This window comes from Clytia hemisphaerica, unplaced genomic scaffold (assembly GCF_902728285.1).
Source record: "Clytia hemisphaerica strain Z4C2 unplaced genomic scaffold, Clytia hemisphaerica genome assembly, whole genome shotgun sequence".
NCBI lineage: Eukaryota > Metazoa > Cnidaria > Hydrozoa > Leptothecata > Clytiidae > Clytia > Clytia hemisphaerica.
In genome coordinates this window covers 490,836-616,315 of record NW_027103758.1, presented here as the reverse complement: position 1 = coordinate 616,315, position 125,480 = coordinate 490,836, and the positions used below count along the sequence as shown (strand labels likewise).

General features: G+C 35.6%; 11 protein-coding genes and 3 long non-coding RNA genes across 16 annotated transcripts; 4 read left to right on the top strand and 10 right to left on the bottom strand.

Annotated features, from left to right (window-relative positions):
- Window positions 1–4,206: 4,206 nt before the first annotated feature.
- On the bottom strand, window positions 4,207–22,504 carry LOC136805571 (hypoxia-inducible factor 1-alpha-like). Its single transcript, XM_067062137.1, has 14 exons — window positions 21,603–22,504; window positions 12,535–12,704; window positions 10,491–10,585; window positions 9,768–9,857; window positions 9,483–9,575; window positions 9,097–9,139; window positions 7,524–7,600; window positions 7,148–7,335; window positions 6,868–6,974; window positions 6,209–6,350; window positions 5,641–5,870; window positions 5,450–5,511; window positions 5,252–5,327; window positions 4,207–4,907 (listed from the first exon to the last, which is right to left on the bottom strand). The coding sequence occupies exons 1-14, from the start codon at window positions 21,953–21,955 to the stop codon at window positions 4,207–4,209; spliced, it is 2,427 nt and encodes an 808-aa protein (XP_066918238.1). The 5' UTR covers window positions 21,956–22,504.
- LOC136805560 (uncharacterized) lies at window positions 17,757–18,899 on the top strand. Its single transcript, XR_010846420.1, has 2 exons — window positions 17,757–17,849; window positions 18,055–18,899. It is a non-coding gene; the product is annotated as an uncharacterized lncRNA (long non-coding RNA).
- A 2,026-nt stretch (window positions 22,505–24,530) lies between the features above and the next one.
- Window positions 24,531–61,188, bottom strand: LOC136805556 (uncharacterized). The gene is made up of 8 exons (XM_067062124.1): window positions 61,109–61,188; window positions 34,439–34,562; window positions 31,515–33,500; window positions 31,007–31,207; window positions 30,598–30,755; window positions 29,471–29,774; window positions 27,565–27,757; window positions 24,531–24,889 (listed from the first exon to the last, which is right to left on the bottom strand). Exons 2-8 carry the CDS (start codon window positions 34,515–34,517, stop codon window positions 24,613–24,615), a joined length of 3,198 nt encoding a protein of 1,065 aa, XP_066918225.1. The 5' UTR covers window positions 34,518–34,562; window positions 61,109–61,188; the 3' UTR covers window positions 24,531–24,612.
- Window positions 41,400–43,425, bottom strand: LOC136805555 (uncharacterized). The gene has a single exon (XM_067062123.1). The coding sequence runs from the start codon at window positions 43,206–43,208 to the stop codon at window positions 41,715–41,717; it is 1,494 nt and encodes a 497-aa protein (XP_066918224.1). The 5' UTR covers window positions 43,209–43,425; the 3' UTR covers window positions 41,400–41,714.
- Window positions 46,505–47,350, top strand: LOC136805564 (uncharacterized). The gene is made up of 2 exons (XM_067062130.1): window positions 46,505–46,662; window positions 46,875–47,350. The coding sequence occupies exons 1-2, from the start codon at window positions 46,545–46,547 to the stop codon at window positions 47,237–47,239; spliced, it is 483 nt and encodes a 160-aa protein (XP_066918231.1). The 5' UTR covers window positions 46,505–46,544; the 3' UTR covers window positions 47,240–47,350.
- LOC136805559 (uncharacterized) lies at window positions 48,825–49,417 on the top strand. The gene is made up of 2 exons (XR_010846419.1): window positions 48,825–48,906; window positions 49,252–49,417. It is a non-coding gene; the product is annotated as an uncharacterized lncRNA (long non-coding RNA).
- LOC136805557 (F-box/WD repeat-containing protein 7-like) lies at window positions 49,353–61,109 on the bottom strand. Of its 2 annotated transcripts, none has more exons than XM_067062126.1 (10): window positions 59,343–61,109; window positions 53,751–53,931; window positions 53,164–53,602; window positions 52,841–53,019; window positions 52,562–52,642; window positions 52,269–52,360; window positions 51,672–51,948; window positions 51,112–51,246; window positions 50,683–50,857; window positions 49,353–49,937 (listed from the first exon to the last, which is right to left on the bottom strand). In XM_067062126.1, the coding sequence occupies exons 1-10, from the start codon at window positions 59,802–59,804 to the stop codon at window positions 49,751–49,753; spliced, it is 2,208 nt and encodes a 735-aa protein (XP_066918227.1). In that variant the 5' UTR covers window positions 59,805–61,109; the 3' UTR covers window positions 49,353–49,750. The 2 variants fall into 2 exon arrangements, with proteins under 2 accessions (XP_066918227.1, XP_066918226.1); XM_067062125.1 differs by having other exon boundaries at window positions 53,745–53,931; window positions 59,343–59,944.
- LOC136805554 (uncharacterized) lies at window positions 56,000–58,615 on the bottom strand. Its single transcript, XR_010846418.1, has 3 exons — window positions 58,543–58,615; window positions 57,318–57,410; window positions 56,000–56,502 (listed from the first exon to the last, which is right to left on the bottom strand). It is a non-coding gene; the product is annotated as an uncharacterized lncRNA (long non-coding RNA).
- A 477-nt stretch (window positions 61,189–61,665) lies between the features above and the next one.
- Window positions 61,666–64,598, bottom strand: LOC136805550 (PCI domain-containing protein 2-like). The gene is made up of 3 exons (XM_067062119.1): window positions 63,767–64,598; window positions 63,141–63,376; window positions 61,666–62,247 (listed from the first exon to the last, which is right to left on the bottom strand). Exons 1-3 carry the CDS (start codon window positions 64,551–64,553, stop codon window positions 62,077–62,079), a joined length of 1,194 nt encoding a protein of 397 aa, XP_066918220.1. The 5' UTR covers window positions 64,554–64,598; the 3' UTR covers window positions 61,666–62,076.
- Window positions 64,599–64,818: 220 nt separating this feature from the next.
- Window positions 64,819–75,383, bottom strand: LOC136805543 (uncharacterized). 2 transcript variants are annotated; one of them, XM_067062112.1, is made up of 18 exons: window positions 75,255–75,383; window positions 73,090–73,141; window positions 72,670–72,713; window positions 70,090–70,142; window positions 69,931–69,962; window positions 69,617–69,690; window positions 69,469–69,505; window positions 69,195–69,324; window positions 68,900–69,045; window positions 68,438–68,523; window positions 68,141–68,234; window positions 67,735–67,840; window positions 67,262–67,580; window positions 66,719–66,948; window positions 66,245–66,367; window positions 65,976–66,073; window positions 65,563–65,696; window positions 64,819–65,398 (listed from the first exon to the last, which is right to left on the bottom strand). In XM_067062112.1, the coding sequence occupies exons 1-18, from the start codon at window positions 75,355–75,357 to the stop codon at window positions 64,899–64,901; spliced, it is 2,361 nt and encodes a 786-aa protein (XP_066918213.1). In that variant the 5' UTR covers window positions 75,358–75,383; the 3' UTR covers window positions 64,819–64,898. The 2 variants fall into 2 exon arrangements, with proteins under 2 accessions (XP_066918213.1, XP_066918214.1); XM_067062113.1 differs by having other exon boundaries at window positions 64,819–65,395.
- Window positions 75,384–82,697: 7,314 nt separating this feature from the next.
- On the bottom strand, window positions 82,698–93,935 carry LOC136805552 (signal peptidase complex subunit 1-like). Its single transcript, XM_067062122.1, has 5 exons — window positions 93,850–93,935; window positions 85,933–86,027; window positions 85,459–85,518; window positions 83,519–83,605; window positions 82,698–82,906 (listed from the first exon to the last, which is right to left on the bottom strand). Exons 2-5 carry the CDS (start codon window positions 86,014–86,016, stop codon window positions 82,784–82,786), a joined length of 354 nt encoding a protein of 117 aa, XP_066918223.1. The 5' UTR covers window positions 86,017–86,027; window positions 93,850–93,935; the 3' UTR covers window positions 82,698–82,783.
- A 171-nt stretch (window positions 93,936–94,106) lies between these two features.
- Window positions 94,107–104,404, top strand: LOC136805551 (small ribosomal subunit protein mS22-like). Its single transcript, XM_067062121.1, has 7 exons — window positions 94,107–94,469; window positions 100,130–100,300; window positions 100,426–100,572; window positions 101,725–101,808; window positions 102,747–102,892; window positions 103,639–103,741; window positions 104,037–104,404. Exons 1-7 carry the CDS (start codon window positions 94,158–94,160, stop codon window positions 104,112–104,114), a joined length of 1,041 nt encoding a protein of 346 aa, XP_066918222.1. The 5' UTR covers window positions 94,107–94,157; the 3' UTR covers window positions 104,115–104,404.
- Window positions 104,405–110,285: 5,881 nt separating this feature from the next.
- LOC136805570 (uncharacterized) lies at window positions 110,286–113,587 on the bottom strand. The gene is made up of 2 exons (XM_067062135.1): window positions 113,559–113,587; window positions 110,286–111,660 (listed from the first exon to the last, which is right to left on the bottom strand). The coding sequence occupies exon 2, from the start codon at window positions 111,648–111,650 to the stop codon at window positions 110,286–110,288; it is 1,365 nt and encodes a 454-aa protein (XP_066918236.1). The 5' UTR covers window positions 111,651–111,660; window positions 113,559–113,587.
- A 4,806-nt stretch (window positions 113,588–118,393) lies between these two features.
- Window positions 118,394–119,779, bottom strand: LOC136805563 (uncharacterized). Its single transcript, XM_067062129.1, has 2 exons — window positions 119,704–119,779; window positions 118,394–119,520 (listed from the first exon to the last, which is right to left on the bottom strand). Exons 1-2 carry the CDS (start codon window positions 119,723–119,725, stop codon window positions 118,730–118,732), a joined length of 813 nt encoding a protein of 270 aa, XP_066918230.1. The 5' UTR covers window positions 119,726–119,779; the 3' UTR covers window positions 118,394–118,729.
- Window positions 119,780–125,480: the final 5,701 nt, after the last annotated feature.

Below are 125,480 nucleotides of genomic sequence, written 5' to 3'. Positions count from 1 at the left end.
AAAAACCGACCCTTAGAGAGACTGATTTTGACTTTTGTTGTTTTGGTAACCCTTAGAGAGACTTTGGGAGGGTGAAAAACCCTACCCTTAAGGCACGCACATACCCAGCACCCATTTTTGCCTAAGTACCCCCCCCCGGGACCTTTCAAAAGCATTTGATACTGTTGACCATGACATACTAATCTCAAAACTTGAACAATACGGGATAACAGGTACCAACTTAGACTGGTTTAAGAACTATTTAACTGGACGTAAACAATGTGTAGCATATGACGATTTGACAACGACGACAAAAAAGATTGTCTGTGGGGTTCCTCAGGGATCAATCTTAGGACCATTACTATTTTTAATATACGTGAACGATCTACACAAAACATCTAACTACTTGACTTTATACTGTTTGCTGACGACACTAACCTATTTTTCTCTAGTAAGAACATAAAAACACTTTTCGAAATTGTAAATAACGAACTAAATCTCATTAAGAATGGTTTAATAGTCAATAAACTATCTTAAACGTCAAAAAGACTAATACATACTTTTTTTGTAAACAGAATAAAATGATGACTTACCTCTGAAACTACCGACATTGACCATTAACAACACTGAAATAAAACGAGTTTACGATACAAGCTTTCTTGGGGTTATTATTGACGAATCTTTAAAGTGGAAAAACATATAGCAAACGTCGAAAATAAAATTGCTAAAAATCTAGGAATATTTATAAAGCTAAGCAAGTGTTGGAACTTGACTCACTTAAAAAACTTTATTTTGCATTTATACATAGCTATCTAAATTATTGTAATATAATATGGGGTAGTACTTTTAAAAACCCCCTTAAAAAGCTTTTCAGTAAACAGAAGCATGCACTACGTATCATGTTTGGTGTAAACAAATTTAGTTCGTTACCTGTCGCTTTAAAGAGATAGGTGCGCTTAATGTTTATCAGCTAAATATTTACCAAACAATTGCATTTAATGCAAAGCGTCAAAACTAAAACTTGTCCAGTTTATTTACAGATAAATTCCTGAAATCAATCACAAGTATCGAACGCGGTATTCGAGAAATGCATTTAAAATACAAGATGCTAGATTGAAGGCCAAGAGATTCGCTATTAACTATAGAGGGCCTTTTATGTGAAATATTTAAACAATGACTTAAAGGAAACATGTACAAAAAAGTCAAAGCTTTGTTTCTTAAAATCTGTCAAAAACTACATTATCAATCTAGACATTGAAAAATATTATTAAAAGTTTAAATACTGTAAATAATTTGTGGAAATTCATTTTACTTTTATTTTTTTCCGTAATTTAAATGTACATAAATAAACATCGCTGAAAAAGGGGATGGGTGAAAAGACAGTGATGTCTTCTTTTATCTCCTGCGAATGTTTTTAGCTCTTAGGACTTCTTTATTTTAAATCACTATCATTAATATTTTCATCGTGTATACTTTTTAGGCAAAGTTATTATCGCAAAGACTTATATAAAAAAAAAAAAAAAAAAAAAAGGGTTCGGTTGGAGCTCGAAAAAAGCTATATATAGTCTGGTTTGTAGTTTGTACAATATAAATAGCCGTCAGAAACACTTGACTGGCATCAATCCGTGGCGCAGTGGATAAGGCAGTGGATTTCCAAACGATGGAGCTTTGCATTTGGTGGGTTCAAATACCACCGGTGGCGATCTCTCGCGGTAAGACACTCAGTCAGTTAAAAAACATAGAAAATAACTCTCATAGAAACAGGAAGTCCGAAAAACTACGAACAAGAGACTGGAAAGCACGAAATAAAGTCCAGATTGATATGTCTTCGTCTTTATGAAGAAGCCACGACCCATCCACCACCCTCTCAGCAAAGAATCTGGAGACACCTTGTCTATAGCATTTGAAATATGAATGGTGAGTTTTTTCTTTGATTGGGTTTTAGCTCATTTTACAATATCTGCACTTGTTTTAATGGATTTACCTTTTATTTTATTCTCTATGTTTGAAATCACATAATTCAACTTGAACCAGGCATTTTAGGGGGGAATTTGTAAAATCATCAATTTGATTTCAGCTCGGATTTCAGTACCTTACTCGAGATATTGACCGTATTGAGCTTCCAAAAGCGCAAACACTGGACAAAACAGTTGTTTCTGGCTGAAAAACACTGTTTTTAAGGGTTGATATCTCGAGTTAGGTACAGAAATCGCCTATATTTGCAATATATCTCCAATCTTGATTTTTTGAGAGCTTTCCAATAAAAATATACAACAGGTCTCCGTTTTCTCAAGCTAAAATTTTCATTAATTTTTTACCCTATGATTTTTGCCTGAGACCGTCGTATTTGTCCGAAAATCACACCAAAGTGTCCGAAAAAAAATTGGTGCAAATTTATGAGACACGGGTGATGAGGTTTATGAATGAGACGGGTTTTCGGACAGGGGTTTAGTGTTATGACACAGAGAGACTACCCTGAGTATCAGAGGTTGAGTTTTTTAAAGAATAATTCAACCTCTGAAGACCAATAATAGAAATTCTATCGCGCATGTATGAATCTAATCACTGTAGATAGAATCAAAGATGAAGAGCAAATATTACCATATTAATTCTAGCAGACTGTATCAGTATGCAGTTTGGGGCCGTCCATATAGTACGTACGCACTAAAATGTCGAAAATCGAGTACCCCCCCCTGTACGCAAATGGCTATACCCCCTGGTAAGTACGTACTTTTTCATTCCCAAACCCCCCTCGGTTAAAGAAAATTTCGAATTCAAATCGTTTTGTTCGGACCTTTATTTCATACACATGAAATACATACATACATTTTCCTTTGACCCCTCCCTTCCCCCTGTACGCAAGCATACGCTTTTGAGAAGACCCCCTCCCCCCTTAGTGCGTACGTACTATGTGGACGGTCCCTTTACTATTTACGAATTCTCCAGAAACCTCCAAGTGTAATTGAAAGTTTTGCCGGTATCAAGCCGGAAGATTTTTATGTACTTAAAATCGCTTGGAGATTCACATTTGTCCAATCACACAAACAAAAAAACTCACAAATATTAAATTTATCAATTACTTGGGGGTCAGTTATTTTTTTCAATATAAACAAACCATAAATGTGACAATAATAATGTGTTTTTAATATTTACAAGAAGAAAAAATTCGTCCATATCATTGAATGGATATCATTGCACCTGACAAAAATAAAAATGTTAATTCTGTAACAACTTGTTAATGTTAATGTATATATTCAATCGGTTAAGTGGTTACGATGGAAAATGCGGAGATAAAGTAGAAAAGTGTTCATAAATTAACCCAGTACCCTAAATAATGCACACCCAAGGTCTATAAATTGTCTATTGGGAGAGTCAAGGTAGAATGTCGTCGTTGCTTTTTAGAGGGTTGAGAACAATCGACGAAAATTTTCCCCAACGAAGTTTTCCCCGATAAGGTGTGTAAACGGTCTTTTTTATAAGAACGTCTAAAATGAAGCCTTCTGATGTTCTTAGTTTGTTCTTAATATTTTATTTCATATAGTTTGTTCTTGTAAAAAATCTTGTTAGTCACTAGAGTAGTTACTCAGGTTGCCGTATTTCCTCTATTTAGGCCCGCCCCCAAACAATGACCGTCGTGGTGTAAGAGCTGAAAAAATCGAACGAGCGTCAATGTTTGATAGACTTATCATAAATTGACTTTCAATTCTATCCTATTGAACGGTTGTAAGAAGTTTAAGATATCGGAATAGATTCTTTTATTAGAATTATAGCAAAAACCGAAACTTTTGCAGTAAAATTCACGGATATCTGTTGAAGAGCACCTCGGCGCTAATTTGAGGAAATACAGTAATCTAAAAGGAGTCAAATTCGAAAAAAAAAAGCCAAGAATTCGTCGGAGGCAATACTTTGTAACGCTGTTTGTTCTCGAAGTGAGCATTGATGGGGTCTGGTATATAATTTTTAAAAAGAAGAAAAATGGGTGCATACATTATAAACAAAAAGTATAAAAAGAAAATCAAAAATTCCTACGAAAATTTGTACACAATTTTGAAAAAAAAGAAACAAAAACAGCAACTTAAGATAGAGGATAAGAGATTAAAGATTTCCCTTTTAAATTTTACACCGTTCAACTCTCATCACCCGATTTAATGAAACATACAAAACAAAGAGAACCTCTACGGAGGACACCCAGTCAACTTTAGAACACAATGGGAGAGTGTATCCGGTTCATGGTATAGGGGTGGTTGGTGGATAATTGTTGAATTGCACTCCCGTTTGCGCCCCTCCACTGTGCACTGAATGCGCGTCGCTCGACGATGGTGAAGTATTAGAGTTATTTAGAAAGTGAAACATCGAGCTTGTATTGCTAAATTCATTTTGCCTCGCCCAGTCAATCGTTCCATTATGCTGCGCCATATAATTATTGTCTATTAAGTGAGGCATGAAGGGTTGATGTTGAGTGTTTATAGAATGATGGTGGTGAAACATGTAATCTGAGGGCGGTGCAAGCGCAACGTTTGGCCCAACCATCTGTTCGTAAGTTTGGGCACGCACCATGTTATGTCCACCACCGCCACCATGTTGTGCTATGTTGGGTGAAAATAGACTAGGTGATTGTTGTTGTAAGTTTTCAGGGAGACGGTTTTGCTGCATGGGCGTTTGGGCGTTCGTTTGATTGAAAGAGACTGGCGGAAGAAAAGAGAAGCGAGGTTGCGGTGGAGGTTGTGTACTCATCATAGTGTCATAGTCCAAAGGAAGATCGAATGAAGAAAATTGATGAGTTGAAGAAGTGTTTGTCTGAAACAAGTCCGAAGGTGTCTGTTGTTGTTGTGGTATGTTGCTTGGCAACGGAGAATGTGCTGATTCGCCACTAGCAACCGATAAGGCTTGTTGTAATTCTATCGGGAGATTATAATCGCTCAAGGGACCTGAAGATGATAACAAAAATGATTAGAAAGTCATTTCCAAACACATGTTCGAGTTATCGAGACACAAGAATTCAATACACTCTTCTTTTTTCTAAGCATGTCGAAGCTCGATATGCTTAGCAAAACCTCATTTTCAGCCTTAATTTATGCTTGTTCATATGCTTGGACTTCGATTTGTTGATTTATTGATTTGTTTATTTTCTTTGGGCTCATAGAAATTTCAAACTTTTAAGTCGGAACATTGATTCGTCTCAAAGAATAAAAGTGTTTTTTTTGTCTTTTAGCTGCACGATTTTTTTACATTTCAGCTAGGAGGTATGCCTTGCACCATGTTTATTTTTTACCAATTTGAGCGTAAGTTATGCTTATAAGAAAAGAGCGTAACACTTTGTGTTTCTTGAAGGTGAAGAACTCGAGAAGCTTGATTCGAAGAGGGAATTTCCACCAATAGAGTGAACGAGAGTTTTCAAGTTCAGAGGAGAGGTTTCAAGTTTCATCAGAGAGAGGTAGGTTGTCATCTGGAGGTCTTTTTGTCAGGGTACTCTGTCGTCTGTTATCATCTTCGTGTCAAATGGCATACCAGCAGCTCCGACTTTCTCAAAATCTAAAATAAAACAAACATTTTTGTATAAGAATGAGAGCAAAACATGGTATGACTTTTAAAAAGTAATCTAGGTGATTTGACGTATAGTTTACATGGGAAAGCGAAACATTAGTAGAGATATAAGCCCACCTGGAGGGTTTTGCGCCAATCCTTCTAAGAAATTCCCCAAAGGCATTGGGATTCCCTCCTCGTCAGCACTCGATGTCGAAAGACTTGCACTCATTGGTCCTGGATGTCTCTTTGGAAAACCCAACTCTAATGCTTTGGATTCTTCTTCTGGCTCGACCAGGCCAAGAGCCTCTAGTGCCTTGCGGTCCGCTTCGTCTCTCAATTTCATCATAGCTCTGCCTTCTTCCTCGCTACAAGAAGTGAGTGAAAAAACACGATCAAGAAATGAATCGCCACAGGCAGATTTTTTAAGTATAGAGTTTTTCTAAAGTTACTTGCTATTTCTTTACGCAAATCGAACGTTTGCTTCCATAATGGCGGAACTTAGTCAAACTGAAAACCTCCATAGAATGATCAGGATAATCGAATTTCGAACAATGTGCCTATTGTTAAAGAGAACCATATCCCTATTGTTAAAGTAACAGAAAAGTAGTAAGACTAATGCTCACCTTCAGCAAAGCACAAGTCTCAGAGAAAAAAGCGTGAAGGTAACACTGAGAAATTAAGGTAAGGGATTGGAAAAGATTACCTCAGAACTCGATTGGTGGTGACCATGTAATCAGGTTTTCCATTTTTGTAAAGAACCCTTCCATAGCCAGATAACCAATTCCATTCATTGTTTTTGTTCTTCAGGCGAAACGTTCCGATGCTGGTCTTACCGCAGGTCACAACTAGAAAAGAAAACATTCAGAAAATGCAAAACACTTTTATCTTACCACTGTGCGGTGATAATTTTGTAAACCGGTGGTTAAAATATTTTCAACATAATTTCGATATTAATGCTTTCCAAAAAACATCTTGAGCAGGCCATGTAAAATTCATATTCCATTCTAAGAGGCAAACTTTTCTAGCTATTCGGTATGGTGTGTACAAGCCTTTTGTAATGTATGTAAGTAATAGTTTATTTCAAGTTGACGAACAGGTAGCAACAAAGGCTAATAAAAGTCAACGCTACTTTACAATTTGTAAGGTGATTACAAAAAGCCGACACCGTCAATATAGGTCCGGCAGATAAAAAAAGAGAACTACGATTGTAAAAGAAAATATTTTCCAATTTTTCCACCTTGCCTAAGTCAAAAAACCAAGTAACATAATTTCAATTTTCAAACCCAAACTCATTTCTCTGAGCAAGGATATAATAAATTATTAGAGAAACAACAGTAATGCAATACATAAAAGGTCGTTTACTTTCAGTGTGTTTACAGCGAACATGTTGGACGTCCAAACGATGTACCATGACGTAACTGGATCGACCGAAAATATCTTTCTTGCTGTATCCGAAGTATTCCTTTCCCCTGTGTTAGAGAAGGTAGTGTCATAATTTATCAAACTTAGAAACGAGGGAAATAAGTTGCGAGTATACCTGTAAAATGAGCGAGTACATGATTCTAAATTAGATTGACAAAAGATTTCGCCTTGCATTCAAGTAACGTTAAAAAACATAAGTAACGTTAAAAACATAACTAACCTAGCATCCAAGTCTAAAAAGCTCAAGTCGATTCTGTTTTTGCTGCAAAAAAGAGTTGATTTCATTCTGATTTCGAGAACGGAGACGGATGTTCGAGCGGGCGTGCACGTTGCGAAGAGCGCGTACTTCAGGTTAACGATATCTTGTTGCATGTTCAACTTGCGAATTCGACCTGTGATCTTGAACGGCTGCATAAAGGGAAAAGACAAATATTGTAATGGGAAAATTGATTTCCGTGCGCAGAGAAAAATAATTTTAATTAACTGGACTTTCGATGAATACTTTTAGGTAATGAATTGAAGATTAAGTGTGAACTGGTTTGAACGCATCTTTTTACAGCCATCCAGGTCATCGGTAAAGGGAACATTGGTCTTACCTTGTACATATCTGAAGTTCCATTATTGAGAACGCTTTTCAGTCTGACGATGAACTCGTGCTCCTTTTTGAACATATCTGTAATGAAAAAGTATCGTCAAATACTTTGTGAGAAAAAATTTTCGCGGAAAGAAACCATCAGAAAATTTTGCATATTGTGAGAATTAACTTTCACGAATGGCTCAAAATAACTCAAAACTCGTAAAAAAATCTCGTGATCCGTTATTTTTATTTGTTTTTTATTATCGCAGATTAAATATTGTGAAAGAGAGAAAGAGTTATTTAATCTGAAATTTTCCACGTCTATCAATTAAAAAAAAAACCGAAACTAAGTTTTTAACCCTTCGAGGATCTTCCTATTTTTTCCTTAGGGGGAAATGGGGGTTCAAGGCCACGTATTGACTGATTGGCAGATTTAATTCAACTGAAATTTGCTCCTGAAGGCTGATTTGTTGAATAAAAGAGCCTAGTAACTTAAAGAATTTGGTCCCAGGTCCCAGGAGTATGTAGTACTTTGTAAACTGGTCTGTAAAATAGAACTACTAGAGCTTTTGACTACTGGAAATATTTTGACCAGTGATAGGGAGTATGCAATATTTCATTTTAATCACGTGCCTGGTTAGTCTTTTACAGAATGGTTAGTTTTTCTAGCCAAAGTTCTCACTTTCAGCATTACCGCACGGCCCCCATGCCCCCCCCCAATATTTTGCAAAGTAATTTTTTTTAACTTTTTTTACTTTTTTTGGCCCTCAATTCGATTCGCACGCCGGGGGCCATGTACTGCTGATCCGATTTTGCTACAAAAATTGGCAACATTTTTATCAAAGATGTCAGATATTTTTTTTCTTGAAAATTTCTAGAGAACCATTCTGTATTTACTTCAACGAAACATTGAAATCATTGTGTGATAGATGGGGCAGGAGAGAGAGAGAAAAGGCCAAAATAAACATTCGTCCAAATTCGTTTCTTCTAATTAAACACGTGCGCTAAGAGACCGTCATAATAGATCTTAAATAAAAAGTGCTTGTTAAAGAAAGATATTTCAAAGATCATTAATTACAGTGTTTCCATGGCTAGGTATGATATAGAGTTTTGAAAACAAGCTCCAGCACATGTGTGTTAGGACGAGTATATTCTGCAAAACCCCTATCCTCTGCTACTATTAATATCAGGGTATCTGTGAGTAAAGGAGTAAAGAGAACCGGCTCTGTGAAAAAAAGTTGACACGAAATTGATGGAATACTATCAGAAGGAGATATCCAAAGTTTAACTCACTTTTTCTGATTTGTAAATTTCAAGTCAATGAAAAATCATAATTCTTTTTAATTAAAAAACCTCTTGTGTGGGGTATTTTTATGAAATCTCAGACGTACATAATTTAATTCAATCAAAAAAGGAAAGAGATTATTGTGATTGCGAACAACGTCTGTACACTGTGGGTGGTCTGCAGTGAAGGCATAGTATCATGTAAGCATGATCAAGCTTCCATTTTATTCTGGGCAGAGTGCAAAGGGCCAAAGGGTACATTTTGACGTCAGGAAGTGTGCAAAAGAGAAAATAAAATAAGAATATACCATCATCCATCAAATCTTGATTATTCTCATCCAATTCAACAATCTGAATGAATAATCAGAAAACAAAATCATGAAATATATTAAACAAGCAAAATATTTTATATTGTACGAAGTGTACATGCATACCAGGTATTATGGGAATAGGATGATTTTTATTGAATGATAGAAATAAGTATTCATCAATAATTGATGGCATTCTTATTTGTCTACTGTGTATTCTCAGAGGGCCACGAAAGATTAAAAAAGAAAATGATAAATATTGAAATAAATAAATAAATAACAGAATAAAAACTCCAGTAGTTAATCAAATCACATTAAAACACCAAAAAAAAACAATATAATAATTGAAGGTTGTTCAAGATTGTGTTGAATAGGTCAGGCTTTACCTTTTTGGAGGAGATGCTCTTGATGTAGAGCAATAGTTCATCTTTATCATCATTATGAACGAACGTTTCCAAAGATTGATGCAAAACTGAAGACTGAAAAATAAATAACAATTATATGAATAAAAAATGAATAATTATGTTTAAAATCAAAACATGAAAAAATGCTAAGTGATGTAACTTTAGTCCGTCCCATTGACAAAACAGTCCAGAGGACAAAAAAATACTTTTGAAGAAAAGATAAATAATGCAAATGTAAAGAATACAACAACAAAGTGAATTACCTACCTGTGAGTACCCCAGGTAATCTTTTACAGATTCTGAAGCAAAAAAGATTTCCCCATCCACAGTAACAACTAAAATAAATCCATCTAGAGCCTAAAATTGAAATTATGTAACAAATCTTGAGTACATTTTTATATGAGAAGAATCCCTTGACCATCTTTTCAGGATTATGTCTATTTTAATTACTTTTTGAAGAATACAAAAAGGGAAAAAATAAAACAAATCATCTATAATGAATTAGAGTAGAAACTGCTAAAACCTAGACTTTGACCAGAATTGAAAATTGCTACTTAAAAATGACAGATGGAAACGTAGTCTTCTCCCCTATCTGTTTGAAATGTGAATATGTATATGTAATCACATGATAACGAGTGCAATTCGAATATAACTGCAGGAGTGATTTCTTTGTTATTAATTTTATTGTTGTTTATTGATTTTCTTTCTCACAAAATAAATTTCGAATGCAATTAAAACGTTCAATGCAAAAAAAATGTAAGAAAGAACATTAAAATCAATTTTGTAAACATTGGCTCTGCATTGAAGAGTGTGATTAACGATTAATTGCTCTCTACAGAATGCAATTAACGATTAATTGCTCTCTTTGAGGCTGTGCCAAATAAGAAAAAATAACCCATCGTGCGATTAGAACTCATAACAACTTATAACATTTGTGAAAAAAAAAAAAACTTTCAAATCAGACCTATATGTATCAAAGTTTAAAGTTACCTTATTCAAAAAATGGTTAAATCTATTGTCATTTTTAGAGGCAGTAACTTCTGTCTTCCCATTTGCCGTTGAATCCTTTTTGTCATTGACAGCACCTGAAAGCAAAAATGGAGTTTCTTTGAAAACCCAGCAATTATCTTTGTTTACTCTCGGGTACTTAATAGCCGCCCCCCCCCCGCTTATTAATTTTTAGAAAATTTTCCACCCAGGACATTCTTATTCCAACCCCCCGCTTATCAATTTTTGGGAAAATGTTTTTGAAAGTTCCCTTTTTTGTCCTAATTCAGCTGTATTAGCCTCCTTTTCAAAAATTTTCCACCCAGGACATTTTTATTCCAACCCCCTGCTTATTCCAACCCCCCCGGCTATTAGGTACCTGAGAGTAAAAACAATAACAATAATCACCTGTAAATAAATAATGAGTGAAAAGGGTAGCCTTTTTAAATTTACCATGAAATTTTGATTTAACCAGAAAGAAATTCCGGTAGACGTGTAAAAATGAAAATCAAAAAGTAAGTGATTTAAAAAAGCTTTTAAATAGAAGTGCTTGACTTGCTTGAATTTTCTAGCAAAAAATCCGGTTAGTGTAAAACGCAGGTCACAGGTCACAGGTCGCAGGTCACAGGTCACAGGTCAACAAAGTGCAGACCGGAAAAAAAATAAGATCATAACATATACATAACATAACATCAATACATAGCGCATTAAATTTAAAAAAAGTAATACATGCTATTTAGATATTATAAAATGACAATTGAATAGAATAACAGCCTATTTTGACATGGTGACACTTACTTACAAAAATAATGACAAAATCATAAAATATGATGCCTAACAAGACAAAAGCACGAAAAATATTTATTATACAAAATGTGATGTGGATGGTGTGAATGGATATAAAATGGCACCAAACAGAAGCTTGCAAGGACCCTAAGAGAGTGGTTTTAGAAGGATGGAACTAATTAATTATTCAGTTATTATTTTAATGTCTTAATGAAAATTTTTGACAAAAATATTAACAGAATCATAAAATATGATGCAAGAACAGACAAAAAAACGAAAAATATTTATAATACAGAATGTGATGTAGATAGTGTGAATGGATATAAAACGGTACCAATCAGAAGCTTGTGAGGTCCCTAAGAGAGTGGTTTTAGAAGGATGAAACTAAATAATTATTCAATTGTCATTTTAATGACTTAATGACTTAATGACAATTTTTGACAAAAATATTGACAGAATAACAAAATATCATGTCTTACAAAAGAAAAACACCAAAAATAGTCAGCATGCCGATGTGGATTATAACAAGATTGGCTGGATATAAATTACACCAAATCAGAAGCTCGTAAGTTCTCTGAGAAGGTAGTTTTAGAGCGATTTGTTTTATTATATGTAACCATCATATAACATTACAAACATTACAATATGTAATATACCTGTTATACGTATAATATGGTTTCAAATATTTTCTGGTCTGCGTTATACACGGCGCAAACTGCGAAAGATCGATAAAAGCACATGGTTAAATTTTGATGTTTGAAATGGTTTTATATGGATGAAAATGCTTGAGAATTATGTTTTTGATAATTCTTTGTGTTTTCCAAACATTTTCCTCTGCAATGACATTGATTAGAGTTAACCTGTTATCATTGACCTGTGACCTGTGACCTGCGACCTGTGACCTGCGTTTTACACTAACCGCAAAAAATCAAATTTGAATGAATTTTTCCCCCATTTTAAATTTTAAAAGTTTTAAATTAATGGTGATTAGAATGACTTTGACAAAAAAAACTCAAGTCTTTGGGTGCCAGTAATGACAAAGAAGTTCAATACGTGAACATTTAAAAAGGTTTTCAGACTTACATGCTTTGTAAAGATAATTTCATAGGAACGTAAGGCTCAATTGTGACCAAAATATAACAACAAATTTAGGAACAATAGTAAATAAAGTTAGAACAGTAAGCACAATATAAAGTACCATTTGAGAATATTAGACCTGGGAAAGAATAGCCTATAATTAAGGCATGAGAGGTAGGCTTACCTTTAAAAAAGTTTTTATTTCTGAGGAAACTGACACTCAACCTTAGAATTGATAATTTGTCTAAACGTGCAATAACATCTTCTGGGAAGGGTAAAAGTTTTGCTAGGTTGTCAAGTTCACTGTTCAAACGATCTCGATGGCGCTTTGATGGATTCACCGACTGGTTATATCTAGAATAGAGAAATTCATTGATAAATAAAATAAAATAAATATGACTCATGCTAGATATAATATTTACTGAAAATCAGGGATGGACAGTAAGCTAAGTCTGTACGATTAAAACTAGCTGAGCTTGCAAATACATTGCAGTTGAGTTGTTAAAGAAATCATCAAAACAAAAGAGCTGGCTTTTCACCAGTTGCAGTAGGGAGCTAGGTTTAATAATACAATGTACTATTACACATTTTGGAGTACAATAATTGACGTCTGATCAAGAGGAACAAGAATAAATTTGCAGTTTGTCAGAGTCAGTGTCAGTGAGATTCATAGTTAAAATTATTGTGTGACTAAAATGTGCGACCCCTGGGTATTCGTCAAATATGATTAGACCAAGACATGTGAAAGAGCTTTTCTAAGAAAAGGTAGAGCATATACAAGCAAAAACAAATTTGAAAAAGTGACGTCACTCAAAGCTTAAATTCAGAATAATGAAATCAGGACGTAGCAATGTCTTCTGTCAAAGCCCAGACACATCGCGTCCTTGGAATAAAAGGGTTCCATTTGACATTTCGTGGTTGTCACATGCAAAAGTGAAAACTCATGCAATTTGATTGGTTAAAACTTTTCTTACAAAACAAAGAGGTTATATCATAGACTCATTTACACATTTTGATTGGCTAAGTGGTAGTTAGGTGGAACCTTTCTGTTCCAAGCCATTTTTCCATTTATTCTTCCAAATAGAACCTTTTTAGTTTGAAAATTTTATTCACTAATCAGATTGCACACAAAATTTCACATTACTATTGCATTGGCTTAGCAAGAAACTGTTTTACAAAATAACTTCTGGTCTGCAAAATGCAGAAACTTTGTTAGTTTCTCCTCAAACCCCTCTCTAACAATCAGGTGCGCGCAATTATGTTAAGTGGACGATTACAAATGAAAAAGCGCTGACTTTTTATTTAAAAGACTTTGATGTAAAAGAATATTGAATAAGAATTGAACCATTGATATGTGTACTGCCTTGCTTTTTTTAATCCAAAGAAAGTGAATTTTGGAATTTAGCTCACTATGATAACACTCAATTCTAACTCAACTGAACCCCTTGAACTATGTAAAATTAAATAAAAAAGCATAATTTTGGCTAATTTTTGCACAAAATTAAGGGTCACTCACAAAATTGGAAGTAAAATTAGAAAATTGTTAAAGTCAAGAATTGCTGTTTGTGGGTCAGTTTACTATTTGATCGAATTGCAAGGAGGCTATTTGACCCATTTTTGCTACTTATTTCTTATTAAGATGCTTTGGTTGGGGTTTTATGATCTTTGTATGAACTTGGTCTTGCATATTTTTCAATAAAATTCAGAACAGCTTTTTCATGCCTGTATTTTGTTTTGTATATAATTCAAGATGACAGATGATGGAATCACGTTGATTCTAATGGTTGAATTTTTTCTTATCTTTAGTTCTCAAACGAAAGCAGGAATTTGATGCCAGTCTTATTTTTTAAAAGAATCCTTTCTGATTGGATAAAAACACTTCACCTTCATTTGATTGGATATTAAACAATCATATGGCAATATTTTGATTGTCAACAAAATAAAGCAATCAATATCACCATGATTGGATAATAAAATATTTAGCGCTTTCACAAGCCTTTGTGATTGAACAGAATATATACCACAGGAAAACTCATGAAACCTGCCAACTTAATTTTGAGTTTGGCAAATCCCCAAGATTGGCAAACAATCATTTTTCCGACTCATGGCTTTTCTCTTTGAACTTTTATTTTTATTTTTTGTTGATTTATTGCGTCGTCGATGACTTGCGCATCATCGATGACTTGCGACACATTTCTATGGAAACACACAGCATTTTCCAAGCTGCCTATAGGTTTGCGGGAATGTGTTTAAGGACAGGAGTGACAGACCATATACATAAATATGGCAAAACAGTTGGGTTGTTCATTTTCAATTTTTGATAGATTTGATTTCTACCCCTCTGATATGCATAAAACAATGCATATCTGTGCATATATAAACTATGCATAGTTTGAGAATCCATTTTTCCCAATTTTTTTTTGCCGACTGAAAGACAGACCAACAGACCGACCGACTGGCTCCAAAACGGAACAAGTTATTTGTGATTGCGAAAACTCACACACACTACAAACCCAAAAAAATATTTAAAATCTAATAAAATTTAAGAAGATTTTTATTGTAATTTTGATAAAAGTGAAATTTTTATCATCTTTTTTCGCAAGTTTATTCCTCCAAATTTTACCATTTGAGATTTTAAAAATCTGTAAAAATAGCTTTCGAAAAATTAAATAGCTTTGTCATTATGGTTAAAATTAAATAGTTAGCTACTTATTATTTAATTTGTCTTTGAAATTTAATCGGATTTTAAATAAATTTTAATTACTTAATTAAATTTCATTAGATTTTTAAATATTTTTTGGGTTTAACACTCTTACAGTAGCTAGAAGTTAATTTTCTGGACTCAGCATTTGCATTTGAATGGCATGCATATTAAAGGCCGTTCGTAAAATATTGTTTGGTTCCTGTCATTCAACTTTGAAAAAGTGGGTCGGTCGGTCGGTCGGTCAGTCGGTTGGTCGGTCGGTCGTAAAAAAAATTTCTGTTGGTCGGTCGGTCGTAAAAAAAATTTCTTGGTCGGTCGGTCGTAAAAAAAATTTCTGTTGGAAAGGATATCCCTGAGAGTCGGGTGGGATTTACGAAATGGGCGTTAAAACATAAAATCTCCGCCCATGAAGAACGGCCTGTCAAAGATATACCTTACAGTACTGTACTGTACTGTAAGTGGATAAATTTTAGCGTGGATTTAATTTGGCGATTGGCCAAAATACGATTTTTGGCGGGGATTTAATTTGGTGATAGATCAATTTCGTAAAAGTTGGCGAGGATTTAATTTGGCGAGGATTTAATTTGGCGAATTGGAAATTTTGTCACACTGAAATGGGTGAAAATTACACAAAAATATACCTAAAATTTGTGATCTTTCCCATAATTCTCTTTTTGTTAAATTTGGCTGGGATTTAATTTGGCGAATTGCCGAATTTAGAAATTTTGGCGAGGATTTAATTTGGCGAATTTTGGCAAAATTCGCAAAATTCGCCAATTTTAATCCTGCCAAAATTTATCCACTTAAGGTACCCACCATAGGTGTGTGGGACGAAAATAGTTAGAGTTTTTATTTTATTAACGAGATACTTAATATTCTTCTTTTAGGTACTCGATGACATAGATTTGGCGTGATCAGTTTAGGTCTATACTTTATGTACTGTGACAATGAAATATATGTCGCGCCGCTCGCTGTATGATAAAAGCGAGTTTATGTATTCGAGATAGTATTCGAGATAAATCGAGGGGGACGGTATAAAGCAAAGCTGAAATAGGACCGAAATCACAGTCCACTTTGCTCGACGACGGTAAAAACACCATCAAGATACCCTTGTCTATTTAGGTGAGCAAAGGCGATATAGAGCCGTACATCAACTATCAACTTTGTTTTGTATCGATTTCACTTACCGTCGCCCTCAATATCCTCTGATACATAAACTCGGTAAAATTACTGTGACGGAGGGTGACGAAGGAGTTCTAGCCTAGCAGATACCGTGAGTGGTCCTAAATCTGACAGCCCTGCCTAATTCCGACCCCCCAAATGACTGTTATGAAAAAAATTCTATGTTTACGAACATTCCCTCTCCAAGTTGAACGATAAACTATTGCAAGAACTCTTGAAACAAAACATCCAACAAGATGACTATTTTATGTCACAAGATGTCAATTAATGTGATCAAAAAAGTGAGAGTTGTAAAAATAATTACTTTTTACGTTTTTATGATGCTGTTAGTTACTATTGTTGTCATTTATGACGTTGTACATATTGCAATAAAAAATTATGTTTTGTATAAGAAGCAATTATTGTTATTTGGTTTGATTGGTTCAATGTATCAAATCTCTCAGTTTAGTTGACACTTTGGTATCTTCGTCGCGTCACAGCGAAAGGTTTGTTTTTATTTTAGTTTGTATCTTTGAAAGACTTTAGGCAGCGCTGTCGAATTTAGGACCACTCACGGTAAATACCTTACCTAGCCTAGCGGCAAACCAGCTTCCCGACCCTCCGACTGCTATTTCTGATGAAAAATTAGGGTCGGTCGGGTGACGGCAACCAAACTATTTTTTACGAACGGCCAAAGCATTTTTCTTCATTTTCATGCATTCAAACAAAACAGAAAGACCAAGAAGTTACTGTCGCAATATATAAATATTTGAAAACTGTACAAGAGAGAGAGTGAGAGGGAGAGACAAATCTAAACAAACATGTGAAGCCTCTGAAAAACCATACTTTTGATTTATTTTCGGTTCCTTGTGCTCCTTTGGCTTTTTCTCTTTCTTATTTGAAGTCTTTGTCTTCTTTTTTTTCCCTTTGGCAACATTGACATCTTTCACTATGGACGAGCCATTTTCAATGCTCAAGTTCATACACTCCTCAACCAACGACTCCTGTAGTTTGGTCATGTTTGACATTGAAAATATATCTTGTTTTTAATGTTATGTTATGTTAACAGGTAACGATGGCGCAACTCGTCCAATAATTTCAAAAGCATAAATCCAACTCAATTATAATTAAAGATCAACTCTACTATCAATCAAACATACTAAAGATTTGAAAAGTAAATACTGAAAAGATTTGTATTTATTGACTTTGCTTTGTTTGCCTTAACCTAGGTCACATTAGCGAGGTTAAGCAAGAAGCTATCTATTACGTACGGAATCTATTACGTGAGTTTTTTGCGGGCTAGAGCCCGAATCTCAAGGCTAACTCTGTCCCGTGAAATTTGACCCGTACGTCGTATTTTGGGGAGTGGATCTATTGCGCGAAATTCTCCAATCTCACGTAATAGATATCGATTAGGATATAAGCATGATAACGGGAAATTTACCTTACGGAGATTGGGCTGAATCGTTTAGGACCAAAAATCAACCGAAAAAAATGTAAACATAATTTTTTTTGCTTTCTGACAAGTTTGAGCTGAGCAAACTAACAGAAGAAAGTTTTTGCATCTCATCTGTGGAAACTATGATGCATACAAACAAAGTGAAAGGATTTATTGCACAAAAGAAGGTCAAGATGTAAGTGTAATAATATAATCTTTGCTGAATTTTTTATCAAACCTATAAACTAAAACAATAACAGAAGTTTCTTTCTGGTTCTTTAGTGTTTAGTTTTTCTTCTCTTCTTTATCTTGCTTTTTATATGCTCTCAAATTACAAATACATCCAAAGTACCCATTACAATGAACAGCATGTAACCATATTTCTTTTTCATGTTTTTCAGTGTTTCTTTGGTGCCATCATCAAGTGCGAAGAAGCCAAAGTTATAATGTCACCCACCCAAAGCAACAAAAACACGAAAAAGACTGCTCTGCCAAGCTCAAATAAATTTACCCTTCCACGACCCGAAGCATAACAGAAGAAATCTTTATTTATTGTTCAAATTTCTACTGCTACAACTAAGCAACGAGATTCAATTTCTGCTCTTCATCATCCAGTCATCAACTATATATTGTACGTACAAATCAGCCTGCTAAAGAACCTGATGTCGCACAACTGCTGAACTTCAAACCGTTCTCAAAAATTATATGAAGCTCTATCTTCTGGACAACCGCTTCAGCTTTAAGTTCTCAATCCTTTACTGAAAAATTTTAATTGACTGGTCATCCTTCAACTTCTTCGACATTATAACATTATAGCGTTCCAGAAAGTTTGGTTTGATTCTAAAGAGACATCTCCCTTCCTAAAATAGATATATTGATACCTTGGAATGCAAAAAAGTAGAAGAAGGAACACCTGCCACCACCTGCCATATATGAAACACGATACTGGGTTTGCACACTTTTTTATTAGAGTGTTTTTATTGAATAATGCTAATGGTGAAGCATTCATATATAGAAATTTAGCTAAATAAGGATGACATACTATACACTATGCTCTTACAGATTATTTTTTTGTTTATAAATAAAGCAGTAATTTCTGATTGGTACCTATGTAAACTAGGAATGACATTATGAAATTATATATTTTTATTGCAATGTTAAGAATTCATTGAAATGATAAGTCCATAGACATATTTTTTGTTTATAAAAATGTTGAATAAAAATAGTAAAAGTAATATAGAGAAAACTCTGACTATGCTTGTCTAGTTTTAATTTTTGTGAAAACAGTTGTATTGGGAAAAAACTTAGATTAAGATTGAAAGTAAGGGGATTTTATAGACCAAACCACCAACAAGAAAGCTGGAAAAGAAAGAAAGAAAAAGAAAATTTTCGAAGTTGGGGCCGAAAGTGAGATACGGAAAAATAAACATTACGTCATACGTAATAGATCGCCTTTTTTGCTTAACCTCTTTTTACTCTATGCCGTGAAGCTTTAGGAATCAGGCTAAAATGCCTCGGATCCAGTCTAAAAACTCACGTAATAGATTCCGTACGTAATAGATAGCTTCTTGCTTAACCTCGCTATTTTCTCTGGTAGAGAAACTTCCATTTTCTTCCCCAATTTTCCACTGGAATAATTTTTCCGAGCTCGATAGGAAGTATGGTGAATATTCCGGGGGTTCGAATAAAAAAACTAATTATCTTAACTAAACTCTTGAAAACTTATCACTGTTAAAATACTGAATTTCGTAGTTTTTGTTATAAAACTTTTTGTAAAGGTTAAAAAAAATCATCAAAATATATTTTAAATATCTATTTTTTCATTTAGAATTAAACAAGCAAGCCCCCGTCAAAATCGAAAAAAAGAAATCACTCGCAAGCAAATGGAAAATCTGCAAAGGCCGCTCCGTAATATGGATGTTCCGAGGATTTTCAGTTTCAGAACCGGGACATTCGGATTCCGCCCCAAAAGGGCGTCGTTTGCGGGATCGAATATGGGGCGTGTAGTAAAAGCTAATAAAAAGCCTTTTCTAATTTGAGGTTCATGGGTACTGTTTCATCGAAACTTTTTGAGAAGTAAAGAATAAATCGTAATGATATCTGAGTCTTTGTGTAAGCATCTCAAATTTTTATTATTCATAGGGGTAGCTAGATACCCAGCAAAATTTATGGATGAGAGCGGTTTTTACAGCACTGTAAGTATTGTCTTTGTTTTATCAAAAGATAATGAATATGTCATAAACGTCTGCACTCCCTCATAAATTTTGCAGGGTATCTTGCTACGCCTATGTTATTTCTTGATAGAATAGAGAGAGAAAACAGACGAATAAAGAGCACGAAAAAAGAGAGGGGAAGCGATGGATCATTTATGCGTTCTCGATGTCTTGGAACTATTTTTAGAAACGAAGTTTTATCAAACGCCCGTTTTTTATGTTGATAGCAGTGGCGTTGTGGCAGGGGGGGCCGGGGGGGCCATGGCCCCCCCAGCGGAGCTTTTTTGAAGGGGCGCCGAAGAGCAAGGGGCGCCAAAAGAAATGTTTTTAAAAGCCCCAATCTTAAAAATCATACTTTATGCGCCTTAAATTGCGCCCAGGACCAACTTTACTGAGATAATTTTAAAATACTTAAAATTTTTTTTCGCTCGCTTCGCTCGCAATATAGTTTAATTGGTAACTTCTTTGCAATCTAGCTAATTTATAAGTTTTTTTGTGTACAATATAGCATTATTAAATGAAAATCTAACTGTGCCCCAAGACCAATTTGTTGACAACAATATTGAAATCATAGAACATCAATTTTTTCATTTTTTCAAGTCTCTTTTCACTCTACCAAGTGTCAAATTTGTCTATTTTTATTTAGTGATTTAGGGTGTCTTGACAGTCAATTTTTAAATTTTTTCTAGTCGGCCCCAACCATGGTGGGGCCTGCTTTTCCATTCATCAAAGATATACACTTTTTTTTTATAAGAACAATTTTATAAGAACAATGAGGCTCAAAAATGCCAAAAAATAAGAACAATTTAAGAACAATCCTGAGCCTGGAGTTGCTGAGTTTTAGGTAAAATAAGGGCCAAATTATAATGAAATTAGGGTTCAAACCCAAAAATACCCCCAAATTTGCCCTAAAAATAAGAACAGGATAAGAACAATTTGAGGCTCGAAGTGCCAAAAAAATAAGAACAGCCGAGCCTCAACAAAAATTTACTGGTTCTTATAAAAAAAAAAGTGTATCTACTCTTCTCCACTAAATATTTCCTTCCTCGTTATGTCTAGGCAAATGAATTAGTAAAGGTTTAGAAACTGGTGGGTGGGGGCACCACTTTGGAAAATTGAAGGGGGCGCAATTTAAAAAAAATTGACTTTGGCCCCTCCAGAAAAATTTTCCCACAACGCCACTGGTTGATAGAGTCCTTTTGTCTCTCCCCTCAATTTAATCTTTCGAATGAATAGATCACGAATTTCGAATTAAACAAGTTATAATAATTTTTGTAACGTGCATGAATTCTACATTTATTTCAAACACCTTTTTTATGAATTGATGAGTTATATATAAGCGAGAGATTGGAAAGTACCGATTTTTTTCTCGAACAGAACAAATCACTTACTCCAAAAATAAAACTTAAGTACTTTTTTCTCGTCTTACAGGCCCTTACAGCTACACCTTTTTTCTGCCGCGGAAAATATATTTAATTTCATATAAGTGTGTCTGAGCAAAACTCATCAAAAAAGGAGAAAAACTTAAATTCAATTAGGCGCACTTCCGTTTCAAACTTCAAATGTGGTCTCTGCCTTTCAAATCAGATCAAATAAATTTATTTTGAATTGAAAATGAATTTAAGAGAACGCCAAGTACTTATTTGTAAGATTGTCTGTGAAAACCGACAGAGAGTGTATGGAGAGACAAGAATATTTGAGACCTATAACTGAAATGTTTCGACGACTTCACTTACGTTCGATCACCTGAGGCTCGACTTCCTCTTCCCGCACTTCCTCCTCCACGGTAACGTCGATCGCTCCGCCGTTCGCCTCTACCGCTGTTACGCACGGGAGCCAAATTAGAATTGATATTAGGTCGAATGTCTCTTGTGTTGATGGGATGATGATGGTTATTACTCATCATTGAGTTTGCTGACGTCAGCATTTGGTGGTGGAAGTGCACGAAATCGTTCATGACTGGTGGGTTATAGTCTGTGATCATTGAAGGGTGCTCACTCATTGGCGTGTGGTGTGGCGGGAGGTATTGGTCATTTTGTGTCACGTGATGGCTACTATACATGTCTGGAAAACCTACCCCAAGCCACATTTTTGAATACACAAATTGAAGTACACGAAATGTATGTAAAACGCAATGAAAACTTTCCTCTTCTTGTATATTATATTGCAAATATGATCAAGCAAGACAGTAAGAGATGTTAATGAATTTGTGATCAGAGGTTGTAAACGAAATTAACCTCCCGCCGTTCAATTGTAGATCTGCAAACGCTCAACAACTTTTTGTACATAAATTCAACAAATATTCCGACCAACAAATTACAAAGTCTTTAGTAAACCAAACCAACTTTACAGCAATTTTTCGATGTATACAAAGTATCTGCAAACAATTTCGTGATTTTATGATCTACAAAAATTTCAAGAAATGTTTACGAATATATAAATGCCTGTTAGACAGTTTGAAAGAAATCAAAATGTATCAAGCGAATGACCATATAGCACCTGCCCATAAACCAATGCCTTCAAGAAATTATTCATTCAAAAGCCAGAGTATAAATTTCAACAACCATGATATTTGAATAAGACCCAAGAAATTTTTTGAAAGCTATTGAGAATTTGAAATATTAGCTTGCTTGCGTGTTACGATGTCCAACCATTTTTGATTTCACACTCAAAACTTTCCTGTGGTTACGTCTCAAAAATTTTTACGGAAGGTTAAAAGACAATTTCTGATTCTACATTTTTTTCTTTCTTATTTTTAATCAATTGTAATAGTTAATCTGTAGGAACAAAAGGAGATAAAAAGATGTATTTTATAAAGAGTATTTTTGAACAAATAGTAGCACTCTGACCTCTGCCCTCTCACTTCAGTCCGTCAGACATGCGATACGACCACCCTGCTCTCTCAAAGAGCCTACGGCCCGAATATATCTATTCATCACTGAACTTGAAAAGAAAAGACATATTAAGTTTGAAACAGACGCTTTTTAACAAAATCCTTATTAATAATCTGTGGATATTTTTAGTTTCAGAAAAAAATATTTTAAACCTTATCGGCACCTGGCTAGTTATGGGTGGAAAGGGGTTCGTTTTTCTCTGAGTATCTTAAAAGCTAAGATTCTTGTTGTTTTAAAAAATAGGCCAATTTTTTTTCTGGTTTTGTCGAATATTCCAAACGACTTGTTTAATGTAATTATCAATTTTCATTTCCGGAGAAAAACAATTTAACTACATCTTGTAATTTGACTTTTTCTAGAAGCGTGATTACTCTTAGGTTCCAAATAACGGGGGGGGGGTCGAATAAACGGGGGGGGTTGGAAAATTTCCTAGATTTTAATAAACGGGGGGGACCTAATTGCCGGGGGGGTTGGAAATTGTACTTCTGAAACCCAAAAATAAGGTAAAATAGGCTAAAATCAGGCTATTTAGAGCAAAAAAGGGGCCTTCTCTTTGACAGCTGAAAATATTCTTAGAGATTAATGAACGGGGGGGGGGGTCCTAATAAGTCCGGGGGGTTGGAAAATTTTCGAAAAATTAACAGCGCGGGGGGGGGCGGTTTATTTGGATCCTAAGAGTAAGATGCTAAAATTGTACAATCTTCTTACTTCCCTTACTGAAACTTCCAGACGAAATTTCCAGTTGCGACAAAGTTTATTTTAGTTGAAAAAAACGAATGGATCTTATCGGGGCAATTTAAAAGTTGCGGATAAATTACTCTGGTCTTGAAACATCAAATTCGATGGAAATAATTGAATTTCAATAAAATAACATTAGAAAGAAAGGCATAAAAAATTGCCATCTCTTAAAAATTCGATGAAAAAATATTTTTAATCTATATAATATTTTATGAAAATATTTTACATTATCTTTTTATAATTTATTTGCAAAAAAAAACTTTTGAAAAATTACATAAAATTTGGAATAGATTTTGTTATTACATATTTCCTCAATCCAAGGGACAGGCTGGAGTTTTTACAAGCTCTTGTTTGATTTGGTTGGTCGTTAAGATATAATAAAAGAATCTTATTACTTTTTCTAAAGAACGCGTCATCTCTATCACTTCAAATGACCAATTAGTGAAGTATCTTGTAAAAATCCCCAATCCGAAGGAATGGAACTATGTAAATAGAACAAATACACGTTTTATTTTTTATTAGAACCCAGTTTATAAGAACATCTCGGCTGAAATTCGTCGAAAAATTAAGAACATCGTAAGAACATGCCCAGCCTCATTTTGGAAAAAAATGACAAGAAACTACAATTTTCCCTCTTTTCGAGCAGTTTTAATCGAACTTAGGGATGGGTTTTCTAAAATCGAGAGTCAAATATTGTCCAAATTGTACCAATTTTAAGTGCTCTTTATTTTGCATGATATTGTCGATTTAGAGTAGCCTGAAAAATCAAGAACGCATCTAAGAACATTTTAGGCTGAAAACTGCTAAAAAAATTAGCACATCCAGGCTCAGCCATAATTTAGGTGTTCTAATAAAAAAAACGTGTAGTTAATTCTGACGTTGTGCTAGCGGCTGATACTGACGTTACCCACGCCTCAATCTATGGGGAAGTTCAGTCCACGCGGAATAAAAATCAATTAACATAGAATTGACATTTTTCAAAATGATTTTGTTTGGAAAAAGTGAGTTAGCTAAGCAGCTACTCTTTTGTTTGAATGTTCAAAACTTCAGAACTTCTATTTTTTTCAAGCAACTAAATATTTGTGATAAAATCACTGTAAACAAACAGCAGAGATCAGAAGCACATTTTATGAACGATGTTTGCGCCATATTCAGCATAAAGGTCCATGGAAATCCACTGATCTCGATAGCCTGCTATGGACGCTAACACAGACCCTCCGACCCAAGTCGAAAGTAGAGCATTATCTGCGTATTTCAAGGCGGTAATCCTATAGTCTGTAGGCTGTTTCTTCAACTCGTGTTCCAGACGTTGATTGAAGCCTTTCAGTTTTGAATTTCCGCCAGAAACAAGGATGTTTTCAAACAAAATATCTCGCAAATCCTCATCAACCCTGAAAAGGTGAAAAGATGATTTAAAAGGTTAATTCAGTCCTGGTATCAAAAATTGACCCAAGTAATTATAATCATGAAGTGTCATAGGTCATTATAAAATTGTTTTCATTGACTTCTTACCCTTTCGACCATACTCCTTCAATAAAAAGCGATAAAAGTGACCTAAAAGAGACCACTAAAAGCACTTAAGTCAACTAGAGAAATACCGCGATAATTGTAGACTATATTGAGTGTTAGAATAGGCTCTTTTTTCGAGCGGAGTGGCGGAATTTGACGAAATTTTAGACAGAATTTCGGTCCGGAGACGGAAAATTGGACAACTTTAATGCGGCAAAACGGATTTTAGCAAAAATTCTTGCGAAGGTAATTTTCGGTCCTTTTTTAGACGGCTTAACAGAAATCGGGGAAAAATTGGTGGAATAGCGGAATCGGGTACCCCCTGAAGCCCCCTCTTTTTGTTTTGCTTGAACTCTCACTCAGAAAATCGATACTACTATAGATCCACATCTGAATTTCAGATGTGGTAAATTTTCAAATTATAAAGTATGATAAAATTTGTGTGGAAATTAGTACTTGAAGGAATTTTCTCCAATTTCTACAGTTGTACAACTATAGTATTTTATTAAATTATTGATCAATGAATCGTCGCATATATCAGAAAGTTGTATTGGAAAAAAGGCTACTAGAACGGCTGACCTTCAGTTTTATTGAATCAGATGTAATAAATAATAAACATATTAAATTTTTGATGTTATTATTTCATTGTTGACTTCCACGATCACGTGCTCAAAGCGGGGAAGAATCATGATTGCCTTCCTTGGTCACACTACGAAAACGAAGAACGAAGCAAACACAATATGACGTCACAGGTCAAATAATTTCCACTTTTTTCTGACTGAAACTTTGCATTTTGTTTTGGAACGTGAAATCTAACATCTAGATCTAACAGACGAAGGTGTTTGTGACATTTTACTTATTTCAGCGTAAAAAAAGAAAATTGTTTGAACGGGGACTTTATTTTTTTAGTGGTAGCTCTGGTAGCTCCACATATAGTACAGGAGCTATGAGCTATAAAGATCAAAATGGCCAAAACCTTTTTCTATATAAAGTTCTTCAAATACTAGACGCATAAACATCGCAAGACATAACCCGTCATCATTAAATTGCCTACAGTAGGCAATTTAATGATGACGTCAGCGCCTTTTTCTGATTACTCAGTTTTATTTTAGGCTACTATGAGCATTTTCATTTTCGGAATCAGAAAGGGCCATAAATCAGGGTTCCGATCTTCATAAAACTTGGGAGCTTTTGATGACTTTCTGGTAAGTTCATTGAGCCTAAAACAGCAAAATTGATGTGGTCATAGACTTGAGGTTTTAAGTTAAGGAGTTTTCGCTTAACATTTTAAAACATCAACTACCGCTATGAATATTCAGTCAAAAATGATGTACTGTTCATCCAAAGATCGTTCTTCATTGGTTTTCGAAAAGTCTACAAGCTTATGTCCAGGGTTTAAGAGAACAGTGTTAATGGAATATAAAATTGAAGGAAAAGCCAAATACAACCTCGACTGGTTCACTATTCCAGCAGAGAGTCTAGTCGCAGTGTGATGTAGTAATTATAAAGATACTTTTAGAGAAATGACATTTAATTTTAAGTCGAGGTCGCAGTCTTCCACCCTGACCCTGGACAAAATTAAGGAACTAAAATTAACCTTTGAAGAGTTCAAAATGGGACGCCTTTAATCGGTTCTTAAAATGTTTATCTTCCCACAGTGATGGACTGTTCATAGTTCATAGAAAGTTCATTTACGTGTCACATAATAATTGATCTGTGAGTGAAAAATATACTAATGTGAAACTAACGATCCAAAATGCGAATTTAATGTGATGCAACGTCATGATGATTTGTCAAAAACCGAAGTAATAATCCATGTTACCATGGTAACCACCTCATTATGGTGTAAGAATTGTTCATGAAAGTAAGAGATTTTATCGAAGGGTATTTAATTGTTGCATGATCTATGCAATCGATAATTAAGTGACTGGGGGGCATTAATTTCTTTAATGAGGCACTTAAACTGTCACTTCTGGTTCGTTGCTCCTGAAAATTTCTGTTGTAACAAACAAGTTACGTAAAAAGTTGGGGGAAATGACAGGGAGGTGATTATCACCAAGTTAAGTTTTGAGCAGTATTCACTTCCTTCAGCTCACAGGACAATCAAAATGATTTCGTTGGTGTATCGTAGCTAAAGAAGCTATTGAAATTTGCATGTTTTTCTCTCCGCCCACCAAACCCTTTGGAACAACTCTTTTGTTGCGAATAATTATTCTGCGCATGCGCTAGAAATGCAATGACTGTTTAGCTCACGGATTTATAAAGCCTGAAGGACTAGGTGTCGTGCTTTGGCTGAAAATTGTGTCGGGGTTAGGTAGGAAATCCTATCTAAGTCACGTGACATTACAATAGTTAATCAGAAGCTTCGCGGATTTTCGAAAACAATAGCGACTATTTTTCTTGCATTAGTCAATTTTTTTTGCTTGGGGCTTTTTTTTGCCTTCGGGCTAGAAAGGAAATCTATACACACTAGTCATCACTCTACATTTTGATGATTAGATTAAGTCTCCTCCTCTCTTCAGCTAAGAATCGCAACCACTTCAAGAGTGAATCTTACCTGGAGCAGCTCTCGAGCACGGTATCGACGACGTTCAGTTGATTCCGAATGCCGATCAGCAAAGGATCAAACATGATTTCAGGTGTGGAAAAACGTTCGAGACCGATGGTGATTTCTTGACCGTCCGGTAATGCGAAAGATTCATTCATTTTATCCGGATGGTCTCGATATTTCTCCTCTTCTGATGAGGGGTCTGTCGAAAGAAATGAAATGTTTAGTACTCTCGGGTACCTTAAAAATGAAGACTAGGGACCCGTCAGATGAGCACTGAATCATTGTTAAATACAAAAATATTAAATGTTAAGGTTCATACATCTAATCTCATAACAGATCATTCATTCTGACGCGTATACCACGCTCTCTTCTAAAGGGATATGGCGAATGTGACGATCTGACGATGCTTCTTAAGACGAAACACTCAAAAACGCGTCGCATTTTCCTTGAAAACGAAAGCAAAATTGACTTAACTCTCAGGTTTATATCTATTGATATTTGATTTTAAGTGACGAATTCTTGCATAGGTAAATCACTGCACTCAAAAGTTTATTTAATATCCCAAATGTGGATGAAAATTATCAAAGCGGTGCTCTGAAATTAGGCAGATCTACAGAGTCACACCTTGGATACGTGACATGCGCAAAGTCATCAGGATCTGCTCGGACATTCATACAACCCTATATCTCTATTCCTTTAAAGGTTGAACAACACTGCTATTCCTCTACAAACCGGTCGAGTTTAAATACCGCCATTTCGTACACCCCTGTATCTTCACACATATCAGGGTTCACCTTCTAAGTTTCAAACAAGTATGTCAAATTTTGAATACAATGTATCTATACTCATGTGAGATTTCAAACAATCCATCATCTCTTCAACTGATAGACCTTAAACACCAAACGCCAATAGTTTTTTACAGCTGTAAAGATTCAAAAATCCCCTTATCAGGGGGGGGGGTTGTACTTTTACGGTGTGACGGGATTGGCCCTTTTTTAGTACAGTATTACGGGATTTGACGAAAAAAGAGACGGGAAAACGGTATTTTAAAATCAGACGGTGACGGTATTTTAAAATCAGACGGTGACGGTATTTAGGTACATTTTTGCCCTGTACAAGCCGGTGTGACGGTGTTATTATTTTTTCAATTTTCGGGATTCCGGGATTCAGCAAAAATTTTGACGGGAAAACGGTATTTCGAACCCCTACAAACCCCCTTATCCGGTGTCTCTAAAACTACAAATATCCCATGCATCTCTTTTCCTCTACTTCGGTCAAATCTGAAACACCACTGTATATCTGTCAAAGTTCAAATCATATGCGTGTCTCTGGTTCTATCAATGCTCAAAATACCACTGTATACCACTACTACTGCTGCCAAACTTTAGATACCCTATATCTAAACTCCTATCATATTTCAAACAGCCCTGTCAACCCTGGTGGTTACTCTACCCATGTCAAGTTTCAAAGTTCCCCAATATTCCTCCCAAGTAAAGATTCAAAGCACCCCTGTATCACTACCCCTAACCCCTAAAAACCATCAGGGTCCGAAACCCTTATACCCATATCAACTCAATGTAATCGAAGAAAATTATAATATTGTTACCCACAAGGTAAACTCTAACTTAATTGAAAATGTTATATTTAATAACATTTTCTCCAAGATAGACCTTTTCATAAATTACGTTACGAACATCACTTGCCTCGTTTTGAAATTATTGTCATGGTGATTTAATCCAAGCGGATTTTATTAAAACTACTTTTATTCATAAAAAACGATTTAATGTCTCACACGCTATGGCAATTGTTTGAATATGAGGCAAGTGATGTTCGTGACGTAATTTATGAAAACGTCTATTCGAAGACTAGAAAATCCATAGGAAAGTTAATAGTAAATAAATTTGCTACATACCTAATGCTACGTAACATAGATCTTGTTTCATAGAGTTCAAGAGTAATTTTTCTGAAGATGTATTGAACTGATGGCCCTGGGTTGACATGATGTTCCGATTCAAATAATTAGTTATTGTGTCTCCGCCGATATCCAGTTGGGTGGTGGCGTACGGAAGGGCGTGACCTTCGTAGATGGGCGTTGATTGTGTGAAGTAGAATCCGGAGTTCAAGCTTAATCCTGTCACCAGACCTTTTGAATAAAGCGCCAAACAGCTCTGATTTGCCAGCATCAAAGATGGAGCGCTGAATCGTTCAAAAATAACCTGAAAATTGAGAATATAAATGTATCTTTGGAAAAAATTCAACGTGTGAAATCTTGAAGGAGAGATATCTTCTTTTTCGCACAAGCAAGTTTATGATCCCTGCTGGTATATTGCAGAAAGATGTTTGAAATATCTCTCCCAATCAACCAGAAATATTCCAAACCCTAATGGAAACGCTCTGGTATAGGTTATTATATGAAACTAAAATCGGTAAATCAAATTATGGGAAAAACTTTCGCCTAGCTTTATTTCATAACATAGTGTCCTCCCCCCCCTGAATTTAGGGGGGGGAATGGGTTTTGAGGTCAAAAGGACGTATAGGGGGGAAAGAATTTTTTTTGAAGCCAGGGTGGGGAAAAAACGAGGGGGGGGGGGGGATGGAAAATTTTCATTCTAGGCATGGGGGGGGGGAACTCACCAAAATCAATTCAAAATTGAAAAACATCTAGTTTTATGAGATGATATAGCATAATGCTTAGTTTTATTAATATTATGGTTTAAAAACAACCATCCTTTCCATTTCTTCTTGAATTAGAACTACCATAGGGAAAACAATAAGCGTTAAGTTCATCAAATTACAGCTTTTTAATTTTTTGCTTGAGGGGGGGGGACAGAGAAATTTTTGGAGGCAGGGTGGGGAAAAATGAGGGGGGAATGGAAAATTTTCATTCTAGGCATGGGGGGGGAGAGACCCTGAAGGACACTATGTCATAAGCTCCTATCCTATCACTTTTTCCTCAGTCACAGTTATCTAATGGGCATGTATCAATTCTAGAAATGACCAGCCCTCAAAGGAGAAACACCGAGTAAAGGAAGAACTGACCTCAATCAACTTTTCTCGATGAGTTGAGGAAGTAAGGCCAGGTTCAGTGAGAAGCATGGGATGTTCGTTACTGTTGATCTTCAGTTCTTCATCGTAAAGATATTCAAAAATGTTGCCGATGTCCGACCAGTTGTTAATCTCTTGTTTGATTGGATGTTCTGTGAACAAAGGGAGAAAAGAGCGGAGGTAAGACCGTCATTAAATGAAAAGATGGAAAATTAGAGGAAACGTGCTCCAAGGAAAACTTGAACTCGATCATAGTGATTGAGTATACCTGTTTAAACTTTAAAACAATTTTTTCGGAAATCTTTATCCTTTGGGTGAGTGGAATTTTTCAATGGAATTCCCCAATTTGAATTGGACTAGTAATAATTAATTTTGGAATGTATGTGTGAACAAACAAACTTACCGATCTGCAACATACCAGCAATCTCCCATGCTTCATCACCAACGTAAAATCCTTTCTTCATTTTACTGACGTCCTGAGAAAACCTCCGTGGTACGCCGATGACTGACGGACAGTAACATGACGGGCGGATATCCCCTGAAAGACCTGCTTTCAGAGCACCACATCCAAAATCAATAACGGCCGCGCGACCAAGTACTGGCGCTGAAAGAAAATAGAACAATGTTTTTTAGATCTCGATAAACTGACTGAAAGCTTATGAAAGCAAGGACACTATTGCTGGGAAAATAAGCCACAGAAAGCTTACCATGGAGGATAAAACGGAGGATAATCAACAGGCTGCTTTCTTCGGAATAAAGTCTGTCAAAATTTTCCCTTTTTCGTTTCCACTGTATTTTTATTTTAAAGCAGGGTTTAGTTTAGGTATTTGTAGGTATAAACGCCACATGATATAACTTTATCAGTGATTGAACAAAAAGAGAGAAGAGGGATATCAAAAATGCAGACTCACGTTTTTGTTGTGAGACTTTCTTTGTTTTTTGACAACCCAGCAAATCACTTGAATTGTTTGAAACGTGTTCATCTTCGTCCATCATCAAATATTCTTCTTCTTCTTCTTCGTTTCTCTTCATCATGTTTCGTTTCGCTTCGATATGATTCTCCAAGAAGTTCATCGTTTCCGACACTGGCTTAATACCATCCTCCAAAACCTCTTTGCTGTCATCTTGATCATCATTGCCGCCATCCTCGTCTGCCGGCATCTTAATCTCGTTGAAAATCTCCTGTAGATCTTGTTCATATAAACTCTTAGGACGCTCTCCTCTCGTGCGCCGATTATTTTGACGTCGCTTCACTGCAGGAGCATATTGTGATGTTTTGGCTTTTTTGTTTTCCGTTTCTATCTTAATCTCAGGTTCTTGTTTTTCAACAGCACTCGTTTCTAAAGGTTCTTGTAGTTTTTGAGTCTCAAATTCTTTTGTTTCTAATTTTTCTTTCTTTGCTACCTCATCATCAACAAAATCAGCATTCACGAAAATTGTAGTCCTTTCATCGTCATTTTCAAAAGAAACATTTTCCTCGTCAAGAAAACTTTCATCTTCGTCATCCGAAAGCTCGTCTTCGTCATCTTCTGTGTCTTCGTAATCACTCTCCTCTTGACTGTCTCTAGCTCCCTCCCTGCTTGGTCTTGCCCCAACCGACCTTGGTCTAGCAATTTCCTCTTTTGCATCTTCATCCTCTGCATCGCTTAATTCAAATTCATCATCATCTGCGAGGAAATCTGCTAAATTTTTGGCGTAACCAGAAAGTGGGCGGCCATAGTCCGTTTTGATCGCTCCGTCCTCGACATCAAGTTTATTATCATTTTCTACAGATATTGTTGAATCAGAGGGAATAGCAGCCTTTTCAGAAGGTTCTGGTGGTTTCTCTATAGTAGCAGTTGAAGCAAGTTTGTTTTGAGGAGAAGTTTTTCCAAATAAAATTTGATCGACAAGTTTATCCGCTATCATGTCAAGCGTACTTTCGTTATTGTTATTTTCCTCATCATTAGCCTGTGTGCTTGTGGACGTGTTGTTATAAACTTCTTTCCTGGCTTCATATAAAACAGTGAGCGAGAGGTCTTCAGCGAAATCCACTTGTGAATCATGAAACTGATCTAACGTCGTGGAAGTGTTCGATAAGATACGATCACTCATTCGATCTGCATATTCTTGAAACACGAAAAGTTTAAATTTGCTTAATCTTTTTGCAGGTGGCTCTCTATTAACATTTTCGGTCACGCTTTCAACAATTCCAGTTTCAACAATTTGTCTCTCTTTCTCGTCAATTTTATTTTCATTACTTTCAACAAATTCATTGACTTTCACGAGTACCTCTGAATTTTCACTTTTTGATTCATCTTTCGACTGAGAATCCTCTTCAAAGATGATCTCTGAAGCATCAACATCTTTATAAAGCTTTGCTTCTTCATTTTTAGCAGTTCTTAGTTCATTTCCAGCAGTTCTTAGTTCATTTTCAACAGTTTTAGGTTCATTTTCAGCAAGTTGATCCTCTTTACCGTGTCCCTGGCCCATAGTCACATCTTTCATTTTCTCACTATTCCTATTTTCATCCAAACTTTCTGCATATTGTTCCTCCGTGACCTTTGCAATTGAAATAGCATCAAAATCAACATGGCGTATTTTTCCATCGTCTTTATCTTGTGGTCGATCGAAAGCAAAATCATCATGTCCATGATGGATAGATAACCTTTTGTGTGGAGTTAAAGGACTTTTACAAAATGTTTGTAACACGAATTCATCTTGATCTGTGGATGGTGATACCGTTAACGTTTCCGTATTCCCGTTACTTTTCTCTCCCGTGCGTTTCCTGACGCTTCCGTTTAACGTCACCCCGTCTTGCGTCTCTTTGGCGGACGATTTACGACGTCGCCTTTTCTCATCTTTGGTTTGGTCAGATGTGGAACTTTTACGACGGTTCCGATTGGTCAGATAAAATCCTACAACGAATATGAAAGCCACTGAAATCCCACCGTACAGAAATTGAGTATAGTTCATGATGGTGTGTTTGCGCTATGAACAGCTTCACTCTCTCATAAAGACTCAAAACAACACATGCATTAGCACATAAGAAGTTTTATTTGCGAACTGTGTTTTGACTTGGTGGTTTTATTAAATTTGAAGTGTCATAAGAGGAGTGAGATATTTGTTTTAATAAAACGTATCCTTTTTGTTCCGAATGTTGACATTAAAGTTTGATCAAACAACAACTCGACAACTCTCCCGCGCTCTCCGTAAAACTTTGACTTAATGCATTGATTTCCTTTTAACAGACAAAACCAGTGATCGAAATCTCTGATAAAACTTTTCAAAACAAGAAGTTGTCATTTTTCGTTCACTATAAATTCATCTTGGATTAACAAACCTTCGTCAAAAGATTTTTTCTTTTACTAAAAAACCTTGAGGTCAAGTTTCTCGACTGTCTTTATATGACAAAATGAGAAATAAGTTGAAGTATTCACTTACAGGACAAAATGAATGAACTTTTAGCATTCAAAAGCTCTTGTTTTGTATAATTTCATTACAAATTGTCGAGTTGTTACGAAACGAGCGAAGGGAATACGCGATAAAGACGCTCTAATAGTATTATTTTTGTCTGACACATTTATATGAATACCTCAAATATAATCATAAAACCTTTTTAACTGAATGTTATCGACGAACCGTGAAAAGCGATAACAACCTCAAATCTTGATGATGCCAAAAAGACAAAGAAAGGCGGGTTTCAAAAACAAAAGAAGAAAACGGGCAGGTATCAAGGACAGACGAAACGGGGCGGATTTCGTAAACAGACAAAGAAGGGCGGGTTTCAGCAGATTAAATGAAATGTATCTATCCATGTCAACAAAACACAAAATGTGAGAGAACATGCACCAACCTGTTTTGTTTTGTTTTGAGTTGTTTTTGAAGACTTCATCATCTTGTAGTATTTGAGGTGCTGTACATTTTTGACCCATCACTCACCCTTCGTCATTCCACTGAAGCAACTTTTTCATATTTCTCTATAAAATAAAACCAGTAAAAGGTCACTTCACACAGGCTTAGTAAGACACACACACACTAATTTTATTCGCTTTAAGGATTCATCATTCTAAATTTTCTCTTTTCTCTTCATTTTTTTGTACTTATTTGCAAACAACGGTGCTCTATCTAAAGCAAATGTAATTCGAACCCGAAACCAAAGCATTTTTTGACAAGTTGATGAAAGATTTTTGTTTTTTGAGTCATTCAAAACTTTTTTTGTGTCATTTTATTGGCAGTATACTACATATCTCCTAATACAGACAGAGAATGTTCAAACTGTTCAGATGACTGTTTCACCATTTGACTGTCAATTATTATATAATTTAGAAGCTTTATCGAGGAGCGACTGTCAAAATTCTACGTTCAGAAGATAATAGAGTTTTTTTTTTTTGCTATCCAAGAAGGAAAGTAAAACTAAAAAGATGTGAAAGAAAATTCCAAAAGGTTGATGAAAAAAAGATCGGATGAATTCGGAATTCTTAAGATATAGAATGGCCAACCCCCCCTCCCCATCGCGATCACTCCCCATTGATGACAACCATAACGATTAAAGGGGACCGCTAAGATGAAATTATCTTTTATAGGCTGAAATGTTTTAATCCGCAGGATTGAAAGTACGGCTGTTTAAACAAGAAGTCAGTGTTTGATTCCCACTCGGTGCTGTTATTTACTTGGCACTGCTTGGCAAGTGATAGTCTGAATTGCAGACCTCTACAAAACTGCAAGGAGTATATAAGGAGCACGAATCCGTTAGGCGATGCCAGCAGCCTAGGCAAGTGAATGTTATTCCAGGACTAACACATGTCATGTAAGGAGAATTGGGTGGACAGAAACTGAAGAAGCCTGTGAGTGACTGTTCTAGGTATTGATGTACACGTTTTTTTTTATAAGAACAAACTATATAAGAGCATAAGGCCCAAAAATTTAAGAACATTCTAAGAACATTCTAAGGCTTTGGAGACCTAAACATGCATTTTCTTAAGAGAAATTACATCAAAATGCTTAAAAAAAGCTGAAAATAAGAACATTTTAAGAACATTTTTAGGCTTCAAATCCAAACAAGCAATATGCTGAATGGACCTACCTTACCTGATGATGAAAGTTAGATAGCAATGCGAAAAGAAAAATGAAAAAAATCAGTCAGAAAATAAGCGTTTAGCGAAAATACACAGCACAATAAATTCATCATTGATTGTTGATGGGGGGAGAGGGAAGGGTTGTAGGGAAATAATAAATAGGAAGTTCTGGTCGCAAAAATCAGTTTTATTGACAATTGAATCATGCTTGATGGTGAGCATTGTTATGAATAATGTTTTTGTGTGAAAAGCATATAAATATAAGTAAACTAAACGGTGATTTCCGGCATTTTCAACCGGAAAAATTTCTCAAAAATCGAACTCGGCCATGTTTTTAGCATTGCGAATACGCATATTTCTGCAAAAAAATCGGAAAAAACTAGAAATGAAAATTCGAGAAAATATCAAAAAACCGATTTTCCGACATATTTCCGGCATTTTCGGCCGGAAAAAAATTTTTCTCAAGAATTGGACTAGGCCATGTTTTGGGCATTGTTAATACGCATCTTTGAGCAAAAAATCAGAAAAAACTAATGATGAAATCTCGAGAAAATGCCGAAAAACCAGTTTTTCCGGCATATTTCCGCCATTTTCGGCCGGAAAAATTTTTTTTTCGAAAATCGGGCTCCGTCACATTTTGAGCATTGCCGTTTTGCATCATTGTGCAAAAAATCAGAAAAAACTAATGAGCCAATCTCAAGAAAAGCTGGTAACTAACGGACAGACGGACAGACGGACGGACAAAGGTTAATTTATAGGACCTACAGCCCACCGGGGTAGGTCCAAAAACTAAGAACATCCGAAGGCTTCGAAATTTTTTGACGTTCTTATAAAAAAAAAAACGTGTACAGTAGCCGTTCCTGGGAAACTCTCTAAGACCCCAGGATCATTTGAGAATGGCAAGGTGCTATTGAATAATATCAATTGTGACTTTGGCCGGTACTGTAATCGTGTTTTAACATGTGGTGTGTCAATATTTGGTATTGAATGTCATTATCTGATATCCTTCTTAATTCTTTGTTTACACTCAGTAATATGATTTGATGGAGAGAGAATTGACGTCAGCTTATGTAAGACATTGATGTCTTGAACATACACGTTTTTTTTTTTATAAGAACGTCAAAAATTTTCGAAGCCTTCGGATGTTCTTAGTTTTTTGGATTTGATGCCTAAAAATGTTTTTAAAATGTTCTTATTTTCAGCTTTTTTTGAGCATTTTGATGTAATTTCTTAAGAAATTGCATGTTTTTAAGTCTCCAAAGCCTTAGTATGTTCTTAGAATGTTCTTAGATTTTTGGGCCTCGAAGCCTTATGTTCTTATATAGTTTGTTCTTATAAAAAAAAAAACGTGTACCCCTAATCAGTCAATATGTTGAAATGTATGAGAGTTCTTGGTGTCTGAGCAATCACAGAACAATTCACCATTATGAAATTATATTAACTGGAATGTAAGCTTGGAATTCGTGACAATAAAGTAGTTCCATACTGTACAGTAAGTTGGTCTAATGTCAACATCCCTCTTCTAATTTCGACACCCTTCTTTATAGATAAGAATAATAAGAAGGGCGGAATCACTGATAGACAAAAGATTTATTCCTCTCTGATTGCTAAGCAAAGAAAATTAGTTTCAACCAGTGATTCCAACCATTACTCCTATCTCTAAAGAAGGGTGTCGAAATTAAATCAACTTACGGTATTTGACCCTTTCTGACTATGCCATAAAGAATAGTCAAATCCTTCAAATTTTGGTAAAGGCAAATGTTGGAATGACCAATGACTACTGTGGCTGGTGATAGTTTGATTCATTATTACACGTTTTTATAAGAACATCCAAAATTTGATGTTTTTAACCTTTTGAGCTTTAAGCCTAAAAACTTTCTTGACCTGTTCTTATTTTCGCCATGACAAAATGCTCAAAATAGGTCTGACAAAACAAATTTCGTCAATATTAAACGTTAAAGATTCTTTTCACAACAAACTTTCAGCTATAAACATTTTAAAATCTCATTGAAAATGGTCGACTAAAATAATTAGAACAACATGCGATGGTGATGATGATGACGTCATCAGAAGTTGAATTAATCCAAACAGGAGAGTGGCTTTCACCAAAGAAGTGACTGAACGAAAAGTTGGTAGTTAGAAGCCCCTTAGAAAAAAGAAGTTGGTAGAAGTAAAGAAGACCTTGAAAGTTCGGAAAACCAACCTCTGACTCTCGTCCATGGCTTATAACGGATATCTCGGGTCTACGAGTCTGACTGATTACACCTGACGGAAAAGACTTGACAACCCCTTTGCTTGAATCGAGAAGTGATGGTCCGTGATGGCCACTACATAAATGAAAAACAAGAACTCTAAAACACATCATACCACTAATATTTATTTGTACTTAATATCAAAAAATTACAAGAACGATACACTGATATTCTCACAGTTCAGAAACAAGCATTGTAACAGTGGCGATACATTTCCACAGAAAATCTCATTTTAATTAATTTTTCATCAAAGAAGGATTAACGACCTGTGATGATCGTTATTAAACCTCTCACATTTCTCTCTTCTGGGAAACATCTCTTTGAAAATATCATCTGAAAAACTTACAATTACTGGTGGTTACAGCCCGATAATTATATATCTATTATGAGCTCGTTAGAGAGAAATAGCCAATCAATTGAAACTAATGAATGAATCAAGAAAATATGTTCCGTGTTTGTCTGTTAGCCAGACATCTCACTGTCTAAGTTTCACCCGTTTTTTATAAAAGCGCCAAAGATTTTTCCAAACTCTTTGAATGCTTTTAACTTTTCGAGTTTTAAGCCCAAAAATGTACTTAAAACGTTCTTATTTTGACCATTTGTGGGTATTTTTGTCCATTTTCCTAAAAAAACTGGGTGCTTTAGAGTCCACAAAGCCTTGTTCTAAACTTGTTCTTAGCATTTTGCCATCAAAGCCTTACGTTCTCATATAGTTTGTTCTTATAAAGAAACGTGTATGCAGGGGAGAGAGGTCGGCAGGTTTTACAGATGTAAAAATCGCTGATACTATCCCATCTCTGCACCAGCCAACAGGGTATTCTCTGGCATCAATCAGTAGCGTAAATAGACGATCCTATTATTATTCCTCCGGAATAATTCAGGAGGCGGGTTAAATTTGAAAACGGAGTTCAGTTCGTGGCGGAGGTGTCTACTGCCACTATTTTTCCCGTAAATCGCCCTGACGCCCTGACTCTGCGCATATATTACTTTCCCGCGTTTACTGACCCTCTAAACGGACAATAGCATCGTTTATAACGTAAATGTAAAGCCTGGTGTACACGGGGACAAGGTTGACTTCAAGTGCCTATGGTCGAACAATGGTGATAATACACGCTTTTTTATTATAAGAATATTTATGATGAAATTGACCAAGAAATTAAAAATATGGGTAAGAATTCCAATTGCCAATTATTGCCAAGCAATGTTAAAAGGTTTCACAAAGATGCTAAGTTTAAACTGGAGGTAGGTATTGCATGCTAGATTTAGACAGGGTTTGAAATGGAAAAAAACATTTAAAAAAAGCGTGTATCAAATATCAAATAGTTGCAGTCCTGGATGATGACGAGCGACTCATACTCATAAGGACAGATGATTTTTACCCCCCAAAAACGTTCAGATCTACCACTTCTACAGTTTCTATACCAAATACCAGCTAAAAAATCGTCCCCAAACATCGAAAATTACGCAAAAACATGTTCATACCATCCGTCCAAAGGTTTTGGTATTCCTTAAAATAATCGCGCTCAGTCTTCCAAAATGAGACTCAAAACAAAATAAACTCATTATTGATTTTATCTTGAAATTTTTTTATCAAAGCCAGTCATCAAGCTAACACGATCAACTCCAAACAATTTCTTTCTCATAAACAAGTCAAGATAGATGAGAGTAAAAGAAAGTGGCGAACAAATAATCCTTTAAATGTGTTAACACTTTCCTTCAAGTCAATATAAAATATGTTTCAAACTTAACAACAAAGATTCTGTTGTTACAAAACTCGGCGACTGCGCGTGAAAATAATTCTGACGTATTGAATTTAAGCAAAATTTCTCTTTCTGCCTCGTATCAAAGTCCGGTGGGCCATATATCCACTGGGATAATGAGACAGGGGTGTGGTTTAGAATAAGAATAACCTACTCTCCCATTAATCGAAGATCTCTATCCCAATCAATAATTTACATCTTTTTTATAAGAATAGTGGTTTTTCATTCCATCATGGATATTCTTAACTTTTTGGGGGAAATCATCCGAAAGTATTCTTATGGTATTCTTAGAGTAGGATCCAAACCCAGTCTAAATCTAGCATGTAATACACACCCCAAAGTCAAAATTTGGCATTTTTATGAAAACTTCTAGCATTGCTGGGGGATAATTGGCAATTACACGCTTTTTTTTTTATAAGAATACACTTTATAAGAATGTCCATGATGAAAATGGCCAAAAAATTAAGAATATGGTAAGAATATTGCCATCATGGAATTTAGCAACTGAACCTAAGAATGCTATTTTTAATGCATTTTAACCTGTAGATTGCCAATTTCGATCTTAACCTAAGAATACCGTAAGAATATTTTTGGATGATTTTCGCCAAAAAGTTAAGAATATCCATGATGAAATGAAAAAACACCATTCTTATTAAAAAAAAAGCGTGTAACAGGTAAATTGCTCTAAAAATAACATTCTTAGGTTCAGTTACCATGTTCCATGATGGTGATATTCTTAGCATGTTCTTAATTTTTTTGGCTAGTTTCATCATGAATATGAAAGCATACTCTTGTAGCCATTTCTTTTGATAAGCAGAAGATTTTGCTTTTTTATTGCATTTTAAATTCCACGTAAAATTCTGCGTCAGACTTATATACAAATTAAAGGCATTTTGAGCAAAACTTAGACAAAAGTAACCTCTAAAAGTGAAACTTTCGAAGAAATTCCAAGAGATTAAATTTCGAAAAAAAGGCAGAGCGAACATATTACATAACGTCCAATGAAAAATGTCAAAGAACCTCAAAAACTGTTCAAATCACCTCCATCTCATGTCTGATGATGAAAAACACCCATAAGAGCTCATAAAAGATTTTCATGAGGTCTCGTTAACACGTTTTGTTGCCAACTACGCGTATGCTTGTAGTAGAGGGGTCAAAATGCAGGTTTACATCAAAGGAAACTTCTGCTTGCTTTTTTATTGCATTTTTGAAATCTACGAAAATCTCTGCGTTGTTTGATTTACAATTTGAAGGAATTTGAAGTAAAAAACAGGCCAGAGCCTTGGAAAGTCAAACTTTCGAAGAAATACCAAGAGGTCAAATTTTCGATTTCCGAAAAATGATCGCATTGAACGTGATAAAGACTATGACTAATTTAAAATAGGATCTAATTTAATTGTTCGTTAATCGAGAACATACATATTTCCAGGAGCTCAAAAAGTTTCATAATGAATTTAACTTAATCCAAAATAAACGCCGTCGTTGGGTATACTCCCAATCAAAACGACCATCGAAGCGAGCGACATTCCCACTCCACCATGAAACAGACCATAGCTCTTTACACATAAAACCAGCATATATACAAAGTTTGCGGTCTCTCTCATATCATATCATTTCGTATAAGACTTTATCAGAAGTTTATAAGATTATGACGTCATCATATTGTCAGATTTTTTTACTTAAGCAGGAAGGTTTTGCACCAAAGAAAATTATATAGAGAAAAATATATCATGGAATGGAATCTCTATTGTAACTCGAATGTCTCATTAACTATAACAAGTTTTCTAGTACCCTCATTTGAAAATGTTTTATAAACCTTACCAACCTTACTCCATAACTCAAAATTTCCTTAACTCGAATAAATTTGCGTCGAGAGTCCACGATACCAAATTTTCACGAATTTCTTTGTTATTTTCGTTGTGTAAAACAATAAGCAAGCTCCTCGTGTGTATGGAAGAATATTTTCAAATGTTTTTGAATCTAAGAAATTATTTACAAAGATTTTTACAAAATTAATGATACCTAATGAGAATTGTTTTGCTTCATTTATTACATAGTTTGTTGAAAATAATATTTGAAATCGCATTTTCGACAACTCCGCCATATTCATTTCCCGGCATCCTTTTCGTAAAATGTGTCTGATCGTGAGTAGCTCCGATTCTTGAATCCGAAACGGAATAAGCGTCAACAATCGGGATACCGTAACCCGATAAAATGCGATCGGCTATCTGATTGAAATGTCTGACCCGATATGGGGAAGTGTTTTCCCGCCAATTTTTAACGGCTCGATCCATTCTCCAAGGTAAACTGACTGTGTTGACCCATATTACAACTTTCTTTTGAGCGATCAGTTTTTGAGCCGCGCGGCCGTACGCATGCAATTTCTTTTCCATGAACTCACGATCAAGGCTTTCACGTAAAACCCAATGGCCAAAGTTTAATAAAAATAGTTGGCTTTTCAATGCTGTCTGAGAGAAAGGTTTTGAAAATTTTGAACGGCGAACTTTCTGATGAATATATTTTTCGAAAGGGAGACTGATATTGTGGAAGCTTAACGGTAATCGCGTTCCACGTGCATCGAAAATCCACTCAATGCGGGGCGTCTTCTCAAAAATCATTTGAATATGTGTTTTCACGCACGAAGTACACCCTCCGTACAAACGTGACGCCCAATGATACGCCCTGTAGCGCATGTGCGAATCTCCTGCAAACACAATACTGTCCCAACCGTTCTTGGCAAAACATTTCTTCATTTCATCGTTGGTAAACGAATGATACTGACACGTGTAAGGTAACCAATGGAAACCGTTGATTTTATCAAAGTCAAACTCCGCACTTTGCCAAGGTCCACATTGCTCAACTTTTGGGAAAATAGCGCCGCATTTCACCCAACGTCCAGCCACTACCCCACTTTCGTTTCGACTGCAGTACTTTGAATATCCTAACGGAGGACTTGATTGATTTCTATTCAGAACTAGTAATTCGAAAGGGCTTCCTCGTAGTTGCCTTAGCAACGGGTTAACGTGGCGCCGCGTCTCTTCTCCCTGATGATGTACATACGTCACAAAGACCATAGCGATATATTTGGTTGGGATGGTCAGAGTGATGTTTACATAGTAAGTACCGTTCCCTTTGTAGACTATGGTCTGGCTGCTCATCTCGTAAATGCTGTACAACTGGACACGAAAAACGGAGCCTCCGTCCTGGTCATCGAACGTGCATTCCATCTTTGGGCTCTTTTTGTATCGAATGTTGATCTCAAACGGTTGCCACGGCAATACAGTGGCCGGTACATCAACAAAATATGCACAGTTATCAAATTTGATTTCTTGCTGGCTTTCAGTGTCATTTTGTAGTGAAAAGAAGAAGTTTTGTAATTGTTGACTATCGGTTTTTTTGTTGGATTGTTGAGCTCTGAAGATGATACACGTAATAACAAGCGCTAACAATGCGTAATGTATGACCGATATTTTAACGGCTTTCGTGATGGTAATGTCGTTGATTTTGATCGATGTCTTTTCTTTGCCGTACAACATCTTGTGTCGTGAATTTCCTCATTGAAATGTTTTTCTTCTCCCTGTAGAGACTCACTTTGATCACCATCCTCAAAATGAATATTCTTCCTTTCCATACTTTCTCACGTTCAGCATGAACTGTTTCTTTTGTTTGACATGTTCAAAAAGTCAGTTTCGTTTTCATCTACCCATTGATATCCATTAAACTTTATATCTGCTGAAGTTTCAAATGGAAAGCTCAATCTTGTTCCACCCTATATCTAACCATAGCAGTTTATGATTGATTTTAACACAGAAATAAAAATGTCAACGTTAAAATATCTGGTTTTCCTGATTGGAAAAACCTTTGCTTGAAGCCGCACAGAAATAGCTGCTGTAAGAAAATGAAGAGTTCTTCTATTGTACCGAATTTTTAAAACAAACTCTCTTTGTTACACAGAAAATGAGTAAACTATATCGCAAAGCGCCATTTTACTTAATCGCTTCTCCAATCAGAAGAAATTTCAAAAATGGCGCCACTTTAAAACCTTGTTCCCGACACAAGAAACAGCAGTTCATTGCGGACTCAACACACTTTTTTTAATAGAACATCCAAAACTTTTGAAACATCTCCTTAACTTTTGAGTTTCAAGCCTAAATTGTTCCTAACATGTTCTTTGAGTATTTTTGTCCATTTTCCTAAGAAATCGGGTGTTTACAGAGCCTTAAAAGGATCTTACAATCTACCGATTATCATATAGTCATACTCATAAGGTGTCTTGCGCGATTTTTGCCTTTTTTGGAAGTTTTATTAATAATTTTCATTCAGTATTTAGAGTCAAAAATCTCAATTGGTTCAGGAGTTATGACCATATTCCATTGTAACTAACAGAACAAAAATTAAAAAGACCGAATCTGATTACGTAAATTACAATAATCCTAGATTGTGTCTATTTCTTTCAAATGTTATACTATTTCTCTATTTCCTCTTTCTTTCATGGACACCTTGTATAAGGTCTTTAGGTTCCTAGCTTTGTTTGGAATTTCCCTAAAAAACTGTAAACCAGCGAATTTCGGCGAGATTTCACGGGAAACATAAATACCACGCACATTTCAAAAATAGTACAACGCCTTCATTGACCACATTCATGTAAATAAAGAAGAAGAAGATTGCATCATTGGTACAATGACTTAACAAACACTCTTCTACCAGCATCAAAACCTTGAAAAAAGGGGAAGGTTTGGTAGATACAGCTGCCAGCAAGAAGTAAAGAACAATCGAATCAAATCAATAAGTGAATATAATTCACCTTATTACGAGCAAACACAATTTTCTGATCATACAATAAAGTTTGATGGGAAGGCACGAAAAATATTTCTCGATATTTCTTCAAAAATTTTGAACCGAAGAAAAATCGGACGTTTTGTCTTGAAAAGGGAAGGTTTCGTCGATATTTTTGGATTAAGGAGAACATCACAGAGTGGAGCCGTCTGATTGAGTTTGGTTTGTTATTATTTACATTGAACCTGAAAAGGTAAGCGAATTATTTGAATTCTCATTCGGAATGTTGACCACGGTTTTTAACGCTGCCTCCCTTCACCATCTCAATGCTCACAAAATGGTCAACCAGGATAATGGTTAGGACTTTTAAGTGAAAACCTTTTCTTTTCACTATCAAAACTATTGAAAATAAAATGCTTGTAAAAAAACCTTTATGCAGATGAAACTGGACAGATAATATCTTGAGTACAGTATGTTTTTTTTAAGCGCTAGAGAATCGGCAACTTTACTTCAGGATTCTTTAAATTAGGAGTGACGTAAGGGGTTCATAATTACCAGTTTTGTGTCAAAGATCATTAGCTGTGAAAGTACAAAGATTGAATATATCCGATAGAGTTTTAATACCGTGGGGTCGATATTTACTTTGGAGAAGTAATCATCTTTCAAATGACTGACAGGCTAGATTTAATTTTTAAACGTCCAACGATCAGCCTGTTTATAGATTTGTGAGTAAGGTCAAAGGTTACTTTAGAAATTGAAAATCCCGAGATTTGCTGGTCACTTGAGTGCAAAGGTTGAAATTCGTTTTCGCTTAATCTCCAAAACTTGAGGCTACCTGAATAGATCGAAAGCACAAAGTTCATGGCTTCAGTATCAAACCAAAACCCAGTTACAATGAGTTTGCATTTTAAAATGTTTTCAAATGAGTAGGAAAATCTAAAAATGTCTGAATGAGAAAATTCTCTCTAAGCTGAGATTAGTAACTGAGAATAATCGTAAAGTGTGTGGGTGTGTGGGCCGCATTTCATTAAGTGACACACGTGTCAAATCCTCTTACTATGAATATGAGTATTTCATTGCAAAATCCGATGAGATGCGCTGTAAGGCTAACTTGGAAAATTCCCAAAACAAAAAGTTTGAATCCAGAAAATCAAGTTATCGTATAGCTAATTAAAGGAATAAGCATGGCATCGAATTATTCGTATATTTAAGGAAATTCAAGTGTGTGAGAGCGACATATGACTTAGAATCAATATTGACAGAAAGCATACAATAAATTTTCATTTCAATTTTATCCATTTTTGTGTGGGCCGGCAAAAAATTCTTTGCACAGATTCAATTACAGTTTGAGCAAATTGACCTTATTCAGATAATCGACTCATTTAAAACCTTCGCAAATGAAACCCTAAATTCTTGAGATATTTTGAATTTCACGAGCACTTAAGCTTTTCACGTAGTTTAGTTCCCATGGTATATAAATGGCTGCATTTCTCTAAAACGACATTAAACAATTACGACCTTCGAAGAATAAACTTCAACGTGTCTCAAGGGATATTTAAAAAGTATCAAAGACCTAAATCTAAATTTGAAGGTAAGTTGGTTGGTGGTCACGGTTTCAATATTGCAATTAGACTTTTAAAATCAAATAACTTTGAAAATTAATATTATGAAGGCGGGTTCAGTCGAAGGATATTTAATCAATATCATACTTTTCAATTTTTGTTTTGAAGAACAAAGAACTGAATACATTTGATGAGTACTTATCAACTAAATATATTTTATGATTTTTTGGAGTGTCTAATCAATTCCACCTGTAGCTTAGACTTCAATTCTGATATTCAATTTTACGTAATGCTTTATACAGAAGCACTCAAAATAGCCCGGGCGTCTGCAACTAGTTTAATTGTTTATATCCAAAAACAGTGGCAAATACTACCGGTCTTTTAGGTGCTTCCGTATAAAACATTACATCACGATTATCATAATTAAGATTATTCGCCGTGAAACGGTGAAAGCTTTACGTTTCTGACTTTTGCCAATAGCACTTTCGCTGAGCTGCCCTGACAGATTCGTTCTTCCTTTTTCAGATAAAGAAAATGGCAACCGCAATCAACAACCTCATCTTCTCGTTAGCTGTGGTGTTATTTTCGACCAATCAAATTGAAGCGAGGCCGTGGGTTCTACCTTCAGAAGCAGTTAGCAACGACTGTGAAAGTAAGTACTTTCATTTTCATATATTACATAAAGATTCTTTGACAACACTATCGTGCTTATAAAATTTCACAAATGATATCTAAGATGTCATAAGCTACGCAGATTTACAGATTGTCTGTTTTCCACCTTTCTTTGAGAGGATATCGATATTCCTCCTCTGTTCATCAAAACCTTCTTCAATAATTTACACCCTTATTTTCTTTTCCCAACAGTCGCTGGAGTGACCATCTTAGACGGTGACGTGTGGATTTCTGATGGTAACCCATGCTACGGTTTGAAATGCAAGAAAGGGATATATTCGGCCGTTTATTTGTGTACCGATCCCGATGGTGATGACCTTCAAACCACAACACCGAAACCAACCCCGACAACATCCCGGACAACGAAAACAATCCGAACAACAAAAACTACAAGAACAACAACACATACACCGACTATACCAACCACAAGAAGATCGTCCACAGAAAGGACCTACCCGACACCTCCACCGATCAATCACAATGAAGAAGGGTCTGGGTTCCATTTAGGAGAAAACATTCACAATGAGAAAAGAAAAATAGTGGTTTTCGACGGTTAACATATTGTAGTACATGTTGTTCGCATGTCGAAGGAGCTGGTTAGGAGAGAGCTTCAAAGTAAAGCGCTTCGCTGGACGAAGTCAAATCCGTTAAAGAGTACCACCACTAGACATTTTTTTAGTTTTTTATGTTACAGCCTGTAGAAAATATTTATTTCAACATATTGCAAAGGCTCAAGAATTTAAATATCGCGCTTGTAAATATATTATTTATCTGAAATATGTTCGTTTTATTCTAAATAAAAAATCTCTTATTTCTTTAGCAAAGTAGAAGAACTACTATAGTCCATCTTGATGAAAAAAAGATTTTTAAGATATATCGAATTCGCTTCGCGTCTATCAATCCCTTGTGAAAGGAAGAAAAAGTTTCTGATTTCGTTTTGGTCTCATAAAAGAAAAGTAACACTTGGTTAACAATCTTAAAGAGAAATGAAACGAAACTTAATTTCTCCTTCCAATTCGATCCTTTACTCATGGAATTCTAAAGCGTCCATTGAAAGCAACTAATGCTGGAAGTGAAAATTCACCATAGCTACAACGTCTGCAATTTTAGTTGAACAATAAAGGCCACTGTTTAGAATAACAAAATTATATTGCAATTTAAAAACCTATGGGAAACCCATTTCCTTTCTAGCTCCTCATAAAGTAGCCACGACCAGATAATTCATGGAAGCTTTTAATTATGACTTTCATTGGAAGAGAACCAACAACAACAACAACAACCAAATGTTTAAGATAAAGACAGTCCAACCCAAATGCATTCAAGATTCATTCGAAAATTGAAACTGAAAGATTTGATTAACTCTTCTTCTCACCTACGTGTCATTGAACCTCACAACAAAAGAAAAAACTGGTACTTCCATCCGCTCACGAACTTCGTCAAAAATTTAATGAAATCTTCCCAAGTTCAGAACACTTGAAAATGGTTGCAGTAGGTTTTCGACTACGCTTTTAAGTAGTGAATTATGGTTTTTCTGGAGCTGTAACATTTTTTATCACTTGTCATTTTATTATTACATTCACTTAGTTTGAAATGTCCGCTTTGACTAAAATCTCGAACGTGTTTTTTTTGCGGACAATCAACTTTTCTGTACGGAATTTTCTATGGTATTTGATTAAACTATCTCTAATATATTTGTAGATGAAATTGACAAAACTTTTGCTATTTTGTGGCTTCTTCGGGACAATCTTAAGCGATCATTATTATTTTGTGCTACCAACCCTCCAAGCATCCCAGGACTGTGATGGTAAGAATCCTTCCCTACGCTTTTTTAACACACATTTCCTAAGATATATGACTAAAAATTCATTTCAAACAAAAATTGCCATTTCAAGCAATACTTATTATGAAATGAGAATTTTCGACAAAAAATGTCCAATGTAGTAGTCTTTTGACAGTTAGCTGATTTTGAAAATATTGAAAGTATCGCCCTCGATTAGTGGGCTATCTACATAAAACTTGTAATTTATCGAATAAGGTTTCCCAGAAAATTGGGTACTCACTACTCTCTCAATTTCAGTCATGGGTACAATCATCAAAAATGGTAGCATGCTACCTTCAAGAGACAATCCTTGTTTCGCTTTGAAATGTAAAGATGGTTCTGCCACCGCAATCTTCCTCTGTAAAGACGACCACTATGTAGGCCACACCGATGCCAATAAAACAGGTCAGTCGATATACTAATCTGATATTCCGATGGTAGGTTGACGACGCTAAAGCTCTGAAGGAGCTGACTAATTTGGTGAGGAAAGATAGTCCGCTTGGACCCGACAATCACCAAAAACGAGGGCTGGGGTTGAGGCCTTCCACAACAAAATACTTGAAATCAAAATTCATGATCTAAACCTCCCTTATAAGAGAATTTGGATAATTTAAGAATTTTCAAAGTTGAGAATCGATTTTATTAATCTTTTAAAGGATGCTAACGCTTACAGGGCCTATCAAATTTTCAATTCCAGGGGAAAATCGATACAAATCATGATGTTATTGAAATTTTGTCTTCATTTTTCAGGTACTGGGGATAATAAACGAAGCATGAAGATTTTCTAAAAGAGACTTCATTGGAAGTTTTCCTTTGTTTGGTGTATTGATTGATGTGGTACAATTTCCTGATTTTATTTTATGGTCATTTTCTTTTCTTTTCTTTTCTTTTTCAAAATAATAATATGTACAAATTTTGTCAAAAGTCTTTTAACAAAAGCTGAAATAAAACAAAAACGAAGTGTTCAAATGGGAGATGCTCCACATCTTTTCTTAAAAATGTTCATTGAGTCTTTTAGAAGGTGTCTCTTTTATCAAAAATAATCGTCCAACATAACGACTCTGCCACTGCATTTCGGGGTAATATATGTACAAAAATACCCCTTCAAAATCGCTTGCCAGCGTTCTTTGAGTGGCGCCTCACCAGTTGTGTACCCTGGTTTCCGCCTAAAGGTCATTGGTCAAATCAGGAGGCACCGGTGCTTCGTGATTCCACAGATCGACATATAACGCCGAAGAAAATTTTCTTTTTACAAAATAGTACACCATGATTTACCGGCTGGTATTCGCTCTGTAATTGATTCCGATTTTCCCGTTTGTTCGCCGCTGGATTCCAATTCGGTTTCGTTGTCATCCGTTTCGGGTTCGGAGTCACGTGGGTCGGTGAAATTGCAGATGTACTTGCAAGGGACGTACGCAACATCTCCGTTCGGCGAACTGGTAAGAAAGAAAGCAATATTTTGAAGCAAGTGATTGGGATCTTACTGGAAATTACTCCTACAGTATCTCGTACTAACAGAAGATGCAACGCTGATGTAAGCACACACAACATTTGGCCGTGGCTTATTCATCCGGGTTGTAAGCTTTTCTGCTGTTCTTAGACAAAAAAGTTGTTTCTCTTGGCCTTTCCACTAGAAGCACTGGTAGTTTTTTGGGAATTTTAACCATTTTTGGATTATAATCCATTTCCGTGAGCTTTTCTATTGTTTTGTACGAGATAATAATTTAAGAAAACAATACCGAGTCCGATATTTGTTAATCCTTACTAATCTTCATTTACTTACACACGAAAAACCCTCTAGTATGAGACACGATTGCTAAAAATGCTTCCAAAGTTGAAATTGCACAAGCGTGGAAAGCAAAAATCAGTAAAAGTAAACAATTATAGAAGGTTTGACGTATTTTGAGAGAAACACACACAAGAAAAATATTTGGCGTGCAAACAAATGAAGTAATCGTAACCTAATCAGATGTCTGATCAGTTGTAATCGAACCAAGATGGTTGACCCACGGGTTGACCCACGCGTGGGAAATTAGTAAGACGATACACAAGGCTCAAGTTTGATGGGAAGTCATGTCGGTGGCATTTTTGATACCAATTAATAATTTGATCTTTTATGTCTTGGAGGAGTAAAGTATTCTTTTCAAAAAAGGAAGATGGGAAAGTAAACTGAAGACTCACTTTTTTCGTTTTCTTCCACGTCTGACAACTTGGTTCCATAACCTGAGTTGTGCACCACCAGTGACGAAATGAAGTTTATTGTTGATATCTTGTTGTGTGAAGCACGTCACTGAGCCACTGTTCGTCTCGATGTCCCGAATCGTGCCCATGTATTGGAGGTCCGGTAATGAACGGACTGTGAAGGGAAAGAGAGAATGTTATAAGATGTTGAAGGTTATAACCCTTATGATGGAGTAATATGCATCTTCTTCGAAAATACATATTTAGAAATCATTCTCTTGGTAGTAAAAAGAAGAGATTTTTAATTGTTTTAAAAGTCGTTCTGTTTGCCTCGATTTCACGAAATTGATAAAAGTCTTTAGCTAATACCTAAATGAAAGTGCGTGGTCTCTAAAATTCCGCGCCGAAGGTTTAATGAAACAAACTTACTATTAACATAAGCATCGCCCGTATCAACATCTGATCCCACACTGAATAAATAAGACGATGATTGGAACTGTCCGATATGTAACGCTTCTGTCGGACAAAACTCCTTCAAGTTGTTCCTGATCTTTGTAACTTCACCTGGAAGAAAGCAAAACATTTTTCTGGTGATTTGACTAAAGAGGCTTAGTTATACAGTCGACGCAGACAATTTCATTTTCTAAAATTCTCTGTAAACGATTTTCTTTAACTCATGGACAACAAAATAAAGTAAAAATGATAATCAGAAATTAAAATGTAGACTAAAGAAAAGGGTTTTAATGCAAGGAGCAATTATACTCTGTTCATTTAATGGTATGTGGAACAGCCCTGTCATACTGGATTGTGCAGCAGGACTGGGGAGAATAGAAACGCGAGTTTGCCATGAGGTGTTTTGTGGTCTGAATGATGCTTGTAATTAGAAGAAATTGATATGGGGTGGTTTCAAAAGTACTCTAAGAAGGCTTGTAGAATTGTAAACAGCGAATTTCCTTCTGATCCTTGTAAACCAAAACAAGGTCAATTACCTTTCTTATAATCGAGGATTTTAATGTTGTAGCCATTATCACCATAAACAATCAAGTCTTCAAAGACAGCCATGCAATTGATCTTTGACATGTTCAACTTTGATGTGGTGGTAGTCGCGTCGGAAGGTTCACTGTTTGCTTCAGTGTTTGAGACCACAGCGACGTTGTCACCGTCCAGCGTGAAGAGTGTCTTTCCTCCTTCTCCAGTTGGATTCGTGTTGAAAATACTGATCACACCGTTTGCTCCTCCACAAACTGCCTTCGTATCATCCAAGAACTGAAACAATGACAAAAGGGATTTCAAAGGATTAAAGCTTGAACGGCTGACGAAAAGACTTGTGCGTTCTTCTCTACCTTGAATCTCGTATATTTTCGTTCTTGTAATAGTTACATTTTAATCTTAGTTTGTTACTGACGGTTAGAATTGTCATTATCCCAATTCGTGCTATTCATGATGTAATGTTTTATAATGAACGACCCTTAGTTTTTAAAGCCAAACAATAAAACTAGTGACAAACGCCCGAGCTATTTCAGGTGTCACCGTATAAAATATCACGTCATGAGTATTCTGAAAGCGATAAAAGAAACAAGGGTTACCTTGACTTCAGTGATGGCAACCCCTTCAAAAGCATTGGCAGAGAATTTCTGTTGCCCACTCTCTAATTCGTAAACTTCCATTTTGCCACCGTCTAAAGGGGGGAAACAACAAGGATTACGTTGAGTCATTGAGGTAAAGGAGTTTCATTTGAAATTGATTTGTTAAGAGATATAAGAAAAGATGGACCCAGCAAACAAAGTGGACTGCATGGTCACTATAACGAAAATTTTGGCTCGTATACCCTATAACTTCTATTCTAAGGAATCTTTATCTACTTTTCGTTCTCACTTACCAGTTCCGATGAGGATGTTGCCATGGGAATAGTCCATGCATGTGACAGTGTTGTAAACGTAGATCGATTTCGTCATCTTGCCTTTAGTAAAAAAGACGAAAATATAGATATGAAACATAATGAAGCAAAGGGTCGAAGTGAATTCCTATGGTCGACTAAACACCGACTACACCTTGCGAATATAAGATAATTCTGAACCACCCGTATCTCCATCACTCAATATCGTTTTTGAGGGTGAGAATGGTACCCGGTTCTGACCAATAGATTTTCTTTACTCACCTTCATCGAGATTCCATAAGCGTACAGAGCAATCAGTGGACGCAGTAAGTGCTGGAGGTATCGACTCAAAATCTTGATCTGTCGCAAACAAGACTTTAGTTATGGTACTCTCGTGTCCTCCGAGACTTTGTAACTCTACATTTGTTGAACTATCCCATAATTTCAAACTGGTATCGCGTCTAAACAAAAGGGATAAGAGATGTTCAAAAATTAGGCCATAAATCTACGAGGACCTCCCTAAGAGTGTCAGGATACAGGTTGTATATAGCAGTAAGCTATTGGAAGACGACACAAATATGACCAAATAGGCAATAAAACCTTACCCTGCGGAGAGGATGAATTTCCCGAACATATCAACAGAACAGACATCGTGATGATGGCCCTCCAGTAAATTGGTTTTCAAGTTCATCTCCACAAACAAGTCGCTATTCACTTTCTTCGCCTTCTTGATCCGCGTTGAACGGCGTGGTTTCACCTCGATGACCTCCTCTTTTGTTTCTTCGGGTTTGGGTGAAGGAGTCTCTTCTGCAGTCTCCATAGCAACCTCTTCTTGCACTCCTTCTGGTTCTTGAGGTTCGGCTACTTCATTTTCAACCTTCTCTCCTTCGCCTGTCTGCGCATCACCATTTAGTTGTTCCTCTGTTTCACTCTCGGCGGACGAATGGCCGTTCTCGACAGCCCCGTTGGTGATTTCGTTATCGCTTTCGGTTGTCAAGACAACATCACCATTTCCATTCATCCCTAATAATCCTTCAGCGGGATCTGTCAAATGAAAGAAACAAGAATGAATAGAGTAACTAGTGACTCTTATCCATTTTAATTTAATAGCATTTGCAGACATAATTTGGACTAATATTAGCCCCTTTTTATATAAATATATTCCGCAAGTTTAGCAAGAGATTACCCTTACTCGGCATATGGTGTTTGTTTTCCTCGGCGTCTTTGATGACGTGTTCATCTTTCAACTTGTTGGCGATCCTCTTCTCTTCAAGGGCAGACAATTCCACTTCCTTCGTCAGTTTGACCATAGCTGCTTCCTCTTCTGCAAGAAGATCTTGTAACTCACTTCGAATACTTTCTCTGGTATCAACCTGCGGGTAGGATAGATCAATAGTTAATATAACATTAGTAAGGTGTTTAGCTTAATGAGCATGGGATATCATTGGCTAAAAAAATACCAAAACGAAAGTCTAAAATCAAGAAGCCTTCAGATCTGTCAAGAAGATAGTCCCAGAGAAATTTGCAAGCAAGTTGAGTCATCAACCGTTGATTTGCAAAAAGATCATGAGACGAGAACCTCAGAAAAAAAACAAACACTCGACTCAAGAACCCCTGATTAGAAAATCTATTACGAAACAACTTTGAGCACCCTTATGTACAGAACAATTAAACACAAGCAAAAAACATCCCTTTAAATTCTTCAAGAAGTAGAAGCAAGTATGCTAAACTACTGTTGCAAGATTTTGCAATGAATTGGTGAAGAGTGGGCATGATTTCAGTTGAGACAAACAAAAAGTGTTTTCCGTTTCATTGAGAATAAAACACGTTTCTAAACATGAAATTAAACAGACAAATAGAACATCGAGAGAAAATAAACTCCAACAACAAAATATCTAGGTCTTTCAAGACCATCAAAATATATCAAAATATATCATTTCACTCTAAATGAAACTTCAAAATCAAACTTATTCTAAAAGATCTGTTAAAACCATTAACAAGCGATCAAGACTTTCACAAGAAGGTTGTTTTTAAAGCATTTTGAAAGAGGTATGAGATCCAAAGAATAGGTCTTAATTTCGTCACAAGTATTAAGACCAAAGTTTGAATGATTTTGTAACACTACGAGACCTTGTTTGCAAACTTTTTTCAATGTAAAAGCAATTTCGGTTATTGTAAAAAAAAATGTTACATAGACATAGTTTGTAAAACATCAATTTTTAAAAAGAAGCACGATTTCATTCAAAAATATTAGAAAGAAAGATTATCAATTTGATTTAGCAAAGTGAGTAAGGGGGCCATTGGACGAAGGAAGTGTTCTTAGCGTGTTGTAATTGAATGAGAGAAATTTCATACTACTGAGAGGAAAGCTAACAATTGTTGAAAGGTTTTACAAAGTTGAGAGGAAAGCTAGCCTTTCCTACCTTTCTCTTTAATAAATCATAAAATATTTTGCTACTCATAGAGTAGGTCAAAGAAATTTACAGTTACTGGTACAAAGAAAATCAATTAAAAAGGCGAAACAATAAAATAAACCACGTTAATCTGAGACGTCGCCTCAGAGATTTTGATGATAAAATCAAATATATTTCATGACATGAAAAGATGTGTAACTCTAAAGAAAGACGAACACAAGGAAGAGACCTGGCAAAAGACTTAAAATTTAACAGATGAGATGGAGTTTTTATAAGATACTTTAATAATTGGTCATTCGAAGTAATAACAAGGCGCCCAAGGGCGTGAAGGCCCAGCTAAAAAAATCTGTAATAGAGACAAAATACAAGGATACTTGCTACATGATTAATTTGAAAAATAATCCGCAAAAATTGATTTTCTATAATTTCCGCTTTTGTTTTATCTTATGACTTACAGTAGATTGATTAAAACGAATTGATTGATTAATCTTAAAACGAATTTTTCAGTTATTCTAAGTAAATTCTTATCCCCCTTGGAGCTTCGAATAACCGGGAGTCTACTGTTTTTTTTTTCACATTGTAGGGATCGATGATCAAACAACTGGACGAGCAAGAGTTCCTGAATATGTAAATATCAATAGCAGTTTTTAACATGTAATATATCTAGACATTGTCACTTTTTAATGGTACTAAAAAAATCTCCCTTCACTATTTCACCCCACCCCCCCCACCTTTTTTTGAAGGGAAAATTGTACCCTTCGTTTGCAAAATTGATTGTCACTTTGTAAAGATAGTAAAAAATCTCCCGTCACTATTTCACAAGTTGTCTGATATGGAGAGTTCTACCATGACCACAGACAAAGAAAGTTTTGAAGTTTTGCTTGAAATAGAAGAGTTGACTACTAAATGACGATAAATTGAGCGGAGATCATATTGCCTTGTCCCGTTAAAGTTGCCGATTGAACTACGGGATGCTTCGATTGATATCATGTTTTGAAAAGGGGAATTTAAAAAAATGATAAATACGTCAGTTTCAAATATAATGTATATTTATTTTAATAGCCTATTGTTTTTTAAAAAAGCTGAGCAAGTAAGTGGTAACCAATGAAATGTCAAAAAAAAATCATAAATTCCGGGTTAGCCTCGAAAATATGAGTTACCCAAATGAAACACAAGTTAATTGAATCAAGTGAGCCGAGTACTATCAAGTTAGCCGAGTAATATCAAGTTAGCTGAGTAGTGTCAAGTTAGCTGAGTAATATCAAGTTAGCCGAGTAATATCAAGTGAGCCGAGTAATATCAAGTGAGCCGAGTAATATCAAGTGAGCCGAGTAGTATCAATTGAGCCGTGTAAAACCAAATAAACTGAGTAAAACAAAGTATTCCAAGTGTATTCTGGTGAGCCAAGTGAATCGAGGGGAATCCTTTAAATCTGAGTTAACTGTGTAAATCCAAGTTAGCTTTGTATAACCAAGCCTATCTAATATAAATCCAGATTGACCAGAGTAGCTATACACTGAATGATGAACCCTGAAAAATAAAAACAAAAACGAAATTACGCAAACAGTCGCGTTCAACTGGAGTATACTACCATGTTCATAAATCGTAAAGCTCAAGTGCAGCGTAAGCTTGTTCCAAGTTCTGGAAGACTTTCATAATTATGTCCACCCCTTAGGAAGACACTTGCTTTTTGTTGAAAATTGAGGCGTGGGAGCATTTGTAGGTCACAATTTTTTCGCACAACACAAAGAACCCAAGATGAAATCTGATCATGATGTTTTACAAATACAAGTGAAAATCTCATTTCCAGGGCAGCTACCTTAAAGGGATAACCAGATAAAAAATAAAATTCAGCCCAAAGATTCCTTCCATAGTCCTTAGCAAAACCTCCAAATTTTACAGGCTACTTGTTTTTCAAAGTCGAAATATTTAGGTTTTTTAATTTTTAATTTCTGCTGGAAAACAATAGAATTTCAACGTGAGGTACGTGTGAGGTACGAAAAACTGAGATTTCTAATTGTCATATTATGAATCTGGAATGTTATTTCTCAAAAATATTTGGAGGGCTTACTAAGGACCGTGGAAAGAATCTTTTAGCCAATTTTCATATTTTATCTGGTTATCCCTTTAAAAGTTTCAAACAAAAAGGACAAAAAAAATTACGAATCAAAAAAAGAAATCCTTCTCTAGACTATAACCAACAATGGGCTTCTCTTTACCACGCTTCCCCCAACCTCACAAAGATTTTGCAGTAAATGGTAATACACAACTTGATTTTCACTTAGGTCATTAGGTTCTTAAGCCTTTTAATGATAAATCCTGAAGAAAATCAAATTCAAACTCACCTTAAGATTGGGTATCAATCAATCAGTGGGAACCAATCAGTCTGGATATGATGTACGATAACAGTCTTGATGTATATAGATGATGGTCCAAAACTGTTCAAAAAGAAAAACAAATATGATTCTTATTAACAAAAAGTACAATCATTAGGCATGGCCTGGAGTAATACCTTTAAGGGAACATTTTTATTTTTTGGCAAGAACTTAATTTGGCAAACAACTAAAGTCAGCAAAAATTTTTATCTTCGTGAGAACGAATTTTGGTGAATGAATATATTTTAAATTTTGACAAGAACTTATTTTGGCGGATGGCCAGGCAAATCTTCCTTTTCTATTACCTTTTTTTAATGATTGACGGCAAGAATCAATTTTGGTTAGAACTGAAATTGGTGAATTTCAAGTTTTTGCTACCTCAAGTAAAATTTTTTTCTCCATTTCGATCAGACGATCTCAATCAAACGGAATTGAAATTCGATTGTCGAACGCAATCGAATCTCAATCCAACGACCGAATTCTAGGTAATATTTGATTCGCTTGATTAAGATTTTTGTTCGAGTCATTGAATCGAATACAATCGAACCCAATCAAATCTCAATCGAACAAATATTCGATTGAGATTCGATTGCGTTCAACAATCAAATTTTAATCGTTCGCTTACGTTCGATCTGGCTCAATCATCGGTTCTGTTCGATTGAGATCGTCTGGTTTCGAGTATCGACTGACCGACCCTATTATTGGCAGACGGAAGTAATAGATAGAATAGTTGTTTTCAAAATCAAAGCATACGCCAAACAACCCGATAGTGACCTGCACTGCATTTTTTGTAAGTGGAATTGCCTGATTCTTACCCCTCCTACCTAGCCCTTAATTTGAGAATGTCTTGTTGCAAAAGGCCAATCAATTCTAATCGTTCGATTGCATTCGATCTGGTTCGATTGGCTTGATCATCGGTTCCGTTTGTTGAGATCGTCTGGTTTCGAGTATCGACCGACCGACCAACGTAATCGATAGAATAGCTATTTTCAAAATAAAAGCAGACGCCAAACGACCCAATAGTGACCTGCGCTGCACTTTTTGTATAAGTGGAATTGCCTGATTCTTACCCTACCTAGCCCTTTGGATTTGAGAATTAACCTTGCAGATTTTTTGTATTTCCCAGAGCCAGAGTGTCTTGTTGCAAAAGGCCAATATTCTTATGATACTACTGGAGCACACAATAGAGATTTACCTTTATGAATGGCAGCAGCAGTCAGTGACAGTGAAATCTTGATTTATCCTCTTTACTTCTTGAACTCTTTACTTCTCAGTCTTTGTTTGAGAGAAAAAGAGCTCACGTTGAACACTCCACGTTGAGTTGAAGATAGTCTATGTAGGTGGTAGACTATACGAAATACAGACAATAACAAGATACGGTCTTCAGCCATATATCAACATATGGCTTTGCTCGGCTTTGTTAGAGGATAGATAATTGTATGCTAGCCGACAGACAACATTGACTATGACGATCCCTGTCGATCCCTTTACATTATAGCGCTGAGTTTAGCCTGGAAAATATATGTACTCTCGCGGAACACCGCCTAATTGCTTTGCGTAACTAACTAACAAACGTACGGGCACTGTGCAGATGAAAGGCCCACTACGCTGCGCTGCTGGGCCAAAAATCTCGCGTACTTTAGGAAAAGTAAGGAAAATTGTTTTATTACTGTTTAACGACCAACCAAATCAAATAAGAGCTTGTATAAACTCCATCTCGTCCCAAACTTAAGTCTTCAATCGAGAGCAAGCATTGGAATTATTTTTGTTTACTATTGTCTGAAAGCTTGATACAAACAACAACACTAGACAGACGGTCCACTGAATCTAAATGCTTACTGTCCACCACTCTAAGGACATGAGGAGAAGATGAGGGTGTATATGCCTAACCTCCCGTTTGCAAAATAGTTAAAAACAACAAAAGCGGGAAGTGATACAAACAATAATACACAACAACAAATAAAGATATCTTTCACGAAACCAAAAATTTCTTACATTTTCATCTCCCGATTCTTCTTCTACACTTTCACTTTCGCTTTCACCAATCTCCTCCGCAGACTCCTCAATCTCTTCTTCATCATCGTCAATGATCTCCACCTCACTTTCACTTTCGGAACGTGGGCTCCCTTCCGCTTCGTCCGTCGATTCATCGGGTGTTCCGGTCTCCTCACCCTCGCTTCCCAATATCATTTCGTTTGATGATGTCATTATCGTGTTGTTGTTGTTTTCGATTTCCGTAATTTCTCCGTTCTGTCCGTACACAAGTTCCGCCTCTTCTGACTGGTAAACCTCAACACCGGGTTTCATCAAAACTTCATTCTGCACGACCCGTCCGCTATCATCATACACCACTTGTCCGTCATCAAATACCCCGGAATCCGTGCTCGCGTGACGTTCGCCGCTGTATAATTGCATCTCGTCCAACGCGACCGCGCCCAACATCAAAGTACGAATCATCTTCTCGTTAATTCAAAATCTCAATAAAATCGCTCTTGTAAAAAACTCTCCACAAGTCACACTTGCTCAAAAAATTATAATTTAGTATTTTTTTCTGTAAAAGGCTAGTAACCACCACGAAAGAAAGTTATGCAAAGTCTGAAAAGTATTAAAGCTTATCTGAAGGTTTTAAGAGAAAAATTATTTCAGTTCTTATCACTTCAAATCTCAATGCCACAACAATAATAAAATATTTTTGAGTTGAAATAAGAGACGGGGGTTGATACTTTAATCGTACTCCCTTTTCAATCCTGTTCTAATCTTTGAAAAATTATTTTTCAAACAAACAAAGATTTAACCCTTTCTTCTAAGGAGGATTACAGTAAAATAATTCATCTTTAAACTTAATCCTCCTGCTTTCCAATTTTTTTCACGTTAAAGTAGACCTCCCAATTTCACTGGAATGTTTTTGGTCTTTTTGTTAAAGTAATAGTTTGTAAAATTATGGCTTATGTAATAAAAACTCGTGTCAAACAACTTAATCATTTTCACAAAGTATCCCGTTTACAGTAAAGTTTTTGACCCAATACCTTGAACTTGACATAGTTTTGACCGTCCCCGATGCTACTTATAATTGTCTACCAGAATCTTCCTGATCAAAATGAGCTGAAAATCCAATCTTAGGGAAAACAGGACTATTTTTTGTTAAGAAAACGGTTATTAGTGTCCACGTCTTCGATATTTTCATTTTTGACCTAACTGCCATAAGGGAAAGAGGGACTTTTGACGAAACCCAATCTCAAGAAATGTTGATGAGTATTTAATGAGGCTTTTCATTAAAAGCACCCTTATTGAGGTCACGTTTAACTTTTAACAGTTACATCATTTTACATAACAGAGTAGTACGATAACCCTCTTATTACATAATGCGAAGTTTAATAACCTTTTGTGGCTAGTCAACGATAAAAGATAAAATCTTTAAAGTTTGAGGACGAATACAAAAGCGTAATGAATGGAGATACTTAAAATATTTTACTCTCTGTATGAAAATAGTGACAATAGTATAGTGAGACAATACCCTTCAAATAAAGTAAAGCCACAATTTTGATATCAGTTGACGAATTATCATAACTTTATTTTTTGAGAGGTCATGCAACTTTAAAAAAAGGTCAAACAAAATAATTGCCAACTCAAGGTGTAGCAAATCCCAAAGCACAATATGGTGGCTAAGCCTAAGACCTTCTGAAGAAACTTGAAGGCAGATTGCAATTGAAGCAATAAACTTATTTTGGTGCAGCTAAAGCAAAACAAATAAATATTGGTACCTTTCTTTGTTCGTCTTCAGTGAGCTCTCGATCACATTTCGATAAATTTTCGATTTGTCGTAATTTCTTGCGCAGTTTTCTAATCACCACAACGTTACAAGTCGACATGTTATTGTTCAATATTTTTGTTTATTTATTTTGTTCCACTGAAAATATAAGAGAAGCACGATTGTGAGAATATATATTAGCATTGATTGTGTTGCATTTTTCATCCACATTTAGAATGATTGAAGAAATCGATTAAAGACAACTTAGTATTTCATTGGGTTTTTCCAGAAAAAAATTGAATATGGAGCCCCGATGTAAATGTTTTGGAAATTCACCCCCGGACATTGTGACTTTTGACCCCCCCCCCTGGACAAGCATTAGTTGACCCCCTGGACACTCAAAATTACCCTTAAAAAGAGCAAATTTACCCCCCGGACAACGTAAATTTTGCAGATTTTTCACTACCCCCGGATACTATATCCTCCATGTACGAACATTTTCTGGAAGAGCCGATTGAAGGGCAGCGAAAAAGCCCAGCGAGGGTGTTGGAATTCAGATTCAAGTACAACTTAAAGTTTCTTACGATATTGAATACTTATCATTAAAAATTCTATGTACAAAAGTTCCAAAAAACGAAAACGAAGTAAAAATTGATGCATTTCTATGTGATAATAAATTAAAAAAGCGATAACTGTTCGGATCAATACTACAGGTTCTTGTTGAAGAAGACATGAAAAAAAGTTGAGAAATATTTTACCAATGCCTGAGAAATTCCTAGTAAACGAAAATTCCATTAAGGCCAACCCTAAACTCTGGTTTATCACAGAAAGGTTTCCGTCTTGAAGAAATGGGAAGTGCTTCTCGGGGGCTAGCTTATTCCATGGTTTACAATTTAACACAAAATTGACAAGTTGACAACCTTCCACCAGGGTTTAAACTTTCACTGGTTCTCAGAGATTTGACTTTGCAGAATGCAGTGTTTACTTCTTGAAGTCAGGGAATGGATTTTGCTTACTGATGATAAGCTTCTGATGTTGAAGTGAGATGTATCCTTTGATATGTCCTTCGTAAATGAGGTTGGATAGAATGCAATGCACCTCATCTGTGTCCATGTCTGTCTCACCCATGAAGTGCAATGCTGTTCTGAAGGCCTGGAGAAACAAAACATTAATTTAACACTTTTTATACGGTTACGATTACTAGATGAAGACATTTTATTTAGCATACTTTACCATACGTCAAAAAAAAACTTTAATAGTAAGGTTAAGTATACCGGGATAATCACGACGACGGACGAAAAATGTAACAGACTAGTCAAATTACGAAATTTGATTGGTTGAAACTGAGCCTGTTACATTTTCGTCCGTCGTCGTGATTTTAGCGATTTACTTAACCTCACTAATATCTCGTGATCTTTCTAGCCATCAGATAGTTTCTTTTGGGCCTGGTTTGAAAAAGTAAATCTCAATGAGTAGCTGATGACGTCACCAGGTAATATGGCAGATTTTTGTGCCATTTAGGACTTTTGTGAAGAGTCTAATTGACAAAATTTTAAAAATGACGCCACTTTTGCTATCTACATTATATGATCTTTTAAGATAATACGTAATTATTTTTGAAAACATTTTAAAAATCTACTTTGCATGGGATTGTACTGAAAAAATTGTCATAATAAGTCATAATAAAATGCCCCAAATTGGATTCAAAAGTTTTAGAATCGACTGCGGACTTATGATGGTTCTTAATCTAGGACCAATTAGGAACCTCCGTGTCAAATTGCCAGTAAAATACTATTTTCAGGAGGGTGAGATTGTTATGACTGACAATAAAGGCGGACTCAACAGTAGACAAGTAAACGAAAGATAAAATATTTTAGTAAACCACATTCCAGGAGTAAAGAAAGTTCTTAAGCATATCTTTCACAGACAAGGAAAAATTTTTCCTTTTCGCGACATTGATGATAGCATACTACCAGGCCACTTAACCATCCAGTCTAACTAAAAGCTTTAAAAGTGGGCCCCGGGCTAATAAAATGTAAACTAACCTCTATAGGCAGCTGGTGCGTGCCAAGAATAATACTTGTTTTCTTGAACAGATTGCGGTACGTCAAAATCTTCAGTTTCTCCAAAATCAAATAAGTGCCTGTCTTGATAAAGAACACTTGATGGTTTTCCAACGATTCGTTCAACTTCAACAAGTTGCCACTAGTTACCGCATCACGAATGTCAATAAATGGCTCCAAATTGAACCGCTCTAATAGCTTCACACTTGGCATTTTCCCTGAAGAGAGAAAAGTACCAATAGGTCCAATTATGGTCTGCTACAAGCTCTTACAAGAATCCTGAGAAAGTTGCAGAATAGCGACTTTTGCTTTTGACTTCTTTTCAGACTTTTTCCTTTCATTAAGTTGTAAAAGAACACTACATCATACCTATATACAGTAGAGTCTCCATAACTCGAAAACACACATGGGCCCGCAATGTATTCAGGTTATGGAAGATTAGAGTTATGGAGCAAGGTTTATAAAGTGTTGTTAACTTAAGTGACCATAAAACTTGTTCGAGTTAAGGAGACATTCGAGTTATAGAGTTTCGAGTTAAAGAAAGTTCACTGTATACCTAAATTTTTAAATGGTACGTAAGGTTAAATTGATTATCAGCAAAAACTTACCTAACAACATTTTTACGGGCAGTAGGTAGATGAGTGTTTTTCTTTTGTTTTTCTTGCTCTCTTTCAAACAATGTTCAAAGGCGTACGATAAATATTCATCAGCTTGTTTGTAGTTGCCGTCAAACATGAATTTCTTTCCAACGAAAAACCTGTACGTCACAAGATGTGACTTCGGAAACTGATCTTTGATTGGTAGACTGTCTATAGCACGCATCAGGGGTTTACAAAGTTGCATTTTATTGATTTTGAAGTAGATCTTAAACAACTGGTTGACAATACCTAACATGCCCCATTTCTTCGAGTTTTCGATGGCAGCTCTTGTATCACTCACACAAACTCTAAAGCAATTCATCAAATACTCAGCAGATTTTTCCAATATCTCTCCTTCCTTTCCCAAGTTCTTACTGACCCGCTGCGAGTCCGCATTCAAAGCAAATAACCGGAGATTCAAACATACGGAATGGAGTGCAGGTAACGCCCAGTTTTCATCCTTCATGGCTTGAAAAACTTTCATGAAGGTCTGAACAACAGAAACATGTGCTTGATAAGCTTCGAAATAATCATTCTCAGCGACCGCCCAAACCGCGCGCAAATGAGCGGCCATCATTTCATCAAATGGTGCATCAAAGACGCGTTGCGTTTGATGTATAGCATCAGGTAACTGTAGCTTTGATGACGCAACATGAGGGTGTTTGTGACCGACCAAATCCGCAAGTAGTTCACCATCTTGATTTTCCATGGCTCTGGAAACCTCGTCCAAATAGGTATTGATCGACCAATGCGCCATTTTGTGATGATTTTTTGTTTTTTTTAATTCTATTATAATTATTCACTGAAAATAAAAGAAACGAATAGTCTCGATGTTTGTCGTCTCATAAAGAAGTAGAAAGTCAACGTCGATTCCCAACAGAACATCTGAAATACGTTTATTCAATACAAAGCTAGAGATTTTAAGCTAATAAATCTAATGCCCAGGATTAAGACTAGTCAGGGGGGGCGGACGCAGCAAAAAATACTAAAGCTATAAAGACTTCATCAAACAGTCAAGTGTATATACCCCAAAGGACCACCAAAAATCAATATTTTTCTTGATAAAATTATATAAAAATACAAGCTCAATATGAAGAATGTTTTAGGTTTGTGCTGCTGGCTTTTTCTTCTTTTTATTGGGTGATTTTTTGGTTTTGTTGATCTTTTTCTTGTTTGTTTTCTTGGTGGTTTTTGGTGATTGTGTACTGACTTCTTTTGATTGTGTATCAACTTCTTTGGATTGTGTCTCCTCATTCTTATCTTGCGATTCTGTCGTATTTTCATCAGCTTCGTTGTTATCAACTTTTTCAACAGTCTTTTCTTTTTTCGTTTTATTCTGACTATTTTCTTTCTTTGGCATTTTCTTTTGTTTCTTTTTGGGGCTTTTCTCGTCAGTGGATTCCTTTGGTTTTGTATCTGTGTTTTTACGCTTTTTATTCGTCTTCTTTTGCTTTGGAGTATCTTCTTTTTGTTTTGGAGTGTCTTCCTTCTTCTCTGGAACATCTTCACTTTCCATCTCTTCTGCTTGTTCTGATGTTTCTTCTGTTTCATCTTCGTTCTCTGAAGTTTCTTCAGCTCCTACCTCTTCTACCTCCTCCTCTGCTACAAAAAAATGGAAATCACTCTTACAATTAATTGGACTCAAATAACACTTGTTGAAACTTATTTTAAAACAAAGTAAAACAATTGAGACTAACATACTCAAAGTTTTCGAAAACATACTAACGATAAAACAATAATATAGTGAACTTCGAGAAAGCGTGTACCTGGTTTTTGATTCTTCGGAATAATGTTGGCAAACTTTTTAAATTTGGCAACGAAAAAACCGTCCATATTTTGTGTGTGAGGATAAAAACGTCTTGTCAAGTTTAGCGACGGATGGAAACGACGGTCTTTGTATCTAGTAGAAAAAAGACAAGAAGTAGAACATTGACTAGCAGAACATTGACTAGCACTACAGTTTCTAAGCAATCAATATACACACAAAAATACAAAAAATATATATTTTGGGAAAGCCGCTGACATGATAATAGAATAATCGAGCGAAGAATATATTCTTAAACCAGCCAGGATATTGTCGCCTCTTTAGCTCAGAAATGATTTTGAGCAGGAGTCGAGTCTGGGAGGCGAGATGATTGGTTTTAATGAAATGTTTTTTCGCAGTGTACCAAGAACTTACTTTGTGTATCCCTCTTTACCAAAGTCGATACCGGTTGGCACCAATTTGACATTTCGCTGAGCCAAAGCGTAATCTACCACCCATTCATTCTCTTCAACCTAAAAATGTCAATTGGTGGGGAATTGAATATCTTTAAAGTCTTACTTAGAGAAGTTAAAGATTAAATGCATTGTATCAACTACTGAAAAGATAATGAAACTTTGCACATGTCATCTCATTCATCACGGCAAATTGTTATTTTGAATATTTGAAAACACTTCACTTCTCACCATAATGGAACAAGTTGAATAAACAACATATCCACCAGTCTTTGATTTCGCATCCACAGAATCGATAGCCGCCAAAATCAATTCTTTTTGGATGTGTGAGCACCGCATAATGTCTTTCTCAGACTAAAAAATTTATAGAAGAAAACCTGGTAAACGAGAATCGAAAATGATGTTGACAGTTGTTGTACAATATTTTAAGTGCAAATGAAAGAGAAGTAAAAAAAAACATCCCAATTTTTAGGCACTTTTTAGCCGAAATTTGCCCAAAGACTTTTTTTCGAAAATTGGGCTCAGTCCAGCTAAGTCACTTTTTGGGAATCACCATTTTGCATCACTGTGAAAAAAAAAATCAGAAAAAACTAATAAGCAATCCCGAGCAAAGCTGGTAACAGACGAACGGACACACCAACACACGAACGAATCGGTTAATTTAAAGGACCTCCGTGGTAGGTCCAACAATAAGATTTCCAATACCTTATTTATTTTGACTTGTTCGTCTTTAGAAATGACGCCAGTCCCACTGCAAGGTGCATCCAACAAAATGCGGTCGAAACCACCCATCACTTTAGGAAAGGATCGACCATCATAATTACACACAATAAGATTGTTGATGCCCATCCTGTGAGCATTGGCGGTGAGTGATTTTAGACGTTCTTCTTTGGCATCGTTTGCAACAAGCATCCCTGTGTTCTTCATCAGCGCACCTGTAAGAAAAAAATAACATGAAAACATTGTTAAAAGGAGGATTTGGAACAATAAAACTCTAAAAGGATTTTTTCCATCATTGCAACAAATCATCTTAAATTGAGTTTCTCATTGTGGGTCTGTTAAAGCAGGTTAAAGTGAAAAACTGAACTGGAACTGAAATAACATGACAAAATGGTTACGAGGAGGATTTGGAGCAATACAATATTTTCTAAAATGATTGCTTCCATCATTGCAACAAATCATCTTAAATTGAGGTTCTCGTTGTAAGAGAAAATTTTAATAAAGTGAAAAAACTGAACTGTAACTAACCAATGTAAGTGGTTTTTCCACCAGGAGCTGCACACATATCCATAATTTTCTCATGTTCTTGAGGTGCTAATGCCATCACTGGCAACATTGAAGATGCACCTTGCAGCATGTAATGACCAGAAAGATATTCAGGAGTAGCACCAATGGGTACAGATGAGTCGTAAACAACCAGACCAACTTTGGACCATTTTCCAATGGGATCAAGATTAACTCCTCTGTTGATCAAAGATTGTGCTAAATCTCTTCTTCTGGTTTTTAAAGAGTTTGATCGGATTGTGATGGGCCTTCGAACTTCGCAAGCCTCCAAGAACTCCAAGATCTAGTTGTAAACAATATAGAAAAGGAGATGGAGAAAATAAAAAAACGTTTACAAAAAATTGAAACTAAACCTGATAAAGGCTATTTAAAAGAAGGTATTGTTGCCTGGCTAAACCTTCATATGATGTGATTTCTAAGTCTAGTGGAAATTATACCTCGCCTCCGGGAAAAAGGTTGACAAGGTATTCCATGAAATATTCATTGTAACTGTAATACTTCATCAAGTCCTTGACCAATACTTGAAGATATTCATGACGGCTCCTAACGAGAAAAAATCATATCAAATTTTCTTAAAATATATGAAATCTGAAATTAAAACCAAAATTGAAATTGTCAAGTTAATTTTGTATCAATGACAATATAGGAGATCAATAAATCTCGCTAACTTTACTCTGCCAGTGGGTAGAGAGCTTAGCAACATCCTGATTCAACACATGTAAAGCATCTGCTTAAGCACCCATATCATTTCAAATTTTGGTTCTAATCCACAACTTTTCAGAATGTACCATATCAGGGACGACAATAATCATAACAGTAATAAACATTTTCACTCAATCTCACCTGCCCTCTTGTCTATTCTTTTTGAAATCACTCAAAGCGTGTAGGTTGTCTTTAATCCTCTGGTGAACCATTGATAAATCTGGAGGGTCGATACGTGCACATCAAAGTTAAGGAAAAAACAATTACTAAAAGTTTAAAATCGGATGTTATCATACAGTCAAGAAAGTGCATTAAACCGAGAATAAAGGTGGCATTTGTCATTTAAGTTGGGATCAGTGTTTCTACAAACTGTGTCATTTAAAGTTAAAATCTTTTATGGCTGTTGCAATTCAATAAAATGTATTTTGAAAAGGATATCTTCTTTCTCTATTTCTTGTCCACTTGGGAGAACGAAAACTTCGGACTGTGCGATGTTCGTTTTAAGTTCTTCTTCTGCCAATTCCCTGAGAATAAACAAAGAATTATTGATCAACCCAGGAAGTGTTTTAAGTACAAATACATTGTTGTTTCGACATGAAGAAAACCTAATCAGCAACTCGTAGTTTGGAATACCATCTTTCTGCCCTAGCTAATTTAATTTTGAATCAAAGTTAAAGTTAAGTGTCTAAACTACAATGGACCCTTGTTAAATCGAACTTCTACTTTTCAATCTTCCTATACTACTTTAAACCAAAAAAATTAACCTTAAAATTTTTCAAACTCATACTTCAAACTTTAAATTTTGAGTCTCCACCAAGGAGCAGTATTTAAATTTGACTCAACTACTTATTTTTCAGTGATAAAAAATCAAGTTATTTTATTTTATTTCTTAGTTGTTACTTTTTCTTCTTTTGAGCAGCTTTCAGCTTTTTAGCTTTCTTCTCAAAAGGCAATTCATCTTCTTCACCGCTTCCTTCATCCCCCTCCTCATCCTCATCATCGTCGCTTTCATCTTCATCTTCATCCATGTCAAATTCGTCGTCAGGCTGAAAATAAAGAGGGATTGTTATGAGAACTATCTTTCAAAAATTTTGAGTTTTCATTTACATTTCTGAAACTTTTATGAATGCAGAACCATGATGAGTTTTAATGAAAGGAGAAATACTGAATATTTTCTGAAAAACAAACTACAAACCATTTCAACATCACTCTCTTCCTCCTCTCCACTTTCCTCGTCTTCTTCTTCTTCACTTTCTTCTTCTTCTTCACGTTCTCCACCATCTTTCTTCAGCTTCAGCCATTCTTTATTCTCATCTTGAATTCCCCTGAAATTAGGTGAAAATTACAATAAGAGATATCATGACTGAAAGTAGCAAGTCCATCACACAAGCGTCTTTTCAGTGTGTTTGCCAAATACATTGGTTAAAATTAAAGGTATCTTGGAATGAAAAAGGAAACTTTCAACTTACTCATCTTCTTCAGATTCAGAGGTTTCTTTGTCTCCTTCTAAATATAAGAAACAACCATTAAGATCAATTGAATGCCTGCCAGAATAAAGCAGTCATTATTACTTAAGGGTTTCTTAGCTGTGTATTAAAGAAAATTGAAGTGAAATACCATTATCTTCTTCTTCATCATAATCATTTTCACTGTCTGAATCAAATATAGTTGTCTCTTTCTTTGCTTGTAACCTTGAATGGAATAATAAAATTTTATTGATAAAAAGGCAAAAAAATAGGAAATTCTGGGCCCCGAAAACATATCAGGTCCCCCCAAATATATGGCTGTATTTTAGCTCACAGTTTTCATTTGCATTTTTTTGGTGTAACCCCCAATTCAGGGGGGTTGACGCTATGTTAGAACGAAACTTAATAGTAAAAATAAAGGAGGTAGGAATAAAATAATCTTCAGCTACATCTTAGAATACTTACTTTTTGGCTTTCTTTTTTTCCCACTTTGTAAGCTGAAAAGGTAAGACAGACAGGTCAAAGGCTTTAGTAAAATTCAGAGGCAAAATTGTTCAGGGCATACAAGATAAAAATAATATGTGCACAATAAATACCATAAAAACAAAAGCAACCAATTGTTACCTTTTTGGGTTTGACATCTTTATTTGCTGTGAAATCGACAATTTGATTTTCCTCTGAAATACAAAATTTAATAATGATGTGATTCTGTTGACTTTGGATGGAAATTTTGAGCAACACCTTGTTTTAGGAAAACTTAAAAATCTGCCTATGGAAAAGTAAATGAAAAAGTAGTAAATGATACTACATTAATGTTACTATAGTGAAACTGTGTCTTGCCAAGTAATTTCCATAACACCAATTTTGATTGTTTTTGCTATCAGTTTAAAAAACCCATCTTAATTGGTTTCCAAGCAGTCAAGTCTCAATAGATTGTTTAGCATGAGAAATGATTGCTACCAGTTTGAGGTAAAGAATGCCAGTTTTGCAAATAAAATTGGTTGCTGGCAGTTTAAGTGCTTTAAAAATAAAAATATTTGCAAACTCCTTGGAACTAGCATTCCCAATGTATCAATTTTACTTTCCTTTCATTGCAATCTCAAATTACACATGTATAAATTAAACCTTTAAATAATGTAATCCCTCCATAACCCAAAGAAGGCGCAATCCATTATCATCCTCCTTCTCCTTGTCTTTCACTCATCTAACCTCAGTTTGGAATTTTGTTTTGACATCAAGTCACAACATTCCACAGTATTTCGCATGTTGTGAATTTTTAAATTCAAACATTGAGATGTGATTAGAATGCTTTGTGAAAGGTTAGTTATAAGTGAGCTATTTGCTCCTCAACCTAGTTTTATTTGTTGCTAAACTGATGGAGATTGTTAAAATTCGGCTTGCATTGGTTTTTAAAGCTTTAAATCAGGTCCACTTGGGGGGCTCTAAAGGTTAATTCTTGTCAAAATAATGGTTGATATTCTCTAGCCAACTTATCATTGGTATTAAGGGAACAACGCAAAAGACTTCAGGTCATTTCCATCAACAGAAGCTAATCACAACACTTAAACTTAGAAGTTTTGCGGTAAAGCGCAAATTATTGTCAAAGTAGGATTTTCGAATGAGTCAAAAAAGTTTTTAGATAAGATTTAAGTACTGTTAAATCCATTTAGTTGAAGTAAGCTGTTTATATTTAAGATGAATATTCACCAAACTGTAAAAGGTTGAGGCTTTTCCTGAAAATATAGGCCCTGGAATGGTAGGAAAGACCAGATGCCAGTCTCATATTTTTACATATTCTGTACTTAAAAATAAAGAAACTGCCATAAAATGTCATCTGTTGATGGAAATGACCTGAAATCTTTTGCAGTTGTTCCCTTAATGCCAATGATTAGTTGCCTAGAGAATATCAACCAATAATTTGACAAGAATTAACCTTTAGAGCCCCCCAAGTGGACCTGATTTAGCATTTAAAGAGGAAAAAACAACGAAGTTAAGCAAAATTTTCAATCAATCATATCTTCAAGAGACTTCAAACCCCCACTGAGATTTTTCGAGGCTATAAACTAGACCTACTAAGGAAGCCTAGCTGAAAGTTTCAAAAAAAAGTGTTGTCGGTTCAAAAAGATACGCCATCTTGAATTTTGCTCCAGATCTGCCATAATAGCAATTTTTTCGGCCATTTTTGACGGTTACGCAAAAATAGAAATCCTGAAAATGTTATTTTTGTGGCCAAAACCCTCCAGTAAACCACTCCATGTCAAAAATTTGCTTTCAAAAAGTCACAAGGACCATCAGGAGACAGCTAAAAGTGCTTCCAAACCCAGATTACGGAAAGTTTGAAGCCCTCTACAGGAGGTGCTAGAGATTTTCGGGGAAAATTTTGGAGACTCAATTTGATTTTTTCTGACTCCCTACAAAAAGTTCTTGAAATCCACTGTAAATCAGCTTTCTAATGTACCTGAGTGAAAATTCATTGGCTTTCAAATCTGAAAGAAATCTGCTCCCCACCAGAGTTCATGATTTTTAGGGGTCAATTTTCGCTTAGTATCCTATCTTTGAGACACTGTATCCTCAAAACTACTCGAGATATCAAGGTGAAATTTTCAGGGTCTTATTTCCTTGTGTGAACATTTGGTCCAAATTTCAGCAAAATCCAAGAGGGTGAGGTATCACACCCTGAAGACTTTTAGAAAAAATGACTCTTAAGTTGGTCAGCTCTCAAGAACTTTTTTTTCATGATTGGTACAGACCTCTAGACAGGTTCAAACCAGTGCAAAATAGAAATTCCATAAAAAAGAAATTTTAAGAAAGAAAATTTGCCAGATTTGATAGATTTCACCAGGAATCTGCTTAATGAACTCCTGCCCAAATTTGTTTTTTTGCGTCATTTACCAAATTGAATTCATAATTATCATACATTATCAAATTTTGTGCTTTTTCAGGCCTTAAAAAGAGCTTTTTGCTTATTTGTTAACAATTTTTGGACAAAAACATCCACAACCGCCAAGTCAAACTCACATCAAATTTATTTTTTCAGCCATCTGCCAAATCATACCTCAGGGAAACTTATTTGACCATCCACAAAATTTAATTCCCACAAAATTTCATCCTTTAAGCTAGCCAATCTGAAAAGTTACAATGTGTGTTTTTTGTAGTATGGAAAAATTGCTTGGCAAAACACGTATTACTTTTAACATGACTTACCCTTAGACTCAATTTTCTTTTCTATCTTTTCTTCTTTGACTTTCCTACAGAAAACAATAAAGCTGATTAGCTTTTTTACATTTTTTAAAATATTTTCCTGTAAAGGAGTAATTAGTCCTTTTATAAACATGAAATTTGATAAGTTCATCTAAGATGACATGATTTCCAATTCTATTCTAAAAGTAAGCATCAAGCAATTTCTTCCTTAAAAGACTATTAATAAAATTTGAAAAACATTCGATAATGCACTCACTTTCCTTTGGCACACCATATCTTAAGATATCAAGAGTCATTCATATTTCAGAACATATTATAAAGACATTTAGTGCTAAACACAATAACGCATCCAAAAAGAGATTGCTTTTAGCCCTTTTTTGAGAAAGTAATATCTTGAAAACAAAGGAAATATTTATTAGCTACTTTTTGTCCTTTTTTCGTTTCTTCAAAATATTCTTCTGTTGTTCTTCATTTACTGAAAAAAGAAAAAGTGACAAATAACTGATTAAAAGCATCTTTATGATGAGACCAATAGGAACAACCTAGATGCTGAATGGACCTACATGATGATGAAAGTTAGATAGCAATGCGAGGAGAAAAATGAAAAAAAATCAGTCAGAAAATATAGCGTTTAGCGAAAATGCATAACGCAATAAATTCATCATTGATTGTTGATGGGGGGGGGGGGAGGGAAGGGTTGTAGGGAAAAAATAAATAGAAAGTTCTGGTCGCAAAAATCAGTTTTATTGACAATTGAATCATGCTTGATGGTGAGCATTGTTATCAATAATGTTTTTGTGTAAAAAACATAGAAATGAATATAAGGAAAAAAGGAAAATCTGCAATCCGGCATTTTCATGAAAAAAGTTTTTTCTCAAAAATCGAACTCGGCCATGTTTAGGGCATTGTTAATGCACATCTTTGAGCAAAAAATCAAATGAAAAACCAATGAAAACATCTTGAGAAAATGCCAAAAAACCAGTTTTTCCGGCATTTCCAGCCATTTCGGCCGGAAAAAAAAAAAAAAAAAGAAAATCAGGCTTCGCCACATTTTAGGTATTATCATTTTGCATCATTGTGCAAAAAATCAGAAAAAAGTAATGACAGGATTTTGCACAAAGTCCAAAAAACCCTATTTTTAGGCAGTTTTTGGCCCAAATTTGCCCAAATATATTTTTTTTTCAAAATCGGGTTCCTTCACATTTTAGGCATTGCCATTTTGCATCTTTGTGCAAAAAATCAGAAAAAAATTATGAGTCAACATTGAGAAAAGCTATATTTTCTTATTTGGTTAAAGGGAATTTCCCCAAAATACGAAAATCTGTTTTTTAAGGCGAATAAGAATTTTCCGGGAAAAATCACTTCAGCCATTCTTTAGACAATTTTGCCCTCCATCTTTGTACAAAAAATCAGAAAAAAGTAATGACAGGATTTTGCACAAAGTCCAAAAAACCCTATTTTTAGGCAGTTTTTGGCCCAAATTTGCCCAAATATATTTTTTTTCGAAAATCGAGCTCCATCAAATTTTGGGCATCACCATTTTGCATCATTGTGCCAAAAATCAGGAAAAACTAATGAGCCAATCTCGAGAAAAGTTGGTCACGAACTAACGGAAGAACTAACAGACAAACGGACGAACAGAGGTTAATTTATAGGACCTCCACCGGGGTAGGTCCAAAAAGTGATATGTACTTTGCTTGGATTGAGAGGTCTGAATTGCTCTGAAAAAATGCTGAGCTTGTGAAGACATTGCAGTTGTTAAAATGAATGGGTGTTATGTCAGTTGATTGTATAGAATAAAAAAATGTCCTCTTTGTCAAATTGCATAGGCAATCTAGATAGACAATTCAGAATGCTTCAGAGTGTTGAAAATAAATCAAAACAAATAGGGTTTATTATTGATGGAGCAAGTGAACATTTTGCATTGCATTTGCAGTATTATATATACACTGGCTTCATCTCTGATAATAAGTAATGTATAAATGTATACTTTACTGGGATAAACTTTCGCAGGGATTAAATTTCACGGATCCGTGAAATTCAAAAATTTTGCGGGGACTTAATTTTGTGGATGAGGAGTTCCCTGATTTTTTGCGTAATTTTGCGGATCAAGATTCAATCTAATTTTTCTAAAGTGATTCCAAATTTTGCAAAATCGGGGTAGCAAACAGAACTTCTCTCAAAATTTTGATATGTTAGTGTGCAAAAATTCGAGAAATAACGAAGAGATTTCGGGTACTTAATTTTGCGGATGAGGCCCTTCCAGGGCTTGAAATAACGATCGGACATCGGACATTGTCCAACCCAAATAGCTTCATGTCCGACCCAAAAATCATAATTTTCAAGCTAAAGCAAGCCTGATCGGACATTTTGTCTGACCCACTTGAAATCGTTATTTCAAGCCTTGCCCTTCCAAATTTCCATTGGGACTTAATTTCGCAGATTTTTGTGGATGACATCCAAATCCGGGAAATTTAATACCTGCGAAATTTTATCCCATTAAAGTAATAAGTTTGATGTATTGTGTGTATATGTGTAACTAAAACATACAAAAAAGCCAATCAAAAATCATATCTAATATTACTCACACAAATGAAATGGTAAATTTTCTTCTGGATGTTCTTGTTTTCTTGCTTTGCGACCAGGTCCCTTCTTTCTTTCTTTTAATTCTCCCCAGGATTTACGACCCATGTTTCTTTTTTATTAAAATCAAGAATCCTGTAATTAAAAACATAAGCAGGAGAATATTTTTGGGACCTATCTGGTGTCAAACAAAATTGAGATGAAATTCATTATCATTTTACAATAACATAAAAAATTAAAAATGTAAAGTAAAATTATAAACATTTAATTAAGCCTGTCGTCTACTAGGCTATTTTTAGCAATAAAAAAAGATCACCTATATGCAAGTTACCCAACCTCACGGTAAGTATTTAAGCAGACTGTGCATTAACAAGTGCATAGTTGCCAACCGTCTCGCATTGAGGGGGACAGTCCCGAGTTCCGCCCACATACCTTAGATGTCCGCATTTTTGAGAAAACTCAGAAATTCGTAGAACTCTTGAAAAAAAATATAGAAATGCTACTAAAAATATGTTTCCACAAGCACAAACTCACTTCCTTGTTTTTTATCTTCGCTCCGTAACTGTCCGTCCAATAGACCTTTTCGCCTTTCCGTCCGCCATCTTGAATTGTATGCAAAAATACAGGAACGAAAATGCTGTGGTTGGATTTAGTTGGAATGTATGCAAAACATATGCAAGTTTACACAAAGATTAAAAAGACAACAAAGCATCTTATAAATAAATACTATAATCATTAGAACAATAAAAGATGGAATTTCTTAATCCAAAAGGAAATATTTACAGAACAACAAAAGCCTTTTAGGAATTTGTTCTTAAAGACATTGCATATTCTGTTTTCATGCCATAAAAAAATTCCACGAAGACGGAGTACACACATCAAACTTTCAAAACACGCAAACTGAAAGCAGTAATTATGACGTCACACTTTCTCAATGTTTTGATTTGATCATTTGGCGGCTCTATTCGCAGGAGAATAATTTGCCGTCAGCCGAATAAGGATTGTTTTTACCTTCGCGGGTGATTTTTCAGTTTGAGTTTCTGTCTAATGTTATGGTCTTTTGAAGTGCTTGTTCTAAGATGAGTGAATATAATTGTTTTTAGTTTTCAAGAGAAGCAAATTTAATCTTTCTTCTACAAGATTACACTTTAATATAATGCCAATTATGCATGTAAGTTTTATATTAATACTTTCTTTTTGCATATGTTTTGCATACTTTCTAAGGGAATTTCACCACGGCAATTCGGCCACCATAATTTTTGCATACAATTCAATATGGCGGATGGAAAGGCGAAAAGGTCTATTGCATACTTTTGTATACAATGCATCGGATACGCGTTGGATAGAGATGTAATAGTACTACATGAACTATACCCAGTACACCTAATATTTATTGAGGCTAATGCGCGTGATTCGCGGCTAAAGACGGTATTGCTCCACAACAGTGTTTTTTTCTTTGATCGATATTGTTTTTAGCTGTTCCTACGTCATTTCAGGCCCAAAAAAATTTTCACCTGTAACACCCCCGTTGGGGGGCTTAGAGTGCCCCCCAAACCCTCAGCTCAATTTTTCTCGCTCGCTCTGCTCGCTTGTTGTCCTGCATTTCCATTTTCATAAGTTGGCAACTATGCAAGTGCATTTTTTAACTTTCTACTATATACTTCATCTTCAAAATGAAGCTCTCAAAGTCAAATTGAATTAAGCACAAAAGATATTCTCATAATTATGAAATGTTGTTCGCGCTTTCGCTACGGAGGAGTGCATGACGTAATAACTTGGGTGGCAACAAACTTGTCTTCTGTTGGCTAATCATATTGGGCGTTTATGGCATTACCACCCTCGAAGGAGCGGGTGCCTTTATCATTCCCCAACTCTGTCCACCATTTTAAATGAGTTAACAATAGATCCAAAAGGGCACCCTTATCAAGCAAGATCATTTACTTTGGTCTCCGGCTTTTGGGAGTTTTCGATTGTTTTCGATGGAAAATCGTAAGAAACTTTATAGCTAAGTTTACAAGTTTCATTTAGTTCTTCCTGGCTGATAGAATGGCAGGATTCTGGATGGCTTCCCTAACTGTTATTAGTTATTCAAAAGACTGTCACGTTGGCCAAAACATCTATTGTCGGACTTTCAGTCAGGCAGTTACATCAATATGCCTTCTTACCTGTCTTTAAAAATATAAATAAAAGTAATCACGGAAAAGGACGCGAAAAAAAAAAGACATAAGTGTGAGAACAGAGTAATCAAACTCGTTAGAAAAAGTACCATTAGAAGTCATAAAAAATCAACCTGAATAAATGCAATCGAAATTCCAGAGAACTTCATAATTCCCCAAACAACATTACATTACTATATCAAACTCCCATCACATAAATTTTACAATTACGTCAGAGTAGACTACGCTCGCCACCGAAGAGGTTTATTTGGAAAGGGTAATTAGATTTTATTGTTCGCTTCTTTTTTTAAGATTTGCCAAGTTGGAAAAGTATGAATTTCTTTGTACATATTTTACCTACCCCAAATATTTGGGACGCTGAGTTTTAAACGAATGGTCAAGTTGAAATGAACGATAAATGTATCAAGGTCTGTTTTATTTACCCCCTGGTGACTTAACAAAAGAGACTTAACTCGATGTTACAATCCAATTATTGAAAGTTTGTCTCGGCCTTTTTATAATGAGCGAGACATACGTTCTCTGATTACGCAATTTTCATATTGACATTTTCGAGGCATTTTGATGTAACTGTCAGGCACATCCTGGCAATAATGAACGGGGTATTTTTCACTTGCGACTATTGGCAAATGAACGGGGTCGAAAACAAGAGTGAAATAGCGCCGAATACCCAGTTTAATTGAACCGGGTTGGAAATATTTTGCTTCATTTCAAAGAACTGCATAGATGAAATTTTTTTTCCATGGGTCAATTTTGTCTTCGAAGATTGAAGAAAATTTTAATGAAAAAATAAAGTTCCCAGTTTTCTTCCTTTTTTCCCTTTTTCAGTTTGAAGTCCATTTTTATTCATTTTCACGCTTTTAGCCTGAGACGTCCTATCTCATTTACACTGGATGACGAATACCCCATGCAAATGCTCACCCCGTTCATTTGCCAGGTCCCAGGCCAGGATGTGCCTGACTGACTTTTTTACAGTTGAACTCCCAAAGCACTTCCTTAAAACCAGACGCTGTCAATCGAATAACTTCGAACAAAAATCGCAATCGAACCAATCGAACGTAATCGAACGTGATCAAATAATTGCGATTCGATTGTCGAATGTAATCGAATCTCAATCGAACGGCCGATTCCTGGGTAATATTCGATTGTGTTCGATTGCGTTAGAGTAAGGTTAGATTGGTTCGATTGATAGTTGACTATGTTCGATTGGTTCGATTGATTTTCAATTACATTCAGTTAGGAACATTTGGCGAGTTCCTGTACGCGGCCGCAATCAAAAAAAATCATAACGTCACTCAATAAAAAATGGCGTTCGTGTCTTTTCGCACGTTTTTTAGCCTAGACGATGTAGCAAACATAGTAAGCATAAGCACACTGTGCTTTTAATTGGCTGACAATTTCTTTTGCGTCGGAAAAACTTTTTCAAACTTTCAGCGATGATTGATCAAACTGTTACAATGAAAATTATCCAGCGCATTTTTTATCTTCTTACCTTCTTCATCTTTAATAAAGTTTACTGAAAGTAAGCACATAAGATTTTCTTATAATAAATGATATTCATTTAAACACGCTTCGTTATGCGCTGCGGTGGAGTGCATGACGTAACTTGCGCGGCAACTAACTCGCCTTCTGTTGGAAGATCATATTGGGCGCTTTGGCGTTACCACCCTCAACGCAGCGAGTGCCTTTGTTTTTCCGCAACTCTTTCCACCATTTTAAATGGCCTTAACAATAGATCCAAAAGGGCGCCATAATCTTGGAAGATAATTTGTTTTGGTCTCCGGCTTTGGGAAGTAGCATTGTTTTTGGTTGTTTTCGATGGAAAATGGTAAGAAACTTAAGTTTACAAGTGTCATTTAGATTTTATTGGCTTATAGAATGGCAGGATCCTGGATGGTTTCCCTAACTGACATTGGATTAATCTTCGATTTCGTTTGATTACGAATATGTTCGATGAGTTTGATTGCGATTAAATTAAATTGGATCACTCTGTTAGAGCTTTTTAGCGTGGGCGGCCGAGTGCTTGATGTACCATACCAAAGCGAATAAAATCTAATACAATTGAATCAATCAAACGTAATGGAATACAATTGAACGTAATTGAATACAATCGAACGTAATCGAATACAATCGAACGTAATCGAATCAATCGAACAGCCAACCCTGGGTAATATTCGATTGCGATTCGATTGCGTTCGACAATCGAATTGCAATTATTCTATTGCGTTCAATTGCGTTCGATTGATTCGGCGTTCGATTCGTTCCATTGACACCGTCTGGTTAAAATCCTGTTTATCGATTGACCCATCAAAATTTGAAATGACAATCAGCTTGCAAGGGTAACAAGAGCTTCATTACTTTAACGTGATTGTCCAAAATAAATAAATTATAAATGAAACCAAAAAAACTAAAGACTGAAAAACTTGCTAAAATTTTCCCTCCGCCGCGTGTGTTCACCACTTTGGCTACCATTTTTCCTTCGAAAAGGGAAGCTGCGAAGAAACATTATCCGAAGGCGTATTGGGCGGCCGCCCCACTATAAAGGGCGATAAATCCAGGGGGTTCTTAGGTATGGCGCGCCAAAGCGGAAATAAATACTATCTTTTTAAAACAATACTATCTTCGTTTAAAACATACTATCTTTTTTAAAACATACTATTTTTTGCTTAAAAAATACTATTTTCGTTTAAAACATAGTATCTATAAAAAATAATACTATTTTTACTATCTTTCATACTATCTTTTTAAAACAATACTATCTTTGTTGTAAACATACTATCTTCGTTTAAAAAATACTATCTTTTAAAAAAATACTATCTTTAAAAAAAATACTATCTTTTTTCGAATAAAGGTTGCCTCGATTATTCAAATTTGTGTAATTTTCATTTTGAGGGGCGTGTAATGGGCGTTGGTTTTTCGTGTTTATTTTATATGGCCTCATCCGCCCACATGCAGGACCAACATAACAAGATGGCTTCCGGCTCCCTACAAGATCTGACCTGACTGACAGGCTACTCGTGGCAGACCATTGATCGATATCAACGAAGACCAAGTCCTTGCACTAAAAACAATAGGGTTCAAATGGAAGGAAATTGCTGATCTTATTGGACCATCCAGCAAGCATGGTCCCGCCGTCCCACCATGCGTGGGTCATGCATGCAAACTTTAAAATGAGCGAGGCAAGACGTGCCAACCTCGTTTCCAGACTGTTTTCGAAAAGATAGTATGTTTAAAAAAAGATAGTATCGTTTTAAAATAGATAGTATTGTTTAAAAAAAGATAGTATCATTACAAAAGATAGTATGTTTTTAAACGAAGATAGTATGTTTTAAACGAGAATAGTATTTTTTCAAACGGAAATAGTATTTTTTCAACGAAAATAGTATTTTTTGAACGAAAATAGTATGTTTTAATCGAAAATAGTATTTCTTTAAAAAGATAGTATGTTTTAAACGAAGATAGTATTGTTTTAAAGAGATAGTATTTATTTCCGCTTTGGCGCGCTTCCAGTACCTTCCAGACCTTCAGAGCCCATTTTAGATTGGGTATCATGTATAAGATTTTCTTAGAAAGAAACTGATTTCAATTACACAGTGATCTTTCATTGGAACTTTTGTAAAATCGGGATTATTTTAATATCCCTTGTATCTCCTTAAGTAGTGCTCATAAGGAGATGAAATTTGGTATATGCCCTAAAAGTAGGAAAAAAAGTTTTTTGATACATCAAACCGTTTACCAGTTATTGGGCACTTTCGTTTTTGAGAGATCCCTCTATCCCGTCCTGATCCCGGTTGAGATCCCTCTAAATCGGAATCAAGATATTTCCGGATAGGAAAGTGCTAGAGACTTGAAATTTTCACATAATGTCTGTAATGTACTTATATTGGTCCTCTAAAGGATAAAAGAAAAAGAAAGCATTTCTCCTCAGTTAATTTCCTAAAATTTGGCTAAAACCAGGAAATTTGAATCCGATTAATCCAATCAAAGATCGCCGTGTTACACTTGGTGGAGGCTTCTGGTACCGTGCGTATCACAGCTCGAATAATATTTTCTCTTTGAAAACTTGGCCTCTGATACTCAGGGTAGGCTTCTGGGGAATTCATCAATAGTAAACACAGTAAACATATATACGGATACAGTCTGCTAGACATTAAAATGGTAATAATATTTCCGGGGGGTACTAGGGTTGCGAACAACCTCGTTCCCTGCGCATTATCAGCTTTTTGATGCTTACTGGTAGCGCTAGATAATACCCTGGCATTGGCTGGTTTTCGAACGCGTAAGATTACGTAATTCAAAAACAAAACGTCAGATTTCATTCGTTCCTGGGTTTGAAACCATTGCATTGCAGTGTAACTTTGTAACGTCAGATTTTTTTATGACGTATTGTTTTGAAAAGTTCCCCCTCTGAGGGGAACTCGCATCAGCCAACACCAGGGTATTCTCTGGCGTCAATCAGTAACGTAATTAAAGCCTGGGATACAACGGGGACGAGGTTGGGTTGCGAACTGACGGGGGGTGCCGCCCGACTTTCGACCCTTGGACCCTTACTGGGACTAAAAAGGAGAAAAAAAGGAAGGAAAATTTTGTGAATTTTCCAAAACCTATTTCCCGATTTTCCACCGCTTCACATTGTTCCTTAACTCTTGTATATAGGATTTCGGAAAGTGCTATGCTAGGCCGAAAATTTAAATTAAGCCAATTAACTCACCTGAGCCCCCCTCGGGTAATATCTTTGATTCTTTCTACAGTGATTAGATTGAAACATGCGGATGACATTTCTATCATTGGTCTTCACTCTTTGAAAACTCAACCTGATACTCAGGGTAAGGAACCTGCGGAATTACTATCTGATCTGAGTGAAATTTATACAGTATCAGTGTATTATTATTAAATTATCTTTGGATATTTTGTTCCGCCGTCCGGAATATAATCAAGAAGTCCGCCGGAAATCTGCGATTGGTCGATTTTCAACGTTTTCGAGCACTTTATGAAAGTAATTTTTTTATTCAATTGAGGATAACTTTTGATCTAATGAATCGAATTTAATAAATGACCCATCAAAATTTAAGTTAATCTTTCTTCTTTCCAATGAAATAGGAATGGCTCTTTTAAAATTCTTAGATTTCTAGAAAATCAGTTTTAAAGAGAGAAACTTTTTTGTGGCGCACCCGGTAGAACTTGAGAAAATTGATTGTGGTGCACGCAGTACTGAGAATGTTTATTTTATTTTGAATCTTGGAAGTAGAGCAATAAAAAGTATACGAGATCAAGTCCGTTACCAGTTTATCTTATCAATGATAAATAAAAAAATGAAAATTACATAATAATGATAAAATTGATTAGAGCTTAAAGGAAGATCACTTCTTTTTCTTGGATTCTTGCGATTGAGTCTTCTTATTGCTCTTTTCTTTGACTTCACTTTGATCAGGCATCCATTCCAAAGGATTTCGTCGAAAGAATGACCAAGGTGGTAATGTAATCTACAAGAGAAATATACTTCATCACCACAACCCGTGTAATTGAAGACAGTCTTACGTCAAAATTCTATATGGGTTCTATGTTCAATAACACACCCCCTTCTCACAGACCCGGTGGGATTTCGTAGCCAATGGGGGTAAAAATAACGGACCAAAACTCGTGATTGATATTCCCATATTTTTTATGGCTGGGGACTTTCAGTGGGGATGGAAGAATTAGCACAATATTTTGCAGTGAGGGTTTGCTTATCTGGTTATTTTCAGCGGGGACAAATATTAGAGTATAATTTTCCACTGGGGACGATATTTTTGCCAATTTTTTCAGTGAGAAGAGTTCCCAGTGTGTCTGTGAGAAGGGGGTGTAATAACCTCCACACACAAATTACATACACTGAATTCGTTTGTATTTTCTTTAAAATACGCTCCTGTCTCACAGCCCCGGTGGAACTTTCTCCCACAGTGGGGATGAAATTGTAGGGTATTTTTCCCACCAAGGACGAGATTTTGGTCAAATTTTCCAGTGGGGCAGGTCTAAAGGGTCTGTGGCACTGGGGTGTTTTAAATTTTGATGAAAGGGGAAGAAGAGGAGACGAATGAGCTATTGTAGAAACTTACCAAACAAGAGAGAGCAAAGCCAGCAAGAACGGTATAAACAGCCGCAGATAATTGTTGAATTGCAAAGCCCCAGATGAATCCAACGATCTAAACGCAATAAAAAAAAGACTATATAATAAATTATTTTGTACTCGTGCGAGATTTAAGAATTAATCTTTAGTGAAAGTTTCTTGTAAATTCGTTACACCTGTAAAAAGTAAGAGCATTAGAAAAATGTCAACAAACAAAACCACACCCGAAAATTTTCAACCCAAAAAAATTGCTCAACTTTTCCTTCCTTTTTGAGGAAAACCACTAATTATTATACATGGAAATTGGGCGAGTCTAGTAATCGATTGATCGTTTGATTTGAATATTTCTAATGCAATTATTTATTTATTTTTTGCGTTTTCCGAGAGAAGTTAGTTGGTTTTTATAATTTTCCCGAAGAAATTTACAAAATAATTTGCTTTATTTGCTTTACCTAAGACAAGTCAAAAGTTTGCTTGTATTTTTCAAGTTGATATCATAAGATTATTATTGATTGACTTAAGAGAAATGACTACTTTTTTTGTATTTCCCAAAACAAATTTACTAATGACTGACTAATGACTTCTTGTTTCTAAATTAAAATCGCTTGTTTTTTGTATAAATTCTCAAGGAAAATGAATTTCTTAGGGAAAATCACGTATTTCTTGCTCAGGCAAAATGACTACATTTTTTGTGTCTCAAGAAAGCCAGTAGACAGAAAGGAAATTCACTTATATATTTTTTTTTCAAGACAAGAAAGATGGCAAATTTGCTAAAGGAAACTAGTTATTCGTTTCAGATTTATTGTATTTTTAAAGAAAGATAGCTTTTTATGAGTACCATAAACTCAAGGAAAATCACTTGTGTTTTCTTGTCTCCTTCGAGGAAAATCGCTTGCTCCTTTATTTCTCAAGGGAAACGTTTTTTGTATTTCCTAAGGAAATTCATTTATGGTTGTTTGTATTCTTCAAGGAAAATCACTTACTTATTGTCTTATATCTAAATTCTTGTCTTTTGTTGATTCTCGAGAAAAAAATCGCTTGTTTCTTGTATTTCTCAAGGAAAATTTCTTAAAGAAAGGCAATTGCTTTTTTTATTTCTCCAGGAAAATCACCTGTTTTTTAATTTCTCAAGGATAACTTGGTTTTTTGTATATTCCAAGGAACATTAGAGCAAGTTTTTAAGCCATTTTGTGTTTGTTTCTTGAAAAGATAATCCGGAGAGGGATGTTATGCTGTGAAAAACTTTTGAAAAAAGGTGGCAATGAAGAATAGATAAAAAATCAACTTCTGTTTGAATTATCCTATGAATTTACTTCAGTAAATTTTCAATCTCACAATTCAGCATTGTGAAAATGTTTTCAATATTCATTCAATCAAAAGAGATGGTTCTAGATGTCAGACCCGGGTCGACTTTACAGATTTTAAAAAAGGTTCTTCTATGATATCATGTGATTAGATCATGATTGAAAAATTCACTAGGCATAAAAACCGTAATGTAGGTTGAAATTTGAGAAATTTATATGGGTATATGGGGGGGACTGATATTTTCAGAATTTTCTGGGGGGAAAGCAAAAAAGAGGGGGAAAACTGAAAAACTGAAAAGTAATAGGGGGGGGAAGAGGGGGGAAATTTAAAAAAAATCAAGAATTTGGCGGGGGGAACAAACCCTGGAGGACACTATGATTTTTAAATATGATAATATTTCCGTCACAATAATCTTTTCAAAGAACACAAGATCGTCAATCTAATTCGATTTATATCAAAACTTTTTCTCATTTGTAATTTTACTCGCAACTTATTTGAGGATATTAGAGGAAATGGAAAACACAATCGAATATTGTCCGAGTTAATTGGAAAAATCAATAAATACCAACTCTCCTACAAATTAGCATAATTATTATGTCAGTATTAAAAGCTGATCAAACTCACCCCAAACACTGTTAAAATAACTTGATAAATCTTCTCTGCTTTCCTTTGACCTTCATAATCCTGGAAAGAGATGAGAAAGATACAACTTAAAAACTGGAAAAGAAAAACAAATGCATAATCTAATGAGTACTGAATACGATTGGGCTTTTCCAGAAATAGTCCGTGCCCCCCTGTTGAGGATATCGGATATCGAGGGGGTTAACGATTTTTGTTCAAAAGTGGATATCCAGGGGGTTAAATATCTACAAGGGAGCGGATATCCAGGGGGGTAAAGTGTCTTTTCAAGTAAAAAATACGATATCCAGGGGTAAGCATCTTTGAAAGAGAGGATATCCAAGAGGTTGAGCATGTTTTTAAGAGTGGATATCCAGGGGGTTTTTACTAATAAAGTAGGATATCCAGGGGGTTCGATACGTAAAATTTTTTCTGGAAAAGCCCATCGAAAGGAAAGAAGGAAATAAAACGAAGGTTTACCATGTGTGTTTCAATGCTTGCTATATAATCATATGGTCCTCTGATGAAAGGAATGGAACGTAATATGTTGACAACTACATCCATCTTGTTTATACCTAACAGAAGAAAGAATTATTGATTCAAATAGGGGGATCGCGTAGTTACTCAATGACACTAAGATGAGTAACTGCCAAGTTGAAAAATCTTTATCATCTCCACCCCCACTATGGAGTAACTGTTTTCAGTGTTCAAAAGGGTATATCGTCCCATAAAATGGGTACCTGAAGAAAACTAATTTTCGTGGGAATTGATTTTTTTTTCGACCCCAAAAGTTCCCTCTAAGGTAATTTGCATCTTTCTGGATATAACTTATACATCAGTTTAAATAAATTTACTTGTTTAAATGACTCGAAGCATTCACATTTTTTTTCATGAGAAATTTTTTATTTGAGATTTTTATTTGAGAGGAAGAATTTCCAGATATTATGTTATTTTCTCCACTTTGGAGTAATTCTTTTTAAGATTTTCAATTGTTACACATACTATAATTGTTCACATAGTAGCTGAATGAACCTTCTTGATTTAAATCAGTTTCCAAGATATGGTGTTTTCACATGGTTTCAGCCCAATTCTTAGGTTCCGCTAGCGAAGCATGGTACCCCCGATGATTTAGGTCAGTCCCATTAAAAATTTGCCTCGAGTGAAACTATTCGAGCGAAAACCTGTTTAACACCCAGTACGTGGCATCCAGCAGGTGCATCACAAACAAGCTAGATGCTGAATGGACCTACCTGATGATGAAAGTTAGATAGCAATGCGAGGAGAAAAAAATCAGTCAGAAAATATATCGTTTAGCGAAAATGCATAACGCAATAAATTCATCATTGATTGTTGATGGGGGGAGAGGGAAGGGTTGTAGGGAAAAATTAATAGAAAGTTCTGGTCGCAAAAATCAGTTTTATTGACAATTGAATCATGCTTGATGGTGAGCATTGTTATCAATAATGTTTTTGTGTGAAGAACATAGAAATACAAGGAAAACATATAATGAAAATCTGCAAAGACGGCGATTTCCGGCATTTTTTGAGCATTGCAAATACGCATCTTTCTGCAAAAAATCAGAAAAAGCTAAAGATGAAAATTCGAGAAAATGTAAAAAAAAAACGGTTTTCCGGCATATTTCTGGCATTTTCGGCCGGGAAAAAAATATTTTTTCGAAAATCGGGCTCCGTCACATTTTAGGTATTGTCATTTTGCATCAGTGTGCAAAATTTCATGAAAAAATATATAAGTACAGCTCGAGAAATTCAAGAAATACCGTTTTTTCCGGCGAAAAATAGGCTGTTCCGGCGATTTTTAGAAAGTTCCGGCTTCAAAAATCACTTTTATTGACAATTAAACCATGCTTGATGGTGGGCATTGCTATCAATAATGTTTTTGTGTGAAAAAACAAAAAAACGAAATATAAGGAAAAAAGTCCGATGAAAATCTGCAAAAAACGGCGATTTCCGGGATATTTCCGGCATTTTCAGCCGGAATAGAATTTTTCTCAAAAGTCGGACTAGGCCATGTTTTAGACATTGTTAATACGCATCTTTGTGCAAAAAATCAGAAAAAACTAATGATGAAATCTCGAGAAAATGCCAAAAAACCGGTTTTTCCGGCATATTTCCGGCATTTTCGGCCGGAAATGAATTTTTTTCGAAAATCGGGCTCCGTCACATTTTGGGCATTACCATTTTGCATCTTTGTGCCAAAAATTAGGAAAAACTAATGAGCCAATCCCGAGAAAAGCTAGTAACGAACGGACGAACGGACGAACGAACGGACGAACGGACGAACGAACGAACAGAGGTTAATTTATAGGACCTACAGCCCACCGGGGTAGGTCCAAAAATGAATTTGAATTTATATTTATCAAGGTTTGTGATCTCAAATTGGATAAATGAATTGCTTAATAATGAAAAGGAGACAAAGGATTATGGGGTCATTCTATAAACTTTGTTTAGAGGAATTATCTAGAAAAACTTTGTAGGAGGTAGGACTTTTTCCTGGTAAAATTGGGTGTTGTAATGAATCTGTGTAAGGGTTTCAAAGTTTCTGACCAAAAGGAGTATTAAATGAACTCAAAGATAACTGGATGATAATTCCACGACCCTGTCAATGCACCAGACTATCTGGTGCCAAACAGTAATTTTGAATTACGCCAGACAAAACTGTACAGACGTAATCAATCAAACAGTTTGATTACTGAACTAATGAAACTTTGTTGAACTCAATCGAACAACAAAAGTTCCATTGAATTCCGTAATCAAACTTTTTAAAAGTAGCTAAATTGTGGGGATTCGATTAAGTTTGTCTAAAGATATTAAGTTTGACAAATTCGACAAAAAAATCATTTTGTTAAAGTTCAACAACAAGAAAAGTTCAACAAATTTGATCATAAGGCTGTGAAAAGGGGAGTAAAGACCCCTGGTAGCGGTCAAAATAGTAGTTTAGCTTTATACTTTCAAGCGAATCATTTCAGTACGCTTGATCAGTGCATAAGCATGGAACTCTAAGTGTCATTCTTTTAAGTTTTTAGACCATGTTCAGACGCTACGGTTCCGTCAAAGTTCGAAACGTCAAAAAAGAAGACGCTACAAAGCTACAAAGACATATTATTGCCGAAAACGGCAATTTTTTCAACGACGAAATGCTGAGTCAGCAAAATATGTTGTCCTTATAAGGGCAAAGATGTCAAAGGTGTTTGAAATTTGTTTGAAAAGGTTTTTCGGATTTTTACAGGTGATATTTTTTCAATTTTTCGTTGCTCAATAACATGAAGTTCTAAAATAATATGTAAAAAGATCCTGCATCGATGCCGAAACACTGCCATAAAGAAAAAACAAAACCCCCGTCGTAAGTTTGTTTACATATGACTCGATTTTGCTATCTGTATTTCCGACAAAAACCAGTTGAAAATAAAACTGAACGAGGCACAAGGCGCCTAGTTTTATTGCGAGGCTGTGTCAAATATATACCATGTGTTCAATACCGTAACTTTGTCTTACTTAGACACCCCTCCTCTAATTCCGACACCCTTTTTATCAGCTGAAATTTATAGAAAGGTTGAAACTGTTTTTCTTTGCTTAGTGGTCAAAGAGGAATAATCCTTTTTCAATCAGTGATTCAAGCTTTTATATTATTCCTTTCTCTAAAGAAGGGTGTCGGAATTAGACGTGGATGTCGATATTAGAGCAACTTACGGTAATAAAATCAACTTTACTTTCCAAAAAGCCGAAAACGGCAATTTTCATTTGTTTACTTTTTTTACTTTTCTGCTGATTCAGCATTTCATCGTTGAAAAAATTGCTGTTTTCGGCAATAATTGTCGAAAAGAGCAATAATTGTCGTTTTTATCTTAAAAACCCAACTGGTGGTCCAACATGGCTGCTTGTTTTACCGTGAAGTCGGGTAACTTGCATCAGTGTAGGGAAACTTATGTAAAGTGACTTTTATCAAAATATATTTCAAAAACAAAAATAAAAAGTACAAAATTTAATTTATAAATCATGAAACAAAAATTTGTTGCACCTTGGAAATAGTGTTTATTTATCATATACTCACTGTAACTTATCTCATTTGTGTGCCATTAGTCTAGGCTAGCTAGACTAGGCTATATTTATTCATTTATTTTATTTTAGTATGTTAGGCACACCTGGTTTCCATGACCTCATTTTCAGTATCATGTCACAGTGTGAACTCAGTCTATTTAAGGCCTCACTTCAGTCACACCTCAGAGCTACCATTTTGTGTCATGTCATGCTGACTGACCATAATGGCATCATAATTCATAAGGCTCTAACCTTAAAGTAATTTTCAATTCAATGTGTCAATGTTCAATGTTCAACTCAAGTCAATCAATATAGTCAATTCATTCACAGCATTTTTATATTGGCTACCTGGTAGGTTTCATTTCTTGTTCTTGTTCTTTGGCAGCCATCTTGTTTTTGCTTTCAGGCAGCCATTTTTTTTTTGCTCTTTCAGTTCACACTGATACATTAGGGCCTTGCCTTGACATGATTCATAGGTTCAGTATTCACTACTAGGCCTGAAAACATCAATTGTGGACACGGTTGATGTTTTTTATCCACATTCAATCATTTTTATGGACAGTCAATCATTTTTATGGACAGTCAATATCCAAACATCGACTGTCAATACTTTTCATCAACTGTCAATGTCCAGATATCAGCAGTCAATATCCAGACATCAGCAGTCAATATCCAAACATCGACTGTCAATATCCAAACATCGACTGTCAATACTTTTCATCAACTGTTGAGATTATTTAATTGACTGCTGATGTCTGGATATTGACAGTTGATGAAAAGTATTGACAGTCGATGTTTGGATATTGACTGTCCATAAAAATGATTGACTGTGGATAAAAAACATCAACCGTGTCCACAATTGATGTTTTAAGACCTAGTATTCATTCAAGCCTTTATTTTCATTTAAGAACTTAACTTTTTCAATCAGACTTATACTTGTTCATTTTTCAATCAGACTTATACTTTTTCATTGAACTCAGACATTTTCATTTTTGAACTTAGACTTATTTTTTATAAACACAATACTCATAGACCTTTGTTATTTATTTCTACAGTTTGAACACATCAACAAAATCAATCAAACAAAGTTACAAACAGTGTCATTTCCTGTAACGCCACAACTTACCTAGCCATCAAATGACTGACCAATATCAAAGCAGCAAAATTTCAAAACAAATGAACTACGCAGCTCCGCTCGCAGCTCTACTCTACCATTTTTGTTTTGATTTAACTTTGTATTTTAATGACCAGCCAGGTCATTCATTTGAGGGCTATGCAGTTAGTCACACTAGGAAATCAAGCTTTCAGAAATAACAACATCAGTCATCTACAGGATATATTTGAAACAACAAGGATGAGAGTTACCTGAATCAAGTTCAAGTTACCAAGACAATTAATTAAAACTTGAAAACTTAAAACGAGAAAAAATCACAGATTGCAAAGGTGCAGCAGCCAGAAAATCAACCAACCAAATTTTGTCATTCAATTCCCGAGACAGCGTTTCGGTTTTGAAGTCCTTGTTTATATGCTAAAGCAAAAAAATTCCGCACATGTAAATGGGTCAGTGTTTGAGGTCCGGCAAAATTTCCGGGAAGTAGCCTATCCAGTGGTGCGCGGATCTAGGTGGGTTCCGTCTCCCTCGTAGATCTTTTTCTTGGGAAGTTGATCTTCAAATTAGTTTTCAAGGTTGGCTTGGCTCAAATCTTTTCATCTGTGGATTAAATTTTAGGCAATTTCTCATAGTTTTGGAAATGTTAATTGCATTAAAAAGCGCCGGGTTATTTTTTCATGAATCCCTTTAGAAGTTTTGTGGCACATTTTTTTGCTTGCGAGTCAAGTAAATGATATAGCGCTTTGGCAGGATTAATCTTTGATACACATTTCAGCGGGACGCTAGTGTGACTAACTGCTATGCATGTTAGCCTCAACTGATCCAGACGTTACTAATCGATAAAATCGATTATGGATTAAAATCGATAGCTAATCGATAATTAATCGATTGATTAAATATCGATTGAAAACGATAATCCATAAATAATCAGGGCCTAAAAAATTGTGAGTATCGATTATATCGATCAGATATAAGATATTGATTATATATCAATTAAGATATAATCAATTAAAAATTGATAGGGTCGAGGTATCGATATTACATCAATATTATCAATTATTAACACTGTAATATCGATATTATCGATTAAAAATCTATGGTGATAATTTAATTGAGTGCTAAAAAATTGTGAGTATCGATTAGCTATCAATTATCGTTTTTAATCGATATTTAATCAATCGATTAATTATCGATTAGCTATCGATTTTAATCGATAATTGATTTTATCAATTAGTAACGTCTGGACTGATCACTGAAGCAAGTTACCAGTTGGGGGTTTAAGATAAAAACGGCAATTATTTCTCTTTTTGGCAACTATTGCCGAAAACGGCAATTTTTTTGACAATAACATGCTGAATCAGCAGAAAAGTAAAAAAAGTAAATAAATGAAAATTGCTGTTTTCGGCAATTATTGCCGTTTTTGGAAAGAAAAGTTGATTTTATTATTATTGAACACATGGTATTCGACACCCTCGCAATTAGTAGGCCCACTTTGCCTCGTTTATTTTTGTTTTCATCTGGTTTCTCCTAGAATGCAGACTAGCAAAATCTCGAGAGTCATATGTAAACAAACTTACAACGGGGGTTCTGTTTTCTCCTTCTAGCTGTGTTTTGGCATCGATGCAGGATCTTTTTACATCTTGTTTTAGAACTTTTCATGTTATTGAGCAATGAAAAATTGAAAAAATCACTTTTAAAGATCCGAAAAACCTTTACTTCGATATAATTTTACATTTTTCAAACACCTCTGACATCTTTGCCCTTATAAGGACAGCACATTTCTGCTGAATCGACATTTCATCGTTAAAAAAATTGCCGTTTTCGGCAATAGTTGCTGAAAAGAGCAATAATTGCCGTTTTTATCTTAAACACCCAACTGCAACTGGCAGTCAGGAGTTCTATCCTAATGAAGCATTTTTTTTCGATCGCACGGACTTTCTTAATTAGGATTATCCCTTTGTTTTTCAATCCTACGCCCGCGGAAGTTAAGTGTCGTGCAATTAGAAGGATTTCTCAGACTGCCAGACGATCTCAATCGAACGGAATCGACGATCGAACCAGTCGAACCAAATCGAACGCAATCGACCGATTGAAATTCGATTGTCGAACGCAATCGAATCTCAATTGAACGTCAAAATTCTGGGTAATATTCGATTGGTTCGATTGTTGTTCGACTGGTTCGATCGTCGATTCTGTTCGATTGAGATCGTCTGGCTTTATTCTTGCAGCTTCCCAACATCCAAGCTCTCAATGCGATGAACAATCCGGGGGTCAATGAATCGACGATCGAACAACGCAATCGAACATCAATCGAACGCCAATCGAATATCAATCGAATCTGAAAATTGCGGTAATATTCGATTGATATTCGATTGCGTTCGACAATCGAATTTCAATCGGTCGATTGCGTTCGATTTGGTTCGACTGGTTCGATCGTCGATTCCGTTCGATTGAGATCGTCTGGAGACTGACGTCACGACCCTCGACATGGCCCGAGAATTCTCGGGCCAAAACTTTTATTGGAATTCGCGTAAAGCCCGAGTATGGCCCGAGAATTCGGGCCATGTTCGGGCCACACGCGGGCCACACGCGGGCCACGCACGGGCCACACTCGGGCCAATTTTTGAAAACATGATTTAAACAGGCGTGTAATTTCAGGACTGAATTTTTTTAACATTTTCTTTGAGAAAAACTTGGTTTCTCTTAATTATATTAAATATATGAATGTTGTAAATTCATATAAATATTAAATGTCTTATTTGGTATGAAAACATAGTTATAAATATAACTTAGGGTAGAAATATTTGCTAGTAAACTGGTCCTGGTTTTAAACTGAAGCGTGTCCACGGGAAGCTCGTAAAGTTTTTTTGAGCGATATAAACAAAACAGACAAATCTTATTTTGTACTATTACTATTTTGTTTGACTGGACATGCTGAATCAATTTAACATTTAACATGGCCCGAACATGGCCCGAATGACTCGGGTCATGTTCGGGCCAAAAGAATTGATAGGGTCTCTCGGCCCGAACATGGCCCGAAGAGGCCCGAGAATTCTCGGGCCATGTCGAGGGTCGTCTGACGTCATGACGGTACCCCCCTTGAACTTTTAATATTGGGAAATTAATTCAAATCCCTGGAAATGGCAATTTTCCCAACCAGTTTTACAAACAATAAAACTTTTTGAGTCAGGTAAGATAAAAATGAAAAACAATATCATTATAGCTATATACCTTCTTGAGAAATTTCTCCTCGATCTCTTCCAGTCTTCAGTCTGGAAACTCAGCGCAGTGAGCGAAGGTGAGACGTGTTGTTTACTTTGAAAAGTTTTGACTAATTGATTCTTGTTAGGACAGGATTTTCTTTTTCAATCTTTTATTCAGAGATTATACCCCGTCTCGCAATCTCGCTCCCTCATTCAAATTTTACCGAACTCCGTTTTACATCCAAATTCGTGTTATTGTGGATAGTAATGAAGACGGAATCTGTCGAATCTGTATCAATTTAGCCCCAATTTCTCCGAAAAAGTTCCAAAACAAACATGGCTGCTTCGTACGCACGTTGTGCCCATGTGTTTAGAAATATCCAGTTCAAAACAAAGAAAGATGGGCTGTTACTGAGAAGAATTAAGCTGAGAAGCTGTTCAAGCATCACAGGAAGTGTTCCCGAAGATGTTCTCAACAGTAAAGCTGACGAATTCAGTGGTAAAAGTATTCAAATTTTACATGACCCTGAAGTGAAAACACTTTTGGAAAGAATGACTGGTCTGAACTTGAATAAGATTTACACTCCAAGGAAGGAAGCATTGCAGAACCCAATATATAAAGTTATGGAAAAAGAAGAATATGAAATGGTAAGTAGATGTAACATGTAATCCCCTTGGCGTTCCAGCACTTGACTATATTACACTTCCCTAACTTGCTCTAACTTTATTCATCAGGTAGGTCAGACGAGGATTATACAGTATTTTTGAGCGCAAGTTTAAATATATGCTTAAATAGAAAACAAATAATAGCAGTTCTGTTTATTCCTCAAACCCCCAGGAAAAGTTTTTTTGCCGACTTAGCTATTTCCAAATCTCGGAAAAGAACTCCCATAGGAATTCCGATACATAACCCGATTGGTTAATTTCGGAACGGCTTCAAGAAAGTCATAATGGCAGATAATTTTAAAAGTTTCTGAGGAAATGTGTGTAATTTATCGATGTTGATGGCTTGTTGATTCTTTAAAGAAAAAAGATAACAGGTATAGCTTTTTTTAATCCTGAAATATCGAGGTTCCAGCTACACTGAAAATAGCCCACTTTCTCGCCAGACTCACTTGCCGAAGAATAAAGTTTTATATACATTTTATAAATTTCGCTTATGTGCTCTTATATAAGCTCTTTTGGTGTGCTCTTTTAATTCACTCTATTTGTTTGCTCATTTACTCTTTTCATTTGCTCATTCACTCTTTTAAGTTGTTGATGCGCTCTATTATTTCCTCTTTGTATGCACTCTTTTCATGCGCGCTTTGCATGATCAGTTCAGGATTTTATCCATTCTGCCAATTATGAGTTTCGTAAATTTCGGGTTCTGTAAACCAGCTTTTTTCTTTTTTTTTGGGCCTAAATTTTTGCCCGAAAATATAGATTTTTTGGACTTTGTGAAAAATCTGTTCAATAGCTTTTCCTAATTTTTATACAAAACATGTAAAATTAAATTGTGCTACTGTAAATAAAAAAAAGTTCATTTTTCGAGAAAAAAAAATTTTGGCACCAACTTGCAAAATTTTAAATTATTCAGCTTTTGTTTATACATTGCCTTCATTAAACTTTTATTATTTGTTTTATAAACAGGTAGGTCCATAAAAGTATCGATTGTTTTTTTGAAGATAAGATACCCTGGGAACAAGGTTGTGCGAAATAGCACAATCAGTTTTTGCCCCAAAAATGAAAAGGTTACTTTCCAGAACTTTATTTTGCGCAAGTGATATTTTGCAGGAACAAAGAAGCAAACTGAAAGAGCGAATATAGAGAGCGAACTAAAATGCACATAAGCGAACAAACATGGCGAATGAGCGAACAGAAAGGGCAAATGAGCGAACCGAAAGAGCAAATGAGCGAACCAAAAGAGCCAATAAAAGAGCAAACTGAAAGAGAGAGCACTTGTAAACGAAAAGAGCAAATGAGCAAACTCAAAGAGCAAACTGAAAGAAAGAGTGAACAAAAAGAGTGATCCATACTAATGAAAAAAAGAGCACTTATGGCAGCTATGGCGTTTCATAGGTAGATTCTTATCAACAGTTTTTTTGGTGGGAAATTTGAAATTTTTAAATTATCAGCCCTGACCATGCTATTCATTTTGCCAAAGTATATAAATGCACATAAGCATGAAATTCCGGCTTGTCTTCTCAGAAATTCAAGTGGCACTTTTAGGCATCACTAGAATGAAAATTTAATAATTTTAAAAAGTATCACATTTTAACACTTGTCCAACTCCTAGCAAGAGAAGCTTGTTAACATGGCATGCAAAAGTCCCAATATAAAAGTATCATAATATATCTTGACCGGGGCGATTTGCGCTAAATCTGTACCGTGTCCCGTCCGAAATCATGAAAAATAAAGTTCATTTTTTAAACATAACTCTACTTTTCTATGACAGTCTATAGCCTATATTTCATGGAAATGTACCTTGACACCACCTTTTAAGGCCTAATAATAAAGATATAGGGGCTCATGGAGCTGTTAGAGCGTATGAAAATGGTAAATTTGTGGTAAAAAAAATCAAAACTAACTTGCACTGTAGAGAGTATCACATATTATAAGGGTTGTAACAGGTGATATTTAAGTATCACTAAACTTAGGTGAAATCCTTTTTTTGTTGCATTCTTTTGATTGGCATGTAGATATCGAAAATGATTTCGGACGGACAAAATTTGCAAAACTAAAGGCTAGAATACATCAGAAAAATGTATTGAGGAAGTAAGGAAGCTGTAGAACAGCCTGAAATTGTTTGTATAAAGGCCTTCCTCAAATTAGAATAGATCTTAAAAATCTGTATCACCTTTTTCATCTTTTTTCAGGGTGATTTGCACTAAATTTTCCTGTCCCGTCCGAAATCATTTTCATAAAAATCTGTTTTATTTCAAGTTTTGCTAAACTTTTTCTTTCTACATACAGTATTATCAGTAAGTATACAAGTAAATATACTACTATTCCAAATAGAAAATACTTGAGAATCTTCCACTCTTTTTGTTCCAGTAGTGGTTTTAATACAATACCTATTTTTACAGGAAAATTGTCCCGTCCGAAATCAATTCCTATTTTCAAGGTTGAAATAAAGGTATAAAAATTTACTTCAATTGGCCTGTTTGAACATTTTTCTTACCACTACGTCTTGCTAATAACTTCCTGAATGTTAAACATTCATTTTATTACAAATTGAAACATATTTGAAAAGTTATGATTTCGGACAGGACAAATGATTTCGGACGGGAGATTTTTTCTAGTACCCCTGGAATCAAATCTGAAGAGCTTTGAATCTTAGATTTACTCAATTAAAATATGCTCTATCCTAGATTACAATATTCAGCCATTCGAATCTTTCTACCTTGCAGAATTTCAGAAATATTGTCAATCTTATTGTGATTTCGGACGGGACATTTTTTGGTGTCACTTCCAATCACCAATGCACTGGGACCTATAGAATGTTAACCTAATGGTAAAATCATACTTTTTGACAGGTTTTCAAACACATACAGATTGAGCTTACTCTCAAACTTAAAAAACCTTCAATAAACACTCTTAAAATAGGGGCAATGTGCAATGATTTCGGACGGGACACATTTCGGTGTCAAAATGGACGTAAACAGAAAATCACTGCTAGAGCAAGATGGAAAAAAGGTTTCAAAACACTTTTTTTGTAGAAAAACACATGAATAGATTGCCTATATGGAAAATCAAAATTCCAGGTCAAATACCTTCCTGGAAAGAAAGTGCTACCATAAAACTGTAGCACTTTTTTGCTAAAAATTGCCAAAACGAGGAAAAATTGACACAAAATTTATGATTGCAGACTAATGATAGACAGTTAAAACATGAAATTTTGCAGAAAGTGTACCATTACCAAGCTGTATCTCATGAAAAAAGAAAAAAATCATTAACACTTAACCTTAATGAGATATATGCAAAAAATGATTTCGGACGGGACGGTACAGATTTAGTGCAAATCGCCCACCGGTGAAAAAGAATACAGCTATTATATTTTGATTTTTCATATTTTTTATCATAATATAGTATATAGCCGATAGGGTATCAATTGTTTAGACATACAAATGAAGTGGACATCGAAATAGCCAAGCATTGTAAATTATGAAGAGAAAGAAAATCCTCCCATCAAAGTATATATGTGATGATACGGCACTTTTTTTTTGCTACAGTAGGATCATTATGTCCATAAACACTTATACTGTAGTATGATGATAATTTCTTATGGAATCCTTCTCAGATCCTTTTGCGCCTATCAACACTAAAGAAAGAACTAAGAAACAAGCCGATATTGTAACGACTATCACATACACTTCTGGATATTATATAGCTGAATCTGGCAGTGACTCACCTATCTGTATACTTGAGAGCCAGGTCATATTAAAAACACTGTCAATTACACTTACCCCAACAGTTATTTATTGATGCGAAATTCTGTCACTTTTCCCCGACGAAATTATCCTCTAGGAATTCTATATCTTGCAAACAAGAAGGTTTTACCCAAATAATTTTTATCTTTAAAAAGGTGGTTTAATTGACCTTTTAATACCTCTGCCTTGAGCTGCGTTACAGTCAGACGAAGAGGGTGGCCAGTTTTTTTTTCAAAAAGCGCTTTCTCGCTTCCAAATTGGAACTGTGCGATTGAGCACCTTCTTATAAAAAGATCCACTGTTCATGTGCAAAGAGCTTCTTAAAACAGAAGGGAGGAAGTTCTTTTAAAAATGTTTTTTGAAATTGACTTTTGCGTTGACTTTAAGACGATTCTCTTTCCTGGGGCCTCTTCCTGGGAAAATATTATCTCCTCCACAAGATCACCATTTTATTCTGTTGTGCTGCTACCAGCATTCCTGAACCAGGTCTTTGGTCCATTGATATTAGTAGGGGGTTGTATTTCTGTCTTTTAGTCAGAGAGTTGTTGTAATACACTTTTCTGCTCAGAATTTCATGCTCTTTCAGATGGTATCAATCATTTTCGTTTTTTTTTGACTTTTGAAAATCAGCTTTTTCTCTACCCCTTATTTTCCCTTGCAGTTTTGCCTATGGCGTCACTATTTTGGTCATAAAAAGTTTTCCCGGGCCTAATCCGCGTCCTCCCTCTCAAAAATATCTTGTAATATACTGTTCTTTGGAATAGACTAAAAGTGGCTAGGTCGTAGAAAAGATGTCACGGAACCCAAGGATTGGCCCCCTACTATATGGCTTCTTGAAAATCTTTGACAAGGTTTTAGACAAACATAAGGACCTTATGCATTGTTAGGATGCTCCCTACAAATCTTATAGATTGGACAACATTTTTCTTTTCCGTTACTTCTGGTTGTATCAATTCAATGACTTCTTTATTCCATTTTGAGGACAGTACATTGTAATGGCAATGTCTTCAGAAGACAAAATAAAAAGAAATTTTAAGGATTGACATAAAAAATGTTAAAGATTCACAATGCAAAATTTTAAGTTGATACCACAAATAGGGCGCACTACTCCAAAATTTAAACTTTATTGAAACTTTTTTTGGACCACCGGGTATATATAGATTTAATCAAAGAAAAGATGACAATTCATAGTTGGTGCACTTCCAAAATTTCCAGTCAATTGAATAAAGATTTCAAAAGCTATCGAAAATTTTCATTTTTTGGGGGGGGGAGCTCTTTAAGTTAGACCCTCCCAAAATTAAATAAAGCAAGTTAAACCTTACAAGTCACTTTGATAGCCCTAAAAACATCGCCAAACATCCGACGTTGTTTTTGAACCCCGGGGGGGGCAGTGGGTTTACCAACTGACGGTATGTGCGGCGAAAAAAATGGCTTTTAGAATTGCACCCTTACAGTGCAGAAAAAATCGGTGAAATTCATACCCTTAAAGTGCATTTTTTTAAATTTTAAACTTTTTTAGAGCAAAAAAAAATCAAGATTTTTGAGCAAAAATTTGCAATTTTTCCTAGATTTGCTGAAATTTCCACCCATACAGTGCATTTATCAAAAGTCCACCCTTACAGTGCATTTCTGATATTTTGAAAAACACACCCTTAACCGCCGCACATACCCGTCGGTCTATTTGCCTGACTGCCCCCCCCCCGGATTTTGAACCAATGGGTAGTAAGCTGTAAAGCTTGGATTTGAAAATATTCCTAGAAAAGAAATAACTATGAGAAAGAAAAGTGCTTGATATTAAAATCTATATTTTGAAATCGAATGATAATACGTTCTTTAGGATGAAAATTAAAGTTTTTACTTTTTTTAAATAAAATCATCATTTTCTTACTAATTCAGACAGAAAAAGAAAGGATAGAGGAAGGGCAGAGGAGATTACAAATGCCTGATCTGATGACCAGACGGAAGCCAATCAATTTTGTTCATTCTCAAGATGAGCAACTAATCAACCATGACGAGGATGGATCAGATTTCGTTTTCACTGATATCTCCGCCTCGAAAAATATCAGGGTATTGAATTCTATTCCTTAAACATTCTTCCAACTGCTCAAAAGTCAAAGTTTATGATTTGTGGGGATGGTAGCATCCAGGGGCACCAGCAGCTTATATTAACTGGTTACTTTTTTATTTTTCAGTCGCGCTCAATATTTGTCCGAGAGAATGACACAGGCGTTTTGCGCGAAGCGAGTTGGGAGGAACGCGATCGAATGCAATTTATGTATTGGCCAAAAGAAGGTCAACATCACGAAATCGTTGAAATGCTCCAAGACCAACATCTACCTGTAAGCAATATTTTCATGAAATGAGGTATCGTATTTTGCTATATTATTATATTACTCATTGTCTTGCTGTTTCGAGGCCTCGTGCAGTTTAAATGTGCCAAAAGTCATTAACATTGTGACAAAGGCGTACAAGCATGAGACTTTGCACAATTGTAGTTTAGGGGTCAAAAATTTTTTTCTCCAAAGTATGTCATATTAATACCGTTGGAAAGCATTTTTCATGCTGGTTTAGAAAAACATCACAACCCATATCTAAAAATGAAGCCAAAAAATATTATTGCGGAAGGCTTTTTGAAAAATGCAGAAAAATGAGGTAATTGCTGACGTCAGAGAAAACTCCAGGACCACCCAAAGACGTTTATTTTTGTGAAATTCAATAACGCACCTCTCGGGTACTAGATACGATTAATTAGATCAGATGCAAACTTATGTTACAATAACTTTTCGAGTATGGTTAGAGTGGGAAATTTTGCCCTTAGAAGTGCTTATCATGGGCATGCCCAATGCAACCCATTTAGCCTAAGGCTTTCGAAGGGTCATAAAACCGCGATATTCAATGTCAATGGAGTCTAACTCTCAACCAAAGCTATCCATTTAGACATTGAAAGGTCCTCTATTTAATTTGATAGAAATAAACTTTTTTGGGTGGTCCTTGAATTTTTGCTGACGTCAGCAATTACGTCATTTTTCTTCATTTTTTTCCAACATAGGAAAATTTGTGTAGTGAGCTATTTGAATAGATTACCGTGAGTATCACAGCTCAAATTAATATCGACCTGTGAAAAAAACTCATTTTAGGCACGTTTTGGCCCAAATTAAGCCTTCCTGGATAACTTTTTTTGGCTTCATTTTCAAATAATGGGTTGTAATGTTTTTCTAAACGAGCATGAGAAATGCTTTCCGACTGTATGTAACATGACATACTTTGGAGAAAAAGGGTCTTTTTGGGTCTAAGATTTAAATCCATTTTTGACCCCTAAACTACAATTGTGCAAAGTCTCATGCTTGTACACCTTTGTGCACAATTTCTACACAATTAGACTGTGCTATATCAAAATAACTGATTTTGAATCCTTTCACCAACTAAAAGCCATTAGAAATCCATGTTCTCTCAATTGGCCACCACAGATGAGTTTGCCTTCCTTTTTTTAGAGAGTGTTCGATCAATTACGTCATGTGGACGTCTTGGATTTCATAAACATTCAATGTGAACCCGATTCGCCCGATTTCATTCGTGTAAGTCCGAGTGGATGTCCTTAACGGTGTATTATTCATTAGTATGGTCTTATTGTGCGGAAGCCCTTGTAGTGAAATTTTTATTCGTTTCTTATATGGCGTTGCTTTCTTGTGATAAGAGATGTTACCCTTCCGACATGCACCCCCATCAATCGAATGACCAACAATGATGCCTTTATCGATCGAAAGAATGCACTTAGTTTTATATAGTCAAGCATATTCTAGACGACTTATTCAGATTTCACAGAACACAATACACTCTTTCTGCAAGCATAACGTTTATAAGCATACTTAGGCTCAAACTCGTAAAAAATAAGCATAATGCTAAGCATACCTCCAAGCTGAAATGCAATATAACTTGTGCAGCTTTTTTTAAAACGCTGACCTTTTTAGGGTTACTTTTAAAGCCGTTTTAGCTTTCTTAGACCAAAGAATTTCGCCTGCGGCGCCAAATTACAAACAACTAATTTTTTGAGCCGAATCAATGTTCCTACTTTCGAAATTTCCATGAACCCGAAGAAAATCCACAAAACGAAGTCTAAGCATATAAATAGGAGCCTCAACCTGATTTTCCCGTATGCTTATAAAAAAAAGAGTGTAGTAGAAAATAAGCAAAAATTAATGGAAGGGACAAAATTGAAGTCGTCTAGAAACCTCTGTGCAAGCTATATGTTTCATATTGGCATTGTTATTGTTAATAAAAAATTCCATAGGCGGGATAAATTTGAAAGAAAAAATTTTTTATTTACATTACGGTAAAAATAATACACTTAAAAAAACACACGTTTTTATAAGAACAAACTATATAAGACTTTGGTGACCAAAATATTTTAAGAATAAGTTAACAACAGGTTTTACTACCTAATCTCAATTCGATCTTTTATGCAGTCCTAATGAAATTTATTCCCAGTCTCACTTCTAGACAACTCTCTTTTCAGGTGCACGAAAGGGTATACGAAGACTTAGACCAGCGGCAAGAGTACGACATTTTACATTCGACACGTCATTTCGGTGGCATGGTTCATCATTATGTCTCCAAAGACAAAACAACGAAATTCTTCTCCTACCTCGTTCGAAACGGAAGGTACGATACAATTGTTCAGAAACTATTATCATATGACGAAAGTAAACTATAAATTAATAAGAACTTTCAACAGAACACACACATTTTAGATTAGATTTTAAAATGATCAAGATTAATGAAAAACGCTAGTTATATTTGTTGGCTTGTGACTATAATACTTCATACTCTTTCTTGTTGATAATTTTGCTGGTAGGTGGGAAAGCGAGTTTCCTTCGAAACGGATTTTCTGTAAAAAAAAAGGGGGGGATAAGATTTCATTACAAAAGGGGGGGATGGGTATATAGGGGGGGGGGATGAAATAAACCTAGGGGGGTTCATACCCCTCTGCAAACTATGTCACTTTTTATCCCATTTCCAATCCTTTATCCTTCACGCTATGTTCCAAACCTTTGTTTTTGTAGCATTCTGAACTCGAAGATGATAAGGCATTTCCCGTGTTCCATCAAAATTAGTTTAAGACCAATTCAATCTGCCGAGAGTAGCAGCTAAATCGAAAGTCTTATTCGGAAAAAAACCTTTTTCAAAGTCGAGCGAGACGGCACAGTCAATCACATTATAAACTTTTCTCCCAATAGACCTTATTGGAGTTTTTGATTTTTCTAAAAGAGCGATGCATTGTTGGATTATTTCGGACGGGGAGGTAATTCTTCAGAGATTTCTATTGTTATACCCCCGAAACAATCCCACAATGCATCGCTTTTTTAGAAAAATCAAAAACTCCGATAACATCTACTTTCTTTCCACAGAACTGAAGATGCAATGGACTTGTTAAATTTGTACAAAATCATCAACCCAGATTCTGAATTTTCTATCGAATCAAAAGAACTGGGTGATGAAGATCTCCTCAAGGTTCGTAGTTCGTAGAATTTCTTGGCTTTGTTTTTGTCGCCATCACATATAACGATCCATAATGATCTAATACTTGGCTGTATCCTCAATTAGTAGAGGAATGGTTTGGCCAGATTAGTTTCCCAAGGTCATATCTTGCTGCCTCCTCTATAACCCCTAATTTCTCAATCATTTACTACCTTTTGGCTTTTTCAGACTCTACTTGGAGCTTTTTTATAGTTTCTCCTCTACTTATCAATCAAAGAAATGTTCATATAACAAATGAACTGACAGCCGAGTTTTCTTTCTCTTACAGTATTATGTTCAGTTTCACGGTCTTCACGAGATCTCTGAATATTTGGATTCAGCGCCTCAACAAAGTGGAAGTGTTTAAGAAAAGAAGACGTTCATAAAAGGTATTTCATTACCTTCTGTATTTGACCTTCTAAGCAGAATCTTGCTGTTCGAACAAGAAAAAGGGACAGTAAATTCACACATGCTCAGATAAATCGAAATCAAAATGGAGCTTTTAAATACAGACAATAACTTTACATCTACAAGATTACTAAACGTAATATTAAGATAAAACACATCTACAACAATATTAACCGTATATATAAAGAATATTTTTGTAGAAAAAAAGATGTATTATAATAAAGAATCCACAATTAGATGTTCATAAAATTTCCCAAGTCATTTTCTGTTCGTCACTGTCCGAAATTGGACGTTTGTTGTAACATTTTTAATATTTTGATCGATCTTTTAAAAGCTCTCACCGATAAAAAAAGTCCAAAAGTCATTCATTAAATATTTGTTTATCGTGTAAAATGATTGGCTATGATCGATCGAGAGCTTTGCTAAGCTCAAATTCTATTGTTTGATTGTTTATTTGAATGTTCAGGCACGAAGACATTTCAATACCTCGATAGTTTGTTTTTGTCTTCCTTTATTTTTCAAGATTATTTTATCAAGCAAATCTTTTCAATCTTTCACCCTTATAGCGAGGCTGATTTTCTGCAATCCTCTTCGAGTTGTTAAAGTATCCCAAAACATAGAGGATAATTGTGATAAAACTCCATCAGAATATATTCCATTAAAATTCAAACGAGCACAACTATTGAACCATCCACCTCCTTGATTCGTATCTTTTGCGCAATGCATCGGCGCATAATTTTCATTATCTTGGTCTCTGGTCGAAAATGATTGACCATCGTGGTACAACCAATCATCTTTGGCAGAACTTTCTCCGTCTACAAATGTCCCGCAATGCAATTTATATTTAGTGCTTTCATCTTCAATATAGAAACCTTCATAAATTACAAAGGTGTGTGTACCATCGAATTCTGTGGCTTCAATCCTTAACATGATGTTTGGAGAGTATTTATTGGTGATCTGATGGATATGTTTCAAACCCAACCAGTATTCACCACCAGCTTCTCCAAAACCTTCTTTGTAATCCACCCAATCTCTGTAAAAATCCATAGAACCATCAAACCTTCGTTGAAAGGTCGTCCAACCACCCCCGTTTCTCGTCATGTCGCAAAAGACATTTATCTCGGTGCCGTAAGGATTGATCGTGTAATTTCCATCCGTTAAGATGGTTAGATTTTGACATAATTCAACTACTTGCGTCTCTGGAGGTTGAGTTGATGCTTCTTGTTGTATATCTGCCGGTGTCAATAGCTCGTAAATATTTGTGTTGTTCTTAGCTGTCGTTTCTACATCTTTGAATTTCATGTAGAAAAATCTACATTGGAACCCAGTCTCCTGTAAGTCTTCAATTTCCACAATGAAATGCTGTCCAAAGCGTTGCATAAAACATTCAACTTCACTTTCAACGTCTTGAGTGAAGGAGGGCGACACTCCTTCAGTGTGATGAATCGATCGTTCTTCTGCTATCTTCTGAAATGTTGAAAAATGCTGCTCCATTGTTTGAACCAACCTTGAATTTGCCAAGAGGAATAGGAAGAATAGCCAACATAACAAATTCTTATTTGTCGTTTTCTCCATGTTTTCTTCTTAGCCTTAGTTTAACTGTTTGTGAAAATCTAATCTGTTTGACCTGAGTGATTAGCGAAAGATCACAAATAATAAATTATTTAATACCTGTAGCCGTTTCTGTCACGAATTTATTGATAGTGGATCCCCTGCTTACAAACCACCAAACCACGAAATGCAGAATGAATCTTTTACTATTGAATTATTCATACTAAACCTTTTTCAATTTAAATAGCAGTGGACTATAGAAACTTTTCTTTTCAAAATTGACTGCTTCAATTTTTTTTTTCGGTCCGCTAGGACCCAAACAACAGTAATACGAGATATTTTTTTAATTTTTCAATTTTTGACGGATTTCCGGCCTTTTTTATGCCCAAAATGGACCAATTTCGGGTATTTTGGCCCAGATAACAAACCTAGAACCTGTTCTGTTGGTACTACCACCCTCAAATTGGGCTTAAAATATTCCTTGGAAAAAAACTAGGATTCTAGTACTAGGATAAGTCTATCTCAAATTAGCTGGCAGTATCTTTTCAAACCTCAATAAATTTTAATAAACTTTGAATTAAGTAGCGATTTTGTGCTCGTTGAAAAGACAAAATTTTAATGAATTCGTGACAGAAACTACAAGTAGTAAATTATTCATTATTTGTGATCTTTCGCTAACAGGTCAAACAGATTAGATTTTGACGAACTTTTATAAAACGAAACCACAAAACGCAGAATGAACCTTTCACTATTGAATTATTCAAAGTTACGTCAATCTTTTCCACTTCAAAATACTAGTTGAAAATTAATTGAAAAAGAAACATTCTCAAAATCTCGCTCCGATTATTTTTCTAACAACATTTTCCCCATCCCTTTCGCATATCATTCATCACATCATGATATTGTCATGCTATCGTGCCTCGACAAAAAGTAATTGTCGGTCAAAAATAAAAGTTAAACAAAAATTTCGTCGCTTGTAAAGATTCATCGTGAAAGAATTCCGTCGCCAAGTGATTTTTTCGTCATTTTTACTGACGAATTTTCTGCCGGTTAGGTTTGCCTGGGTTAAACCTGTTATGTTTCTTCCCTGAAGATTCTTTTAAATGATGGTGTCAACGAAACTGTTCTATTTCAAATTATTGTATGTTAATTTCATAGTGAGGGAGACAGATAGGGAGTGTTGTATTCAGTTTACCAACGAAAGGGAAATTTTATTCTTGGATTTAAAAACATTCTGTAAATTTGTCGAAGAACATTCTATTTACCGACTAAAACGCGAATGCAAGAGGTTGATACGAGTCATGTTTACTGATCACGTTCTTTGTTTTCCGTCCACTTTAATTTCTCTGGTATTGATGGCTGATATCCAATCTTGCCCAGTTTTACTGCTTGATGAGATCAAAGAGAAAATTGGATAAAGATAATTTATTACCCCTTAATTGACATTGATTAGTCGTTTTTAATAGCATTTAATGACATCCTGCATAAAATTTTAATTTCTTAATAATGGCATATTTGTATCACTTATTACTTTTTACGAAAGCATATTTTCGTTTTTCCTGTCAAAATGACTCACAGCTCAAGAATGGACAGTTTTCTTGTTAATCATCTTTCATCAAGTTTGTCGAATCTTGTTTCCTTGCTTCGTTTCATCACCTAAATCTGGTTTCCATATCTCCATAGCAACTAAATACATTCATTGATCGATATCCAACTAGTCCTTCCAGACTTAAAAAGTAGAATCTTCAACCTTTCACAGGCACAAAAACAGTTAAGCCTTATAAACTACTTTAATGGGATAAACTTTCGCGGGGAATAAATTTCGCGGTTGGGCCTATCCGCGAAATTCAAAAATTTCGCGGGTGGCACTATAGGATGTCAATATTTTCACGATTTTGTGAAAATTTATCCCCGCGAAAGTGTATCCCAATAAAGTACATTCATGATGACAGATTGAATATCTAGCATAGTATAGCGTTTTCTTTCTTTATCAGTGGAATGTTTTACTACTCCCAATCAAGTTTTTGCGTAAAAACCACGTGGACCGCTCAATCATTTAGGAAATAACATTGGATTATACTTCATAGAATTGACTCTCGAAGAGTTATTCTCGAAGAATTACCCAGTTCCCAGGAAAACCGAACGAAAAAAAATTGAAACCCTTCAAATCACTCAAGAAATATAATTTGAACTTTTTTCATCCCTCACTTATCGTCATTCTACCTGAAAAGTTGTTTTTAATAAGGGTTTAAGTACCTTTGAACATTTCCCGCAAAGGTTATGCGTGCATTAGTTCTTTATCAAAAGCCAAAAATAAGCTCTGACAGGATGAGAGAACTTTTCGAACAAGTATTTTGTTGGCATGACATCTCTTACTGAAAGGCGTTTCATCTTATGACATATGTTTCTAAGTTCTAAAAGACGTGAGCTATGTGACATCATAATCATCGAAGATGTTTCATCACGCCCATATGCAAGACGCCCTTTATTCAGTGCCGTGAATTCTTTGTGCACCTCATTTATTCATCACTTGTAAATAATAACTAAATTTCTCTCTGAATCATGTGCTCAAAAAATTATCTTTGGTAGAGGTTATTATCAAAGGAAGTTTTTGCCTCTAAACATGAGCTTATAAATATCCCATTATTATCCATGTTTGTGTTGTCTCTGTCATGTAAATTCAATGATGAAAGGAAGTTTGTATCGTATATTGTGGTTTAAAATAAAATGAAAGAGTCTTTAATTAATTTGCGTTTCTTTAACAAATTTATTTTTGTTTGGATGGTCTGCTGCTCTGGTGTGCGCATGCGCCAAAAAACAATTTATTGTCGATGCCAAGAAAAACAGGAAGGGGAAAAGGAAGAAAGCAAAAAAAAGCAGAGTTTCGCGGAAAACGCATTTTTGCGATGATGCGAATTTAAAGAGCAGGGGAAGGAAGCGATGATGTACAGCCTGCACAACGCCTTTTCACTTTCTATCGTCTTCATTTCTTGTTTTCGTAATCTAATGCTTTCTTTCTTCCTTTTCACTTCCTCTCTTTCGTCGCTTTGTATTCCGTTGACCAAAAATATAATTTTTCTATCAATTACTTGCGAATATTCGCGAAATTTAATCTCGCGGAAATTTATCTGATTATCTGTTCTCTCTCAATTTAGCTCCTATTCCACACTTTCAACTTTCATCTTTCATCGGTTGCTATTTCATCGAACTTTTTTGTTCTCTCTCAATTTAGCCCCTATTCCACAGCTCTTTCTTTTTTGTACATTTGCAGAAAAAAGTTCGAGAGTAACGCTAGCATACCAAGCTGAAATCTGGTGTGAGACAATCATCATTAGACAAGAAATTCAGACAAAATGCTTATTTTCAATTGGAAATATCTTTCCAAAACTGTTCCTAGAAGAGTTGAAATTAACATACATAACACCTGAGTGTCTTGGCTCCACTATGGTATGAAAATCTTTTGAAGGCATGTGGTGGCAAGCGAGATTTGACTCCACTACCAAAACGAAAAAATCGAAAAATTCACGCCCTTGCGGGACTGGCGTAAAAAAAACGCCCTCAGGCGCTCGATAATTGGCAATGGAAACAAGAAAGCCTATAGATTTTGATAGATTTCGAATTAGGATGCGATTTTGTGTTCGTTGAACGGATATTCGTGAGTGGAAAATTATCATATGAAAATTTTCAGAAAATTTTTTTTGTATCCACTGCCAATTATATTTGGATAGACTTCAGCTAGCTTTTTGCTAAAATGTCTTGGAAACTTATCTTCAAAATTTGATTGAAAAAAATTAAAAATGAAGAACCCGCAGCAGGCAAAAAAATGAAAGGTATATCTTATTGATGAGTGAAATGATCTCAAAATTTTATTTTTCTCCCCTAAAAATGCTACAATTGCTTTATAAAGATCAGAAAGTATTAAAATAAATATCAACATTATTGAAAACCCCAAGAAAAACATCTCAATCAAACCAAACAAAAGACAACATGAAGAAAGTTCAGAAAGGATCCTTTAAAAATAGAACAGACATATCGTGAACACTAGCAAGAAATCTGGAATACCTTTACATCCTAATAGTAAGGACGAAAGAATAATATTAACCCAAATTAAAACATCCTTATTGAAGACGCTTTCATCTACGGACTTCCTAGTTGAGCGAAAAAGTGAATATTATGGTAAAGAATTCGAAAGAAGAACCAATGTAGTACCTTATCGGCCCTTTTTACGCCGGCCCTTATTGGCATTATTTTTTCGTCGCTGGCATAATAAGGGTCGGCGTAAGACGTCGGAATTAAATCAGGGCCGGCGTAAAAAGGGCCGATATAATAGTTATTTTGACCACCTCCAGTCATAAAAACTTTCCAGTATCAATAAAATGACTTTATAAACGACACTCAGTCTACTGATTCCCCCAAAATGTAAATGTATAAATAAAAGCTGTATTTTAAATGTAATTTTAAAGTCCAAAGAACTTTCCAAAATAATGGTGTTTGTTTCTGGTAGCTCATTTGAGTCTTACATAGGTTCTTAGAGTTTTAAAAGTGCATTTACTCATTACTGAGGCAAAATCCATCAGAATTAATATTCATCGTCAAAATCGTCTTCCTGGTAATCAGAATCGTCCATTTGAAGGGCCACTTCTTCCTTCGCTCGTTGAAGTCGTGCTGCAAAATTCTTGCTCCGTCTGTTCAACCAATTTTCACGTTTCACGTTACCAGCCTCGTCAGAGGATGTTGGTTTCAATTTGGCTTTCAACTGTGAACAATCTGCAATCGTTTTGAGTACATGCGCATTCCAGTAATTGGTTATTCCTGACCCCGCGTTGGCGATATATTCTTTTTGAATTTCTTCATACAGCTCAGCGGTTGCTTTTTCTTCTTTATTAGGTGGAATTGATGAAAAAAACATGTTTATGTCACAAAATCTAGGTTCATGATAGGCGATATCGAATTTGCAATGGCATTTTACGTCGTCTCCTGTTTTTGCTTTATAAGGTAGAGTCATATATCCAACCTTATGCGTTGCCCATGCGTATTTTGGTACAGGTGTTTCACATGATATGGTGTTCTTACAGTTATCTTTGGCCGAATGCATCGAAACAATTAATTTGACGGCATTATTCGCGTAAGTAGAATAAGATTCGATTTCATTGTTCAAAGTATTGGCATACCGGTTGTAATCTGCTACACTCTCTGTTTTATTATATAATGTTGCAACTAAACTTGAAAGGCTAGCCATTGAAAGGGTGACATAATTGCGAAAGCTCGGTAACGATGCTTCGATACGTTTAACATGATTTAGATCACTAGGCATAGTTTTGGACATGACATTTGAAGGAAATATCATAAATTTGGGCTCAGAGGCTATAATTTGTTTAGCAGCATCTTCTTGACACTCATCAACATGGGCTTTGGTGGTCTCTAACAGACAGTTGCTCCAAAGCCGATACAATGTTTGATACTCTCGGTTGATCAAATCTTTTTCCAAAGTGATCACTTCATGACTGATATAGTCTTTCATCTGGTCCAATCTATCATTTACCTCATCAGTCAGCTGTTTGATCGCCTTGTTTGCTTTATCCAAAATGTCTTGCGGTGATGGTTTTAAAAAGCTATCTACGAATCCAAATGCAGAACTGAATATAGCTAAAGCTGGACTCAACTTTCCTGCTATGTCCGTCAAATATCCAACTCCTTTGATAATATCTACCGCATCTTTGCCTATTGAAGCAGCTGTCCCCATATTTCCAGCAAGGTCATTGATCACTTTTTTCTCCATTGTTGCAACTGGTGCGGTTATTTTTGAGACGGTAACTTTACTTTGACCTCCATTATATCCATGAAATTCGCACCAATGCCCTGAATAATGTTTAGGTTTAAAAAAAAACCAGCCTTCAGACATTTCCACAATAAAGCAAAACATCAATAGTCTGGTCAGCATCATGATTAGTGAGCTAAAAATAAAAAAGAAATCAAAATAAAATTCCCCATTTTTTAGAGAAAACATTTTAAACACACTTGAGCAAAAATTTGTTGTGTTTCCGGGCTCTGCAGGTATAGTGCAGTCAAGATATGCCAAATGTCATCAACATTGTGCAAAAGGGCGTAAATGATAGTTTAGGGGTCAAAAATGGATTGATTTCGATTTTCTGATGACGTCACTTTTCAATACAAATCCCTGATAACAAGAAAATGTACTGAATCAGTAACAATCGTTGATCTTTAAACTTAAATATCTCGTGATCTAGAAATTTAAACCCTATGAACCATATAATTTCCAAATAGCACTTTTCAATGTCCAACTTTCTAGCTTATTTTGAAAACTTCAAACATTCTAGATAGTTGATGACGTAACCAAGGAAAATGACGGGTTTTTAACCATTTGGGGCCATTTTAGGGGGAATATAATAACGAAATTTTACAAAAGACCCCATTTTCATCATCTACTTTTCTTGACCTTTTAGATGGAACATTCAAAATCTCCTTTTGAGAACATTTTAAAAATCTTTTTTACAGGGATTTATACTGAAAAGTGACGTCATCAAATAATTGCCCAAGAAACATTCAGCTTTTGATTGATGTAAAAATCATTTTTGCAGCACCTTTCTATCAAAAGGTAGCAAATTTTCTTCTTCGCTTTTCTTCACTTTCTTGGATAAATTTTGAAAAACTGATGGGTGGGAAATATAAGCGCTTTAAATACCTTTCCAACAATACCAAACTATTATACGAAAAATGGTTGGAAAGTTTTCGCCAAAAATAAAGACACTGCAAATTTTTTGACACACTTTAGAAGCTCGTTGGATAGCTTAGAGCCTCCTCTTTCTATTGGGCGCCGCCCGATTTAGGAAGGGCGGGGGTAGGCGGATCTGACTGAATTGACGGAAAGGTGCCCAGTTGTAAAATTTCAAATCAATTCCGGAAAGGACAGAATAAAGTAAAACAGGAGCTCTTAGATCATTCATTCGTTGACCAAAAATGGTCAAAACAGTTAAAATCTCAAAAAATGGATTTTTGTCAAATTTTTGCATTTCTTTTACCTTTTTGCTTAAAATCTCGCTGCAAAAACTCACTTTTGAATTTGTTTCTGCTTGACCATAAAGCGCAATTCCTACGAGTTAAAATTACGATTTCTAACTCAAAATGGGCATTACATTATAGCTCATGTCGCAATATACTCGACATTGGCACTTAATAGTCCAGTAGAATTTCGTCTAAAATAGGGTCAACCTAGAAAAGATTATTATAAAAGGTTTCTATATACCGTTGGAAAGATAATTTTATCAGCTTTCCAAAATTGAAATTGGTCAATTTTTTCCACTTGGACAAAAAAAGTTATGACTCAAAGAATGAGAGGGGTCCTTTTAGGTAGCGAGCCCTTAGAAACGTCAATTTTAAAGTTTTAAATTGATTTATTTTGACTGTTCCATCTGATAAAGCTCAAAGAGTAGATGTCTAAAATGAGGTCATTTGTAAAATTTCGTCAACCACATCCCGAGAAAATGACCAAAATTGCTTGAAATGGCAATTTTTCTTGCTGGCGTCAGCAATTTTTAGAGATGAATGAGGGGTTAAAATCATTTTCAATAGAAGCTCCTCATTGAGTACTGTCGAAAAGGTATAGTTTGTTGAGATTGCATGTCTAGATCTCGAGATATTTGACTTTTAAATTTTGCTGACTCAGCTTATTTAGCTTTCTGGCTGATTTCATTTTTGGTAAGCTGATAAAATTATGCTTCCAACGGTATATAGAAACCTTTTATAATAGTTTTTTCTAGTTGACTCCAAATTCTACAGGACTATAATAAAGAGTTAACTAATTTCAAAGGCAGATTTTTGAAATGGGTCTTACCTCTTTGGCGTCTTTGATCTCTGACTGATCTTCTTGCAAGTAAAAAATGATGTGACTGATCAACCAAAATACAACCCTTTATATAGTGAAGAAATAAGACGTCCGCCTGCTTTCCGGGCGCGATAGCTATTGTTTTATTTATCATTTTCAACCTCCTATTTATATTCCGTTTGCACGATGGTAGAAAAACAAAGAAACTTCAAAGACGGGGGTAAGCATGAGAATAAAACACTTCTATTGATGACTGGCTGCTCATTGCAGAGTAAACCCGGTTCCGTATTGAGCGGTCTAAGAATAGTCTCATTAGAACCGTCTACGCGATGGTTTGCGGCCAGCTTGCGAGACACTGACACACAGTTTTCGGATCGAATGCGTTAAGTCCAGCGTAAACCACTAGGGAACAAGGCCAGCGCACTATCACCTCATCCACGATGGATTGTGGAATCGATTCCTAGCACAGTCACCGACAGGCTTCTTGAGTTTCTATCTACCTAATTCCCCTCACATGGCATGGGTTGGCCCGGACGAAGGTACATTCACTTGCCAAGTGAATCACAGCACCGAGCGGGAATCGAACCCCAACCTCTTGGACGGCAGTCAAGATTGATAACCACTAAACTACTGTGCCTTCTATTGAACGACTATTTATGGCATATTAATCTTTGGATTGGGTGTTTTTTTGCGAAATAACTATTTGTGGTTTGAATAAGGGGTTCGGGAGATGGCAAGATAACATTCAAAAATTTCCAGTTCAATTTACCGAATTTACCTCCATATTTTTTCATTAAAACAAGAAAAGTTTGCGAAAACATTTATCTCTTGGAGCTTGTAAACCTCCGCTAAAAGGTAGACATTTTGAATTTAATTTAAAAATAAAACATTAAATCGAAAGTACCGCCATCCTATGTCAGGCCACATTTACAAGCCGATTATAAAGTCGAAACTGAAACAAAACGCCAAAGTAAGTTTAAAACGACGCCTTTGTGGGTCATGCAGAATCCAGCATGAGACTTTATACTAAATCTAAATCGAAACTGCGCCTTTCTTGGCTTATACAATTCGACTTATTCATAAGTTTTCAGAGTTGGAAATACTTTATTACCAACTTTTTTACTGACTTACCAAGTTACTTTAAATAGGTATACTTGGATTTCTTAAACATTGAATAGCTTCCTGGGGGTTGAAACCCCCTAGGTAAATACTTATTTAACCCTTTAAGTGCCAGGGTTTACTTTTTAGGTTTAGGGTTTTTTTTACATGAAACTATAGAAAAAGTAAAAAGAAATTATAATTACAAACGAATTTGGTGATTCTACTGTGTTTTTTTCAGAAACCCCCCCTTAATGGCTTAACCCCCTCTAAAAACTAAAAATTCAGAAAATTTGATACCCCCCCCTCCAAGTGCCAAATTTTGAAAATCCTGAAACCCCCTACCGCTAGGGGGATGAAGCTATGCATTGTTCCTTGTAGTTACGTATTAGGGTATTCAATCAAAGTGTATATTTTTTCAAGGAGAGCTGTGATACGACAGATTTTTTGCACTAAATTCTTTACGAAATTCAAAGCATTTTTATCCATCCAACAAAATACTACAAGTTAAGCTGTGGCACAAAATTAACGATTAGAGAGTTAAGTCATGTCCAGTTTGACCCCCGGTTAATTGAGCAGATTTTCAACCCGAGCAACAAAAAATAAAACCAGACAGTTTACTTAAAGCCCCAAAAAGCCTTAAATTAATATTTGATGGATACATCAAATATTAATTAGTAAACTTTGGAGCACATTTTTAACCCAATCAACCGAAAATTTAAACCATAGAGGCCGGTCTCCACTTGCGCGCGAAATGAGCGAAAACTTTTTCATTGAAAGATTTTCGAGCGAAAAAATAAAAAGTTGAAAGAAGTTTTACTTTTTTCAACCGTTACGTCAAATTTGCCCAGTGGAATTGCTTCTTTTTCCAACCGACCAATGACGTTACAAAAACGTTAGAACAGTTTCGCCCATCTCGCACGAAAGTGGAGACCGGCCTTAAAGTTTTCACGCTATTGGTCAGAAGAAAAATGAAACAATTCCATTGGCGCGATCTGACGTAATGGTTGAAAAAAGTTGAAGCGTATTCAACTTTTTTTTCAAGCGCGCGCTACATTTTTATGACATAATCTTTTCTCCAAGCAAAAAGGATTGAAGCAAAAGGTGCGATCGCAGCGCACGCAATTGGAGACAAGCCTTAATAGTTGTTAAGTGGACATTTTTGTCCTCGTTATCAATATTTTTCATAAAAAAAAAACAACCGTGTCTTCCTTAACTCGAACCTCCATAACTCGAACCTCCATAACTCGAAACTCTATAACTCGAAACTCTATAACTCGAAACTCCATAACTCGAACCTCCATAACTTGAACGGCTTTCCTGTCCATCACTGTCTGAGAGAATATTAGACGCTGCCCGCTGCGATCGTAAAACGTTCGAATTACGGAGAGTTTGAATAATTACAGAGGTGAAATAGCCTGGGGGGGGTCAGAAAAATATTTGAGTGAAAAATGGAGTTTTGAGATCTCCCTGAAATAGGGAAAAGCATGAATGTTTAAAAGTGCGTGTAGAAGTCCAATTTGGAGTTCAATTATTAAAACCCTGGATAAAACCCTGGATACATCAAATATTGCAGTCTCAAAAAACCAGAAATAGAAAGCTTAATTTCCGACAATTTGTAAACTTTGCAGCACGATATTAACTCAAAGAACTAAAAATTAAAACCAGATCGTTTATTCAAAGCCCTGGATACATCAAATATTATAGTCTCAAAAAACCAGAAATAGAAAGCCTAATTTCAGACAATTTGTAAACTTTGCAGCACGATATTAACTCAAAGAACTAAAAAAATTAAAACCAGATCGTTTACTCAAAGCCCTGGATACATCAAATATTATAGTCTCAAAAAACCGAATATAGAAACCTGAAATTTTTGAAAATTAGCAACGCCATCCCATAAAATACATGCAATACAGTTTCCCTGATCTATCGCCATTTTCAGAAAAGATTCCCCGAGTTTCCCTGATTTTTCCCTAAAATTTTTCAAAAAGCACACAATTTATTAGTTAGTATCCAGCCCTTTTTGAGGTCGATCTGCCGGTCCAGTTTGTTCAAACCATTGAGTGACATGCGCCTGACCGCACGACTACTGTCGAAAAGGTGTATAAATCCTTGCTTCCATAGAGTCATTTTCGGGAGTTCATTAATTAAACTTGGGTTTTATTCAGTTCCGATTTAGACGGCTATGCTATAGTTTAAGACGAATCACTATCTAAGAAAAAAGCCCTTGGTCGAAGAAACTTTACAACCGGTTTTTTTGCCGAAAGGAGTTTGCAGCCGGTAGAGTGTGCCAGTCGTTCTACGAAACTCTAACTCTGATTTTCACTTCCGTCTACCGCCATAACGCCATACCGCCATATTTTCCCGCCTTACTACCACTGTAACAGACGATAACATCGTCTAATCCAGTTTGTCCGTCATTTAGCCTATGAATCATATAACATTGCCGTTGTGCTATGACATAATATACATATATTTGTGCAATGTATGAAAAGACTTTTCATCGAATACGTTGAATTACCATGCTTCTAATTAAGAATATTTTGCCTCTCGTCATTCTAATGGCAAGATTTGCGTACTTTCTATCCGGATTGGGATATCCCCGAATTGTAATGAATTGTCTTCGTCACACAAGTTTTAAAGTTCGTCTCCGTCATCAGAAGTGTATAGCGACAGGGGGCAGAGAGACTGTAGCCCTTCGTGGTAATTTTTCTCAAGGGTCGCCTTCTAAAAGTTGATTTTGCCACTCTCTGCGCTATTGATCGTTGATCCAGTTTCTAATAGAAAGAGATTATTTTGCAGTTTTGCAAATCTCTTTTTCTTACTGACGATGGTAGATGTGATAATTCTCTCATTTTTACATGACAAAGTCGTTTGTCTTATCTAGAACTTTCGAAAATATGAACATCTTATTGAAAAGGATTTGTGGTCGCGCATGTTTTCCCAAGAAAAGACGAAGAAAAAAGATATTTTGTAATTAATCAATTTTCTTTCGTTTAGCTATTCCTTTATTGACCTAATTTCAACATGATATGTTTGTATGACTTTTCAACCGCTGTGTGGGTGTAATGATGTCGTTGTGCTCATCCATAACTTCGCTATTGGTATTTATAATGTTTCGTGAAGAGGACTTTCTTACACAATACAAGTATGAAAAATAGACAGTTGTGGATACCACAATTGAAATATAATTTATATTCGTCAAGGGTTTTGATATTATTGCCTCGTCAATGTTTGCAACAAAGTCTGACGAAAGGTCAGTTCTTTCACACCCGCGTCACTAATCCAGTGTGTCTGCCCTACCTTCTGGAAGAAAAATTGGCAAAAGTACCTCACCCCCATGCGAAAACTATATGGGGGGCCTATATCAAACTCTCAAGTCCATTGATTTTTAAGCTTCTAAGCTTTAGTTGATATTGATTAGCCTCGAGCTAAGTACACATTGTACTACTTTGCATCAACTTTAAAGAAAAGAAACATAAACATAAACATAACAATGATTTAAAAGATCCAACCATTAAAAGCAAACGATTTTCCATCAAAATTGGCATTTGGCTTAAGTTTATCTTCTGTGACTGAGAAATTCTCACTGGTTCACTGAGACAGGATTGCTCTTTTAATGGATTTACATTACGGTGCTCTATCCGAAATGCAAGGTTAAAAAGACGTCATAAACAACGTCGTATGTCTGCTGGTAGGACATAACCTTTTCACGTCAATCTAAATGACAAAAAAAATCATTTTAAAATTCTTTCATACGATATCACTTAATATATTTTTATCCATATACTTCGTCATAAAACTACAATAAATTTTGATCAAAATATTTACAAGTCGTTAAAATATAGTTCCAGCCTAGTATTCTGATAAAAGTACGTTTTAAAAGTAACAAAAAAAAAGAAATCTAATTTGCTACCATCTTTGTTTTGATATATTGTCAAGGGTAACTGTATTTGAGTTTCTACACCCTGGCGTCTTGTATTACATCATCTCACCATATGTCTCTCAGACGTTTATCATATCACCACATAACCTTCTGTTTTCTATATCATATTCACCTCCGCATAAACTGAAGAAGCTGGTTAGGTTTTATGGTTTGAGAAGGAGAACAGTAGTTGAGTCATATCCCTGAAAGTCAAAGCTTTTGTAGTTGTTTTGACTTTTGGGTTGTTGTTCTGCTTTTTGGGTGGTTGTTGCTTTTTCTTTTCTTTCTTTTTATTCTTCTTTTTATTCTTTCGACTTTTCTTTGTCTGATTCTTCATTCTATTCTTTCGTTTATTCTTTCGTCTCCGGCGCTTCTTTAACTTGCGTCTCAATTTCTCCATATCGCTCTCATTTTTCTTCTCCACACTTTTAGAGTTCTTTCTCAATCGCCTTAAAGCGATCTTCATCACTTTTTCCTCCTTGCGCTGTTGGAAACGTTTGGAGCGGGATTTCCATGGCGGGTCAGGGATACTATTGGTCATTATCCTGCATGAAGTACACCCACATTTTTCAGCGATTGGTACTCTCACTTTCCTTACACCTGTTATGCAATAAAGTTTGACGTTTCGAATTCTTTTCTTGGTAACTGAACAAGATGAGCAACCAGCGGTTAAAAAGTTCTTGTTTGGGAACAGTAAGGAGGAGCATTGTCCCGCGCAAAATGTCTGTGTAATCATTTTCTTGTAACATCCATTATAACCTTTCGAAATGTCCGTTCTGTACCGTATCTTTCGGCAAGTTTCGGTAGGGTGAGGTTTAATGGTGACGTTTGCGATTCGATTCAATCGCATGAGAATGTTGTGAATTTCATTGTTGTTGACTCCTTCACGAGTAGTTTGCACACTTTGTGCATAAATGGTGAGAAGTATCAATCCCCATAACATGCCCTCTAAATGGGAAAATACAAATATTTGAGTTACAAGGAAATGAAAAATTGTGTTGAACTTCTGATAAAAAAATGTTCCAACATTTTTATCTCAAAAGAAACAGCTCTTAAAGAAAAGCAAAACTCCAAAAATCAATAGAAAGATCGAAAGGATAACAGAAAACAGTGAAAATGAAAGATACGAACCTCGAAAAACATTTTGTCGCATATTTTTGGCTGGTCTTCCTCTTTCCTCCTACAAACGACCACTCGCTACCAACACATGAACTGATTAAACTAATCATTAATTAGATGCAGTCTCTTTTTATATTGCCATCAAAAAAGCATCGTTCATTTTATTAGGGGGTAGTAATCAAACGGATATACGATACTGCATCAATTTCTTAATCACTTATTAATTCTTGTCAAGAATCTGCATACTTCAAGGTCGCTAATTTTCGCTAATATGCTATTTTGTGGTTATCGCGAAAATGTAGAAAAGGTCTTTGATGTATGGTGTTTTATTTTAAGGAAGCAATATCGCGTCATTTGTAGAGTTACTCATCATCCATCTTTGGAGAAGTTTTGACAGGCATTCAACGCACTAAATGTGCGTGGGACAGACGGAAGTCAATTCTCCTGTAAAAGATTCCAAATACCCTTAAATCTCTTTTAGACCCACTTAAAACCGTGTTATCTTTTCCTCCAAACATTAAATAAACTCAGAAAAACCTTTAAAAAGTGACTGACCCCGCTATAAGACACAAAACAAAGGACAACATTTAGAACGAAACATAACGTCAATATATAGGAGCCTGGCATCTCTTAAGATGTGTTTCGGGGTAATCTAAAGTCTTGTATTGTACAAAGTTAAGCGGTGCCCTACTTTTTCTTCCTTGATTGCTTCGAATTCCGTTTAATTATAGAGATGCTTTGCTATTAATTTCACTAATTAAATTAGTGTTTTTAAAATTGAATTTTGTAATTGCCAAACTTTCCTTTAAAATGTTTAAGAGTTTTGTCAGGGTTACTCATGTAAGAATCGGGATTTGTTCAGGAAAAGTCGTCAGGATTTTCCCTCTCTTTTTTGCGCTTGTTTGATGCCCTTAAACCTTCTTTATTAGAACCCTCCTAATCTGATTCGTAGTCAATATTCGTAAAACCTCTGTTGATCAGTCTTTCTTGGAAAACTTAGAATCCCAAAGACTTTGGTTGATAAATGAATCAATGTTGAACCGATAAATATACGGTAAGGGCTCTGACCATAGTGAATTTTTTCATATTTGTAGTGCGTAAAATGTGTTTTTCGAAGAAGAAAATGAAGACTTTTGGGAAGACAAGTATTTCAACTTTGAGGACTTTATTTTCAGCGAAGAAAAAACATTTAAAAAAGAATTTGCACTAGTTTGTTTACCTTTTTCCCGAACAAAAAATAGATTTTTTTGGGAATATTTTTAATTGCTAATTACTCTTGATAGAATAAATTCAAAATTAACTTATAAAGAGAGTTTTTCGTTTAAAGAAACAAGGAACTGAAAACAAAAGTTTTATCTTCAAATCTCATAACCGATCTGTTGTAGTTGAGCCTTTAACCCCTATTACCTAGACTAGAGTCTACTTTTGGCTGAACTTTGCTTTTTGATAATTTTTTATGACGCTGAGTCCAGTGAAGTAGACTAGGAGCATTTGGCGAGATCGCCTTTTTGAGAGAAAATGTTAAAGATCCAAATAAAAATAAAACTACTTGGAGTTGAAGGATATAATCAAAGATGAGAAACAAACACGATTAACAGATTTACAATCCCTTATTCTCAAATAAAAACATTGCTTCATACTGTGTTTACCTTCCAAAAACAACTAAAATCTGGCGGACTGTTTTAGAGTCAGCCTAAGCAAAAGCATATTACCGGGCCACTTAATCGTGCCATCCAGTCTATAAAAAAAGCTTTAAGTGGACCCCGGGCTACCTATTACCTAAAGATGGTTGCAAAACGGTCTTTGTGCGTATAAAACCTTCTAAATATAGGTTGATATGCTTTCTGAAGTACCTTAATGTCATTCGCATTAATTGAGATCATGGAAATATTAATTTATCATAATGATCTTTCATGCCCCATTAACATTTTTCTTCTTTTCGTGAAAATGTTAATTAGTTTGAAGGGTCAAGATTGATGAGACACGAAGAAGAGGTTTTGGATAATACATTCTTGATTCTGACTTCCTGTTTCGGTAACGGTAGTTCACAACTTTACACCATGATCGAATTTTGGTAAAATATATTATCAGGCGTTTTAATCCAGCCTTTCACATGCATGTTATCCACCTGCTCCTTTTTAAGCCACGCGATTTGCATGTCGTCGCCAACTAAGCTATCGTGGTTGTGCTCTCAGATTCACACTCGGCTATGCGTTGGCTTTCAATCTTGGTGGTCATATGATTCAAAGACCCAACATCGTTCGAAACCTCCTGGGATAGTGTTCTTTAATGAGAGAAGAGTGCTCCACGACATGATAAAGAGCCTCATTTGGTTGGATTTTCAAACAAACAATCTCGTGATCTTCAGCGCTCATCTGTTACTGGAAGTGCAGCTAAGGTCGCTATCAGTTTGTGCTATTGAAGGGCTTTGGCAACGCGATATCAAAGAGTATTTCGACTTAAAGGTCTGCAACCTTTTAGCTCCGAGTTACCATTTGAAATCTATTGACACTTAACTTGAACTTCGCTTCCCAAGAAAAGCAGAAGAAGAGAAAAACGAGCGCATCCTACAAATTTAGAAACATACTAAGTCATAAGTCTTTCATGTCACGATAGCCTTAGGTCAGGAATGCTCAATACTGCTCTATATCTTGTTTATTTTTTAGTCACGATCTTTTACTGTTTTGACGTTCAGCACGGAAGTTTTTGATAATTTTGGGATTAGTTGATTACGTTTCCGGTTGAAACGCCATTTCCTTTTTTAAACGTATTCTTTAAAATTATCCGGCTTCTAAACAAAAGCTTGTGAATTCTTGTAAATCATTATGGGGAAATTATACGTTCTCAATGTTTTACTCCCAGGACCGTGCTAACTTAGACGGGTCTTAACATTAAGCAAATGGAGAGTATGAAAATGCTAAAATGGGGAAATGCTCAACATACAGTATGGTCTGAAAAGCTAAGCTGGTTAAATGTTATTATCTAAAACTGAATGTCAAAATGTTTTGTCTATTTTCAGCCTTTGTTTTTATGAACTAGGACAGCGCTTTTTCCATTCAGGAAAATCATCACAAATTTTAATCAAATTAGAGTTATCATTCCAAACTCGTAATATTCACTGGCGTCTATCAGTAACGTAAATAAAGCCTGGAATACACGGGGACGAGGTTGGTATCATTCCACCCATGTGCTTTACTAGCTAGCAGTGATTGAGCCGGTGGTATTCTTCTTTTCTCATAAAGAAATTGATTCAATATAGACGACTATCTTCGAGCCAAAGATTGCGTCATTTGGTGAAAATCGAGAAATATATTTTGGCTTCTTTTACTGCCCTTCTGCAACCTCGTTGTCCATGCTTAGCAAGATTTTACGTGGGTATCTCGTGGGTGCAAAAAAAAAATTACGTGGGTCAAAATAAAATTTACGTGGGTATCTCGTGGGTGCAAAAAAAAATTACGTGGGTCCAAAAAAAATTTACGTGGGTATCTCGTGGGTGCAAAAAAAAATTACGTGGGTCCAAAAAAAATTTACGTGGGTATTTCGTGGGTCCAGAAAAATATTACGTGGGTCCAAAAAAAATTTACGTGGGTCCAAAAAAATTATATGCGATTAGTCCTTAAAATTTGACATTAAATTTTTACGAATTTTACGTGAAGAAGCTTGTTTTAAGCTTACAAAAACCTAAAGAACATAACCGATAGTGCTTGATCTAAATTTGTTTTTTTTTATTATCTTGATCCCAGAGGCTTTTTTCTTTCGATAATTTAATTTAGTAGGATTATACCGCAGATTGTTTTCCTCGGTGGATGGAGGCCTTACAGTACTCCACGTAAACACAAAATTTTAGAAGTTTGCTAGGATTAGATCTCGTGATTTTTGGGCTTCTTAATAATTCGTCGGGATTTAATTTCGCGAATCACAATAATTTGAATTTTTTGAAAATTAGTCAAGACAATGAAATGGGAAATCTCTCTTGAAAAGAAAGAAAGTTTCCCATAATACAATAACGCTTTCGAGTATGTGCAAATTTTAAAGTGGGATGAGTAGTGGACAAAACGATTAAAACTCAAAAATAGAAATATATTAACTTTATCATTATCACTATCAGTAATTTTTTGTGGGGGAAATTCAATCCCTCCAAAATTTTATCCCATTAAAGAAGACGAATTTACGTCTCTTGTAATAAAAGATATACGTTACGATTGTACACACTTTTGTAGGAAAACAGTCTCTCTTGAAAACTCATAAGGTTTTTTTCGGCGCGAGTCTATACCGAGTCTATACATAGAGTCTTGGCGCAATTTTTTGGACCCACGAGATTAGTACCCACGTAAATTTTTTGGACGCACGTATTTTTTTTTTTGGACCCACGAGATACCCACGTAACTTTTTTTTGCACCCACGAGATACACACGTAATTCTTTTTTGGACCCACGTAATACTTTTCTGGACCCACGAAATACCCACGGAAATTTTTTTTGGACCCACGTATTTTTTTTTTTTTTTTGGACCCACGAGATACCCATACGTAAATTTCTTTTGGACCCACGAGATACCCACGTAATTTTTTTGGACCCACGAAGGCACGAGACCCACGAGGGCACGAGACCCACGTAACCCACGAGGGCACGAGCCACGTAACCCACGAGACCCACGAGGGCACGCAAGGCACGCAAATAATCACACTCCAAAAAAACACGTAATGTAGAACGGTATTAATGGTACAGTTTCGTTTCGGAAAAAACGCCCTGGGAGTGAGGCGTACAGTTTAGTTTTTGTAGGTAAGGGCGGTAAGGGTATGATCTCATTCAGTTGGACCCAGCTAGACCATACAACGATAAAGATGATATTATTATACTTATGAGTACGGTCTTGTCATTAGAATTTATTATGGTATTTGTCCGTAGAGACCGACTGAAATATGAAACATGGCGGTCTTTACATGTGCTTTTTGTCTGTTTTTATTTATTTTTTGTTGCTTTTCTTTTTGACTCAAATAAAGTTAAGTAACAATATTTTGCCAAGAGTTTTGTGCTACTGGTTGCAGAGTTAAGTTTTAAATTGTCTGGAAATCATAGGTAGTTAAATTCTTGGTTGGAGAGTGAAAGAAATGAAAATGGAACATGAAAATTGGAATGGCAAATGATATTATTGATATCATCCTTCAGGATTCAAGTCAGTTAGTCACACTAGGAAATTAAGCTTTCAGAAAAAACAACATCAGTCATCTACAGGATACATTTCAACAACAAGGATGAGAGTTACCTGAATCAAGTTCGCAAGACAATATCAATTAAAACTTGAAAGTTGGAAACAAAATAAAACGTGCAGTAGCCAAAATCAACCAACCAAAATTTGTTATTCAATTCCCGAGACAGCGCTTCGATTTTTAAGGCCTTGTTTATACGCTAAAGTAAAAACAATTCCGCACATGTAAATGGGTCATTGTTTGAGTTCCGGCAAAATTTCCGGGAGATGGCCTATCCGGCGGTGCGCGGATCTAGGTGGATTCCGCCTCCCCCGTAGATCTCTTTCTTGGGAAGTTGATCTTCAAATTAGTTTTCAAGGTTGGCTTGGCTCTAATTTTTTCATCTATGGCTCAAATTTTAGGCAATTTCTCAAAGTTTTTGAAAATGTTAATTTCATTAAAAAGCGCCGGGTTATTTTTTCATGAATCCCTTTAGAAGTTTTGCGGCGCATTTTTTGCTTGAGAGTCAATTAAACGATATAGTGTTTTCGCAGCATTAATCTTTGATCCAGACCCCCGCGCTCGATAGGATCAATCATCG

What these genes read in the sequence shown, in the direction of transcription:
- LOC136805571 (XM_067062137.1), bottom strand. Translation starts at nt 21,955, where the DNA reads ATGTGGCTTGGGGTAGGTTTTCCAGACATGTATAGTAGCCATCACGTG. An exon ending in CGAGCCTCAGGTGATCGAAC is followed by an intron (nt 12,705 to 21,602) that starts GTAAGTGAAGTC and finishes TCTCTATTCTAG; the next exon opens with ATATAACCAGTCGGTGAATC. An exon ending in TCAAGATTTGATGGATGATG is followed by an intron (nt 7,601 to 9,096) that starts GTATATTCTTAT and finishes TTTTCATTACAG; the next exon opens with ATATGTTCAAAAAGGAGCAC.
- LOC136805556 (XM_067062124.1), bottom strand. Translation starts at nt 34,517, where the DNA reads ATGGGTCAAAAATGTACAGCACCTCAAATACTACAAGATGATGAAGTC. An exon ending in CTCAAAACAAAACAAAACAG is followed by an intron (nt 33,501 to 34,438) that starts GTTGGTGCATGT and finishes TATTCGTTGTAG; the next exon opens with GATTTTATCTGACCAATCGG. An exon ending in GAAAGTCTCACAACAAAAAC is followed by an intron (nt 31,208 to 31,514) that starts GTGAGTCTGCAT and finishes ATTTTCTTTCAG; the next exon opens with CGCCAGTACTTGGTCGCGCG.
- LOC136805551 (XM_067062121.1), top strand. Translation starts at nt 94,158, where the DNA reads ATGGCTGCTTCGTACGCACGTTGTGCCCATGTGTTTAGAAATATCCAG. An exon ending in CCGCCTCGAAAAATATCAGG is followed by an intron (nt 100,301 to 100,425) that starts GTATTGAATTCT and finishes TTTATTTTTCAG; the next exon opens with TCGCGCTCAATATTTGTCCG. An exon ending in GTGATGAAGATCTCCTCAAG is followed by an intron (nt 103,742 to 104,036) that starts GTTCGTAGTTCG and finishes TTTCTCTTACAG; the next exon opens with TATTATGTTCAGTTTCACGG.
- LOC136805557 (XM_067062125.1), bottom strand. Translation starts at nt 59,804, where the DNA reads ATGATTCGTACTTTGATGTTGGGCGCGGTCGCGTTGGACGAGATGCAA. An exon ending in ACACCATATGCCGAGTAAGG is followed by an intron (nt 53,603 to 53,744) that starts GTAATCTCTTGC and finishes TTCATTTGACAG; the next exon opens with ATCCCGCTGAAGGATTATTA. An exon ending in AAATTCATCCTCTCCGCAGG is followed by an intron (nt 53,020 to 53,163) that starts GTAAGGTTTTAT and finishes CCTTTTGTTTAG; the next exon opens with ACGCGATACCAGTTTGAAAT.
- LOC136805564 (XM_067062130.1), top strand. Translation starts at nt 46,545, where the DNA reads ATGGCAACCGCAATCAACAACCTCATCTTCTCGTTAGCTGTGGTGTTA. An exon ending in AGTTAGCAACGACTGTGAAA is followed by an intron (nt 46,663 to 46,874) that starts GTAAGTACTTTC and finishes TTTTCCCAACAG; the next exon opens with TCGCTGGAGTGACCATCTTA.
- LOC136805563 (XM_067062129.1), bottom strand. Translation starts at nt 119,725, where the DNA reads ATGCGACAAAATGTTTTTCGAG. An exon ending in GCGACAAAATGTTTTTCGAG is followed by an intron (nt 119,521 to 119,703) that starts GTTCGTATCTTT and finishes TTTCCCATTTAG; the next exon opens with AGGGCATGTTATGGGGATTG.
- LOC136805570 (XM_067062135.1), bottom strand. Translation starts at nt 111,650, where the DNA reads ATGATGCTGACCAGACTATTGATGTTTTGCTTTATTGTGGAAATGTCT.
- LOC136805550 (XM_067062119.1), bottom strand. Translation starts at nt 64,553, where the DNA reads ATGGCGCATTGGTCGATCAATACCTATTTGGACGAGGTTTCCAGAGCC. An exon ending in GCCCGTAAAAATGTTGTTAG is followed by an intron (nt 63,377 to 63,766) that starts GTAAGTTTTTGC and finishes TTCTCTCTTCAG; the next exon opens with GGAAAATGCCAAGTGTGAAG. An exon ending in CGCACCAGCTGCCTATAGAG is followed by an intron (nt 62,248 to 63,140) that starts GTTAGTTTACAT and finishes TTGTTTCTCCAG; the next exon opens with GCCTTCAGAACAGCATTGCA.
- LOC136805543 (XM_067062112.1), bottom strand. Translation starts at nt 75,357, where the DNA reads ATGGGTCGTAAATCCTGGGGAGAATTAAAAGAAAGAAAGAAGGGACCT. An exon ending in AAGATGTCAAACCCAAAAAG is followed by an intron (nt 69,963 to 70,089) that starts GTAACAATTGGT and finishes TTACCTTTTCAG; the next exon opens with CTTACAAAGTGGGAAAAAAA. An exon ending in GGTAAAGAGGGATACACAAA is followed by an intron (nt 65,697 to 65,975) that starts GTAAGTTCTTGG and finishes TTTTTCTACTAG; the next exon opens with ATACAAAGACCGTCGTTTCC.
- LOC136805552 (XM_067062122.1), bottom strand. Translation starts at nt 86,016, where the DNA reads ATGGATGTAGTTGTCAACATATTACGTTCCATTCCTTTCATCAGAGGA. An exon ending in TTATTTTAACAGTGTTTGGG is followed by an intron (nt 83,606 to 85,458) that starts GTGAGTTTGATC and finishes TATTGCGTTTAG; the next exon opens with ATCGTTGGATTCATCTGGGG. An exon ending in GCTTTGCTCTCTCTTGTTTG is followed by an intron (nt 82,907 to 83,518) that starts GTAAGTTTCTAC and finishes TTTCTCTTGTAG; the next exon opens with ATTACATTACCACCTTGGTC.
- LOC136805555 (XM_067062123.1), bottom strand. Translation starts at nt 43,208, where the DNA reads ATGTTGTACGGCAAAGAAAAGACATCGATCAAAATCAACGACATTACC.